Source organism: Molossus molossus, unplaced genomic scaffold (assembly GCF_014108415.1).
Source record: "Molossus molossus isolate mMolMol1 unplaced genomic scaffold, mMolMol1.p scaffold_m16_p_1, whole genome shotgun sequence".
Lineage (NCBI taxonomy): Eukaryota > Metazoa > Chordata > Mammalia > Chiroptera > Molossidae > Molossus > Molossus molossus.
This window is the reverse complement of record NW_023425344.1, coordinates 16,893,224-17,036,946: the sequence shown is the minus strand read 5'-3', so window position 1 is coordinate 17,036,946 and position 143,723 is coordinate 16,893,224. Positions and strand designations below refer to the sequence as shown.

The 143,723-nt window shown below is 47.2% G+C and overlaps 2 protein-coding genes across 5 annotated transcripts in view; one reads left to right on the top strand and one right to left on the bottom strand.

Annotated features, from left to right (window-relative positions):
• The first annotated feature begins 37,033 nt into the window (after positions 1–37,033).
• CCDC149 (coiled-coil domain containing 149) lies at positions 37,034–132,391 on the top strand. Of its 2 annotated transcripts, XM_036271817.1 has the most exons (13): positions 37,034–37,132; positions 70,223–70,384; positions 71,872–71,910; positions 85,931–86,038; positions 102,914–103,030; positions 103,825–103,997; positions 104,651–104,723; positions 106,115–106,199; positions 108,441–108,585; positions 116,698–116,774; positions 118,062–118,094; positions 122,819–122,926; positions 131,349–132,024. In XM_036271817.1, exons 1-13 carry the CDS (start codon positions 37,085–37,087, stop codon positions 131,780–131,782), a joined length of 1,602 nt encoding a protein of 533 aa, XP_036127710.1. In that variant the 5' UTR covers positions 37,034–37,084; the 3' UTR covers positions 131,783–132,024. The 2 variants fall into 2 exon arrangements, with proteins under 2 accessions (XP_036127710.1, XP_036127712.1); XM_036271819.1 differs by lacking the exon at positions 118,062–118,094 and having other exon boundaries at positions 131,349–132,391.
• Positions 132,392–139,052: 6,661 nt separating this feature from the next.
• Positions 139,053–143,723, bottom strand: part of SOD3 (superoxide dismutase 3) — a 5,325-nt gene continuing 654 nt past the window's right edge. For all 3 annotated transcript variants that reach the window (XM_036277488.1, XM_036277504.1, XM_036277496.1), the window contains one exon: positions 139,053–140,440. In XM_036277488.1, the coding sequence (XP_036133381.1) occupies positions 139,688–140,425 (738 nt within the window). In that variant the 5' untranslated portion in view covers positions 140,426–140,440 and the 3' untranslated portion in view covers positions 139,053–139,687. The remainder of the gene's footprint in view (positions 140,441–143,723) is intronic.

The following is a 143,723-nucleotide window of genomic DNA, read 5'->3' as shown; positions in this document are numbered from 1 at the left end:
TTTCTATTTGGAAAGAACTGAACCAAAATCCCACTTCTGGGAATTCTTGGTTGCCTAAGGCTTCCCACTTCCTGCTGCTGCTGTGGGTGTCCAAGTTGTCCCCATACAGGCCCTGAAACACGGAGGTTAGCGAGGGGGCTGGGCGCTTACGTAGCCTGACAGGGAAGACGCTGCAGGAAGATTAGCATTATAATTTGCTGAGAACGTGCTATTTCCAGGCACTAAGCTGAGCACGTAAGAACCAGTTTCTCATGTGATTATCATTGCAAACCCTTCAGGTAAATATTATTCCCATTTTATAAAGGAAAAGGCCTGGCTGAAAACCCCTCCACAACAGCCCACCGTCCATTCCAGCACCATCCCCTAGAAATACAACACAAGCCCGGCCCATGTGGCTCAGTGGTTGAGCGTCCACCCATGCACCAAGGGGTCGCAGTTTTGATACCCAGTCAGGGCACATGCCCTGGTTGTGGGCCAAATTCCCAGTGCAGGGCACGCAGGAGGCAACCAAATGATGTTCTCTCTCATCGATGTTTCTCTCTCTCTCCCCTTTTCCCTGCCTCTCTCTCTAAAAATCAATAAAGAAAAAAAAAAGAAATATAACACAAACCACAAATGCATGCTATAGCTGGACTTGACCATTTCCTAGTAGCCACATTTTTAAAAGTGCCGAGAAACAGGTAAAATTAATTTAAAGATCTTGGTTAACACCATATACCCAAGGTGTTATCATTGCATCATGGAGTCAATATAAAAAATATTCACGAGATACGTTTGTTTTCTTTCCCACTCCAAGTCTTTGGACCCCGGAGTGCGGTATCTTACACTCTGGTGCATCTCAGTTGGAACTCGCGTCCTTGCCAGTGCCCCATAGCCACGTGGCCAGTGGCTTCCGTTCTGGAGAGCGCAGGCCCATACTTTAGGAAACTGGTGCTCAGCTGGGTATTTTAAAAAGTGCAGGGGAGTCAGGCTGTTGTGTGACTGAGGGTGCACTAGCTGTGTGCAGTGGGCAGAAATGCTGAGGGTCCTGCAAGACCCTTGCCAACCATACAACGATCAGGACAAACCCAAAGAGCATGAAGAACTGTCCTGCCCAAATGCCTACAGTCTCCTATTGAGAATCACTCCTTTGATGCATGTAAAGTGCTCAGAGCAGTGCCTGGCTCAGAGTAAGCATTCAATGCAAGTTTCTTATTATTATCATTATTATTATTATTATTAGGCAGTCAAGTCCAGACTCATCTTCTGGCATGTAAAACCCTTTATAATATGATCCCTACTACTATGAAACTACACACACACATAATACCCATAATAATACATACAAGTAGTTTCTATATCTGCATTCTACTGTAGATAGATAGATATAGATATAGATATAGATAGATATAGATAGAGATAGAGATAGAGATAGAGATAGAGATAGAGATAGAGATAGAGATAGAGATAGTGTGTGTGTGTGTGTGTCTGGGCTCTTTCTATTTCATTTCATTGGTACTCAAATCTGCCCTCAGAATAGGAGATGAGAATTATTAGTCCCATTGTGCAGATGAGAAAACTAAGGCCAGAGAAGTTGAACTGCTTGCACAAGTTCACACAGCTAGTGAGAGCAAAGCCATGACTTCATCCTCTTTGTTAGAGCTTATCCATAAGTCTGGGAACCAAACCATTACCAAGGCTACCAGCAACATGACAGAAGCCAACTCTTTCATTTTCAAAAAGCTGCTGAGCCCTTCCGTGGGCGACATACCAGAAGAACAATCCTCCCCGCCCCGGGCCTCAGGCTCACCACACAGTTTCCCTCCTGTCCTAGAAAGGAGCTGGGAGCAGATGACAAAGGGAAACATACGTGCAATTGCAGCCTCGACAATGACAACTGATGAGGCACAATAGCAGGATCTGGCCTGTAATCAGCCCGAGCTATACTCAGCTATTTAGGCGTCCATTCTGCTGCCTCCGGGAGAGCGGGGAGAGGCACACACCCCTCGGCTCGGCTCGCGCTCATCATCCCAGTGCGCCACGCCGAGAAAGGACCCCTTTGTGACAGCAGCGCAAATTACAGCCCCGGCAATCTGGAGTCTCAGCTAGAGCAGATTCTTCTCTCCCCTAAAAGAAAAATCTGTTTCAAGCTTAATTATAGTCTGTCACTACCCGCAATCTTGTAATGATCCAAAGTCCCCGGCCAAATGATAATAATAAAAAAGATAGATAGATAGAGAGAGAGAAGGAGAGAGAAGCAGTTCAAATATGAGTTGAAAAGAATGACAAGTACTGGGAAGAGAGGTGATGGTGGCATTCTTCAGAAACAATTGTGATTTGAGGAGCAGAACTTCCGAATGGTAAATAGTTATTCTGGCTCAACTGTCAAGTTACCAGGCCCAAGGGCCCAGTGTTAACTTCACCCACTTTCTGACTCTTTAATCTTGTTGCTCCAAAATGCACCATGTAAAATGTAGGAGCCGCTCTCAGATAAACCAATGCCCCAAATCAAATGACTTAGATTTAATAGGACAATGCTTCTTACTTAGATCCTTATAGGAGGCATTGGACAGACTAGAGTGTTCAGTAATGGTTCTTGGCATGTTCGCAAGAAGATGCTGAGGTCTAGCAGAAGACATCTTTTACATCAAGTTTTCTTTGTCAGTTCCATGGACTGGACTGTAATTTCGTTTCAGGTACAGCCAACCATTGGGAGCTCCCTCTTGTGTCCATATCAGGAATGGAACTGTATCAATTCCCACCTCCCCATTCACCCCTAAAATTAAAATTGAAAAGATTGATTGATCCAAGCTGGTGGGCTTGGGATTGGACTAGAAAGGCAGGCATTTGGGGAGTCCCAGATGTTATGCTAAATCTTCCTGGAGTTGGATGAGCTGAATGGCAGGATAAATTTCTTCTTTTCTTCTCCTGTTTAAATTTTTCGTTAGGTATTTTTCATAAGTTATTTGTGGAAATAGTTATTTTATATTGTATGTAAAATACATGTATTTGTATTGCATGGAACATCTTATTTTCCATTTATTACTCTGGGAGAATTCTTAGAGCATCAAAGACACCTTTTAAACTTTGTGTTTTCATAGGAAGATTCTTGATGTGATTCCGGAATAAACATCAATGCGTTGAATGCGGAGTTTGTTCGGAACATCGAGAGACAGTGTTCAGAGAGCCGAGTGCGTTCCCAGTGAGGCCCCCGCACCGGACCGGCTGATGGTCATAAGGAGAACCTGGCCACCATTTCATGAAGCGCCTCATTTTCTTACCACTGCTCTCTGGTTGCAGGAAGGAAATGATGGCATGACTTGCCCATGAACCCTGTCTCCTGATTTTGAAGCCTCAGGCAGTCTTCTAGGTAATGGGAACAAAGTTAGCAAAGAAACAAGTTAGGAATCATTATGTTGCAAATAACAGAAAACGTAACTCAAGCCAGCTTGAACAGAATATGGAATTTATAGGTGCAGATAAATGAGAAGTCTCTGTAGACTTCAGGTAAGGCTTGATCCAGCAGATCAGAGCCACCACCAAGGTCCCCATTTCTCCCTTCTCTCCTCTTTGTCTTCTAAAGTGCAGCAGGCACTGCCTGTTGCTTTCCCCTTCCCTTCAGCCTTTCTGGAAGCCCACTTGTAGACTTTTCCCACATAATACCTCCAAACTGACCATCAATATAAAAAAATGAACAGAAGTGAGTGAATAAATAGCTTCGCCTGCTAACTTGATTATGGTATGTGCTTTATTCATGTCTCAAACTCCCCCAAAGAGCTGAGCCCTCGCCGCTCACAGTGGCTTTATCAATCCACCTTTATTGGTTTCCGTCCTTTCCCTGTGTCACAGCCCTACTACCTCACAGTGCTTGCGGAGGTTCCCTCCCCCCAAAAGCAATTGTACCCAAATCCTTGTCTCAGGATCTTTTGGGGGGGAGGGTAACCAGGCTGAGGACAAAACACGTTGCTTCCAGAAAGGGGCACATGAACATGGGACAGCAGACCACAGATGCCACCCCACGGGGAAATCCCGAAAACATCCCCCTCTCAGAGAAGCCAAAAGAGCTCCATTGAGGGGGGGAAGCCAGTGAGCATAAGTAGGTTGGAATCTGCCTCCAAATGGCCAGAGGTTTCACTGTGACCAGCGTATGAGATGCTGAGCCCATTCCGTTCTGTGGAGGACGGCGGGTGGTGAATGGTGGGGGGCAGGATGGAAAAAAGGAAGACGGTCCATTTTATTCACAGGAAATTAGAGACGACAACCAAACAACCAAAGCAGACTGGTCTCAAATGCTGTCCCACCCCACCCCCATCGCCTGATCTGAGGTTTGCCCCAGACTCACAGACCTCCAACACCAACACCCGTCCAGTTTAGACCAGTGGTGTGCAGTGGAAGTACAATGTGAGCTCCAAATGCAGGTCACATGTGCAGTTTAAAATGTGCTAGTATTCACATCAAGTGGGGGAAAGGAAACAAGTGAAATTAATTTTAGTAATATATTTTACCTAACCCAATTATCATAGATAGCATCCTTTCAACAGGTAATCAGTATAGAAATTATTAAGGTAATTTTTAAAGACATATTTTTTCTTTATTGATTTTAGAGAGAGCAGAAGGGAGAGGGAGATAGAAACATAGTTGAAAGAGAACATCGATTGGCCGCCTCCTGCATGTCCCCCATTGGAGATTTGGCCCACAACCTGGGCATGTGCCCTGACCGGGAATCGAACCTGCAACCTCTTGGTGCATGGGTCGACACTGAGCCACACCCGCGGGACACTAGGGTGATATTTGCCTTTTTTTAAAAAATACTAAAACTGGTGTGCATTTACACAGAGTATAGTTCGGTGCAGACCAGTCACATTTCAAGTGCTCAGTAGCTACCTGTGGCTGATGGCTCCTGTGTTGGGCAGCACAGATCTGGAACATAACTTGTTGCTATGTAAGTTTCAAAATGCTTTCATGTGCTTATTGTCATCTGGCCAGCTTTCCTAAGAGGCAGGTCTCTTGGTGCGATCATGCCCAGATGGATACTACCTTAGGGGGAGGTACTGTCAGGGAGGCTAAGCTATTTTATACCCCTTCGGGGTCGCAGGGCTGGGTCCTGAGCTAGATTTCAGTCCTGCGTGCCTTTCATCACACCACATGTATTTATTTCACCTGGGCTCATATCACCTTTTGTGTCCCCTTCAGTATCTGGTGGCTGCTAGACAAGACGACATCTCCTGGAATTGCTGACAGAGAAGGGTGAGGGTTCCCTTGGGGGTACTCACGGAGTTTTCACCCCTCTGGGTTCTGAGTTGGGTGGGGGTACATGGAAGTGGGGGTGTGGAGCCCACGGCATCCCAGGTCTCTTCCAGGCCCGTGAGTCTCAAACCACAGATGGCTGATTGGTGGGGACAGGAGCCGCACCTGCAGGTCACCTTCGGGAGCAAACTGTCACAAGTCGTTGTGCCGGAGGCTGACCTAGTTTGACAGTGGGCCGCACACAGGCTCTCTCCTTTTCAGGATTTGTTCCAGGCGTTTGTTTTTTCACAAACCACTCTATTTGCCGCTAAAAATACTCCTCCAGAGCAGATGCGCAACTGACGTGGCTCTGCAGCAGCGCAGCGCACGGGCGCGGACACACGGCGCCCCGGCCTCGCTCAGGACTGCGCGGGAGCAGGGCTCGGCCTCCCTGCTTAGGACCGGCCGCTGCTCCCTCCATCGCCCCCGGGAGTCCCTCCCCAGGATGTGTGCTGGCTGGGAAGGACCTCGCAGTCCGTCTGGGTGCCTGTGAGCAGTGTCCATGGAACTCCTCGGTTGCAGAAGGAGGATCTCTCTCTCTCTCTCTCTCTCTCTCTCTCTCTCTCTCTCTCTCTCGCACACGCATTGCAATGAGCAAACATTCCAGGGGTAGTTTCAGGCACAGCTGGATCCAGGTGTTCAGTGGCTCACAGAACCTGGTCCAGTTTCTCCTGTGCCGGAGCCCCCTCCAGCAGGTTTTCTCCTCACATGTCAGATTGCCGCCAGCAGCCTCAGGCTTCTGCACTCGTCACCCCAAGTTCAACCCAAACAGCGTTCTTTTCCCTGATCAAGTTTCATTGGGGTGTAATTGATGTACAGGAAACCGTATGTATTTAGAGTGTACCATGTGATGTGTTGACACATGTATACACCCATGAAACCGTTACCACGATCAAGACAGCGAGTACATCCATGACTCAAAGTTTCCCTTGTATTTTCCCTTCTCACCCCTTTGCTCCCATCCCAAGTAACCACTGATCTGCTGTTTGTCACCTTATGCTACTTTGCATATCCTAGAGTTTGGCGTACATGGAATCGTGCCATATGTAAATGGGGGGCAGGGTCCTGGATTGCCCTGAGTTTAGTTAGCTCTGGTCATGACTTCTTGTTGAGGCGCTGACCTCAGTCTTCTCTTCATCCTTAATCTCTTGGTGACGCCTATTAAACAGCACCCTTGTCAGCTGCTCATTGATCTTGTCCTCAGAAACACCACGTTCTACGAGCCAGGGGATGGTGGTGAAGGCCTGGCGTGGGTGTGAGCGCGGGGTGTGTACTGGGAAGAGTTGGAGTAGCAGATCACTAAAATAAAGTGCGTGGAAAGCCTGAAATGGCCAGGACCCGGTTCAGTCCCCCCAGAACCACAGTGCAGTAAATTCACAAATTCAGTCTGGAGAAGGCGATCGGAGGGTGTCATCCGCTTCTGAACAAACCCGGACAGCTTTAGAAGTCACTTTGAAAGTCTTTACGTATGTTAATAGAGGGTCACCAGGGGGGTGAGTTGGGACTGTTGGGCTTGGGGCAGGTTCAGAGAAGTCCTTGCCCTGGGGTCAGGCTGGGTTAAATAGGTTTTCTGTCATCTCATGAGAAGCACTCTGGCTTCTCCCTCCGCACGCACAGGAGAAATGACTCAGCACAGGTCCAGTTAGAGTAGTAGGAGACATATGCCCACTTCGAGGTTCAGATTTTTGCCTCTCAATATTCTAACAACTGTGCCCCAATTTTTTCAGAACCACCTTTAGAGTCTAAGACATTCATTAAGCTTCCTGTCATCTTCTTGGGTGAAAATGACAGCAAAGATTCTTTTCTTCTATTTTTAAATTAAACTTATTGGGGTGACATTGGTTGATAAAATTATATGTTTCCCGTGTACAAGTCTGTGATACATCGTCTGTATATTGCATTGCGTGCCCGCCACCCACAGTCTGCTCTCCCTCTGTGACCACATATTTGACCCCCTTACTCTCTTCATCCCCCCTGCACCCTGTTTTCCTCTATTTTGGGAGGGGGTGATACATGTAACTGAAATTCCTGGAAGAATTTTATCTTCATTTCTTTGAAATGCTTCCTTCAAATGTAATCTAGGTATGACCCACCCCCCACCCCTTCCTTTCTACCCCGGGGAACATGATTTAACTGTCTGTCCTGCCTGGAAGGGGTCATCTTGCTATTACAGAGTCATGGGCCTTCCATTGCTGACAATGACCTGGGACAGCCCCTTATGTCATGCAGGCCCGGGGACGGTTGACTCCACTGGGGTTCCCACCAGGTGCTCCAGCTGGCACCCACTGACCAGTCCTCTCCAGACCAAATAGACAGTGGGCAGCCGTGGGAAGGAGGGGAAGCTCTGTCACTGGGGACGTGCTCCCGTTGCTGGAGGGTCAGGCGGTTCTCACGGAGAGTCGCAGAAGTGATCAGTTATATCTCCAGTGACATCATGATGGTTTCCTAACAGAAATTCTCAAATCCAACCTTCTTATAAGAAGTCATTACAAGACGACAAGTAGTCTATGATTCCACAAGTTTGAGGTGTCTGAAGTAGTCAAATTCACAGACAGGAAGCAGAACGCTGGGCGCCAGGGGGAATGGGGAGTTACTGTTTTGGGGTATAGAGTTTCAGCTACAAGATGAAAAAGTGCTGGAGAGGTTGGTGGGGGGTTCTTAGGGCAGTGAAAATGCTGTGTTTGACCCTCTACTGATGGGTACATGTCATTACACATTTGTCCAAGCCCATGAGATGTGCACCACCAAGAGTAAACTGTGATGTAAACTATGGTCATTGGGTGATAATGATGTGTCCATGTAGGTTCATCAGTTGTAAGACATGGACCTTCTGGTGATGGAATGTTGGTAATGGGAGGATGGGGTGTGTGGGAAACCTCTGTGCCGTCCTCGGAACTTTACTGTGAACCTAAAACTGCTCTAAAAATACCAAGTCTTGATGAATCCAGCCCCAAAGTTCTAGAGATCTATTTCACAGCAATGTGAATACACTTGACGCTATTATACACCTAACAATGGTAAATGTTATGTTATGTGTTCTTACCACAATAGAAAATAATTTTTTAAAAAACCATTTAAATTTCACCTGCTTCCAAACCCAGGTGGCCCCACACAGTTCCTAATAGAATGTGCGTACATCTAGATAAAGCTGGGTGCTCAAGGGGGGGATGTGTGCACACACTGCCCATGGATGTGCACACAGATGCCCATGATTGGGTCAGGGGAGTGCAGTTGTGAGCATCTTAAGCCAAATGGAGAGAAACCGTTGGTTACGCTGGAAACCAGTGGTCCTGTGTCCTAAGCAATGGCAAAGAGGAGGCTTTAAGACACGGGTGATCTGGTTGAGCTGAGGTGATTGAAATAGGGGTAAATGGGCACCATGGAGGAGAGGACCATTGCAGAGAGAGACCATTGCCCCTCCTGGAAACTCCTTGTCCTCCAGCATCCAAGGAGTCAGCGCTCGCCCTCTTCAGAGTGTGGGAGGCTGTGTCTGCAGTGTGGGCTTCTGTGAGGACCTGGAATACGAAGATGCAAATCAATAATCATAATTCCTGGCCCTTAAATGGCACCTCTTCCTGAAAGGCCTCAAAGAGCTTCACTGTTTACTGTTCCAAACAAAATGCTGCTTTCTCCAATCACACTGTGAAGTATACACAGCCACATAAATGACAGAAAGAGAAAACACTTTAAATGCAGTCACCAGCGCAGGTGCATTTTGGATGGGAAATGTATTGGGTGAGAGAAATTGTTATCAGCTAGGCTTTCCCTTCCTTTTAAGCCACCATAAAACCCCGGAGTAAGTTACCATGAAAAGCTATAATAATGCTAATTTTGTTCCCATTTTCTGGCTTTTTCCACTAGACTTGAGGCTCTTTAATATGACTTTAAAATTTTCTTCCATTAATAACACCCTTTCTTTTGGCCTCTGCTCTTTTGAAGTTGTATTATTATTTCCCTCTCTGAATGACTGCGGCATATTTGTTGTTCAAAATGAACTCCCAGGGCATGAAAGCACATTCCCAAGGGCCACACTGTCCACCCTGAAGTTTAAATCTTCCAAAGATGAGTGGGGATGCACCATTCTGAGCGGAAACATTCGGGGCAGCTGGCTCTGAACCCTCCTTGGGAACAGGCAGATCTGGAGCACAGGGGTGCATCTGAATGAGGAGGGGCGGGTCTGAGCTGTCACTCACTGTCTGTAGTCCTGGTAACCACCCAGGCACAAGTGGTATCTGCGCACGTGGTAATCACCCAGGACGGGCAGCAATTTCCTGCCCACTCCTGCCCCTGGCCCCTTTCCTCCTCCCCAGCATGGGAACAGCTGCTTTTCTCCAGACGGGGTCCCTGAGGGTCCACAGATGCTCAGCTGGGGTGTTGAGGGAATCTGAATCCTTGAAGGCTGGAGCTGAGAAACACGGGGCACATCCCACTCGGAAGTGAGAATTATGTCAAGTCCCTGTGCCAACGTCGCCTGGTGCTTCTCAGCAGAGGTCTTAAGGGACCATTATATGTGACTTCGACCCACCCTCAAATTGCAAAACAAGTTTGTTGCCTTAATAAACACAACTAGCACAGTGAACAAATCTGTTTATTGAATAAGTGAGCAAATAAAAAATAAAGGAGTGATTTGCAGTAAGCCCCGCCACAATCCTAGGGGGCAGACACTATTGTTATCCCCATTTTATAGATGAGAAAACTAGGGCTTGGAGAAGGTACGCCCTTGCTCAGGTCACAGAGCTCGTGGCGGAGCTAAGATCCAAATGTTTCTCTTATTCCAAAGCCTGGGACGCTCCATCTCACCTTCCAGCCTTGTGCCCAATGGCCGACTTCCACCTGCAAGTCCACTTGATTGGGGGGCTGTCTTGGAGTATTTGTACAACTTGGCCGCCAGGAAATGGAAATAGCAAGTGGCCTGTAATAGTAAGAACTAACAGGTATACAGCGCGTACTCTGCTCTAAGTCCTTTGTGCATGTTAATTAATGAAACCTTCACGACCCTCCCTTGAGGTAGGGTTGGGATCTGCCTTTGCAGATGAGGAGACTGAAGATACTCGTCATTACTCGTCAGCAAGTGGCACAGGCTGGACTCAGATCTGGGCAGGGTGGCTCCGGGGTTCGTGCCCACAGCTCTGCGCTGTCCTCTGTAATAAGGGTCATGGGGCCGAGGAATGTCAGGACCATCGCTGCTCTTCTCATCAGGTCGTCATGCTCCCTGCTCACCTGCGCAGGTGGGGACAGACCACGGAAGAGTGTCTTTCAGATCCTTGACACAGCCCATTGACTCCGTCGCCCATCCTTCTGCTCACGGCCACTTCTGCTGCCCCTCTGTGGACCAGCAGCTTCTAAAGCAACCACTCACCTACGCCAAGAGCCCTGGGGAGCCTGCGCCTGCATCCTGACAGCATCTTGGAGGAACGGCCACGTCTGCCTCGTCCTCTGCCTGTGCCCTCTTCCCTCGGAGGGAGATGTGCCCTAACTGCATAACTGACTGTTCTGGCTTGAGGTGGGCTCCCTTCCACCAAAGCTGACAGAGCCAGAGCCCCCACTTGGTGACTTTGGTGCTGCCTGGAATGAGAACTCTATGGGGACCCCCCTCCCAGGCTGTGAAGAGCACAAAAAAGTATTTGGTTTGTGTGTTTGTGGAATGTATGTGAGCCCTCTGAGACCAGGAAGCACATCCTGGATAATGTCTTAACCTCAGAACGTAGCAGAGATGCTGAGGTGTTCTATTCATGATAGTTAATAAGTGAATACATGGATATAGGCACTCAGTCTATTCTGATTACATTAGATAAGGAAGCGTCCCCCCTCCCCCTGACCTCATGATGACTTGGAAAGAAACAGCTTGGAACTGCCTTTTTGAACAAGTCCCCCCTCTTGGCACATGGTGTGGGGCATATTGCGCGCCCGTCCCAACCAGCAGCTTCCCTCTCATCTGTTTTACCTAAGAAATTTCTGCGTGCATCAGCTCTGGCAGGGAAGAGATGTGGCATTTCCACGGGGTCATGGAGGAGAATTTGATGAAGAGGTTATTTACAAAGGTAGGGGTGAAGGAAACCCATAAGGGATGATGAAGCTCTTGAGACTAACGAGCAATTACTGCACAAGTGAAGAGAGATGGTTGGGGGATGGTCCCGGAACCCAGAGGGACAGAAAGCAAGGTGGAGCTGAAGGAGAGGGCCCCCGGGCAGGAACACAACCACTGCCAACCAGTGACCTGGCAGGGAGCGAGCCGGGGGAATAAATACCTTCATCTCTCTCTTCTCCTACCCTTCAGTCTCCTGCTGGCTCCTCCTACTCGCTGAGCCTGAGATGTCCTAGGGGGTTGATGATGTATCCTCAGCATCCTGGAGCTCAGGGCAGGGTGGAGACAGCTGGTGTCTTAGTCCATATGTGCTGCCATAACAACAAAAATACATCAACCCATGGATTGGGTGGCTTGACTAGTAAACATTCATTTCTCAGGGTTCTGGAGGCCGAGAAGTCCAAGATCAGGGTGCTGGCTGATTCAGTATCTGGTGAGGACCTCTTCGGGGTTCACAGGCCAGTCTTCCCACTGTGTCCTCACATGCTCTAAGGGGAATGAGAGAGCCCTCTGGGGTCTTTTTTTAACAAAGGCATTAATCCCGTCCTGCCCGCTCCGTTCTCAGGACCGATCTTCTCCCAGAGGCCCTGTCTCCGAAAACCATCACTGTGGGGATCACAAGCATTTAGTCCATAGCAGCTAAAGTACACGTCTGGAGAAGCACATCAAGCATCCAACACCGTAAGATGAATGGATTGATGAGAAGCCTCCCACTATTCAAAAGACAAGACAAAACAAAACTTGGAAAAACATTGCTCTGATCCATCCCCCTTATCTCCCAAGTGAGAAAATAGAGGTAGAATATAGGGTCTTGAAGAGATCCAAATTGCAAACCTAGAACCCTAGCCACCTGATTACAAATCCCCAATTTGCCCTCAAGAACATCCTCCTAGCTTTTCCTCGCAGACGCACATCGGAGTCACATGCTTCTCTAAGCACTGGTGTCCGCAACCACTTGCTGATTTTGGGTGACAGGTCTCTTAAATCACCCGCTGTAACCCACTGCCCGGCCACTCCAATGCCTCTGAATTTACAGTTCCACTTAGTCACATCCATGAAGGGGGCTCCCCCTCTCCCGTCCAGCCCCCAGATTGATTTTGCACTCACAGTCACTGTTATATTTTATACCGAGCCTTCTGAATCAGTTCACTGAATTTTAGCGATAGCCATATAAAATCTTCTCCAGTGAAATTATTTGGCCATATTGAGGATGGTTCTGCCATGATCTATCAATGCCACTAACTATCAGCAATAAAAAATAAAAATAAAAAAATCCTCCATCTTTTCTTTTCATTGTAATGAATTTTCTAAACTCAGATTGAACCTTGGAAGGCACTTCACTGCTTTTTAATTTTTAAAAGATAGCATTTTGCACTTTTATACGAAACACGCAAGATGGGTGGTGGCAAATTGTGAGTATCTGCTACGCTGTAGGAAGTGGCCAGGGAGATTCAGGAAGGCTCGGCGGGAATGTGTTGGAGGAAAGAGGGATGGGCTTGGGGCAGGCTCCTGGGTGTCAGGTTTGACTTAAACACCCGTGATTTAGTGCAGGTCAGGAGGATGAAGTTTGTGAAGCAAAGAGCAGGTATAAACATCTGGCTGAGACTGTTTCAATGCGTTCATGCACTGATAAAAAGAAAAAGAAGTTGCCATAATCTATCTAATGGTTTGAAAAAAAAGATATTATTATCTTGCCCAGGAACCTGATTTCCAGGTCAGGGAGGAAGCTGTCGAAGCCGACTTTATAGTAGCAGTGCAGAGTGGCTTGGGTGGAGGAGGCAGGGAGTGCCACAAAGAGGAAGGAACTGACGTTCAGGGAGGAAAAGCTGTGCGTGCACATGAATACCTACACACCACAAGTAACTGTGCCAAAGTCCCCAGTCTTAAACTCTAAGAGTGCGTCTGGGGTTAATATGCATGAGAGAAGCTGGAGTTATATTAACTCGCCTAATAGGATGAGGGAGAGGACACTCCCACCCCTTGAAGTTGCCTTGTAGTCACCAGGACTGGTCTTTTTTTTTTTTTTAAATCCTCACCTGAGGATATTTTTCCATTTTTGTTCAGATAGAGTGGGAGGGAGAGAGAGAGACAGGGAGAGAGAGAGAGAAACACTGACGTGAGAGGGACACATTCAACTGGTTGCCTCCTGCACAACCCCAGCCAGGGCTGAGGACAAACCGCAACAGAGGTACATGCCCTTGTCCGGCATCAAACCCGAAACTCATTGGAAGCCGACTCTCTAACTGCTGAGCCAAACTGGCCAGGGCAGGACTGGTCCTTTTAGACAGCCACTGAACATGATCCTTCCTCAGGGGAAAGCCTTTCAGTTCATCAACATTGTATCTTCTCAGGGTCTATACAGTAGGATATGCAATAGCATTTTCACCAATGGAAGGTAAGCAAGATGGGGTTTTAAAAAGCACCCTTGCCTTGTTGTAACTTGTGCATTACTTTTATAATTAGGGGGGAAAAAACCCAAGATATTCTGATTGAAAAAAATGTTAGTTTGAATGACTTTTTAAAAATGAAGAAAAAAGTTAAGTCCTCATTCCTCTTCAACCCAGCTAAGTGTAGACCACTTCAAGGACACATGTGGAGCCTCTGAGGAAGGATCCGGCCTTGTCGTGTCCGTTCCTGGCGGTTGCTGGCGGTCCTGGTGCAGTGCTCAGCCTCTGCCGGCAGGCGGCGTTCTCCCTGTGTGGTCGGTGTCTCTGCTCTGCTCGGAAAGGCACCAGACACCCGATCCAGTGGGACCTCGTCTTCACTAATTACCTTTGCCAAGACCCTGCTTCCAAATGAAGTCACTTTCTGAGGTTCTGGGTGGACGTAAGCATTGTGTGTGTGTGTGTGGTGGTGCGGAGGGGTCACTATTTAAATCAGTATACCCACAAAATGCAAATTCTCAGGCCCCTGCCTGGACCCAGTGAATCACAGCCTTTGGGACTGGAGCCCAGCAGTCAGTGCTTCAACAAGCCCCAGGGGGTTTGAAGTCCTCCGCAGTGAGAAGCGCTGTCCTAGAGGGAGCTGCACGGGCTTCCCCAACCTCAGCATTCAGTCCTCGGAAAACACACAGAAGCTCTCATTCTAGGGAGAAAGCTCTCAGGAATGGGGTTCGTGCTGTTATCAAAGGGAACCCCGGGAGCTGTCTTGTTCCCCTTCCTCTGTGTGAAGACACAGTAAGATGATGGTGTCTACAAACCAGGAAGCAGGTTCTCACCAGACGCCAAATCTGCCAGCAGATCTGGACTTGACCTCGGACGTCCCAGCCTCCAGAATGGTGAGGAAGACATTTCAGTTCTGTGTAAGCCACCAGCCTACAGTATTTTGTCCTGCCATGTTTTTTTTTTTTTTTAATCCTCACCTGAGGACATTTTCCCATTTTTTGTTCAGATAGAGCAGGAGGAAGAGAGAGAGAGAGAGAAACATCGATGTGAAGGGACACATCGAGTGGCTGCCACCCGCACGACCAACCAGGGCCGGGGACAAACTGCAACCGAGGTACATGCCCTTAGCGGGAACCGAACCCGGGTCTCTCTGTACCGCAGGCCGACGCTCTAACTGCTGAGCCAAACCGGCCAGGGCTGTCCTGCCATGTTTTTATGGTGTTTTCTTATAGCAGCCTGAACAATCTAAGACACTGTTTGTTTCTTCTGCATAGCAATGATCTCAGTAAGAAAGCACACAATTATTAGTGTATCTGCCTACTGTTTATTATCTGTCACTCCCTCTGGAATATAAACTTTATGAGGAAAAAGACTTTGTCATATTCACCACACAATTCTCAGGGATTGCTTGGGACCACCCCTGGCCTATCTTAACTCAGTAAATATTTGTTTTGAGTGACACCAGGCTGCAAAATAAATGAGCGAATGAAAACTTGCTCGATACAAAAATAAATAAATAAGTATTTGTCAAATAAAGTAAAATACCAAGAACCCTAACTGATACATGAGCCTTACTTTTCTGCAAAAATCATGTCCAGCTTTGTGGAAACATTTTTCTTTAAATCCCAACAGCCTTTTAAACCAGAGATCTCTATCAGGGTACGAGGAAAACTTCAGGCTTTTCTTGTTTGTTTAATCCAGAAAATACTTCGGGTCAAGCATGCGCTGTGCATTTTAAAGCGACTCGGGCATTATTGCCATTCACTAGCTGGCGCAGAACAATGCTGCGGGGAGGTTAATGACAAAATACCAGTTAGTCCCCTGTCTTCTCAGAATAGACCTCCTTTCTTGTGCACCCAGCCCTCCCATTTAAACACATACAAGTCTCCACTTTTAGGATCGAACGTCCAAGCAGAGGCTGATAGTTCCTTACGAATTCCTGAGATCCCACCAATTTTTCCATCAGGGCAACACAGACCAACCCCTCTGTGTTAGTCATCGAAGAAGATCATTTTCTAGTGTTCTTCCTCCCTGACTCACTGGCCCTCACTGTGCGTAGACATCAGCCGCGGCCACCGTGGGCAATGCCTTCCCCTGAAATGGGTTTGCTGTGATTTCTTCCACGCCTGGTTGGACTCCACAGTCATAATTAGAATGAGGCTTTTCTCCTCGATCATTGCTCCGATGGCTCTAAATTGGTTCACACAATCCCATTTCTTCCTAAATGAGCGGGATCTTTGCCTTTCTGAGTGTGGACGGGTGAGTGACTGCCGGGTCCCTGACACGGCCCTCTCCCCGTTTTCCCTGGTGCCGTCAGGTGCTCTGTCCTCTGCATTTCATTCTGGGAGCCACGTTGCTAGGCTGTAATTTAATTTTTCTAAATTTAGTCTGTAGAAGGCTCACGGCCAATGGAAGGGGATTACAGTCTACCAGGAATCCACATCTAAGCAAAGAAAGTCCTCTCTGGGGACCTGGATTTATTTACAAAGTTTGGGGACTCAAATGAAGACCAAATAGATTTAGCTGCCACACTTTCCTATTGCAATTTAACAGTCTCTAAAGCACAAAATCAAACATAATATAAATAAAGTGGCTCAAGTCTTTCCTCCGTATCTTACCTTAACTTCTGCGGCCTCCCGTCTTGCTATCCTCTAGATGTCCCCAAAGACCCCATTTGATCTTTTGGAAGACCTGTAGCTTTTTAAGGAGAAACAGTCGCCTCTCTTAAAATGCTTCCTGAGACCTCAGGAGGCAGTGCAGAAGGTCAAATCGCTAAAAGATCAGATCTGTTGACGATCTTGATCAGAAAGGCACTAATTGTGCGCAGCACCTCTCAGAAAACCTGTTATATGCCGAACACCGTACTTGGCATTATGGGAAGTGACGCAATAAGTCAATTTTATATCTTAATCTCTGCTAATAAGGAAGTTAAAAAGACAAGCGATACGGTGGTGAGTAGTTCGGAGCATGCACCGTGGTAGTGAACTGGCTGAGCTAGAACCCTGCCCGAATCCGGTGGCATACTTAGCCTTCGGTGCCCCGTTTCCTCATCGGTAAGTTGGAGACAATAAGAGTAGCCACTTGGCCAGGGCCTATTGTGGGGTCTTAAATGAGTTAACACATGAAAACTGGAGAGTGGCATGTAGCAAGGGGTTTCTGTTTCACATAGACATGGATGCGAGTGTCTTCATACAAAGTAAAAAGATCCCCAATCTAAGGAAGGGGCACAGATAGTGCTATCAGAACGCAGTCGGGAGACAGTGCTTGCAGCTGGAGGGAACCCGGGGTGCTTTCTAGAAAAGTGGCAAAGATAGTAATGCTCACTAAATATTACATTTGATTTGCCTACTTCCCAGCTCTTTGTTCAGGGTCACGTGACAAGTTCTGGCCAATGGAATGAATGGGGGAGAGCTGGACTTATTTGGCCTCTTCTATCCTGCTGCAGCGAATGAGAAGGCCACCCCTCCCAGATGTTGTAGCTACAAATGATCAAAAGGCTATCGGCCTGGGCACCTGGGTGTCCGTGTGGCATAGAGACCTCCTTTGACTCAAACACACACATAAAACCCCTACAATAAATATGCAGCACGAGCAAAATATGAACCTTTCATGTGCCACCGGGACTTTAGGCCTAGTTTGTCACGGCAGCACAACCTAACCTGTCCTGACTAATATAAAATTTCATATACATTATAAGAAAACCAAGAATTATGGTTTTTGCACCTTATTCCAGAAACACTAAAACTTGTTATATTGGTGAAGGTAAAGCTAGCTACTGTAACAAATAAACCCAAAACTGTGTCATGGCTCAAACATGGTAGACATTTATGTCTTATATAAAATCCTAAAATGGTATTCCTGATCGGTAGGTGGCTTTTCTCCATGTGAAGAGTCAAGGACCTAGGGTTCTTCTATCTTGTGGCTTTGTCATCTTCCAGATGTAGTCTCCAAGGTCACCAAGTTAATCTGTATCAAGCTGGAGAAAGAGGAAGAGAATGCAAGGAAAGTCATGCACGGAGGTGTAATGGGCCAGGCCTTGACGTGGTACAAATCATTTCTGCTCACTTTCCATTGGCCAGAACACACTTATAGGCTCTCCTTTAACTGCAAAATAGGCAGGTCAATGTCTGTGTCTAAAAAGGAGAGGGAGGCTCTGCCACAGCTGCTATTGTTCCCCTAAGCACTTTCCTCTTGATATATGTCTGTTCAAAGAATGCGTTCATAAACCTCTAGTTTCTCATTCTTTCAATAGACGTCAGTGGAACACCTGCCCTGTTCAAAGCACATGCTTGGTGGCTGGAGTATGGGGGACACAGGAAAATGGAACAGAAAGTCTCCCTCGGAGAGATTATAATCTATTAGAAACACCCCCCCCCCTCTCTCTCTCTCTCTCTCTCTCTCTATATATATATATATATATATATATATATATAATATAAGGCAGAACAATGACAAAATCTCCAAGAGAGGTTTAGATAAAGCTTTTTGGAGGTGGAGGAGGGGTAGAGGGAGATTCTGTGAAGGGAAGGGGGTGTTGTAGGCACAGAGGTAGGAATCGGGAGTCCTCGTGACAGGAAGTCAGATTCAGTTTGCTGGAGTGAAGAGTGCCCGAGAGGAGAGAACACCTTTAAGCTGCAACAGTGTGTGATGCCCTCAGACTCACGCGTCACGTGACCAGGTGCATTTCTGAGAGAGGCTGTTCAATCACCTCTCTCCACAGTGTCTATTTTTTCCCCATCTATTTTTCATTAAGCAGGTAACCTGCTCTCTTTCCACTTCAAATAATTATGAAGATGATTATGGAAATGATAGTAGTGGTGGCACTAATGACTAGGAGGGAGAAGAGATTTTGGAAATTTTCCTAATATACCCAGAAGTCTTTCTGTCTCACCCTGAGAAGAACCCTAGAACTCATCATTCAGGGCTGCCCTGGGCCGATTTCTGCCCCCTGGGAGCCCACACGAGAAAAAGTGCAGCAGATTACGGGCTGCTTTTGAGAATCCGTGGAGCAGGGTGTGGGACGATTCGAGTGGAGAACACCAAAGGCACCAAGCAGCACATTGAGGCCAGCTCTGAATGAGACCAAATAGCATCACCAGACCATGGGACTGAAAATCACCGGGGTCAGGACTGCTTTTCTCCACCCTCAGCTTTTCCAAGAAGCCTCATTGGATAAGAGTCAGAGCATTATGCTAATAAAGGTGCTTCTCCTTCATTTAAATCAGGCAGACGGAGCAGCTAAGTACATGACACTGTAGCAACCTGGCAGAGAAAGTTTAGCAATAATTCAAGTTATTTTAGTTGACCATAAATGTCACCCAAAGAAGGGGTGTGTGCTACTCAGCTCATTACATGGAGTACAACCTGTGCCTCTTGTTCTTCTCTTTCCTTACCTTCCAGACTCATTTCAGCCCCCAGACACATCGGGAACAACAGGGAAACACCTCTCCTCCGTGAAGACCACGACTCTTCTCTGTTGGTTTCCTGGGACTGCCACAACAATGTGCCACAAACGTGGTGGTTGAAAACAACAGCCATTTATTCGCTCGCAGTTTTGGAGAAGCACTCAAAACAGAAGGAACCATAACTGCAAAGGCTCTGAAGTGGAAGTGTACCTGGCCAGTGTTATTAGAACAGAGAAAGCAAGATTAAAGGCAGTGGGAGCTGAGATGAGTTTTGGACAGCTCAGTAATCGTGGTCAAGTTCCCATATTAGCAATGGTTAATTAAGAAAGTGAGAAAAATTCACATACCATCCATTCTGTTGGAATTCCTAGGCATCCTTCAAAACCATCTTGTGTCCACTTGCCCTGATTCTGCCCCGCCCCTTCTCCTCCTCCACCTCCTTCTTCCTGGACACCTGCCCCATCTACACGCAGTACTAATCTTGACCTCTTTTATACCAAACCATACAATGTACGCCTCTCCAGAAAAGCACCTAGCATGTTACTTTGGACACAATAAGCACTGAGTAGTATTTCCTTCTTTAGCTCTTAAAATCCTTACCACAACTTTAGGGATTTCCACTGCAAATCAGATTTGAACTGAGCTTTTAGAGAAGACCTAGTTTATGTGCAAAGACATAAAGATGTAAAAGAATCCTTTCAAAGAGCTTTCTTGCTAATGCTAAATTGTAGGGAACAATGCATTCCTGGCATTTTTTTGATTTGCAAACCAGAGAAAGAATATGATCAAGGGGGAAAAGGGGATGAGAATTTTATGAAGATTCTTTGATGCCATCTTCTTCCAGACTGTATCTTTATTCATGGGGCAAAAAGAAAAAATTTATGTAGAGTAAAATCAACTTCAAATCAATTTGGGCACAGGTGTATATGTCCTACTTTTTGTCCAAGGCAAGTCTAAGCTATAGAAAATATACCTGTTCTATATAAAAAATCTAAGGACTACTAAAGGACTCCAAAGGGATACAAAAATTTTGTGTATGCATGTGTGTGTGTGTGTGTGTGTGTGAGAGAGAGAGAGAGAAAGAGAGAGAGAGAGAGAGGAGAGAGGGGGAGTGGGGGAGAGAGGGAGAGAGAGCTCGTGCATGTTGGAGATTGCAGGGAGTGGTTGATCAAGTTAACAAAAGGAAGTGTAAAGCATTTGACTGCTTAGACAAATAATAGAAGTAGTACCTAGAGAATGACATCATTCTATGGGAAGGGGTCATTTGCAAGTGGAACACTTCAGGCTAGGAGAAGGTTTCAGCACCTGCTTTAGTCAACCTTATAGCTATTTTTATGAATATTTACACTTATAGAAGTTTGAGTAATTTCTTTCAGTTCCTTCCCTTTGCTTATAGTTTGTAATTTTTCCATGTTTTTGGACACAAATAAATGCAGCTGTTTGCTCTGTGAGAGCTATGGAAAACATATTTATGCTGCATTTGTAAGATAGAGAATGTTCAATTGAGACTGAATTTGGCTTCTTGCCTTATGTTTCAACTTTTTTTTCTAATAACATAAGGTCCTTCATTCATGCAAATGATGTTATTGACTCATCAGCATGCTATAGCAAAGGAACTGGGGTCTGGGCATAAAAACAACTGCATTTCTGTTCTGCTTCATCAGTAACAACCTTCCTGGATGTGAGAGATTATATTTTCCAAAGATGACCTGAAAAATCTCTCATCCCACAGACTCCTTCACAATGTGAACTTGACACTTTCCCATCAGCAGGAAGCGTCTATGTCCTCTCCTCTACAATCCACATAGGTTTGTCACTTCTGTGTCGCTAATGGAATTCGGCAGAAGTGACCATGCATGACTTCTGAGGCTGAGTCATAAAGGCCATGTCTCTTCTTACTTGTTCACCAGAACATTCACACTGGGAGCCGGGCTGCCATGTAAGAATCTGGCTATTCTGAGGGCACCATACTGCGAGGAACCCAAGCAGCGTGGAGAAGCCACATACAGGTACTCCAGTCAAAAGTCTAGTCTTCGCGTTCTCCCAGCCCAGGTGCTAGACTGACCGAAAAAGCCTTCAAATGCTCCAAACTCGCAGTTGAGGAGTCGACTCCCAACCTTCAAGTATTTCTGGCTAAAGGTCCAAACAGGCCAGACACAAGCTATCCCTGCTATGTTCTTTCTGAATTCCTAATCCACATAATCTGTCAGTGTAGTATTTTATGCCACAAAGTTTGGAAGCAATAGGGATGGAATTGGCAGCAATAGAAACAGGAAATCTGGAATCTGGAAGTGAGAACTGCTATCACAAAGATCTAAAACATATGGCATTAGCTTCGGGACCCAGGGGCAGTGAGTTCTGGAAGGTCTTTGTGAGGGTGGTTAGGAGAAGCTGGAAGGGCCTCAAGGAGAGGGCTGATGAGGGCTTAAAGCAAACTGAGGAAACTGTTTAATTAGAAACGGCAGGAAATGAGATCCTTGTTATATAGTGGAAGACATTTCAGCAAAACTCATTCCTGTGGTAGTGTATAAATAGAAAATATATCTATATAATCTAGTAAACTTGATTTCCAGGCAGAGTAAGGATGGTGCTGCCTGATTTCTTTTAGTTCCTATAACAAAATGAGAGAGGAGTAAAATGTACTAAAGAGTAAATTCTTAAGTATTCAAGTGTGATTTGGAAACTATGTAAAGATCCTAGAACAGTCTTTTTGGTCAGGAAAGAATCTCAAATTAAGAAGTTCAAGATATAACTATAAGATTCTTTGTTTATATCTCAGAAAGATCTAAGGTGCTGCCTTAGAGATTCTTTCAGATATACAAAAGGCTTTCTAAGGATCTTTAGTGTGTGCCTTGTGAATTCTCATCATTAAACAATAAAACATTTAAGAATCTTGAGGACATCATCCCACAATAACCACACCAGGGATCAAGAGAGAGAAGGGTCTGACTCAAAAAATTTGTCAGTGTTGTTTTATCTAACACAGTGGGTTACATATTGATACATAGTAAAACACACAAAGTTTTTTTTAAAGAACTATGTCAGCTTTCACTGACAGAAACAGAGACAATATAAAAATGAAAAGAGTATTTTGACTCCAAATTTTTTAAGGACAAGAAGCAGGATGAAAAGACTATTCAGCTGCATGCATGAGTCATTTTTTATGAAAAAGGAAGGCCAACTCAGAGGGTAGAACCAAGAAGCTCAAAGAAAAACTAGATAGTTTTTACTGAGTCTAAATCTGTACCCAGGTTTCAGAATTACTATGGACCAGTGGCCACTGATGCTTTTTGTTTTCCCTATCTTTGAATGGAATGTGGACAGCAGTTATACTATGCCTGTCTTACTGTTGTATGCTCATCTCTTTAATTTACAGATGTACAGATCAAGAAGAATGGTAAAGAAATTGACAAAAAATATAAAACTATACTAGAGGAGCTTAATCCACACTCGGACATAATTTAAATGATGTGATTTTGAACTTACAATTGATGAAGTTATGAAATAAAATTTTGTGTGTCTTGGGAGACAGGTGATTCATTTTGACTATGCAATGGGTATTGTGGCCAGTGGGTGTGGCCACTGTGACAGATTATATTCTCCAAAGATAATTGCAACAATTTCTCCCATCTCACAAATGTCTCTGAATTGTAATCTTGGTACTCCTCCCATTAACAGGTGGAATCTGGAAAAATTTTTGACTCACTCATGAACAAAGAAAAATAAAGTGGAAATGATGTTAAATGACTTCCAAGGATAAGTCATAAAAATCAGTGTAGTTTCCACCATGTTCGCTGGAGCAGTCATCCTTGCTCTTCCACAACACCACAAGAGAATTCACTGCTGTGAGGCCGCCACGCTGTGAGGAAGAAAGCCACACAGAGAGACCACAAGTCGACACTCTTGGCAACAGTCTTCTTTAAAAATATATTTTTTTCTTTTTTAAAATCGATTTTAGAGAGGGAGGAAGGGAGAGAGAGAGATAGAAACATCAAAGAGAAAGGACATGAATTGGCCACCTCCTGCATGCCCCCCACTGGGGATTGGGCCCACAGCCTGGGCATGTGCCCTGACAGGAAATCGAACTGGTGACCTCTTGGTGCATGGGTCTACACTCAACCACTGAGCCACACCCACCTGGCTTGGCAACAGTCTTAGAGTCCTCCCAGACCAGGGGTCAGGCATGCAAAAGAATGAGCTGTCAGTTGCATCCAGCCCCAGATACTGAATTATTCTCTGCCTTTGAATCTCCCCAGTAAGACCTCATGTCTCATGAAGAAGAACAAGTTGGACCTACCGCGACCTTTCTGAATTCTTGAACATAGAATCCATTAACATAACGACATATTTTACGCCACTAAATTTGAGATGGTTTGTCATGCAGTAATAGTAACTAGAGCCCTAGACCTCATTTTGTTTTCACATTTGTAAGATAAAAAAAAAATTGGCTTGTATGACTTCCAACATCTTTTGTCAGCTACAAAGACTTGAAAATCTTATCACTTTATGCCTTCAAAGCATGTTCCCATATTCCAATCTGTTTTATTTATTTATTTTATTTTATTATTTTTTTTGGTATGTGCCCCAGTGGGAACCGAACCCGGGACTCTCTGGTCCGCAGGCCGATGCTCTAATAACTGAGCCAAACCGGCCAGGGCTCAATCTGTTTTATTTTTTTATGGGCACATGGCCACCCAGCTAGAGAGTAGCCCAGGCTCCTTTGGAGTGGTATGTGACCATATGACTGAGCTCTCACTAAGGGGACATGAGTGGGAAGAACACATGCCACTTCCCTCTGACTTGTGTGGAAGGAAATTGCTAACCGTGGACGTTTTCCCCTTCCCGCGAGCTGAAACACGTTTGGGCCAGCAAGTCAGCTTCAAACTTGCACTTGAGATCGGTGTCCTGGGAGAAGGAAGGACACAACAGCTAAAGAATCTGGGAATCCGCATGGCCTTGGAAGCAGGGCTGCCTGCCAGCCTGTCACGTGAAGAAGAAATACAATTCTTATTCAAGCCACCGTATTCGGGTCTCTGTCACTGTAGCTTCACTTTAATCCTGATATACCCTCCAAAGGCTCCCAGTGCTTGTGTGACAAAGTCCAACTTTCTTTTTTTTTTTTTTTATCCTCACCAGAGGACATTTTTCCATTTTTTGTTCAGGTAGAGTGGGAGGGAGAGAGAGGAACAGAGAGAGAGAGAGAGAAACATCGACGTGAAAGGAACACATCAAGTGGCTGCCACCCGCACAACCGACCAGGGCCGGGGACAAACTGCAACCGAGGTACGTGCCCTTAGCGGGAACCGAACCCGGGTCTCTCAGGACCGCAGGCCGACGCTCTAACCGCTGAGCCAAACCGGCCAGGGAATGTCCAACTTTCTTAACATGGCTAAGGCTCGGATCCTCCCTCCAGCCCGACCTTCTGTCACTTCTTCCCTACTCTCTGTGCTCAGGTTAAGCTAGTTTCACAACGTTCTTTGTTTTCATGCTGTTCTCTCTGCTTGGATAGCACCTTCTCAGTTCATCCGCACTCCCAGGTAACTTTCGCAAATATTTCAGGTCTTGCTTCGGATGATACTTAGGTTAGATCTCCTATTCTATGCTCTCATAGTGTCCTTGTATTTTTCTTTCATAGCACTTATGACTTTGCTAACGAAATGATCATGTACATAACTGTTTGATATCTGCTTTGCCACTATGTTGTGGACATTATGGGAACAAGGTCCATGTCCCTCTTGTTTCCTGCTCTATCTCCGGTACCTCAACAGAGCCTGCCACACAGTCGCTACCAAAGACTGTTTGTTAAATGTTATTGAATGAACTTGTAAGATAGCTGACCAAGGTTTGAAGTTCAAGCTTGTGGCCATAGAAGTAAGCAAAACATGAACTTGCCTATATGGTGTCGACCTATGACCTTGGCTTCATAGTTGTTATGCTCATAAATCAGCTGAGCTCACCCCACCAGGCCGAGGGCCTCCTGAGTTTGCTCCCTATAGGCCATCTTGATATCATCAGGGACACTTCTGATAATAGAATCTCTCTCTTTAAAAAATTGGTTTATGGATGAAAAAGTCTCAAGTATATAGGATGCTGAGTTTAGCAGAATTTGTATGTAAATTGGTATTTGGCTGGTGATCAATCTTGTGCTAAAAATGGAAAATCAATAAAAAAAAGAGAATCTAAGGGGGAAAAATAAGTTGTAGACATTTTTGGTCCAATGAGTTTCCAAGTCCGAGGACACTGCATCGGAGACCAAGGTTACTGTCTGTTTCAAAGGAGTGTGCAAGAAAACCCGACGATCATCTCACACACACAGGATACAGCGGACGCTCCTGGTGAGAGAAAAGTTCCCAAGGCTTTGCTTCCCACGCACCTTCCGGGAAAGGCCTTTGCAGTGTCTCCTCGGAACTCAGAAAGCAGTCACCATACGTGAGCAGCAGTTCCAGGATCTGTCGAGTTGCAGAGTTCACTGAACTACTGAAGGAACAAGAGCTGACCTCACGTGCCAGGCAGTGATGGCAGGAACAGCAGGAAGCTTACGGATATTGAAGTAGCATGAAAAAGGAATAAAATGAGTAAAAAACACCTCATGTCAGTGCTTTCCACTGGATATCAAAATGAATTCTATGGGCACGTTAGAAAGCTATGAATTGCATGGGGCAAGGGCGGATGTGACTGAGAAGCACCAATTCAAACCACTTCTGATTAAAGTAAGTGGGGGAAGCCTTGGGGATGGTTAAGCATTCATTGAGAAGTTTGTGGACCCAGATAATTTCCATAGATGCCTAGTTAAGTGTGTTATGCAGAGATGAGGTAAACCTTATTGCAAAGAAAACAGCTATTATGGGTTGAATTGTCCCCCCCCCCCCCCGCCCAATACCACAGAATGTGACTTTGTTTGGAAATAGAGTCATTGCAGATGTAATTAGTGAAGATGAGGTGCCTACCGGAGTAGGGTGGGCTCCTAATCCAATACGACTGGTGTCCTCATGAAAAGGAGGAATTTGGAGAGAAGCAGACACACATAGAAGGAAGACAATGCGAACAGAGACAGGGAGAAAATGACCATCTACAAGCCAAGGAGAGAAGCCGGGATTAGATCCTTCCCGCACAGCCTTCAGAGAGAACCAACACGGCCAATTTCGAGCCCCTAGAGCTGTGAGACAATACATTTCTGTCCACAGCACCCGCCTGTGGTCCTTTGTTGGAGCAGCCGGAGCCCCTAACAAGCAGCGGGCAATAGCAGAGCGCATGGATGTCGGAGGCAGTGCACGGATCCTGGATCCACCCCTTGCTACTTAGCTAGGTGACTGGTCAAGTCATTTAAAAACTCTAATTTCCCAACTTCCTTTTCTCTCACATGTAGATAATGGGGAGTGATATTCAAAATATTTAGCAGCCCATTGGGTGCGCTGCAGAGACTGTCACACCGACCCCTGGCCACTGGAGAGGGACTCTAGGTTCATTCATTCTTTTTTTTTTTTTTATCCTCACCCGAGGACATTTTTTTCCATTTTTTGTTCAGATAGAGTGGGAGGGAGAGAGAGAGAGAGAAACATCGATGTGAAAGGGACACATCGAGTGGCTGCCACCCGCACCACCCAACCAGGGCCGTGAACAAACTGCAACCGAGGTACATGCCCTTAGTGGGAACCGAACCCGGTCCCTCTGGACCGCAAGCCGACACTCTAACCGCTGAGCCAAACCAGCCAGGGCGGTTCATTCATTCTTGAAGATTCATTCCAGTCGTGGGCGACTGGGCAGGCACGGAGCGTGTACTTGCTGAGGTGCCAGTAACACGTTCCAAAGGGTTCTGTCTACTCCTTTAGGATCTGGTCAAATCAGGACAGGAACACATGGGGCTGGGGTCATTGTGGGGGAACCACTCAGGGCTCTGAGGCTAATGGGGGAGCTCCCTGGTAATGCCCACCTGGGTCTCTCCTGGGCTGGGGTGTTTGGTGGGGAAGAGGTGTGAAGCAAAGGGCTCCTTCAAGATAAACAGAGAAGCTGCTAATTACCAACCCATATGGAAGCATTTTAATATTCCAACAACCAATCAGACCTTCCTGACTTTTACCTGCTGCCTATCAGGCCTGTGATAATTACAGATAATTATACAGTTTGGGGAGGATTAGATGCGATGACACATGTCAAGTGCATAACAAAGTGTCTTACATATGGCAAGTGCTCAGTAAATGCTGGTTTACGCTGTTATCGAGAGGGATGGTGCGCAAATGGAGCTCAGTTTATTAAGCATTAAGAATCTACGCTGTGCGAGGCGCTAGCCCAGGCCTCAGCAATGCAGAGATAACTATGGCCTAATCCTTGCCCTCAAGGAGTTTATTTTCAGCAGAGCCCAGACACTCTTTTCTACTGAGTATTCCTTTAGGGACCCTCCTATGTCATGGTTTGGCTTCAGTGGTCCTTGATCTGATAGGTTCTAAAACAAACAAGCAAACAAGCAAACAAACAAAAACTTGTACTGAGAGACCTGAATTCAATAGATTTTATTTGTATGAAGACAAAAAATGTCAGGCTTGGTTAATACCTGCCTAGCATTCTTTTTCCAAACAGGGCACCAAAGGATCATTTGTGGTAAAAATCAGAATTGCTGCTCTGGTAGCTTGTTTCCGCAGATGGTAACCATCCAGCTGTGCCCACCCGGCATGCTCATGGCTCCATTTCATCCCCAGCCAGAGGTGGTTCCGTTTAACTACCCTCTTGAATCGGGGCTGGCTTGTGAGAAGCTGACCAGAAAGATATGGTGGAAGTAACTCTATGTCAATTCCAGAACTAGCCTTTATGGGGACTGGTAACTTCCACTTCGCTATGGTCTCAATGTTTCTGTCCCCTCAAATCCATGTGTTGAAATTCTAACCCCAAGGTGATGGTATTAGGAGATGGGCCTTTGGGGTGTGATTAGGTCATGAATGCTCTGCCCTCATGACTCGAGTTCATGTCTTTATCAAAGAGACCCAGAGAGCTTTCTTTCCACCCCGTGAGATCACAGCAAAAAAATGGCCATTTGGAAGTGGGTTCTCACTGGACACCGAGTCTGCCTGCATCATGATCTTGAACTTCCCAGCCTCCAGAACTGTGAGAAATAAATTTCTGTTGATTTCAAGATTCGCAGTTCATGGTATTTTGTTGCAGCAGCCAGAATGGACTGAGATACACCTCCGCTTCCTTGAAACACTTGGCCTTGGGCAGCTCCTTCTGGGAATCCAGGTGCCACGTTGTGGGAAGACCGACATGGAGAGACGAGTAGATGCTCCAGTGGACAGCCTCAGCTGAGTTCCCAGCCAGCAGCCAGCGTCAACTACTAGTCATGTGTGTGAGCCAACTCGGACATCCAGCCCAACCAAGTCTTCAGAGGGCCACAGCCATAGCCTTCACCTGAATTCTACCTGGAAGACCACCTGAGAACCACCAGCTGAGCCCAGTCAACCCACGAAACCACAAGAGACAGTGATATATTAATATTTAAGCCACTGGTTTTGGGAAGTGTATTGAACAGCAATAGATAACCAGAATTCTGCTCCCAGAGACCTCAAATATTGCCAACCTGTAAGCATTATAAAATAATCAGGGCACGGGGAATCTGAAGTCTGGACTCGGGCCACAGCTCTGTCCCTAACCGGCTCTGTGACCTTTACCACTCTGGGCCTCTGTTTCTTCTCTTGTGTAATAAGAGTCCAGATCGCTAAGATTCCTCACTTCTAATGCTCTCTGGCTCTATAGTCTCTCTTGGATGATATGAACACCACCTTCACTACCCTTTTGTACAGAGTTCCATTCAAATGTAGAACTCTGCTTTAATTTCATAGTCACCGATCCTCAGGGTCATCGGGCCCAACATGCTTGCTGTATGGACGAGGATAAGTCACAGAGAGGTGAAGATGTCCCAACTTGTACACTCACTGCTTCGATCCACGTTCTCTTTCTACAGTTTTTGTCCAATTAATTACTCCTTCCTTCACTTTGGAAAGGGGTCATCACTTTCTTTTTTTAAAATACGTTTTTATTGATTTTCTAGACAGAGGAAGGGAGAGAGAGATAGAAACATTGATGTGAGAGAGAAACATCGATTGGCTGCCTCCTGCACACCCCGACTGGGGATCGAGCATGTGCCCTGACTGGGAATCGAACCAGGACCTCTCAGTCCATGGGACAGTGCTCAGTCCACGGAGCCACACCCACCGGGTTTAAATGCCCTGGGGCTTGGTGCATAAACTCTCCCACGCGGGCAGTTTGTGCATTTGTAGTCTTTGATCTTGCCCTGTTCCAGCTTTCCACATGGACCTGGTTTTCCATTTTTTGTGTTTTTTATTTTTTTCAAAGTTTTTTTTTTTTTTTTACTTTTATTTTTATTATTATGGGAAAATATATATAACATAAAATTTGCCAATTTAACTACTTTTAAGTGTACCAAGTGGATCTAGTTCCATGCTGGTTCTTGGAGCCTGTATGAGACATCATACCTGAAGAGGCCGGTTTGGGCACATCTCCCCGTGTTTCTGCAGAGCTCAGCTACGTGAGGCTACGGACTAAGAGCCTGAGGACGGGGACCAGGGCTAAGCCTGGCTGTCAACCCCATGGCCTACCTCAGCATACAAATGCTCAAGAAATGTTTGTCATTCTCAGGTACAGTTGGCTGGAGCGTCGTCCCATAGACCAAAAGGTTCTGGGTTCCATTACCGGTCAGGGCACGTACCTAGGTTGCTGGTTCGATCCCCGGTCAAGGTGTGTATAGGAGGCAACCGATCGATATTTCTCTCTCATTTAGAAGTTTCTCTCTCTTTCTCTCCCCTCCTCTCTCTCTAAAAGCAATAAGCATGTCCGTAAGTGAGGATTTGAAAAATAGAAACAATGTTTACATTAAAAACAAGTGCTGCCCTGGCCGGTTTGGCTCAGCGGTTGGAGGGTCGGCCTGTGGACCAGAGAGTCCCGGGTTCGGTTTCCGCTAGGGGCTTGTACCAAAAGAAAAAGAACAAAAGAAAAACAAATGCTGTTCGAGTGAATAAATGACCCTTTATGTCAAAGAAGAGCCTCCTACGACTCTCTTATGTCACCTTGAGATTACTTTTCCTGTCTCGTAGGAACAAACAGGGTTAATAAACGGCAACCGCTGTGCCATGTGAGGGCCTGGAGGGGCACATCTGTGCCTCTCTCTCCAGAGGTGAGCCACTCAGAGCAACAGCATGGACGTGATAAGCTCCTAAACACCCCCGGTGACAGTCTCCTCTCAGAACCCATGCTTCCTTGCCATGGTGTGTTTCTGCTAGAGAACAAAGAGAAATTTGCCCTTTGGTGACTGAATGAGGTCAAAGCATTATAATTGGTGTCACCAAGGGCTGACAAATTCTGCCCCACCAATGTAATAAAAATGAGCAGCTCTCTGCCATCCTTTGAAACATCGCCCACAAACCCTGGCTGTGGGCGGCAGCGCGACACCTCCTTGCCTCCAGACCAGGTGACCCCCAGCAGCCCGGGCCCCACAACTGTGTGGACACTGACAAGAATCACGGCTTTGGCAGAAAGCAGGAATATTTGCCTTCAAGGGGAATGAAGGGGCAGTGAAACCCTTTGGCCCGCTGTTGTCTCTGCTGTCCTGAATCTCCCGTCTCCCCGCAATTGCAAGTTGCAGAGGACGGCCTGGCCCGGGAGGCTGTGCCCAGGCCCAGCGGCTGCCACGGTCGTGGCCAGGCTGCAGAGGCTGTGGCCCACCGGGAGAGGCGCGTGTTTAGATAAATGCCGTGACCTGGTTTGAGGGGGGAAGATAAAAATCAGCCTTCAGCGCTGTGAAGGACAGCCTAATGGACAATAAATATTTTACCAGCTCCAGCCATTTATAGGAAATGCCACCTTTTCACCCTCTCTAGCAAATTGTTTTCTTTGTTTTTTCTGTTTTCCTCCCCAAGCCCCATTATTCTTTCATAGCGCAGAAGGAAACACATTTCTGTCACTTCCCCAGCCAATTCTGTGTACACAGTAGGTTCTAGTTAATGTTAATTTTCTGCTTTTTTCTCCCCTGACCATCTCTACTGGATAAAAATTGTCCCCCTACCCTAAGACAAAAATCAAGCCGGAGGACAACGCAGGTGATCCTACTTTAGACAGTCATCAGACATTAAAAGAAAAAAAACGCCTTCCAGAGCGACAGGGTCAGTCCCTCTCTTGGCCTGAAGTTGAGGCCAGTGGCCCCCAAGTCGGCCGATTCTATTTTCAGCTCCCCAAGTCCAGAAAGTGGTAACCTCCCCTCCGGGAGGGCCACGCAGCCAGCCCGCCAGCAGCTCCCCCGGGCAGCCTCCCTGCATCCACATTTCCATAAATTTACATCAAATTTGTGCTGAATCATATCCCCCCCACGCAGAAGAAATGAAATACATTATCAAGAAGTACAACAAATTTGAATAATCTGAGAGGCGAGTGACTTTCCTGTCTCTCTTCCTTTTAACTCCTTCCTTGGGCCACTGCTCACTCCGCTTCCCCAGGAGCCCAAGCTGTCTCTCCCCACCCCCCTGCTCCCAAGGCTCTTGGTTTCCTGGCCTCTCCCCCGGAGCCCCAGCCCTGAATCTCCCTCGGTCTCTCCGTCCTATCTCATTCCTATCTCACCTCCTCCAGCGGATCGCCCTTTCCTGCCGACTCTCCGGTCCCCTCCTGGAACCCTTCCATCAGCAGAAGGAGCTGCCCCTAGCTTCCGCTAGTCCCCACCCTCTGCCCCACAACGTCCCAGCCAATTACACCCACTCCTGGGCCCCCTCAGGATGACAGTCGCGGGTCCCAGCCTGCCAGGCCATCATCAGCCTCGCTCAGTCATTTTGAGCACCTCCTGGTGGTTCAGCGGGGAGTGGAACTTACTTCCACCCCCCGTTGCCTGGCTGATTGGCAGCCAGCAGGGCTGTGGGGAGCAGCCAGCAACTGATTGTTTGCTGCTGGGCAGGGTGAGGGCCCAGGAGCTCAGGGGGCTAAGAGACAGAAGATGCTCTGAGTCAGGAACCTGGCCAGGATCCCCTGCCTGTCTGTCTGGTGTCTGGCTGCCGGCCCTGGTAGAAAATGGATGAGGCCCTTTGCAGAGTGTCCCCAGGTAGGGGGAAGAGAGGAAGTTTATCTTTTATAGAATTGAGGCCAGTGGCTCAGGGGACCTCACGTCTCAGGGCTCTGCAGGAAGCCTGACCGAAGTGCACCTTGGGACCTGCGGTCTCCTGCCCCTGGATGAAATCAAGAACAAAGGAAGGCATTTAGCCACCAGCCCATGGGGGATCCTGGCAGGACCTGTCAAAATGGCTCTTCGTTGACAAGAGCTACAATTGGGGAGCCTGGCTCACATGGAGCTAATTAAAAAAAATATATATATCTACCGCTATAAACCACAGTCATTATGAATCATTTTCTTTCCAGGCCCATCAAACTGGGTTTCTTAATTCAGGCAGGAGGAATGTGACCTGGGAAGGTATGGCGATGAATACTGCCCAGCTGTGTAGTTCAGAGAAAAACAGCCAAAAACCTCTCCTCGAGGCTTGCTTCATTTCCTTTAATGAGAACTCTGACATTTTTGCTTGGGCAGCCAGAATTTGAACTGAAGATACTGTTGAGAGAAGTTGTTTCAAAAGCTTTAGGGTTTCCCCCCTTGTGTTTGGGGCTGTTAGGACTTGGCCAGGGTCATCCTGCAAGTCCGTGGAAAACCTGTAAGGAGAGGGGTGGGTTTCTAACAATAAGTTCACGTGGTCCTTTCCCAAGCTCTCCGGAGATTTTTTTTTCTTGGTTTTGTTTTCTTTGTTGTCATCAGTAACTGCTGGCTCAATTTCTTAGATCAAGCTATTTTGGAGTTTGCACATCTAAAACCCTCTCCAACTTTTGAAAGTGAAAAGCGTCACTCAAAAGCACCCGAGCACTTTCTTCTAACACTATAGGTGCATAGAAATAAATAAATAAAGCTGGCCCAGGGGCTACGGATCTATATGGAAGAAACTCGGTCCCTAGAGATTTCTCAGAGAGCTAAGGGAACATGAAAATAGAAGCTAAAAAATAAATGAACAAGCAAAACAGAAGCAGACTCACAGATACAGAGAGCAGACAGATGGTGGCCAGGGGGTAGGGGGGTTGGGGGGTTGGGTGAAAAAAGTGAAGGGACTGAGAAGTACAAATTAGTAGTTAAAAATAGTCACAGGGATGTAAAGTACAGCACAGGGAATATAGTCAATAATATTGTGATAACTACGTATGGGGCCAGGTGGGGGCTGGAAACATCAGGGGGAACACTTTGTAAAGAATATGATTGTCTAACTGCTGTGCTGTACACCGGACTACAACAAAGTAATATTGAATGTAAACTGTAATTGGAAAATAAATAAATAAACAAACAAACAAACCCCCCTGACGTGGGCATTCAAAATATGTAATTGGTATTAACAGCACTTTCTTTTTACATTTACAAAAGGGTAGAAAGTACAGAATAATCACATCAAAGTAAAAATCACCCCCCCCCAATAAATACATAGAAATAAGCTAAAATATTTATAACAATTTTCCTGGGTCATGGGATATTTTACAATCTTCTTTCTACAATTAAAAAAATGCCATTTAACTTAAAAAAAAGGAAAAGAAAAATATAGAGGCTAAGGTCATGTGTTAATACTTAGTTTCAGGTGGGGAATTTAAGTCAAGGGCACCTGGTCTTAAACGGGTTCTGTGCAAATGGACTGTCAGATGAAGCATTTAATGTACTGCTTTCATCAGAGGTAAGGATCGTTGGTCAGCAGTTTTATTTATTTTTTATTTTTTTGGAAAAAGCTAACCAACAATATAATTAGCTTTGTTTTGTCAGCCTGGGCTGCTGTTGATGAGGTGTCTAGAGGCCTTCTGGTATGGGTGCCTCAGAGCTTAAATGGCATTTAATTATTATTATTACTCAATGTCAGGCTCCATAAATGAAAAGAGATAAAAAAGAATCGCTCGCAGCTACACTGCTTTGGTTGGTGATTTCATCACATCTCAGAAGCAAAGCAGGTTGGAGATGGCAGGTGGGGCATGAAACCTCTAAGGAGAACCCGGCAACTGGAGATGCTGTTTCAACTGTCTGTGAAGTTCCTCCACAAGATAGGGAGGGAAGAGGCCTGCCACTCTTTGATTTTCCTCCCCAATTTTATTTTAAAATACCTTAAGCACTGGCTGACTTACTTCAGAGAAGGAAAGCAAATAGGAGGAATGGCGTCACACGGAGAGTTGTCTTAAAGATACACGGCCTCTCATGTAAGATTCCTTGGCAGCTGATGGCCTGACCTGCTGCCTGAAATATCAGTGAACATTCCCAAGGAGCAGTGGTACTGAAAGACTCAGCTAATCAAGGTAACTGGAAGGGGGAGGATGCTTTCCTACCTCAATGCCAGCCGAGAGCAAGGCACAGACCAGGAGGCAGCGGAAGACAGATGGACAAAGTTATGTCCACTCTTCCTACAGTCTATTTCATCGACAGGTCAGAAGGAAACCAGATGGTTTGCCAGAGGGCAATATATTGGCAGACAGTACCTGCTTCTTAGCATGAGATATCAGGCTGCAAGGAACAAGAGCTTGGTGCTGAGTTAACCCTAGACGTTCAGCTCAGGGATGACCTTCTTTCCTCCTTGGATTAAAAAGAGAATAGACCAGGTGGCCCAGCATGGTCAGAAGACCAGAGGCCTTAGCTGCATTCTAGCCCCTTCTTTTTATCTTTTTATTCCCTAGAGCAAAACCTTGATGGTAAGGTTTGCAAACCCTTCAGGTCCCAGGACAGGGACCATGATCTGCAGTGTTATTGAACCCAGGATGAGTATAAGATTTGTTTAAAAAAAATTTTAAAATATGTTTTTATTGATTTTAGAGAGAGGAAAGGAGAGAGAGTGTGAGAGAGAGAGAGAGAGAGAGAAACATTGATGATAAGGGAAACATTGATTGGCTGCCTCCTACACACCCTGTACTGGGGATTGAGCCTGCAACCCCAGGCATGTGCCTTGACAAGGAATCGAACAGGGAACCTCCTGGTGCACAGGTTGATGCTCAACCCCTGAGCCATACCAGCCAGGCAAGTGTAAGGTTTGTATACAACAAGTACGGAATATAGGTGCTGACCAACAGTCTCAGAGTCCCTGGCCTGCCAGCATCTGTTGTAGAACCTTCTATGGATGAGGACCCAGAATCAGGAGAGTGGAGAATGCGGAAAATGGAGAGAATCAGTAGATAGAGGAGAGACGGCAGAAAATGGAGAGAATTAGTAGATAGAGGAGAGAATGAAAAAAACGGAGAGACAGGTCATGATGCCAGGGGCTATTGCCTTTTGAGAGCTGCCAGGGAGACTTAGGCCATCCAGGCTCTTCATCGCTACTGTCACCATTTTTACCAGTTCTTTGTTGATTTACAGCAAACCCTCCCAAACATCAGTGGCGTAAAACCACAACAGTTTATGTACCGCATGATCTGTGGGGCAGCAGATTGGACAAAGTTCAGCTGGATAGTTCTTCTGCTGGTCTCATCCATGACAGTCGGGGGTCAAAGCCTCACTCACGTATGTGGCAGTTGGGTTGGCCATGAGTTCCTCATCATCCTGCAGGCTTTCCTCAGCTTGTTTCTATGGTGGGGATTGTGGGTTCCCAAGGACATAAGCAGGGATAAGTCTGACTGCACAAGTGCTTTTCAGGCCTCTTTGTGAAGCACATTTGCAAACACTGCATCAGCCAAAGCAAGCCACATGGCTGAGCCAAGGGTCAAAGTTAGAGACAGTGGCTGGGACACAGGCAGGCAACAATCTTTCCAACTCCCAGGGGTGATACTTTATTGTCTGTAGATTTCCAAGATGCTGAAGAGGGTCTCGTGGAGCCAAATGTCCTAACTGAGTCTGTATCTCCACTTTTCAGGCCTCCATTTCCCCATCTGATAAATGGGAATAACATCCACCCCACAGGGTTGATCCAGGATCAATAGGGGCTAAAAATAATAAGTATTGGCTGTGATGCTTATAAAATGGGTTCACAACTTCTCAACCTACCTGCTGGTCTCCATACGCAGTGCCTGTGCAGGCAGGAAGCTCACTGTTGGTGGTGGTCCACCAGAGGGTTTTAGGTGGAAAAGCACCGGGAATAACATGAACTCCTGTGAAACTCACCCGCCATCCGTCGTTCTTTTCCAGTCCTTCCTCTTAGAACGCTGAGTTTGATGCTGATATGTCTTTACCACCTCCTGCCACGTGTTAAGCGTCGTGTTCAGCTTTTGGATCTATTTAGAATTCAGTATTGTTTTATTTTTTAAGTTTTACCTTTTTTTCTAGTTATGACAGCTGATAATTTAAGAAATAAATATAAATAAACCTCAGTAGATTGAAAAACAATGTTAAATATATAACACGTGGTTCATTCATTGAGTTTAACAAATCTTTGCAGGGCACATACCATGTGCCAGGCTTGTTCCTATCTTTCATCCGAGAACAGAGTCAAGCCCCTGCCCGGGCGGGGCTTACAGTCTCTGGCAAGGAGCCGATGGCGGTCAGGAATGGGCTGGATTTGGGGATGTGCTTTTTGGGGGGACACACAGGTGCCCGTCTGCCCGCCTCCTGCCCTGCAGAGCGGTGGTGCTGGAGTCGGGCAGAGGCCCGGGCCGCCCCTTCCCTCGAGTCCGAGGCGGGCCGGGGGCGGTCGTCGGGTCCGGGCTGCGCGGGGCGGGCCGGGCCGGCCGGGCTGTGGCTGCGGCCGCCTGGGCCGGGCTCCTCCTCCCCTTCCTCCCGCCGAGGCTGACGTTGAGGCGACAGCGCGGGCGGCCGCAGGAGGCGGCGGCGCAGCGGCTCCGGGGCTCCAGGCCCGCGCGGGGCCGGGGTGGCGGCGGCGGCGCAGCGGGAGGTGCAGGTGGAGGCGCAGGCGGCCGCGGAGGAGCAGGAGGGCGGCGTCCATGCAGCCCGCCCGCGCCTGCAGGAGGAGGCTATGAACGGCGACCGGACCGAGAGCGACTGGCAGGGGCTGGTGAGCGAGGTGAGGCCGAGGCGCCGGCCAGGCGGGATGGGCCGGGCCGAGCGGCCGCCAGCCCCGGGCCCGCGCTCCCCGGTGGCCGAGCAGAGGCAGGGACGCGCCGGGGGACGTGCGCGGTGGCCGCGGCGCCCTTCCCCCGCGCGACCCGCCAGGTGCGCCGTTCCTCCCGCACTTTCCGGTTTATTCCGGTGCCACTTTCTTCCACGCCATCTGGTGACAGCCTTTGGGGAGGGGCCTTCCCTCGGGCAGGGCTTGGTCCTGGATTGGAGAGAGAAGCCCGGGGATCCGGGAGGAGAAGGAGCCAAGCCCCACCTGCCTTCCGAGTCACCTCTGTTTTGGAGCCAAGTGATTGGACACCTAGTGCCGAAATGGAAAGGTGGTGCCAGGGGGGAGGAAATCCGGGCTCTAGGGCAACACAGGGCCAGGTGGCATTACCCGCAGCGGAGGTTTGGGTAGGGACGTTCAGGTTCCTCCGTAGCCTTCATTCATTCACTATTCAATTACATCAACACGTGTTTACTGGCGGCCTACTAAATGAAACACAGGTGCAAACGCTATGTGATTTGTGGAAGCAGATAACTCCATGCCCCTCTATTTTGTCATAAACACTCCTGGGTCTGCTTTTGGACTCCAATGCCAGTTCCTCGTCAGTCCACCCTAAGAGATTTTGGCTTGGGAGGGGCTACCTGATTCCTCTAGGTGAGAGGGATTGCTGATGTCTCCTTCTCAGGTAAGTTGCTTGTGCTGACTTACCACCACCATTTGTGATGGCAGTTACCCATGTCACCTAGCCAGGCTGACGTCGGCCAGATGTTTGATCTTTCCCTCCTGAGAAGTATCCTCCATCCCCAAGGCCCAGTGGGGCGTCTTGTCCTCACCTCCTGTGTGCACAAGCAGTGTACTTTCTCTTCTAAACATTTTCTGGGCCTTCAGGTCAGCCTGATAACAATACTTAACGTCTAGTGTGTGCAAAGCATTGTATTTCTGAAGAGGTATGAGACCCCAGAGCTTATTCTGTAGTTTAATTTGTTTACTCTTGGTCTAGTAATGGAAAACTCCCAACTGCACAGCATTATGATACATTGTATTGCAGCTTCTCCCCCTCCCCCAACATTTCAGAGTTTATGTCAAGAGCTAGATCCTCTGGGCATCTTTTCTCTTGGCCCATCAAGAATCATACCCAGCAGTCAAGGAGGCTGGAGGTGGTTCTTCTTAGAAGTCTGGTGCTGGACTCTGAAATAGCAGCAGAATATTCACCACACCCACAAATACTCACCGGATGCCTATTAGGAGTCAGGTTTGTTGCTGGATCCTTGGGATTCAGTGGTGAAGAGAGAATCCTTCTTGCCATCAAAGGACTCCTGGAGCATATGGTACAGGTTGAGACTGGCCTTCCCAAACTATACCAATACTAAGAGAATACAAAAGAATGCATATGAAGGATGGACAACCAAATGAAGGAGGGGCACTGTGTTGTAATCAAGCGGCCTCCCTGCTAGGCTGTGTGCTTTATTTGGCTTTTTTTCTAGTGGCCTACACACAGCACCGTACAGAGCAGGTGCTCAGAAAATGCTTACAGAATAAGTTGAGTTCCAGGACTTGTCCTGCCCATCCCAGCTGTGTTTCTCCAGAGTTATGCCTTCTTGTCTTCCACAGACATCCATTCACGGTTTAGGGTGTGGAAGACACACAGTGAGGCACACAGTGAAAATGAACGCAACATGCGTCCTGCCTTCATGATAGCTAATGGCTATTTCTTGTGTCCATCTTCCATGTTAAGCATTTTACATGGCCCATTCTCATAGTGGCATAAGGGAGAAATGATTTCTTATATTACAGATAAGGAGGCTGTAGTTCAGACAGACCAAAGAACTTGCCCAGAGCCTCACAGCTGGAGGGGCAGAATTGGAAGTTTGGTCTATCTGACTCTGGAGCTTGGGATCACTAGGCCACATTTTGTATTTTAATCATCTGTTCATCTTTTGTATCTTCCACTGGACAGTAGGTTCTCCAAGGGAGGGCACCGTGTCTCATTCATTTTTGAATCCTCAGCAACTAGATTAAATGTTTCCCAGAATATGGTCTACGGATCACTTGTATCAGCGTCATTTTAGGAACAAAGAGTGCAAAGAGTCATTTTGCATTTTGGGGAAAAATGCAAGATTTCGAGTCTCACTCCAGATCTACTATAGTGGATTGAAATCTCCCTCCCCACCCTCCAATGGATACATCTACTTAACGTCCCTTCCCCCGTGTTTGGAGATAGGGTTTTTCTGATATAATCAAGTTTAGAATCTCAGGATAATATCAGGGTGGGCTCTAAATCTGAGTGGTGTCCTTATAAGAGAAGACAGAGTTGAGACCCAGAGAGATACAAGGGAAAGGGCTAGGAGGAGACCGAGACACACCCACAGGAAGGTCACATGGAGACGGAGACAGAAATGGGAGTAATGCAGCCACAGGCCAGGGAATGCCAAAGTGGCCAGCAGCCACCAGAAGCTGGACGAGGCCTGGAACACATTCTGCGTCAGAGCCTCCAGAAGGACCCAATCCTGCTGTCGCACTGAGTTTGGACTTCTGACCTCCCCAGCTGTGATAGGGTACATTTCTGTTTTAAGCGACCTACTTTGTGGTAACTTGTTATGGCGGCCACAGGAAACTAATACACTTAGGGCATGAACGTGCCTGGGTAGAGCCCCTAATCTACCTTTTTCACAAACTGAGCTACCCAGGTTCTTCCCCTGCTCACTCAAGTTCAGCTGGCCAGGTATGGACGGGGCTTGGTGTGGAGACCTGGCAGGTGTTCAGCCAGGTGGGATTTAAGAAGAGTGTAGTCAGTGGCCAAGGGTGTTGCAAAGTGGTTTTGGGCCCCAGCCAAAGGAACTGGGGGAGACACCACCAGACAGCTGTCTGGGCCGAATGGGCTTTTGGACCCACTCACATCTATTTGTGCAGAAGTCCTGGTTGCTGCCTCCCACTCAGGGGCTGCACTCCAGTACCCTTCCTGCCCAGAGCTCTGCACTCTCTTTCAATTAGTTTGCTTCCTTAGCTTGCCTCTAGGAAGCAGTTTTCATTTAAAATGATTCTACAGAGATCAGTTTTATTTTCATATTTTGAGTATAACAAGCTGAAATTACAGCCTTCTCTCTGGCCCTGGAGTAAGTGTGGCCATGCATGGGAAAGGGGCTTGACTGGTGTTCTGTTTGGAAAATTAAATGTCTGGGGAGGGGGAAATGTTCTTCTTATCACCACCTGAGGTGAGCTTTCAAAATCAGGGGGAAATCTTAAAATGCAGTCATGTGGGCAATCAATAACTTTTTATTTCCCAGATAAAAGTCCTGGTCATTGCTCAGCTCAGTGCCCTCTGATAAACCATGCTTAATTCAGCTCCACTATTTGAGTTTTGGTTAATTAATTAGATAGCAATCACTCTTGTATTCCTTGAATGCGTTGTATGCAGTGGCTGTGAGGCAGACAGAAGACAAGTTAGCCCTGGGCCCCTTCCCCAAGTGCAGCCACTGACTTTTGGAAGGGAGGGGCTGCAGCATGGAGAGTCTGGGCCAGTGGTCAAGGGCGCAGCTGGGTCTCGGTTGTTGACTGAGATCTGGGGGTGAGTCTTGGCTCTACCTCTTTCTTTTCTTTTCTTTCCTTTTTTTTTTTTTTTAATCATCACCCGAGAATATGTTTATTGATTTTAGAGAGAAAGGGAGGGATTGAGAGAGAGAGAGACAGACAGACAGACAGACATCTATATGAGAGAGAAACATCGATTGGTTTTCTCCTGTACATGCCCTGACCAGAAATTGAAGTCACAACCTAGGTATGTGCCCTGACCAGGAATTGAACCCGAAACCTTCTGGTATATGGGACCATGCTCCAACCAACTGAGCAACTCATCCAGGGCTCTACTTCTTTCTTGATACAAATGATCAAAAACTCAACCCAAAGTGGTTCAAATCAGAGGGAATTTATTGGATGATGTTATGGGTCAAATTGTGTCCTCAAAATGATATGTTCAAGTCCTAGCCACCCCTCCCCCATCTATGAATGTCACCTTATTTGAAATAGGATCTTTGAAGAGGTCATCAAGTTAAGATGAGGTTATTAGAATGGGCTCCTAATCCAATGACCAGCATTTTTATCACAGGGAGAGGGAAATTTGGACACAGCTGCACGAAGGGAAGACAAGGTGAAGTTGCAGAGGAAAGAAGGCCATGTGATAACGGAAGCAGAGACGGGAGTAATGCAGCTCACAGCCAAAGGACGCCAAGATCACTGGCCACCACCCGAAACCAGGGAGACGTAGGGAAGGCTTCTCCCTCGGAGCTTTATTAAGGAGAACGGCCCTGCTGACATCTTGATTTTGGACTTCCAGCTCCCAGGAATATCAGAGAATTGACTTCTGTTGTTTCAAGACAATAGCTATGGCCCTTCGCTGTGGCAGCCCTGGCAAACTAATACAGCTGATGTGACTAGTAGTTCCAAGACAGGGCGACTTCCGGCGCCGCTGGAGTCGGCGCTCAAGCAGATGCGTGCTCTCCATCTTTGGGTCTGCTTGCTGCCTGCCTTCTGTCTCAGCCTCCCCTCCTTCAAGTTCAAGTCCAGAGGAGAAGCCAGAAACTCTTCTGTGTCGATCCCATAAAATCCCATAAAATCACTGAGATCATTTGCCTTCCCTGGGAGAGGTTGCTCAGGAGTGTCAGGATGTGACTGTCTTAGGCCAGCGGTTGTGCACGGGGCCCTGCCCAGACCACATGGACTGAGAGTGGGCTGGGACACGAGGCCGTTTGCCAGAAGAAGGGGAATGGATGTTGAGAGACTCACCGCACTGTACAACTTCTCTGAGCCTCTTTCTCTCATCTTCAAATAGGATAATAAAGTACCTCCCTCATAGGTGCTATAATTGTGAGACTCGAATGAATGAACCCTTGTTAGTGCATTGCTCTCCGCCTGGTAGGAAGTGTTCAGTGACCACTGGTACAGTAAGGATGAACCTCAGGACACAAACTCAGGTGTTCACAAAATGAAAACTTCTTTATTTTGCTACAACACCTCAATTTGGATGACAAATTCCCACTGTGAGGGTGGTGGGAATGTAATCTGGATGGAAGTCATGCCTCTCTGGTTCCCTGAACTTGTATTTAAATTCTAGGGGGCTTAAGTAGTGCTCAGCTATTGGCAGGGGTGGTGAGGTAGGGGGCTATTTTTTTAAAAATATATTTTTATTGATTTTAGAGAGAGATGAAGGGAGAGGGAGAGAGAAACATTTATTGGCTGCCTCCTGCATGCCCCCACTGGGGATCGAGCCCACAACCTGGGCATGTGCCCTGACCTGGAATTGAACCTGTGACCTCTTGGTACATGGGACGACGTTCAACTAACTGAGCCACCGGCCAGGGCGAGGGCTGTTTTTGTTTAGCCACACTCTCCTGATTTCAGTCTGGTGTCTGGTTATTGGTCACTGGATGTCTCTTTGTGTCCTCCCTTGTTTGCCTCTCAGGCCTTTCTGGTCCTTGGCTGTCTGTACCGCACCTGTGTGACTTTGGGTGCCTGGAGAACAAGTTGGTGTAGTGCCTTCGTTGCTTTGGGCATGGGGGACTTCGCTCTCTTGGCCATTGTGGGGGCAGTGTCCTATTCTGCTGCCCCAGTCACTCCTGAGCTGAGGAAAACTTTGTGCCCTTGTCTGCACAGACGCATTCTACACACCAGGCTGGGTCTTGGGGACCTGGGATTACTTTATATTCCTAAGAAAGGAGGGTGTATTTGTTAGGGTAAAGTCTAAGTCACTGTAACAAAGATCATCTCCCCTGCCCCCACCAACATATTGTTTTAAATCAGGTGTAGATGCAGATGCCTTTCATGTCACAGTGTGGTGACCCAGGCTTGGAGAGCATCCTGCTTCAGGAGTCATTTAAGAACTCAAGGTTTTTTCCATCTTGCTACTTCACTGTGTCTTAGGGATGGGTCCTCAACTGTGTGGTTAAAGCTGGGTTGTTGCCGTGGTTTTGTTCCAGCCATTGGGAAGGAGGAAGGGTGGGAGGAGAAAGTTCAGAGCTGGGGCATTTTTAAAATTAGGGATGATTTGGGACCTAAACAAATCACTTCTGCTCACACCCCATTGGTCTGAGCCACCGCCAGCTGCCAGGGAGCCTGGAAGGCAGTCGTTAGTGGGACGTGCCCAACTTACACTCGGGAGTTCTTATCACTCACTACCTGAGGTGATCTTTCAAGATTTGGGAGGTTAAAAAGTAAGAAGGGTATATAGGACACAAAGAACTCAGAAGATAAGAGAAAAAAAGGATAGATTGGACTTTATCAAAATGTAAAAACTTCTGTTTTTTTAAAGACACTTAAGAAAATGAAAAGGCAAGCCACAGACTGGTAGAAAATGTGTACAGAATGCATAGCTTATATCCAGAATATATAAAGAACACTCACAACTCAATAATAAGAAAACAAACTAATTTTAAAAATGGACAAAAGAGTCAACAGAAACTGTACTCAGTAAGAGATTCGCATGGCAAATAAACACATGAACAGATACTCAGCATCATCAGCCATTAGGGTAATGCAAATGAAAAGCACAGATGCCATAACATACCTGTTCGAATGGAAAAACAAGCAAATGAAAGAGGCACAAATCAAGTGCTGACAAGGATGAGGCACATGGGAAGTCTCAGACATGAGACTTGGCTGGAGGAATACAGAATGGTATAACCATTTGTGAAAACAGTTTCCCAGTTTCTCATCAAGTCATACAACCCAGCAATCCTACTCCTAGGTATTGACTGAGGAAAGATGAAGACACATGTTCATACAAAAACTTGTATGTGAATGTTTATAGCAGTCCTATTTATAATTGCTGAAAACCAGAAATAATCCCAATGTCCGTTCACTGGTGAGCGGATGAACTGTGCTCCATCCTTTAACAGAATCCTGCTCGGTGTTAAGGTGGGACAGACTACCGATCCATGCAAGAAGTGGATGAATCTTAAAAACATGTGGTAACTGAGAGAAACCAAAGACTCAAGCATGCCCACTATAAGATTCCGTTGACATGAAATTCTTGAAAAGGCAGAACAAAAAAGACAAAACCAGATCCGTTTGCCAAGCCTGAAAGTGGGGTGAGTGGATCGATGCAGAGGAACAGGTGGGCACGTTGGGGAGTGATGGACATACTCTGTACTTTGATTGTGAGGATGGCTAGGAGACTGTACAGGTTTGTGAAAATTCTTGGGACGGTATGCCTAAAAAGGGTGAATTTTTCTCTCTATGTAAATTATGCCCCTAATTTACATAGAGAAATCTAATTTTTTCATAAAGGAGGGAAAAAGATATTCAAGACAGCTATCCCTATAGAGACTTGACTCCTTACGTCTCCAGTTCCTCAGCTCATCAGGTGTCCAACACAACTAGCCACGCCCTTCACCTCAGTCCCCAGTCCTTCCTCCACCCCAGGCCGACTGGGCAAAGGTCAGTGTTTATTCTTAGAGACTCACTGATAACCAAGCTCTCCTTCTTGCACTCTGATTTTGCCCTTTTTCTAACTTTGAGATCTTTTCTAGTCTTTTTGGGGGGTAGGAGAGGGTCAAGGGGAGACGTCTCTATGCCATGATGTCCTATGGACCTGTAGCACTGGGTGCTCCCCTCTTTGGAACACAAAGGCAGAACAGCTGGCTTCTAAAAAGGGACAGAAGTGTGTGGGGAGAAACAGCATAGGGGTTACAGGAAATGAAGGCAAGATGGACAGATAGAGTATTGGTTAATATTTTGAAGTATTACTTATATTAATAATATTATTGAATGAAAAAAACAGTGCACAGTAATGAACAGTATATTTTAGACACGTATATAGGCAGTTGGTGAGGCTTTATGAAATAGGAAAATCTTCATAGAAGGGGAACTTGACCTGAGTCCTTCCCTTTTGTTTGAAGAAGGCACGGGCAATCGTACCAGGAACACTGGTGTGAACACTGGCTGGTGGTTGACCTTTGAGCAAATGCTTCAGATAAAGACAGAAATTGGTGGTTTGAGGTATTGCAGACATTAAGGTTGTCTGGCCAGGATGGACCCGCTGGTGAACAACTTCAAAAACAAGACAAAAGGGTAGCTGGTAACAGAGACACTGAATGCTGTTTTAGCTGGAGTACAAGTTGATGAAAATACTTGGGATAGATATGTTGCCACTGAACTCAATAATCATTGAGGCTTCATCATCTGCATGCCTTTATTTACCAAATAAAGACAAATTTGATAACTTTCCCAGGTATCAGGAAAAGACAAGCTAAGATGAGAGATCAGTCATCTAGTTTTGTTGGTCACCATCCATGTTCCCAAATATTCCTATTGCACCTGTATCATCTACGTATCAGATTTTCTAACTAACGCTTGACTTGTCTCTCTTGCCACTGGACCCAAAAGATTTAGAACTCTTTGAAAGTAGGGACCACATGTTATTGATTTATGACCTTAACACTTAGTAGTATACTTTGCCCTTTGTAGGTGCTCAATAAATGTAGACCATCTGAATGCCCGGATGTTTGAGTGGGTGAAGTGGATACAGCATCAGTGGGAATAGAGAAGAAGGTATGGCAATGAGAAAGATTTTAAAGGATGACCCCTAAGGATTTCATAGCTAACTGGATTGGGAATATGGAATAGAATGGGTCCAAGATGACCCCTGACAGGCAGCTAGGGAGTGGGGCGCTGGCACAATAGAAGGTCGGGGGTGGTCGAGTTTGCTGAGGGCAGGATGAGTTCCGTTCAGAACTCTGCAGTGTCCAGTTTCCTGGGAGCACGTGAACTCTTCGGAGGCAAGCTCAGTGCTTACTGGGAACGTTTCTGATGAGCAGCTCACTTCGCACAGGAGACTAATTTCAGAGTAAGATCGTTGAAATTAGCATGTGGGGGAAAGTGAGCACAGCCGCTATTTTTATCGGGTGGGATCCATGTTCTCTCCTGTGCAGGGAAATTCGCCTATGTGCTTCTAAAATTGACCATTTCTACTCTTATTCTGTTAAAAATTAATTTACTGACTCTCATATTGAATAAAATAATTGGCTGAAGATTACAAGAGGACTTTGGCTAGTCCCTGAAGGAAAATGACCAGAGAAAAATGACATTTCGATGCCTGCTCCCCAAGGAACACAAGCCTTTGGTTAATTTTTTATTTTGAAGTCTTCCCATTTCCATTTCACCTCTTCTATTCTACTCTGTTCCCATTATTTTATTGTAACACATCCTTTTTGTAAAAGAAATTATTTTGAAATGTTTATTTTAATATGTTCAGGACAAAATGTAATCATTATAATTTAAGAAATACAAAATGAAGAGAAAATATCTGAGGAAAATAATTACAATACTCAGATATTGCATTAAAAGACACTGAAAAAGTCTCATTGAAATGATGATATTTGGTAGAATATTAACTAGATTATTAAAAGTTTAAAAGCTACTTTGTTATTGTACAATAGCTAGAAGCAGCAGTATTTGAACTGGCAAATAGCTGGAAGCAATGATTAAGCTTCTTACGGGATTTGGGGAAAACTAGGTTTTGAAACACCACACATTCTAATTATGGTCAGGTCATCAGATCTTCTTCAAGTCAGTCTACTCTATGCAACTAACCTATAGGGCCACCTTAACAAAACAAACACTTTCACCAACATCTCTTATTCAGAAGCCTTCCATGGCTCCCCATTGTTGGTATTCAAGGCTCTTCTCAACTGGCCTTGACCTTTCTATCCCATGTCTCACTGCTACCCTCATAAATTGGCTGCCTCATCCAAACTGATCTGTCATGCATCCTGGCTTCCACCTTATGTTCATGCCCTGACCTCATGCAGGTGGGCCTTCTTCCCTGCCACAGCCTTTACCAGTCCTTTGAGTTGGAATAGAAGCCCACATCCCTCATAAAATCACCCAAGCTTGAAGTGAGCTCCTCATCCTGTTACCTTATGCAGCTCAGGTTCCAAACTACTCACACAACACTGCACACGCTCCCTGAGACAGGAGGGCACCTTCTCTGTGTGCATCCTAACTCCAACACAAGTGAGCGAGCTCTGCAGAGACCTGGCTGTGACCACTTCTGCTGGGGTAGGAAACGGGTTCTGGGATAATGAACTTCATGTGATCGTTCAAGAGGGGCAGGACCTGAGTGAGGATACTGATATTGCATCCCAGACCTGACCTAGTTCTGGCCCATTTGCAGGGCCTCTACTTTGACTTCATATCCTCATTTATAGAAAGAGACTCATGGACGTGCCCGTGCACCTATAGCTTTATTAATGCCAGAGATACTGCTGGGGGAATAGTGACCTCAGGAGGGACCCATCTTGGTGTTAGGTTGGTTGGTTGGCATGGAGGAGGAGTGAAGGAAAGCCCAGAGGTATTTCCATGGGTCAGAGGATAGCAGCAGAGAAGGTCAGCATTGAACATACCAGACCCATATTAAGTACTACTGTGTGCAAAGCCTGTATATGAGGCAGCTGCTCTCGAGGGATTTGCAGTCCAGGGGTGAGAGAGAATGGGGATAAGGCCACCATGCTATGACACATTGTGATTAGTGCTCTGTAGGTTAGGGGGCAGTTAACTTAGATTGGAGGATTGAGGAAGGTTCTTGACGGACATGGCACTTGGGTTGGGCAGGATTTCAGCAGGTAGAAATGTAAAGGGTGTTCTAGGCAGAAGGGAGATAGCAAAAGTGGCAAAATGCAGGGTTTGTTTGAGAAATCCCATTGTCTGGTCTCTGGCTGGTGACACATCGTAGGGTGACCATCGGTGATGGTTGCTAGGCAGACCTTGAATGCTCTGTTAGCTGTACATGGCACTAGGGTTCTGAGTGTGGCTTTCATTGTGGAGTTGACTTGATTGTACCCTCTGAGTGGAGGAGAAGTCACCTGGATACATTGGGAAGAGAACCAATCTGCCAAGAGTGTATGTGAGGGGCTGGCCGGGCCTGAGGACACAGGAGCCCACCTGTGCCTGTACATCTGTCCCCTTGTTCTTATCCACTCTCACCCCACCTGAGTCTGCCTTCCACCCCTTCTTTCCTTCTGAAAATGCGCTTGCCAAGACCACCCAAGTCTAGCCTCTTATCTGCCACACGCAGTGGTCTTTCTTCAGGACTCAGCCTACTTGGCACCTGGCCGTGCAGCCTCCACTCTTCTTCCCCTGCACGCTGGCCGTTGCTTCTCTCCATGTGGCCACGCACATGTCCCCGGCCACCGCACACCTCGCCTGCCTGCGCCCAATGCACCCTCCCTCTGCCGTCTGCCTTTCCCGCCTCCTTCCTTCTTCCAGCCCATCCCAACGAATGACATCACTGCAGCTTCTTTGACTGTCTTCTCAACTTACCTCAACCACCGATTTAATGATCTTCAAGGCCCGTATTTTCTGCTTTTGCCCAAGTCCTTCAATAAACGCCCCATGTCACCATTCCCACTATCCCAGCATGGCCAGGTTCTCATCCCCTCTCCCCAGAATACGTGAAACGTCCTCCCAGATCTTTCCTCCACGTGGTTACTGGGGTTGTCGTTCCAAGCACTGAAATGGTTTACGACTCCAGTGCTTAAAGTCCTCTGATGGTCTTTCAGGGGCTGCAGAGTGGAAACTAGTCCCTCAGCTGGCCTCCAAGGGTGCTTCCTCCTCATGCCCAGTAACTCCCCCATACACCTAAGAACCACTGTCCCCCCAAACTCCGTAGAACTCTCGACTGTTACCAGGTCATCCCACACCGAGTCATCTCTCAGCCTCGCGTTTACCCACCGGGGACGTGCTTCAAGGCAGCGCAGCTCAAACACCGCGTCTCCCACTTGAGCTCCTCCCTTCTGTGGGCCATAAGAGGTTGAGAAGTGGATGGTGTGTTTCAGTTGGGGAAATGGTATGCGGATTGTTAACAGAATAAGGAGGCAAGGTAATGGGGTTCCTGAGGATGGGGAACCCTCCGAGAGGTGGGTGGTCACCAATGTCTAGCATAATGCCAGGCACACGATACTTGACAGGCCCTTGTGGAAGGAACGGAGAAGGAAAACAGGAAATGAAGAGAAGGTAAGTAGGAAGGACAGGCATTTCCACATTTTCTTTGAAGCCAGCCCTGCTCACCTGGTGTGCTCCACTTTCCACCTCCCCCAGGCTGATCATGGCCTGGAAGAGCTGTGTCCACGTGGCCCCAGCACACACCGTGTCCTGACCAGCTTCCTGGCCCAGGCTTCCGTGGGTCACATGTTGTGAGCGCCGCTAGGTGGCCACGTGGTCTCAGGCACATCTCCTGACTTCTCCAGGCCTCAGTTTCTCTGGACTTTGTACAGAGAGGAGGACAACAATATCTGCCTCGTGTCTGTCATTTGGAATGAAGATACAGTGTGGTGCTATGAAAACGTATTTTAACGTCGCCAACCCTCGACAGGGGGTGGTGGTCCTGTCCTTGCCCGGGCTTTAAGAAAGCCCTTCCTGGCCTTCGAAGAGGCTTCTGCAGAGAGAGGTGATGCGTCAGCTGCCGGCTGTCAAGATGATGCCACTGAAAATTCATATTGATGGGGCACAGATTGACGGATCTGCTTGCTCTGCCATCTGCAGACCCATGACCAAGGCGATATTGGAGGTGGCAGGGAGGACTCCCTTCTCCTGGCCAGCTCCAATTTGCTTTTTAATTTGCTCCAGCCTGGTGAGTTCTGTCAGGGTCACTCTGTCACCTTCTCTTCTTTCCCGACAGTCGCTGGCGTTGCCAGACCTTTCTGCACGATTGTAGCTACTCAATCAATTCCCGAGCACCGTCCGTTCTGTGGCCTCTTCCGCATTCCCCTTTTCACCTTCTGACATCGTACCCGTCCTGCCCAAATGGCTCGGCCCCGGCCCATTTGTCCCCTCACTGGTCGCAGGCATTTGCTGAGGGCTCTGCTTTCCTCGTTTGTCGGAGTCTTGAAGCCACCTCCCGGTAAGCTGATGGCAGTGCTCAGGGAAACACCGCAGGCCCTCTCCAGCCTTCCCGCCTCCCGCCTCCCCCTCTCCAGCCCAGTCCCACAACCGGGCCTGACCCTTGTTCAAAGACCTCCGGAGCTCCTCTCGGCTCCCACTGTGGTCCAGATTCTGTGGTCATTTAAGGCCTTTCTTACTTCCCTCTCAACCAGACGTTCCAGCCTTGTTCTGTGTTTCTTCTCTCCACACGTCCTGTGCCCCTGGCAAACACAACCACGTCCTGTGCCCCTGGCAAACACAACCACGTCCTGTGCCCCTGGCAAACACAACCACGTGGGGCTTCCAGGCACCTGACCTTGGCTCAGGCCATGCGCTCGGTCTGGGATGCCCGTTCTCTCCTCAGTCCTCTTGCGAGGCTTGGTCCTGACCCCCCGGCTGAGAGCGTCCTTGCTCTGCCACCCCACAGTGCACACCTCCGAGACCCACCTCCCTGGCCGCCTCACGTCGGAATTATTTCTGTCCTTGCCTCGCCTCCGTCTGGGAGTGACTCTGAGCAGGAAAGGGCTGATTCATTTGTGAATTGTCCACTGTCAGAACACCATTCTCCTCCATTTCTTTCCCCAAAGTCCTCTCACATCCATCCAATCTCACAGACCTTCTGAGTTCCAAACGATTGTGCTCGTTTCAAAATAGCTAAGTCAGATGTCCTTTTAATACGCTCTAAGGGGTTGGTGAATTTACTAGAAGGCCATTGCTCCCTCCCTCTCTCCCTCCCCCCTCCTTTTCCTTCCTTTCTTCCAAATTGGGATTTTACTGTATCAGCTATGTTGCTCAGAGTCAGGCAGAGGCTGCGGTGGGGAGTCATTTGGTCGTGAAGGCTGCTTTCTGTGGGGTCTCTGGCCTGTATTGTGGTGGGTCCCGCATGTGCTGGCCCTGGACTCTGCCCTGGACTCTGCCCTGGACTGCAGTGTGAGCAGTCCCGGGTCATCTGCCACCCACCGTTGACTCTCGGGCACAGAAATTGTACAATTTCTTTGGTTCCTTTGGTCATCGTCTCTTCATGAGAAGTCACAGAAAGAACTGCGTACCTTTGACTTTCTTCCCCTGATCCTGAAGAGGGTCGACTCTGTCCCCGGCACTGTGCAAAGTGCAGCAGGTCATTGCCCCTCCTCCACGGCCCCTAATCTAATCACCCTGACCCCTTGCCGGCTAGGGTGAGCGCGGCAGGTCCTCATTTTACAGACATGGGGTGGAACGCAGAGCCCTTCTTTAGGTCACTCACCAAACAGCGCGTACATGGAGCCCAGCCAGGTGTGTGCCCCTGGGACGCAGAGCTGCTGCCCACTCACATCAGCTGACCTAGCTCTAAACCCAAGAACTTGAGCTGAAAAAGAGGTTTTTGGGGTCTGGTTCCAAATTCCTGTCCAGACTTCGATATGGGCTGGAAGTTGAGCGAAAGTGGTGTCGGGAGACCTTAGATGGGACCCTAGCTTTGCTGTTGTCGGCTGACCCAGGTGACTGAGCCGCATTGCGAGAGAGGTCGAACCTGCCAGGGATTCACCACCACCCCACTCCCTCCTGCGTCACCCGCAGCATTTTCCTCCGCTGGCCGTGGGGACCTGCCTGTGATGCGCTGAATCTGAATGAGGGCAGGTTGGGGATGAACAGTGAGCAGCTGGAGATATTACCTGGAGACGATAAAGCTTTGGGTCATGGTGGATTTAGCTTTAAATATCCAAGTAATATGAATTCATTGCACCTCCAAAATTTAGAAAATATAGGGCAAACATTTATTCCAGTACCCAAAGCGGACTGCTGGTCACATTTTGGGGCCTAATCGTTCAGACATTTCCCCATGCCTTTATTTCTAAAACTGAGTTTAAATCTATGCTAGTTTATGTTTTCATTTATATGGAGGCCAGCACATGTGTAGTGAACACACCCAGTAGGTGCTCACTGCATTTTTACCTGTGCACACACCTGTGCAACCACCGCCCAGATCAAGATATAGAACATTCCCAGCTCCCCAGAAGGTTCTGTGTCCTTTCCCAGTCACCCCCTCTCCCAGGCAGCCATTCTGACTCCTGTCAGTGTATGTGTCCTTTCTCCTCCTCAGCAGGAAGTAGTGAATGGCTTCCCTGTCACTCACTCATTGTCATTACCCTTGTCATCACAGTCATGATTGGCAGCACAGGATTCCGGGGTACTGACAATCCAGACATTTGTTGGACTTTGAGCCTATGCCCTAGAAATATTGGTTGTATTGTTCCCCACTTTCAGAAAGCCCGGATGTCTGATCAGGGGTTCTATTCAGCTCTAGAACAGGCTGCAGCGTCATTGACTTGGAGATTTCCCTGTGTTTGTGGCAAGGCCTGCTTGTTTGCTCTCTGGCTCACTTGCTCCGTTGAGCACACGTGTGTCACGCTGAATGTCCCACTGATCGCTCCGTGTGCTGGAAAGGGCATCTCGCGTCCTCGCACATGGTAGAAAGGTTTTACAGGACAGCAAATTCTAGGGTGGGATTCATCCCACACCTTAACTTCCCTTGTAAAAATTTATTTTTAGGTCCTGGCTGGGTAGCTCAGGTGGTTAGAGTGTCATCCCGATACACCAGGGTTTTAGGTTTGATCCCCCTTCAGGGCACATGCAAGAGTCAACCAGTGAATGCATTTAAAAAAAAAAAAAATTGAACCACAAATTGATGTCTTTCTCGCTCTCAAATCAATAAAAATATTCATTTTCAAAAGCGGAGAGAAATTCAATGGACAATTTAAAGACCTGTGTTTAGAGAAAGGTTCTCTTTAGATGACATTGGAAAGCTGGGAGAATAGTTGTCTTGGTTACTGGACTCACTGTTGAAGGCCTGTGCCTCCCAGGGACACTCCCACCCGATGCTGAGCAGGGAAGTCATGGTCGTGCAGGCGTTAACCACGAACATTAGGGAACCTCCCCCGATTTCACCCTCTCTCCGTTTAGATTTGATTGCTTCTCTACCACTATCACTACAACACTATTCTGATTGCTGCTACTGCTCAGTATTACTATTGCTATAATAGCAGAAAAGTTTTTCTTATAGTGTTTTCATTTACTAAGCACTTGCTATGTGCCAGGCACAACATGAAACATTTTTCATATAATGTTCAGTTCAGGCACATATGTGAAGGAAAAAGGAAACATTTTATTGTCTTTATTTTATTTTATTTTTTTCTTATCCTCACCCGAGGACATTTTTCAATATTTTGTTCAGATAGAATGGGAGGGAGAGAGAGAGAGAGAAATATCAACATGAAAGGGACACATCGAGTGGTTGCCACCCGCATGACCCAACCAGGGCTGGGGACAAACTGCAACCGAAGTATGTGCCCTTAGCAGGAACCGACCCCAGGTCCCTCTGGACCTCAGGCCGACGCTCTAACCGCTGAGCCAAACCGGCCAGGGCTTATTGAGTCTTTAAAAAATTTTTTATTTTTGTTAATTCTCACCCAAGGATTTTGTTCCATTGGTTTTTAGATAGAGTGGAAGGGAGAGGTGGGGGGAATGGGGGGGGGGAGAGACTGAGAAACATCAATGTGAGAGAGATACATCAGGCCAATTGGTCGCCTCTCACATGCGCTCCAATCAGGACTGGGGGTCAAACCTGCAGCCCGGGTACATGCCCCTTTTTAATGTGCTGAGTCCTGTGCTGGATGCTTTTTATATGCTATTTCATTTACTCCTCACGATAGCCTTGGGAGACAGCCAGAGTTACCACCATCGTATAGCTGTGGTCGTACAGCTAAGAGATGACAAGTAAACATAGAGGAATATGTGAGTGAGGGGAGAGCTGGGATTTGAACCTCAGGCTTTCCTGAGCCCAAAGCCTGTGTTTTTCCCACTCTACCACCGCCTCAGTGGGCGGGTGGATGGATGGATGGATGGATAGATGGAAGGATGGATGGATGCATAGATGATGGATGGACCAACCAAACTGACTCATTTTTAGGAAGTATATATTTAAAATTATGGAGCCACAATGAACATCGTCTTTCATTTTAACTCTATTTAATACCTTGATGTAGCACTCATACACTTTTGTGTCATAGATATCCAGTGTCACTTGTCAGTGGTGACATCAGGTTCTAATATAAACTCGATTACATATCTTGCATGGTAAGTTCCCAAATTTCCTCCACATCAGTTGTTTGGGCATATTGGTATATCATTTAGGATTCATTTTAATATAAAACTAAAAACAACAGTGGTTTAAACATGGTAGAATCATGTGTACCTCTGTCTCGAGAACACTAACTTTGGAGGGAGGCAGTGAGGGCCAACGTGGCGGCTCACAGTGTGTCAGGGCTCCAGGCACCTTCAGTTTCTCTTGTCGAACATTCTGTTCCTAGAGCGAGGCTGTCTGTGTTTTGCACCAATACGTTGCAGGAGGGAGGCCGGCGTTAAGAAGAGTGTGCACTCCCCGAAGGAAACTTCCCAGAAGTCCCACAGGACCTCTGCTTTCAGCAGTTCCTGGGTGTGCAGGGATCCTAGTAGCACCTACGTCACAGGGTGTCTGTGAGGGTCAGGTGTGCAGTGCCCGCAGCAGTGCCTGGTACAGAGTCGGTGGTAGAGGAGTCTGCCATCTGTGTGTTGGCTGATGCTTCCATGGTCCCACCTGGGATCTGGGCCCATGAGGCTCCGTAGGACTTGCCCCAGTAGCACTGGTTGTAACTGGTTTTGTACCCTCCCACACGAAGGGGACAGCATCCAGCCCTGATGAATCGTGAAGATGATGATTAGGGATGACGATGATAACGATACCTCTTAGTAAATGCCAGCGACATGCCACTTCCTAGGGTAGACACCTTGTCTTATTATCTCATGTAATCTTCTCACAAACCCTATGAAGTAGATATATTCACAGTCTTCATTTTCAGATCAGGAGTCTTGGGTTCAGCAGGGGATGGCTTAATTAGTTCAAGGTCATTGAGCAAGATGTGACAGGGCAGGCATCAGACGCCAGGAAAGTGAGACCGCTAAGCTCAGGCTTTTACTTGGGTCTCCATTGCCCTCCCTAGCCTTCTGGGTCTCTCTGCCTCTAAAATTTCGTCTCCTTTTTCAGAGTCAGCTGTTCATATAATTAACACTTTGTCTTGATGCTACTTTCTGTGGTGATCCTGATTGTTATTGAATTTTCTTTACTGAAAGAAAGATGCCTAAACCTTGACATTACCTGCTGCAGTGACGTCTGTGTGCCCTTCTCCAAGGAAGTGTTTAGGTGTCGGGTCTTAATTCTGTACTTGGAGAAGACTAAAATGGAGCAGCCCATTTTATTATCGCTTAAATGCTCACCTGGTGAACGGTGATGACAGAGGTAGTGGGGGTTGTGGACAAATGGACTGTCGAAGAAGGAGAGTAAAATTATGCCCAGTAGTGCCGTGTGGTTCTCCGGTGACGTGTAGCCAATGAGGGTTGTGCCATCTTCCCTGAAAGCTGTAATTAACTCAGGCCACCCCCGGGAGCCCTTCCCTAACATAACTCATTTGCACAGTTATCAGTCAGAGAAACAGACCTGGACAGAGTCCCCACCTTAAGAAGTGTTTACAGTTCAATCTGTCCTCTGAAATCTCCGGTGATTTGAATCACCAGGATTGCACACCCACCTGTGTTCTGGAACGACTCTCCACCTAACTTTTTGCTGTGGGGCTGAGTTCTGAACTGACAGTTCTCGGTGAGGAAAATTTCTCACTAATCAGTATTGCCTGGAGTCGGTGGGAGAAAGTAAAAATGACGAAGATGAAGTGCAGGAGCAAATTAACGGTGCTCAGAAAAATATGAGCAAGGTGTGGAGAGAGGGGGAAAAAACAGCTCCCAGCCGCCAGCGTCAGCTGGGAAGACGTTCATCCTGCAGGCGAAATCTGGGCCCAAGTGGCCTTTTAGCGATGACTCCGTGGTTCTCCTCCGGAGAGAACCATTGGGGGAGCCGTAATGATCACGACTGATGAGAATCTTGGCCTATGGCGGTAAAAGCTCTATTTACTCGGATAATTAAAGTGGTGATGGATTTGCATGGCTGATTTCAAGATCTCGAGCCTGCAGATGACTGCCTTTGGGGGCAGACTGGGATGGAACACCTCCTTGCTTTAGAGCACCTGCACCTGCCTTAAGTAGCAGAGGTGGAAGCCAGCAAGTATTCCCACCCACACGTGCTGCATCTGAGTGGAATCTTCACCCTGCGCTCCGCCCTTTCCTGGAACGCCTCATTCCAGCAGGGCAGGGTCTGCTGGCAAACTTAGGGATGGAGGTGGGTTTCTTTCTTTGCATAGGACCGACGCAGGTCTTTCGATTACTGTGATAATAAGATTGGTGGCTTCAGAATTTTCTTATTAATTTATTTTTACATCCATTGTCTTACAGAATCCTTAGACTCTTCTGTGAGAGAGGCAGGGCACTGGCAGAAAGGGTATAGGACAGGCCTGGGTTCAAATCCCGCCTTTGTCCTTATAAACTGCATGACTTTTTTGTTTTTTTAAATCCTCACCCGAGAATACTTTTTTCCCATTTATCTTCAGATAGATTGGGGGGGGGGGGGTGAGAAACATTGATGAGAGACAGACACATTGATTGGTTGTCTCCTGCACAACCCCAATCAGGGCCGATGACCGAACCGCCACCGAGGTACGTGCCTTTGACTAGATTCAAACCAGCGCTTCTTTGGTCCGCGGGCTGACGCTCTAACCACTGAGCCAAACTGGCCAGGGCGCTGCATGACTTTTTTTAAACCTCTTAGAGCCTCCGTTTCCTGATCTGTAAAAGGAAATAATGTTTACCTTTCGGGGTTGTGATGAGGGTTAATCATTTACATATGTGAAATGCTAAATCCTCTTTGGGCACCGAATAGCCTCCAAATAATGATGGTTGTTCATATAATCATTTATAAAAGAGGGAAGAAGCACAGGGACGTGAGTGGCTTCTCATGCCCAGTGGAAGGTGATGGCAGTGAAACCACCTTTTACTCCAGAGCCCAGTTGCTTCTGTTCCTGACGCCTTTGTCTCTGTCTCTCCTGAATACCTTCGGGAAAGGACAGTCCAGGAACCCATTCTCGTTCGGCAGATGCCGTCCCTAAGCCTCTCAGGACCTCATCTCCGCATAGAGTGGAGGCTCTGCTCAGGGCCCCTCTGCCTCGCGGGCTTGGGGCCGCCTGGAGAGGCTGAAGCTGATAGACGTGCAAGGGGGCGCTGTAGCTCACCAACAGTGGGGTCTCAGGGTTTTTCTATGATTTCTTCTTGAGACAAGGGGAAAATGAGTCACAGCATTTTGACAGCTCTTAAAGACAGTTTGACCAACAGTTGCCCAAGCCTTGCTGGCTCTTTACTGCTCCCCAGCCCACGAGCAAAGCCCCCGCAGCTGCACTGAATGATCGTGTACTGAAGCAAGCAGAGAACCTATCATTGCACGCTCATGGGACTGTTACGTAATGTCCCCGCCGATGTGGGAACCGGTGAGGTGAGCTGTCGCTGGCATCCCTGTACCCCAGGCCCCTGCAGCCTGGATGGAGAAGGGAGAGCCTCGGGTGCCTGGGTAATTTTAGTGCTCCATTTCGAACACCTGGCCCCTGAAACAAACCGGAATTGCACTCCCTCAGCATCCCAGCCCCAGGCAAGGTCGGGTCGGCCTAGCAGCGGGGAGACAGCAAATTCGCTCGAGGCTCAGTGGTGTTAAAAATATATGCTCTCTTCGGCAAATGAGGTGGGGCTCCTCGCCTGTTTACGACCAACTGGAAGGAACGCCTGCCTTCCCTCCTGGTCTCCACAGGCCGGAAAGGAGCAGGGGCCACTTTTTTGGATGGAGTCTGAGCCCGAGAAGACGGGACGAGGGAGGGAAGGAGAAACAAGAAGGATGGAGATAGATAGTCAGACCAACCTTCCTGATTCAAAACTCCAGGTAACCAAGACTGTCAGTGAATCCCACATACCCCCCAGCTATTATAGTTCACATTATAAACTCTTCCAATTACCTGAAATCTCACTTAACTTAAATTTCAGCACACCCCCTGAGGCATTCGAATAATCAAAGTCTGCCTGTGGAAAGTAATACTGCAGAGGGAAAACCACCAACATGACTTCGAGAAAGATTATTTTTAAAAAATTATCTTAGAAAACGGCATTAGAATCATTAAGTTACCAACCCGAAATTGCTGAAGTGTTATCTGGAAACTGTAGAGGCAGACAGGGATTTAGACAAGGGTTGTGGCGATGCCCGGGAAGCTGTACAATTGGAGACTGAGGTGTGGAGGCGGACAGGAAAGACGCACCCCGGAGGCACCGAGGTTGCCGTGGGCCGGGGGACTTCAGCGCACCAGCGTGTGGCTGGCCCCGCGTGGGGTCTCAGGCCCCCGCTGCCTCAGCTCAGTCTGGCCAGGTTAAGTGTATGTGCATCTCCAAGTGGAATTCCTTTAAGCCTATCTAGAGTGGCGAGTTGGCAAGACTTTAAGAAACTGAAGGTGGCAAATTGAGTTTATGGCCAGATGATGTAGGGAAGTGCTCATTTTAAGTGATAAAAATGAGGTTAAATACAAATGCCATGTTGATAATCCCATAGGAGCCATTCGGTGACTTCTATTCACATGGAGTTTAGGTAACTGGATTTTTCTTCTTCTAAACATGATGCTAAAATGGGATTCAGATATTTGGGCATAATAAATTGATGGCTACCTTACAAAAATATGTATTATAAATAGAAATACATTTTTTACAGAATAGGTATATATATTTTTTTCAGCTTAGCGAAACGTGAGATTTATTTCTTGAATATTGACGGAGCACTCACCCTGGTCAGGAGCTGTGCTTGGCTCTGGAGGTGCAGAGGTGAATGACCTTGGCTGCAGAGGCTCCTCGGGCAGTGGGGAGGCGGACCGCGGGACAGGTGGCGGTGATGCAGTGTGAGGCACTCTGATCAAGGTGTACCCAGGATGCCTCGTGGCCACCAGGAGCTAGCTTACTCTGCCCCAAGGGTGGCCAAGGGCTTCCCAGACAGACACTTGTGAGCTGGCTCCAGGACATAACGAGAGAGAGGGGGGCGGGAGGTCGAGTGTGGGGTAGCTGTAGGTGGTACTAGAGATGGCACGGTAGGCAGAAGTCTGAGAGGTGAACCGCGGGCGTACTGAAGGATTCTTGTTTGCCAGTCTCCTTGATGGAGGCATTTTTACTTATTTATTTTTTTAATCCTCACCTGAGGACATTTTTCCATTTTTTTGTTCAGATAGAGTGGGACGGAGAGAGAGAGAGAAACATGGACGTGAAAGGAACACATCAAGTGGCTGCCTCCTGCGTGACCCAACCAGGGCTGGGGACAAACTGCAACCGAGGTACGTGCCCTTAGCGGGAACCGAACCTGGGTCTCTCTGGACCACAGGCCGATGCTCTAACCGCTGAGCCAAACCGGCCAGCGCTGGAGGCGTTTTTAAGAAGAGTGCTAGGACCTAACTGATGGTTTTCAAAGAGACTGGTAAATGGACCAGACAGGTGGGGAGACAAAAAGAGGCTGTCATGATGGCCCCGGCCAGAGATTCCTGGTAGGGGTTTTGGGAATGGAGGGCGTGACTTATTTGAGGTTGGAGAAGTTATGTTGATTGTTGAATCCTATTTCCCTGGAGCTGCTTATTGGACGGGGAAGGAGGTGTCCCTGGATGGGGGAGGGAGGGGAGGGTAGGAAGAGGGAAGTAACAGTAGAAAGTTGAGGGGGGCCAGGGGAGGAAATGCCTCTAAGAGTGAGTCTGCAGTTGAGAAGTTTCTAAATTATTCCTGGACATGAACTCTTCAGCCACATGTGTTCATCATCACACTGAGAAACCTTTCTGGATTAGCAGGCCATGTTCTTGCAGCTGTTAATGAGAGCTAGCCTGATCCTATCAGCAAAACTCTCCAAGGACCACAAGTCATTGTTGGATGGAGAGGGTCACTGGCGGAGAGGTCCCCTCCCTGACATCCCGCTACTGTCATCTCTCTCCGCAGTTATCTGGTTGTAAAGCCACACAAATAGTAATGTAGTATGTCAGATAGTCATTTAATTATTATGATCTTCCTTGTAGCAATTATGACTTGCTTTATTGCAGATAACAGTAAACGGGTAGATAAAAGCCACTCAGTAGTGAAAATTGTGATTTTGGGTTCTTAAGATCATACGCACAAGGCTACCTTCATGGTGTTTGCGGGTGGGCATGCATTAGCATCGACAAATGAGTTATGAGCTCTGCTTTAAAAATATAATTGGAATGCTATTCAAAAGAAAACTGTTTCTGAGAGGATAATAAAAGTATTTCATGATCTCTGGTATATATGCCCCAAACTGGGCATATTTTATCGAGTTCATTCCGTCTAAATTTCACTGATGACCCAGTCTAGTGGGTGTGTGGTGTTTTCCTTTCTCTGGTTGGTAGGTGTTACACCCCCAGCAGCCGTCCAAACCTCGCCACTGTCTTTGTGTTTCTGTGTATGATTAATAGAGATGCTGAGATTAATTAAAATAAAAGGAATTGTTGTTAAATCCCCGCTGTTTCTTTGTCAACCTTTATTCATAAACCACTAGAAGAGGAACGATAGCAAGGTTGAGAAAGAAGCTCAGTGGCATGGATCTGCCAGGTCACTGTGGTGAACATGTATGACTTCCCAGCATTCCTTTCTCTTTCTCAACGGCACCTCAGTTGGGAGGATGTTACCAGTGGTTATAATCTGGAGGGACAGATCGGAGGGATGTGCTCTGGGTGTCCTGTCCCCCCCAGGGCAACGGATGGCCCATGATCTGCTATAGCCCAGTTGGAGACACCTGTGAGCAGAGAGACAGAAAGACTGCAACATACGGAGTTCAGTTCTACCCGGTTTGGTGACCTCTGACCTGAACGTTCTTCACGGAGACTTGGCGGTCCCTGGTCCTGCCTCCAGTCTCCAGAGACGCCTTGCTGCCTACCTGTCTCTAGGTTTGCTCTCTGTCCTCCTGCGAACCCTGTGGGTGCCAGCACCCTTCCAGTAGGTTCCTGTGCTAGAGTGTCGGCCACCGTTGCTTGTAAGCCCAGGATCCCAACCGGTGTCGGCAGAGACTGGTCTGGCTCTGCTGCGCATTACCTGAGTGATGAAGGATACATGACCTCTTGGAGCCTCAGTGTCCTCATCTCTAAAACGGGGCTAATCATACAACCTGTTTCAGGGCAGCCATATGGATTAGGATGTTTCAAGTGGAACATTTAGCACAATGTGGAGAGTAGTGATGTTCACTAAACAGTAGCTGCTGCATTACTATTATAACCAGATAAAGGTCTTCTCATTATTATCATTCCTCACTGTGCCTGGCACATAGTAGACATTCAAAAAATACTAACTTGTTTACTCCGAAAATGAACTAAAACCCACTTTTTCTAGGATTAGAGAGGAGTGGCCCCTACACTACACGTGGATTTGACAAGCAGAGTGACACCTTGAATAAGAGTGAAAAGAAAGGAATAAGGAGAACTGAGTGTATCCCTCGGCCCCACCTGAATGACCAAAAAGTGGGACATTTTTCTGTGGTTTGCTCTGCTCAGCTCCGCCCTCTGGGGTGTGGTTGGGTGGCCACGTGACCTGACACCAGCTAATGTGGTTCTGATACCAGCTGCCTTGGTGGAGGCTAAAGCCACAGGTGCTTCTGGGAGCAACCTGCCAAGCATGCTGTGTTAGACAAGGTGATCCCAGAACCTACATTAAAAACAGCAAAACCGGTCTGTTCTTCGTAGGCCTGACAGGTCAGATCCAACTGCAGGATCCAGAGGTATGTCTGCAAAGTGGGGGGCCTGCACCCAACCACCTTCCCCTCCCCACGTGAGCTTGGCAACAAGTCCCATCCAAGCTGTGTAGTCCGAGAGTTGACACATGATTGTCGATACACACAGATCCAGGGAGAAGCCCCGAGACTGAAAATCCCCCCTGTAAGCAGAGGGCAGGCAAGACTGAAGAAAGGCTGGCCACTCCAGTCTGGTAATTAATGGAGTTCATTAAGGGAAACTTACATACCAAGCATGTCTTGGGCGGCTGCGAGATGGAATGGATCTCTACCCCTGCTTGGCAGGCACCAAAGATTGATCTAGTGAGGTGGGGGAATAGTATCGGGTCCTAGCACCTGAATGCTGCCAGATACAGGGAGTACTTCACATGCTTGACCAGATCAGGAGAGCACCCAGTTCCGGGAACCAGCACGTGGCAGGAAATAGGGGAGGGGTGCTGACTTATGTCAGAGCGAGCGTCAGTTACTATCAGACAGCCTCTAAGGGGGCTTTGCAGAATCTAGCCTCCGTTCTGGCCCAGGTCCAATGCGAGGGACAGACAGCGGTCACATCATGGAGCAGCCTCCTCTCCACAATGATGTCAGGACGGAACTGTCTTCCTAAAAGGATTGTTAATGTCCCTTCCCTAGCCCGAGACCGTTGGAGCTCCTGCTTGCTGGAAGAATAAAATCTGGACTCCTGCCAGGCCCTTTCCGACCCACCACCTTCTCTCTCTCCCCAGCTCTGTCGCGTGCAGCTTTTATGTGCAGCCCTGCACCGAAGCCAGCCCCTCACGCAGCTCACTGTTCCGACAGTATGTCTTCCAGGGCCTCGCCTTTGTGCTCTGCTGTGGCTGTTCCCTGCCAGGAGTATTGTTTTCTTGTCACCACTGCCTGTCACCATGTCCCTTATCTCCAAACAGAAAGCATCCCTCTACCTGTTTTCCAGGATTCCTTTAAAATGTTCATATCTTCCTCCAAGGCTTTGAGTGCCTTCTTTGCCAAGCTGTGATCACGGTCCTAGTAATAAAGAGTAGCAGAAACAATGAACATGCATACAGCACTTACTGTTTTCAATGTTTGACATGTGAGGATGACTTCCTTTAATTCTCACATCAGCCCTGTGAAGGCACTCTACTTATACCATTTAGCAAATGGGGAAACGGAGTCACAGAGGAGCTAAGTAATTGATCACGTAGCTAGTGAGTGGCAGAGCCAAGACTGAACCAGGCATTCCTCTGCCCTGCTCTCAACCGTTGCTCTCAAGTGCTTTGCTCTGCTCTGGGAGCTTTGCATCTCCTTGCACGTTAGCAGACCAGTGTTAGTGACTGCTAGTAAATGGTGAGTAGGCTGCTTATTATGTACTTTATTATGTTAAAAATTATGATCACTATAAAAAATGTGTCAGGCACCATTGTAAATCTACAGGCATTTATGTCTCCCCAGCAGGAAATGTGTACCTTGTTTTGGAAGGATGGAGAGAGTGCTGAACTTGGAATGAGAGGAATCCTCAGGTTAGGTTTTAGCTCTGGGTCCTACTGCCAGCCTCAGATAAGTCAGTTCACCATTCTGAGCCCAGATTTTCTCATCTGTAGAATAAGGGGTCTGGCTTAGATGATTCCTACACTCTTCACTAGCTGTGAGTTTGAGAATTTGTAAAATAGGGACAATACCATATGTCACAGGTCTGTTGAGGCTGTAGTAAGATAATGTATGACGATTTCATATTCATTTCATATCTATCACCAGCTGTGTATCATGTATTGTTCTCAGTGCTGGGGATGTGGGAAAGCAAAGTCCTTGCTGCCACAGAGAGGGAAATACTGAAAATAACCAATAATTAATTATATAAGTCAAGGTCAAGTGATAACATGCCATGAAGGGAAGTGTAAGGGGATTGAGAGTCTGGGTGGTGGCAGATAGGGACAAACTTCCTGAGAAGAAGACATTACAACAGAGATTTGAACAAAGCCAGGGAACAAGCCATGCGATCCAAGCAGAGGGAATGGCAGTGCAAAGGCCCTGAGGTTGGAGTGGTTTTGATGTGGTCAAAGATTAGGAAGGAGGCCAGAGAGGATGGAGAACAGTGAGCCAAGGGCAAGTGGAAGGACTGAATTTTGTTTTAAATGTAATTGGAGGTCATGGGGGATTTTTAAAAATTAACTTATTCTTGTTACAGATGTTTCTCCTTTTTTCCCATTGACACCCTCCTCCCAATTCCCCCCCACCCCACCCCGGGGGATTTTTGAGCTCCCACATGTTGCCATCTGTTTTCACTTAAGAAGCACCTTCTATTACTATATGGAAAATAGACTGCAGGTGGGTAGAGGCGGGAGGTAGAAGCAGGAAGATAAGGTCACAGTCCAATCAAGACATGATAGACGTGGCCAGTTTGGCTCAATGTTTAGATTGTCGGCTCATGGATCAAAGGGTTGCTGGTTTGATTCCTGGTCAAGGGCATGCACCTGGGTTGCAGGTTCCATCTTGATCCCCGGGGGTCATTCAGGAGACAGCCGGCTGATGTCTCCCTCTTTCTCTTTCCTCACACCCCTTTCTCTCTCCTCACATCCCTCTCTCTCCCTCCCTCCCCCCTTACCGTCCCCCCCCTCCCTTCTGCTCTACTTAAAGTCAATGGAAAAATACCCTCGGATGAGGATTAACAACAAAAAGATGGTGGTGGCTCGAATGAGGGTGGTCACGGCGGAAGTACCCTAATTCATTGTATCTTGTGGCTGGTAATGCCCATCGAATCTGCCGACAAATTAGAGGAGGCTGGGAGAGAGAAGAGGCAAGGATGACTTAAGGTTTTTACACAAAACCAAACATGGTTTGTATGATGTTCCAAGAGGGAAGATTTGGGGAGGGTCAGGTTCAGGAGGAAATCGAGGGTTCAGAGGAAGATGACTCTCAGGTGTTCAGATCAGGTACACGCTTGGATTTCAGAACAAGACGTGGGTGAGAGAGCTGAGCTGGCAGAATCAATCTGGGTGAAATCGGCACCGAGGTGACCGGAGAGCCACTGGACTGAGTGAGATCCCCTCGGTGGGGATGCTAGTGGTAGGATTAGAGTTAGCCAAGAGACGAGGGCCAGGGCCTGAGTCAACTTGCACAGCGACACATGCAAGGTCTCTGAAAAATAGTCTGCTGCCTGGGATCCAGCTGGCGCAGAGCCCCGCGTGGTGAGGCTGCCCCTCAACACTCTGCCGGGCGCCCCAGGGAGGCGGAGATGGCACACCCACAGGGGCCTCAGCCATTGGCCACCGAGCAGGCCTGGAAAGACCCCAATGGGGCTGCAGTTTTTCAAACAGGGCCTGGAAATGCTATGAATTAAAACGCACTGCTTTCAGTGCCAGTTATCTCTAAGTGTCTCCTTAAGAACACGAGTGGACTCCAGAGAGGTCCTGGGTGGAGGGAACCGCTCATAATTTATTTAGTACCAGTCGGAATAGTAAGAGGCGCCTGGACTTTGTGGTTAGGCGTCCTCATTCGAGCGGACAGTTGTCAGTTGTGTGACTGTGGGAAAGACAATCGCAGCTACTTTGTAAAATGGGAAGAAGTTTCTGTCCCACTTGTCATACAGTGTTGACTGTCAGTGAGAAAGTGTCTGCAGCACTGTTGTGTAAGCTTTAAACGCTATAAAAATAATACTTTTAATTTTGAAAAAGTTTACAAAGCCAAATTTTAACATATCCCCTTTCATGTCCAGCGCACAGTCACTCTAGTGAGGTGGGCAGAGTGGGTCTTAATCAGAGCTGTGTCTCAGTCCCAAAGAACTGGGTTCTTATTTTCATTACATAACGGCCTTTATTTGGTGCCTTTTGTACCTACTCCTCACTCAGAACTCACTTCGAGCATCTTCTCCTCCGCGTAGCTTTCCCTGGCTGCCCCACACGCGCGCTCCAGCCTCACTCTCGTCTCTGACGGGCCTTTCCCTAAGTGTTTGTTGACTGAATGAATAAATGGGCAACGTGGCTCATGCTAGAATAGTAGTTTCAAACTTCCTAAATGGCCACCCAAAATATATGTGTAACAATAGGCATATATGTGTGTTTCTCCTCACATGCATGTTCAAAAAAAGTTCCATGAAACGATACTTACTTTGCTGCATGGGATTCATACTGATATTTTCTATTCTATTCTGTGTATATATTTTTTTTCCCAAGGAAAATGAGGGTTGCAACGGAATTGATTTTCTACCCAGACTAATGTATCATGACCCACAGTCTGGAAAACGCTGTTATGGGCCGTGCAGGCAGCCAGGAACCTGTTCTTTGCGAGTCACTTGGGTCATCTGTGAGGTTTTTCCCAGCTCCACCATTCATGCTAATTCTGAAGAATAAAGGAATTAAGAGGCTGTGGGAATAGTCATTTAGCATCATGGCAGCTTGACCATTTACTGCATGGAACATATTTTTAGCTTTTCCTGTACTACATGAGGAAGTCAAAATCTAATAAATGCTTAGATTTGGGGCAATTCCTGTGTGAGAAAGATCTGATTTTAGTCTTCATATGTCATTGAGACGATGTAGAGATTTACAAGAGTGACTTTCAAACAAAAGTTTGAAAGGTTTCTCGTCCAGAATCCTTGGACCCCAAATGTTACAGATGCAGGACTTTTCGGTGTCTGAAAGGAAATGCGGTCGCATCCTGTATACTTTGTATCATCGCAGTAGAGGCTTGGGCAGCAGCCCATACTCAAACACATTGATTTGTCTTCAGCAGATGTATGAATATTCATACTGTGCGGCATAAAGACCATAAACACCCTCACATCAGATGAGGTCATTAACAGGGTGTAAACATCTTTGCCGTCTTTAGAAATGTGGGGGTTTCCAAGAATCCCACGAGGGAGTGTGGAAATAAAATTTTGTTCTCCAGGTTCCATGTTTTTTCCTTTTCAAAAAAAGAAACATTTATCCCTTTGGGAGACCAGTGCTGGGCTCAGTGCCTAACACATAGAAGACACCCCAAAAATATTTGTTGAATGAATAATGGAGACCGACTGCAGCTTATAGAAAGCCCCTGTTCACAGCCAAGCCACTTTCGAGAAGAGAGCCCTCTGGTTCTTCCCGGGGCTCTAACCTTACCCCCTTTCCTATGAGCCGATGGAAACCCATCGCTTCCTCTTGGCAGCCTCTCAAGGAGCAGAGGGGAGAGAGGCTTGTGGATTCTTTTGTTTTCTCCCTCCTTCCTTCAGGCCTTGCACCAGCGGAAATGAGAGGCGGCCCACTGGTTTTGGAGAGAGGGGTTTGGGTGAAACAATAGAGGTTTTTTACCTATTTGTTCTTGGTCTAAATCATAGCCAAATTCGAAACTGCCCTTTCTTAGCTTCCTTGTGCTGGGAATACAACTCGATACAGTAACCAACTCCAGGAATATCCAGAATTTTTCGGGGGAGGGGGCACAGAACGTGTCAGGGATTGGGGTTTCACAGGCTTGGCTACAGAGACCTGGGTTCAAATTCTGGCTCTGCCACTCCCTTGGCACATTACATGCACTTTCATTTAAGCTCCACATTTTCATTTAGAAAATGAAAATAACTGTTGTGAGGACTAAAGGCAATCATACGTGGAAACCATTTGTCACAAAACTGGTGTTTTTATTGTTAATAGTGCTAGTAATAGTGAAAATGTTAATCTTGGTCATTGTTGAAGGACAACTCAGCAGGAGGACAGAGCAGGAGCAGATACAGCCCCCTCCAGTCTCTGGCCCTCCCGTTCTTCGATATGGACTGTACCAGTCAGGATGGGCGAAGTTATGCTCTGGTTAAAAAAAACACCCCCCCGATTTCTGAAACTTAACACTACAAAAGTTTATTTCTGGATCTCACCGATTTCTCTGTGGACCCAGATGACTCTCCAGGGCAGTTATCTGTGTGTTGGCTCCATGCTCCGGGCTGATGTGTTCTGACAGCATCGCCATGGCAACACATGCTTCCACAGCGTTGCAGCAGGGGAGGAGAAAGCTTGGTGGTTCCTCCCTGGGCTCCTCAGTGCTTCCACCCCGAAAGTTTCTCGTTTCTTCCAGTCCCGGGTTATTGGATCAAGCAAGTCACATGGCTGTGCCTTACTTCCAAGCAATGGGGAAGGAGAGTTCTCCCCGTGTCTGGAAGTGAAGGGGAACTGGCAGCATGGGAGAGGGGCACTAATGTTGGCCACGTGGACGGCTCGCCTTTTCGCGCTCTACCAGAGACTGCTCTCGCAAACACGGCTCCAGCGCCCCGTCCAGCCGCGGCCGAAGCCCCAGCTGTGTGGGGAACCTGGCGATGCCACTGGGGCGGATGATCTTTGGAAACCACTGAGCTCTTTCCTAGACCAGGCAGAGGAGGCAGTTTCGGGGTGCTTGAAGCGAGTCCGACCTCCTGGGCTGGAGCCGCTCACCCCAGTGCTTTCTCTGACCCCCTTAACCCCCAATGACAATGGATGTGGTGTTAAAATGGTGGGTTCCTCAAGTTGCAGGGCACCCTGGGAACACCCCTCATATTCCAAATGTGGAAGCTGAGGCCCTGGGAGAGAAACAGCTTTTCCTGGGGACCCTAACTGATTACAGCAGTTCAATGTCAGGGAGCTTGAATGTCCCCTTTGCCAATACTGGTGGCGCTGACCTGTTCCCCTTCAGTAAACCGGAGGTTACGACTCATGTTGCCTTTCTTACAATGTCCCCACTCGACCGCGATTTTCTTCCCCGAAGTCAGAAGACACGGAGTATCTTTGGGGCCTCAGATTTGGATCTGATAAACCAAAGGGACAAAGTGGCTGTCTTGGTGCACCGGTACTAACAGGACTGACAACCGACGCTGCTGATTATGGGCAAAGAACTGAAGGCACAAGGGCCGATCTGTTCAGTTGTGTAAACGGCATTTTTTCCAGTGAAATCTCAATACCTCCCTCAGGATATTGCAGCTTATGTTTCTGAGCCACTCGCCTTTGATATTTACTCGTCGGGGATTTTACTCTTGAGACATCACTGTGGCAACAGAACCATTTTGCCTCCATGAAGATGATGTCAAAGTCTTAAAATCCAGGACATTTTAAGGCAGGATTCCAACCTCATTACTGCCAGGAATAAGATTCATCCAAGGTGGAAGTGTCCTCTCTTAGAACTCAAATCCGTCTCAGAATGGCTTTTCTCTCCCCTTTGTTTTGGAAGCGAAGCAATTACTTTTTTTTTTTTTTTTTAAAGGAAAAAAATTGTGCTAATGCACAAAACTCTCTTTCCCCTTTCATTTATTTGGAATTGAACTTAACAAAGTCAGTTCGGAGCAAGCACTGTATATGAGTAATGCTTTTTGTCCATAAAAGAGCATTGACTCAAATGTTTCGGGAGTGCTGATTCTTTCTGCTTTGTGTGAGCGTCCGTAATGACAAAGTGCTCGTGTCAGAGTGTATAATGAAACTATAAATTGTTTTCATGAATGCTCTGAATTTGGTCTTTTACGGGGCAAATTCAAAAGGTATTTAATGCCACATTTCACATATGTGAATAACACCAGAAGGTGCAGTATATCCAATCAAAGTAAAGGAGTCCTGGTCAGGGCTCACACTGGCCCGTGTGTGGGGGCTTGCCAGCTGGGGGTGGCTCACGGTGGGGAGAGTGGGGAGGAGGAGGGACAAAGGGTTCCTGCAAGGTTCGCCTGAGTGTTTGGGGATAATTCAAAATGTGGCTGAAATACTTAGCTCACAAAGTTGGTCTCTGGTGAGGGGGCTGCATTGGAATCACAGAAGGTGTGCATATCTTGGCCAAATTACAAACACACTTTCTCAAGTGGGAAAATGTCTGCTATGTTGCATGGACAAGTGCAATGTATTGCAATGATTTATGGTTCAATTAAATTATTTTAATAACATTGTTTTTGTTTTTTTGGGTTTTTTTTAAATTATAGAAGCCATATGGGTTTATTCTAGAAAATTGAGAAAACACAGAAAAGCATAAAGAATAAAAAATTAAAAAATGCAAATAATTTTGCTATCAGGAGGCAATTGTTAGTAACATACAAATGTCTTTTTAAATGTCTTTCTGTGTATATTGTTTTGTAAAATTTTAACAAAATTTTACATAATCTCATCTGGATATAGAAATCCTTTTGAAATAAAATTGGGGTCCAGCTATCTAGTTATCGAAGTATGTAATTTTTACAAAGTATTCTACTGTTTTACTTCTTTGTAATGAAATGATTTTATTCTCCCCAGTTTGCCAAAGTTCACGAACATGCAAGGCTTGGGTTCTGTCATGAGGAACAGGTCAGATACTGTAGCTGCCGATAGGTGACACGTCAGTTACTGACAAATGTCTCTGGGTATATGATCTCTAAAACCAAAACAGGCACAGAACAAAAACACAAAAACCAACCCTGCAGGGTGTGGTAAATGGAGCCCTGTTGACGTTTTGACCCGTCGCTTGGATTTGTTTGGCAGTACCTGGTGTGCAAAAGGAAGCTGGAGAGTAAAAAGGAAGCCCTGCTGATCCTCTCCAAGGAGCTGGACACATGCCAGCAGGAAAGGGACCAGTACAAACTCATGGCCAACCAGCTGCGAGAACGCCACCAGTCCCTGAAGAAGAAATACCGAGAGCTGATCGTACGTATTACATCACGGGGACGTTCCTGTTCCCTCGTTAAGATAGGAAGAGGGGATTTTAACATGCCCCTTCTCCAGAAAAGGATTGAATTCAAAAAGTTCCAGAGTGGAAAAATTAAGAAGTGGAAGTGGCCACTCCTATTTCCTCCGCAGTCTGTCCCCTCCAGACTGCTTACTCCGGCATCTGTGAACACACATGCGTACGTATGTGTTTGTGTGCCTGTTTACTTATTCCTTTGATCATAGGGAGTATTTTAAGAGGATTTGTATTATAAATCTGCGCTGTCTAATTCAGAAACCACACATGGTTTAAATTCCCTTTTAAATTAATTAGAATGAAAGAGAATTGAGCACTCAGTTTTTCAGTCTTATCACATGTCATGGACTCAGTTGGCATAGGTGGCTGGTGGCGACCGTGAGGAGCAGGCTGCTCTGCTGGGCAGTTCGATATGGGATGTTGCCATCACTGCAGGTCCTGCCGGACAGCACTGAACAGATGTCATCCTGACACTTGCTCTTTCCCCTCAACACTACTGTGGACACCTCTCTAGGTCATGCGGACAAACTTGGTTCATTTTTAAACACTGTTGCATAGTAATATTTCCATATCTTTTTTAGCCTTTCTCTTAACGTGAGCATTTAGGTTTTCTCTAGGACATCACATGGCAAGAGTTTTAAGGATGTAAATTATACCGAAATGGAGGATACCAACAGCATGGTACTATTTTGTATTCTTGTGTCTTTTTTCCTCATGGACACAACCTCTTTTTTAAGTGCTGACACTGTTGCTAACATCTGGCCACTTGTGCTGGGCTCAGTGTACTGTCCTGGAACAGAAATAGAGTAGAAAGATTCCTCAGGTTAAAATAGTGTTGACCTATATACGGACAGATCAGATAAAAGTGTTCTTGTTTATTGAGCATTTATTCACCGAGATATTTGTATTCCTAGATAACCCACAAGGAAGAGAGATTGAATCTTTTTAAGACAAAAAGTCTGATAGGACCAGAAGTTCTCAGTTAATTTCCTTTTATTTTAAACATATTCTTTCCCCGCCCCCCAGAATTATTCTGTTCACAGAGAAAACTCAAGTGTGTATGTGTGTGTCCATGACTGTTCCTCTGGACCCAACTATTTAAAGAGGAACTCAACTCAAACCAAATGGAATACAAGTTTGACTCTGCTCAAAAATAATTTTGATAAATCCAGTTTATTTTTATTTTGATTTTTTGGTTCACATAGTTTTAGAAAATATTTGGTTTGGTCCTAAATAGAATTGATTCCTTAGATGTTTTTCCAAAATAAGCCTGGTTCAGTTTAGGCTGGTTTTTCAAAAGCGTATTTGAGCTTGGCTCAGCACATGACTGGGTGCGGGGACTGGGACTTGGGAGGGTCTGAATTTAGTTCATAGTTTGGTTCAGTTCCTTGAATCTAAGCACTTTTTTTTTTTTTTAAAACTAAAATGTAGCATTTTTTTTTTTTTGTAGGATGGCGATCCGTCACTTCCCCCTGAAAAGAGGAAACAGGTGAGACTCATTTCTGACCTTGGATGACTCAAACTGTTCGATTGGCGCCAGTGAGGGAGATCAGGGCATCCCGTGCTGTATCGGGAAATCTTTTATTTTCCAGAATCCTTTTGCACTACGGCAGGGGGGTGGGGTGGGGGGTCCGGCAATTCTGATTGCCAAGGGTGAGTGGGGTGGGGTGAGGGGTGAAGGACACCTGGTGAAGTCCCACAGGGTAGAAGGGGGCGCCCCAGTGGACCGCATTCCCCTCCTTGTCCGGCGTGCTGTTGGGAGGCCGCGAGCTGAGGGTTTATGGCCGCAGCACGTCACCTCGCTGTTCCATGGCTGGTGCTGTTTACTGTTTATCTTATGCCACTTTACACTGTTTCAAAATTTGTGTTTTATTTTATTTATACTTTAGTACAGTTAGCATACAATATTATATTAGCTTCAGGTGTACAGCACAGTAATTCAACATTATCTATATTGCGATGTGATCACCACAACAGGTCTAGCAACCATCTGTCACCGTGCAAAGTTATGATGGTATTACTGACTCTGTTCCCGGTGCTGTGCGACATTCCCATGGCTTGTTTATTGTTAACTAGAAGTTTGCACCTCTTATTCCCCTTCAGCGTTTCACCCATCCCCCAATGCCCTCCCCTCTGGCAGCCTCTTGTTTTCTGTTTCTAGGAGTCTGTTTTTGTTTTGTTTTTTCATTTGTTTTGTGTGTGTTTTTTTAGATTGCACATATTAGTGACATCATATGGTATCTGTCTCTCTTGTTCTGAGTTATTTCACTTAGCATAAGACCTTCTGTGTCCATCTATGTTGTCACAAATGGTAAGATTTCAACTTTTTTTATTATTGAGTGATATTCCATGGTACATATGTCCATCTTTTGTCCATCTTTTTTATCCATTCATCTGTTGGTGGACACCTAGCACTTCAGACTTTTATTTATTTATTTATATGTTTTTATTGGTTTTTTAGAGAGAGTGGAAGGGAGAGAGAGAGACAGAAACACTGGTGTGAGAGAGCAACATCGATCGTCTGCTTCCTGCATGCTCCCCCACTGGGGATCGAGCCTGCAACCCAGGCATGTGCCCTGACCAGGAATCGAACTGGGACCTCTCAGTCCATGGGACAGCGCTCAATCCGGTGAGCCACACTGGCCGGGTGCACTTCAGACTTTTAAAAGCCATCTTACCAGCAAAACTCACAAGCTGCTTGTTCTTTTCTCCTAGATGGTAGCCCAACATCGTTTATTGACAAATTCAGTTTTTCCCCGTGGGTTTTAGATGCCCGCTTTTATCAATAAACAAATCCTTATATATATATACATGGATCTGTTTCTGGCCCTAGCTGGTTTGGCCCAGCGGTTAGAGCGTCAGCCTGCGGTCCAGAGAGACCCAGGTTTGGTTCCTGCTAAGGGCATGTGCCTTGGTTGCAGTTTGTCCCCGGCCCAAGTTGGGGTTGTGCAGGAGGCAACCACTCAATGTGTCTCTTTCACGTTGATGTCTCTCTCTCTCTCCCTCTCTTTCTCCCACTCTACTGGAACAAAAATGGAAAAATGTTCTTGGGTGAGGATAAAAAAAAATGTTTCTGGACTTACTGTTCTGTTCCTTTGAGCTTTCTATATAGTCCTGTGGTTGTAACACATTGTTCTGTTTTACTTTATAATACTTTTAACATCTATTTGGGTTCATCTTCTTCTGTTTGCTCTTCTTCTTCAGGAAGATAAACTTATAAACATTTTATCAGGTCCTCCTCTGATCCTCCCCTTCCAAACCCCATACCTATTGGTATTTTGCTATGGAGTTTGTTAAATTTATTGATTAACTTGGGAACAGTTAACATTTTCATATGATCATGTCCAGGAATACTGTGCATCAAAATTCTTTTAGTCCAGTTGCATACATACATACATATATATTGCTTTTTCTAAAGATATCTTTGTTGGAATTTTTCTTAACTTCACAATTGTTTTATACTGACATACCCTGAATTACAGCCTTTGATGGGTTTGAAGGGAGTCTGCAGATGTGATATTAGCGCTGTGTGTTCCATGTTACGGAAAGTCTCTGCACCAGAGCCAGGCTTCAAAAATGCCAATAAGAACAGATTTGTTTGGCCAGCTCAGCATCCTGTTTTGTTCATTGATCATATACCTGGCACTGCATATACAGTCCTTGGGTTCATTACCTTGGGATTTTTGATGCTGTGTAAACAGTAAGCCCAACACACACACACACACACGCACACACAGTGCACATGCACACACACACACACACACACACGCACATACATGCACATTTATCTTTAAATAACAATTCTGTCCTATAGTTACCTATTTAGTCATTCAGTTCTACTCACTCCCATAACCTACCTCCTTGCTACTTTTTAAAATTTTTTATTTTTTTATTTTTTTATCCTCACTCAAGGACATTTTTTGCATTTATCTTCCGATAGAGCAGGAGGGAGAGAGAGGTGAAGAGAGAGAGAGAAACATCGATGTGAGAGGGACACATCGACTGGTTGCCACTCACACAACCCCAACTGGGGCTGGGGACAAACTGCAACCAAGGTACGTACCCTTAGAGGGAACCGAACCCGGGACTCTCCAGTCTGCGGGCTGACGCTCTAACCACTGAGAAAAACCAGCCAGGGCCTCCTTGCTACTTTTATCTGATTACTTTACAATGCTTCAGATTTTATCTATAGTCAAAGTTTTTGCCCTGACCAGTTTGGCTCAGCGGTTACAGCATCAGCCCTCAGACCAAAGAGTCTCAGGTTCGCTTCCTGTCAAGGGCACGTACCTTGGTCCCGGTTTGGTCTCCAGCTCTGGTCGGGGTCATGCGGGAGGCGACCGATCGATGTGTTTCTCTCACATCAGTGTCTTTCTCTCTCTCTTCCCCTCCCACTCTGTCTGAAAATAAATGGAAAAATATCCTCGGGGAAGGATTTAAAAAATAAAAATGAGCCCTGGCCGGTTTGGCTCAGCGGTTAGAGCGTCGGCCTGCGGTACTGAGAGACCCGGGTTCGGTTCCCGCTAAGGGCACGTACCTCGGTTGCAGTTTGTCCCCGGCCCTGGTTGGTTGTGCGGGTGGCAGCCACTCGATGTGTCCCTTCACATCGATGTTTCTCTCTCTCTCTCTTCCTCTCTCTCCCTCCGCTCTATCAGAACAAAGGATGGAAAAAATGTCCTCGGGTGAGGATAAAAATAAATAAATAAATAAAAATAAAATAAAAATAAAAATAAAAATGAAGTCACATATTTCTACGGAGTCAATTATTATTATTATTTCTACAAAATTACATGGAAATTTATCATTAATGTCTAAAAATTGGGATCCTTCATCTGGAATTGCTAGGTGCCTTTATTTTTGTGTTTTCGGTGGCTGCGAGCAGTCATCTTTGGCATGACTGTAGAGTGTGTTAGTATTCATGGAGGAGTTTTACAGTGTAAATGAATTCACGTTCCATGACTGTGTAATAAAAAATTTACATTGACTGAGGAGAATCTGACGAATTCCAGGAAGTCTGTCAAGCTGCATTCTTACAGCTCTAAAAAAAAAAAAAAAAAAAAAAAACCCACACACAACAAGTTCAGTCTGCTAAGCACTGGCTTTGTAGCTTTTAATGTGGCATCGAGTTTCGTCCCTCTGGGGTTTAGCTCGGTGCTGTGAGCTTGCCCTCTGCACCTGCCTGCGGGCTGGAAGCCGCTGCCTTTCTGCCTGAGGTGGGGCGCATCGGGGTGCAAGGGACAGAATTCTACACTGTATGAACAGTGCAGGAATCAATGACCTTACAGAACCCAAAGTTCAGAGGTAGTGCAGGCTTCAGATGCCGTGGCATCATCCTGTACTGGTTCTCTCCACTGTGCCACCCTTAGCAAATAAAAAAATAAAAAAATAAAATACAGGACACCCAGGTAAATTTCGTTTTAGATAGACAGTTAATACTTTTTCAGTATAAAGGTATGCCCCATGCATTATTAGGGACATATTTATGGCTGAAACATTATTTACCATTTATCTGAAATTCAAATTGAACTGGACCTCCCGTATCTTCTCTGACCACTCCACCACCGTGCCAAGTTCAACGTCAGCTTCCTCTTAGCATTAGCTTTCTTCTAAGGCCGGTTCCCCTACATAGGAGAGGCAGAACACCCAGCCACGGAATACAAGTCTAGTTGGGCGAGTATTGGACATGCTCCCATTCCTGGTCTGCTAACATTCACCAGGAGAGTGCTATTCATTAAGTGCCTTAGATTGAGCACCTGGGATGGACGAGCTATGGGGGAGCCAGCACTGAAACCCATCAAACTAATTGTGTGGCCTTGGGAAGGTTGCTTTGGGTGTCTGAGTCTCAGCTTTCTCATCCATAAAATGGGAGAGAGTGGTACCCACTGTATAGTGTGGCTGTAAGGAACAATTGAGATATTGCAAGTAGAGGGTTTTCAGTTCCATTTCTCTGGACCAGTGGTTCTACTGTTGAGAATCAGAGATATCTTTGAGAATACGATGAAAGCCATGGACCTTTGCTTGAAATGTGAACACATACATGGCCACAAAAATGTTTGCATTTAATTTCCTAGATTCACAGACTGTCTGCATCCTGTCCATGGATCCTTGGGGTTCCTTGGACTGCATTTAAGAGCTGCTGCTTTAAATGCATTGAGGGTTCTTCTCAATATAATTGCAAACAATACCACATCCTATGTCTTTGTAGCGCTGTGTGTTTTTCAGAGACCATATATGCATGCATGGCTGGCTGGCTGGGTGGATGGCTGGGTGGATGGCTGGCTGGCTGGCTGGCTGGCTGGCTGGGTGGATGGGTGGATGGCTGCTGGGTGGATGGAATCTCCCACCTATCTTCTGTAGTCACACTGACAAGTTATGTCTTTCACAAAGTCTAAAGGGCACATTATGGGTGTCATGGATTCAAATTTAACCCTACCACTTGCTAGCTGGGTGAACTTATGTAACCTTTCTGAGACTTAATTTCCTTCTCTTCAAAATGAACATAATAATGAGACATATTTCTAAAGTTCTCATGAAGAACTGGTGTGATAATGCTTATAATGCTGGCTTCCTTGTACTTGGTGAGAGTCCCACGATGAGTGCAACAATAGATTGGCTATTTTTCATCTTCCCTATGGCTTGCCCAAGGTCATAGAACAGGACTAGAATCCAGATCTCCTAGCTTGTGGTTCAGGGTTTGGGTATTTTTGTTCAACATTCTATTGTTAGAATGTTTGCGTGGAGAGGAAGCACAATCAATATTTAATCCAACCCATTCTGAAAGTTCCAAGATTAAATGCTTTATTCGAAGCCGTCTGCTTCAGTGTGGTGGAGAGCCAGGAACAGACCCAGGAATTGCTCCCTAAGCCCGTGTTCTCTCCTGTGGCAAACAGTGTCTGGGCATAATGTCTTCCTGCTCTTTTTAAAATCTCTTCCATTAGAACAGACCAAAACTTTCATGGTTGTGGTGCTAGAAATACAGTTGTCGAGGCTTCCGTTTAGAACTTAGACTCCTTTGGAAAACAACTCAATTTCCAATGGTAAATCATCCGTTAAAGAAGCTGCAGAGAAGTCGTGACAATAGCGATGCACCAGTAGTTTCTCGTGGAAAGCTGAAATGGAAATCTCCTCTGGTAGTGCAGGCAGAACTGTGCACAGAGCACCTCTCTGCACCACAGCGAGAGATCACCGAGAGATCTCAGGTGACCCTTTCAGTGTTTCTCTTTTGCTAAACAAGCAATCTCTCCAAAGAAGACAAAGGGGAATTTAAATGATCTTGAGTTAATCTTATTATAAGGAGGGATTGTGGGGGTGGGGGTGGGGGGTCATGGCAGCCCACTTTCCCATGGAAATTCCTCCTTGAACGAGGAATCAGATAGATGCATCTTTGTTTTTTCCAGTTTTGTTTTTTTTTTTTTTTTTGTGGTACTTGCCCCTAGTGGGAACCGAACCTGGGACTCTCTGGTCCGCAGGCCGATGCTCAACCACTGAGCCAAACTGGCCAGGGCTCCAGTTTTGATTTCATGTAGTTACTCCTCAGGAGGCAGTGCTCTGGGTCCAGGGGGGAGCCTTTGCTTTCTTCCCTTAAGAAGTGCTTATTTCCATGGTGACATAGGCCAGGATGGCGACCCCGGAGCAATCAGAGCACAGAGCAGCCCTTTGCGGGATGGGAGGGAGCCTTCCCCTTCAGGAGCACTGTCTTCTCGGTCAGTCTTACTTTAATCTGCGGTGTCTGCGAATCAGAACAACTTAGCATCTGAGTCCCAGTTTGATGCTCGGAACCGAAAACTTCCTTCAAAGGTCTCGAGTTCTCTGAGATGTTCCTTTCATAAGAACAGTAAGTACGACTTCGGTGCTGCACCAGGGACACAGGGAAGACATCCAGGGTCCAGCCTGTGGGAAATCTCCCCAAACTTAACGGTAACTTCCTTCCGAGCCATATACGCCCTTTGAATCATTGCAGCAATACTGTAAGGAAGGGGAGTGCACCCCCTAACTTATAGATGAGGAAATTTAGGCTCAGTGAGTCTGAAGAACTCGGGAGCTGTTAAGGGAGCCACTAAGTGGCAGATGCAGAATCATAATGAGCAAGATTAAGGCAATATTTATTTAAATAGCAACCTCCCAAACCTATTGAAGAGTGTTTGCCCGTGGGCTGGAAATGCATTCATCCGCAAGTGAGTTTCTGAGATTATGAAGTAGGAGTAGGCTACTCGGGGCTCCTCGCACGGCCACAAAATATGTACGGCATGATCTCTCGGGTGGGGGTTTTTGTAAGTCAGAAAGCTGTCGCTGTGACCGAGGTTATCACGTTGGCAGGTGCTATGAATCGGGGCCTTGCTCAGCAAATCAGTTTCCACTCTATCACTGGTAGCACGAGAGTCACCACAGACCACAGCAGCCGAGTAGAAACTGCAATTGAACTTGCTATCAATCACACCTTTCAAGTAACAGCTTGTTTTCTTTTCTTTTCTTTTTACATGTTCTTGTTTAATGTAGTATGTACCCCTATTGAAGGTGTGGGTCAGGGGTCCAGAGTAACAAACTTTTTTTTTTTAACTTTTTTCTTTATTGACTTTAGAGAGAGAGGAAGGGAGAGGGAGAGAGAGATAGAAACATCGATGAGAGAGAACATTGACTGGCCGCCTCCTGCATGCCCTCCGCTGGGGATCGGGCCCACAACCTGGGCATGTGCCCTGACCAGGAATCGAACCGGCGACCTCTTGGTGCGTGGGTCGATGCTCAACCACTGAGCCACAATGGCCAGGCCAGAGTAACAAACTTTCTAACACCATGTAGTTGAGCAGCATTTCCTAAGTGTGGCCTCTGTTTCTTCTCTCTCACAGTCTTTTTCCTTACTCTTCTTGAGGAAGTGCCCAGGTCAAGGTTTTACCAGTCTCGCTGTCTGTCTCTGATTTTTCCCTCCCAGTTTTGAATTCTAGTGGTGCTAGGTCAGCAAACCGAGAAGTAAGGGACAGGCTCTCTGGTGATGCGTCATTTTCACACGACAGTGTGGAGTGGCTTTCCCAGGGCTGGGTTAGGGTGATCGAGGGGTGTTCCTGGAATGCTCTCCTTTCCCTCCTGGTCACTCCTCTGAATTATTTAAGGACTCCTGGTGAGGACACGTGGTTCCTCCCAGGGTCCGGGCTAGTGCCAGGTGGGAAGGTTAATCGTAAACATTTCATCACTTTCTTTTCCTCTTGTTTTTTCATCCTCTACCCTCTTGGTTCCAGTGAATGGGGGCCTGCAAATGTAACTAACAAGAAAGACACTTAACGAGAGGAAAAAAAGCATATTTTATGTGGAAGGGAGTTCATAGAAAGGAAATAAAACTCAAAGTGGTTAGACTTGGGGACTTCTATACCTTCTAGCAAGAGAATAGGGGTTTAGGCTTCAAGGGGTGATGGATTATGGGAACGTGACTAGGAAGTGCACGTGGAAACTAATGGAAGAGAAGGGTTATTTTAGTTAGGGTGGTTTACAGTGCCAGCTCCCGGCCTCCAGCGATAAGAGTCGCTCTCCTCTGCTTAGTACTGGAGAGAACGGACATGCTCACAACAGGAATGTATGCCCTGCTTTAGGCAGAAAGGGGAGGAAAGAGAGCTCTCTGTATCTGTTGATTCTCAATTGCCTTTAGCTCAGAATAATCCTTGTGACAAAGGGGCATATTTTGGAGTGGTCTATTCTGATCTGCTTGTAACCATCTTTTCATTTCTTGCATCAGGGAGAACATGGTATATGTGGATCCTTTTCTCCCCATCTCAAAGTTTTAGGGCTGTTTCTTCCAACTAGTACCCTGAAATCCCTTCCTCGTGAACAAGTGATGATTACTTGACCATTGAACATAGGAGTCACTGACAGTGATTGTCATTGCCAAGTGTGACATAGCATTTTTTTTAAATCTCCCATCACGGCCCGGCCAGTGTGGCTCTGGTTGACCCATGCACCAGGACGTCGCTGGTTCAATTCCCGGTCAGGGCACATGCCCAGGTTGTGGGCCCAATCCCCAGTGGGGGGCATGCAGCAGGTGGCCAATCAGTGTTCTTTCTCATGCTGTTTCCATCTCTCTCTCCCTCTCCCTTCCTCTCTCTCTCAAACATCAATAAAAGAAAAAAAAATTTTTAAAGAAAATCCCTCGTCCCTTTTTGTAAGTTTAAAAAGCTTAGTGCATCTAGAGCGTAAACTGCTCTGACGTACCTGGTGGCATTTCTGAGGGAGCTGGAACGCGGTGGAGGCCGGAGCTGGAGCCGAGGCTGCCGCGGGACTTGGGGACCACTGGGAGAGCCTCCCCTGGCCCCAGGATGAGCAGCCTCGGGAGGATGTCTGCAGCCAGGCGGAGGGAGCGCCGGCGTGAGGTGCTCGCTGGCCCCTCCACTCCCAGGTCTGTGCTGTCAGGGGTTGGAGTCTTCATCTCTGTGCAGAGAATTTCCAGGAGACCGTGTTCCCACGCGGGGGCAGGCTGGCAAACGCTGCTTTGAAGTCAGTTGCAATCTGGGGGTGAGCTCTTCCTCGACCAAGGGAGTCTGTCGGAATGGAGAGCTGCGATATGCTTTCAGCTCGGGTCTCCTGGCTATATTTTCATCAACTCTCTCTTTCCTTCCTTCCCCATCCCGATTTTAATAGATAAACGTCTATCCAAAAAGAGCAACTTGAACAGATATGGATTCTACAATATATTCCACCGTATCAGCCTTCCGCTATAATCAGAGCTAAAACGTCAACCTTGACGGTCGGCCCTGGCTAGATCTGAATCCTGAAAAGAGGCTTCTTTTTAAGCCTTTTCAGGTTTCGCTATTTATGCTCCCACCTGCCCCAGAGATTTAGAGGAAATAATCTCTGAGTTTTGTTTCCTTTCCCTGTGATATCCTTCCCAGCGTCTGACACTGTTTCCCTGTCATTTCCGGCACTTAGTGCTGCTATTCTGAACCCGCTGTCACGGGACCCTTCTCCGTAACGCGGACACAAACACGCTGCGGGGTTACACAGTAGAGCAGGCGTCGGGGTCCGCTTGATGGACTGTTGCAATGAATGTGTGTGAGTCATGGTGTTATTTTTGGTCAGAAGAATCGTGTGAACTCTTCTCCTGTATTTTGATGCTTTGAAATGTACTACTTTCCGTTGCTGCCTTTCGTTTTGTTCTTTAAGGTGTTAGGCACCGTATCAGCATAGTCATTTTCTAGTGTTCAAAGTTATTGTTTTGGAGTTGAGGAGGTGGAAGGCCTGATGAATAGGAAGGAATTGTGTGTTGACAAGTAATCCAGCCTGTGAAATGTAAGAGAAAATTACAAGTCGCCTGCTATAAGGTGGGATCACTCCCCCACCCCGGCCCAGCCCAGGGGTCCTTTTGAAAGCTGGTGTAGATTTACTGTGAACTCACTTGGAGGCAGTGCGGTTCTGATGGACTGTTGTTTTGCAGCCGCCGTAGACATGTCCGATTTTATTTCGGTAGATTTCTTTTTAGCCAGGCTGCAGAGTAAATAATGTTTGACAGTAGCATCACCAGGTCTCTGAATCGCTGTTTCCTGCTTTATATACCACTTGGACTTGGAGGTATATACTGGATGCCCACCTGATGTCTGAGTACCAGGAGCATGGCTGAGCTCAGCTCTGTTCAGAGTGAGGCCCAGGACCCGTGCCAGGGTGCGAGCTGCTATTTCCGGACAAGCTAAGTGCAGAAACTGAGAGGAAGTGTTCAGAAAGTTTGATAGCAATCAGACAGCCTGATTTTTGAATCTAACAGACACATGGGGGTCTTGATGTCTTCTTCAATTCATTTTCCCAGTAATTGATTTTTGTTGTATTTTGCAAGAGTCCTGGTTTGTGAGGGAGTAAAGGTAGCGAGCTGCTCTCTCACCACAGAGAGATGGAGCTGTACTGATGGATACTGGGATGGGTTGGTGGGCAAACAGCCACCCACCTGAGGGGCTCGAGCATTGTTCATTCAAAAAGGGAAGGTTAGGAACATCGCAGAATTTTAGGTCGTTGTTTATCTTTGATGACGTTTCCACTGTTACTCTTACAAGCATTTCTTCCCGAGCATCTCTTCCACCGTCTAAGAAAAGACGCTGCTGAGAAGGTGAAGCCTGCTGTGTGTCCGGCAGACGTGCTGAGAGCCTGGCCCTGTGCAGGCGGCAGCGGGCTCCTGGGCGGCTGCCTTCAGCACTGGGCCCCTCCCCTCCTGGGCTGGCTAGCCACTGGGCCTGGGGCCTGTCCCCCAGCTTTGGAAAGGGATTCTGCTTGCTGAGCTAATGTCTAGGAGACGTTCTGGGGTTGTGGGGGGACACGGAGGCTGCCATTTGGGATGGTCTGGGCTAAGGAAGAAGAGTATGGGATAGAGGGAGGGGACCAGGCAAAGAACTGGAAAAACAGTCCAAGAACTCAATCATCTGTCCACCTCATTGCAATCTCTCGCGTGAACTGCTCTCCAGAGTGGAAGTGTTTCCATGCGATGGGGGAGAGGGGGAGAGGGAAGCTGGTGGCTGGAACCCCCATCCCGCCCCCTGCCCCTGGCCCCAGGGTTTCTACAAGGCTCTTGCTCACGCTCTCTCCTTGGTGAAGTCTTGGTTGAAACGTGGCCTTCCCAGTGAGGCACACTCAGCACCCTTTGCCTGCTTTGTTTTTCTCCATAGCACTAATCATCCAACTACTGGGCCATTATAGCTTTTACTATAATACAATGCAAAGCCACCTGTTAAAATGTACGCTTACAGGGGTGCATCTGTGTCGCTCGCTGCTGTGGCCCCAGAGTCTAGAGCAGGCACATGGCAGGTGCTCAGGAAATATTTGTTGTGTGAATGAATAGAAGTGTAAGGAACAGTGAAGAGGCGGATCACACAGGAGGCCTCCGGCCGTATCTACCCAAGGGTTCACTGTGCTTGAGTTGGGGCAGGGGAAGCACATAGTCACGGAGGGGCAACCAGGCTTTGACCAGTGCCTGTGTACACCAAGCACTGTGGGAGGCGTCCTGGGTTCATGACTCAATTTTAGTATCCAGTCCCCACGTGAAGTATGTATGGTGACTCCATTTTACAGACGGGGAAACTCAAGAGGTTAAGAAAGGCATCCAAGGTCACCCAGCCCAATAAGAGGCAGGGCTGTGATCCAGCTTAATTCTTCTGATTCCATCGAGAGAAATTTCCAAAAATAGCTTGTTGGTAACAGTGTCTCTTGTTTCTTTGCTTTCTGCCCTGTAAAATGGGAGTTAATTTTCCTCATCCTTCACCAAATTTTTATCTGCTCAGGAACAGAATCTGGGGAAATTGGAATGCAATTATTACAAGATATGAGCTTTGCAACTATGGGGTAGAAAAATTAGGTCACATTATTAAGTAATGTCCACAAAGAACTGAGTAGAAATCGGATTGGTTAAATCCAGCCCATGCAGATAAGTGGGCTTTTTTATGCAAGACTTCGTGCTGGGTACTGGTTTTAGTGTTGGTCATTGTTGTCACACTATTTGAGATCCCTCCTTAGGCTGAGATCAAAACTTCCAAGCTCAGCATATTGTCTCTCATTTAAAAAAATATATTTATGGCCCAGCCAGTGTGGCTCAGTGGATTGAGCATCTTCCCGTGGACTGAGAGGTCCTAGTTTGATTTCCGGTCATGGCATGTGCCGGATTGTGGGCTTGATCCCTCGTAGGAGGCTTGTAGGAGGCAGGCAATGGGTGTTTCTCTCTCACATCGATGTTTTTATCTCTCTCTCCGTTCCTCTCTCTCTAAAAAAAAAAATCAATAAAAACATTTAAAAAAATTATGGAGTATCTACTAGGTGCTTGAAGTGGATCAGTAGAGGAAACAAGTTTCCTTGCCCTTCATGTAACTTCCACTTTACCACGGAGAAGGAGGTAGGAATTGCATAGTAAGCAATAAACCATAAAGTAAACTGCATGGTATATTAAAAGATGACAAGTGCTGTGGAAAAATGGAAAAGTAGTGAAGGGGATTGGGCTTGGGGGTCCAGGGGGAGGTGAGCAGGTTGCGGTGTTAGATGAAATGGTTTAGATGGGTCCCCTGGAGACCATGAACTTTGAACAAAGGCCTGAAAAAGGTGAGGGTGTGAGCCAAGAGGGGGAGCATTCCAGAGAACAGTGAGCAGCGCTGAGCTGGGGTCCCGTCTGATACATGTGGGGATCAGCAAGGACCTTGGAGGGAAGCTGAATTGGGTGGGGTTACCTTGAGGGTAGGGACACTGGATACCCCGATAGATGGGATATGGCAGATGAGATACAGTGAGGAGTCAAGGATGAGCCCAGGTTTAATTTTTATATTCCTTCACCTTTATGCTCTTTTTAGTACCTGACAGGCTGAGCATTCCCCAAAGTAGTAGCATTGAAGTCTGGAGATCTGGCCACTACAGTGACCCCAGTGTCCCAGGAGCTCTGGAATACAGTTTCCTCAGCTATAACATGAAGGGACTCGACAAGGTGGTCTTTGACATCCCCGCGTGATGATTTCAGAACGATTCCTCTCCAGGAAGCATGTTCCGATTGCTTGCTTCTTTCCCTTGTTTATTTATCATGAGTCTTCACAGCAGTTGCGGGAACACGGGCTTCCTGGAAGAGAGTCCCTGCCTTTCCATAGCTGCAGTCTTCTCGCTAACGTTAGATAAGAACAGGGGAAGCAAGGACAGCGTCGGAGCAAGTGACAGCCCGCAAAATACAGAGTCCCCCAGAGCAGGGAGCCACGCGAGGCTCCGTGGAATAAGTTACAGGCTTGAGTGGACGAAGCAGGTCCATAGCTGGGGAGAGCGAGCAGTTCCAAGTTGGGGGAACCTGAAGAAGGCATGGGAGCATGGTCCAAGGTGCCCAAGGGCAATGGGGGAAGGCGGCGACGGTATGAGATGAAGTGGGCTGGTTTTTGGACAACCTCCCACACGGGCTGGAGGGATCTGGTCTGTCTGCGCAGGATGCAGACCTAAAGGAAGGGGTGATGTCTTGAAGCCGGGACTGGCAGGTGGTCATCCTGGCTGTTTGGGAATGAGGAGGTGGGAAAACCAGCCCGGGAGACTAGAATATCTCTGGATCCCGACTTCTGAAACCATGTCTCATCACTCATTCCTTCTCTGGCTGCTTCCTTTTGTGACCAAAATTCCGAGCATTGAGGTAGCAAAGGAAAGTTTATGAAACACTCTATGTGAAGGGAGAAAAACTGTCTCAACAAGGAAATGAAACTTTTCCTATATTGTTGACCCAGATTTTAGAATGGAACTCTATGTCCATTCGCAAGGGTTTTAGTGAGAGCTCTTACATTTCTTTTTAAGTCGAATGCAACCAACTATTTTATTACTTGGAAACAAAGAACATGCCCAGATGGAGGTTCACGGCCAACTCCATTGGCTCCATGCAGTTGCTGTGGCGGGGTTGACACACTTGCCGCTGTCGTGTGCACGTTTACCCTGTGGGCTTCGCGTGGTCCAGCGGGGCTTGGACACCAGCCTCCACACACCTGATAAAGCCTCACGTCTATTCATGCCTCTGTTTTTTATTGTATTTCATAATGTGTTGATATTTCCAGGCTAACCTTGTACAGCTATTGAGAGATTCTCAGGACCGAAATAAGCATCTGGGAGAAGAAATTAAAGAACTTCAGCAAAGGCTTGGAGAAGTCCAGGGTGACAATAAGGTACCGTGCATATTTAAAGGGAAAATGTTTAAAGGCTGAGTAATTTTGCGCGTTTATGTCGAGCGCGTCAGAAAAATGTACTGCAGCATTTGCTGAAAATTTTGTTACCAATTTTCACATTTGCATTGAAAATTCATGGTTGAGTATTTCTTATCTTTATGACATTCCCTTTGTGTATGCGTGCGCACGTGTGTGTGTGTTTCTGGGTTGCTCTAAAATATTGTCACGACTCATTGTAGAAGTTTCATTATGTTCAGCTTGGTGGTGAATAGCATTGTGGTTGAGGGCAAAATAGAACCCAAATGCTATACTCTCCCTCTTCTATACAAATAATGGATTTGTGGCTCAGATGATTCGGAATTATTCACATTCGGTTTTGAATTTTAAGTAGTCATCCTACTAATTATGTTCACATAACCAATTTATTTTATTGCTAAATTTGGCAATTTGTATGGAACATTGCTCAAAATCCACTGCTCGGTATTAATCAAACTCCCCTGTTGGCAACGTTAATTATAAAATATGAACTCATAAACTCCAAACTAAATGTGTGCACTCTCTCCCCCAGCTGAAGCGATGAATAAAAGTACAATTGAGAAAAGGAAGAAGAACTACTGAAGTTTAATTCCACCCCCACAAACGATTTCCCGTTTTGCCAGGACGGATTTATTTTCAGTTCCCTAGCAGCCCAGCCTTCTCAACGGAGATGGCCGGTGGGTCTAACTCACGGACCCACAGGGTGGGCAGGAGGTGCTTTCATGGGACATGTTTTTGAAACACGACCGAATTCCTTGACGAATTGTGGTGATGGTCATAATTTCTGGGAGTTGTTGGTTGTTGGAAGGCACCATTTTGCATCATGTTCCCGTCTTTAAAGCATGCATGGAAGTGTCTGCTTCCCCAAGAACGCTTTACATTTTGTTTCTTTATTGATTTTAGAGAGAGAGGAAGGGAGGGGGGAGAGAGATAGAAACATCAATGAGAGAGAACATCGATTGGCTGCCTCCTGCATGCCCCCCACTGGGGACCTGGCCCACAACCTGGGCATGTGCCGTGACTGGGAATCGAACCAGTGACCTCTTGGTGCATGGGTCACGCTCAACCACTGAGCCACACCGGCCGGGCTTCCCCAAGAACTCTTGCACAACAGAAGATCACAGAGCACTTGGAGTGTACTGCTGTCTCGAGAGTCACCATCTGTGGGAGGTCTTCTTTACAGAGCCTCTTCTGCACTTACTCTGCCTCTAGCATTTTTTGGTACCTCTTAGATTTAACATACATTTGAAAAATTAGGCTCTACTGTTTCCGACCGTGAACTGGGGGGTGGGAAAGAGTGCCAAAGACAGGTTCTAAGTAACAGCTAGCCAGGCCTCTGGGGACGGGCGGGGGGGGGGGGGGCTCTGCATCATCAGAAGGGTTTAAGCTCATATGCACATGTGCACAACCAGTAGACACAGAGGCAGGAGGGGGCGGGATTGCGAGGGGGGGTCAATGGGGGCGAAAGGAGGGATATCTGTAATACATTCAACAATAAAGGTAAGTTTAAAAAGGGAAAAATAAAAGGGATTTAAGCTCTGTAACCTAGGTGCTTGGTCAAATAACGAAAGCCAGCCCTTCACCATCACCCCCTGAAGTGGTAACAGCAGGCAAGGTGTTCTAGAGAATAAACTGAAGTGTGTGCGGCGGTTTCCTTTGAACCCATACTAATAAGACAGGAATTTTGGAGATATTATAAACCCACAGAATACTGAAACAGTTTATCATGTGATTTTTGGATTCATGGTTCTTCTTGACTGATTTTTTTTTTTTTCTTGAGCTACCCCCACTTCCAACTTTCCTAAGTACACCTCATGGTTCGGTTACTTTTATTATGATCTTTTTTTTTAATCCTCACCCAAGGATATTTTTCTGTTTATCTTCAGATAGGCAGGAGGGAGAGAGGGAGCGAGAGAGAGAAAGAAACATCGATGTGAGAGAGACGCATCGCTTGGTTGTCTCCTGCACGACCCCAACTGGGGCTGGGTACAAACCACAACCAAGGTACGTGCCCTTGCCAGGAATTGAACTGTGGACTCTTTGGTCCATGGGCTGAGGCTTTAACTGCTGAGCCAAACTGGCCAGGCTGTTTTGGTCACTTTTAATTGTATTACCTTTTAGGCGTGAAATATTTTAGGAATTGATGTTAACAACTGATATTTCAAGGAAAGAAAGGGAAAGTGTGTGTGCATGAGTGTGTGTGTGTGCATGTGAGTGTGTGTGTGTGTGCGCATGCGTGTGTGTAACGCTAAGCACTGGTCCTGGGCTTCTCTTGCTTTGACACAGGCTGAACTTCATGGTTTGCTTGTGCTCTGGGTCTTTATTCCAGTAGCTGGACACATTTATCAAACTTTGTTTTCTCAGCCAAGGTTTAGAATTTAGGGACTCAAATTCATGGTCTGTGAACTAATTCACCTGCCAAAACGTACGGGGAAGATGTTATAATGCTCAGCAGACCCCGCATCTCGGTGTCCAGCATCTCCGCCTCAAAAAAGACCAACCGCAGTGAGCCCCGGCGATTTCATTGATTCATATTTGCATCTAAAGTTATAGAGCTGGTTTCTTTGCAGCCCCCTGAGAGTCGTGGTCATCCTCCCTGCCCCCAACCCTACCCCCAGTTACCAACATTAAGCCAGATTACTAATTTAATAAGAACACCAGGATCTTGAGAAACTTAGAGGCCCCTCAGGAGTGGCTGTGCCTGTGTGATGGAGAATGGGTCAACCCTTCATTATGTTTATTTTTATTCATCACGTCACTCTCTGCTCCAGCCTTTCTGTGGCCCTCTGAATCCAGTCCACCTTTTTGCCGCAGTATATGCTAGGCCTTCCATTACCTGGCCCCTACTGATTGCTCCAGCCATATCTCTAACCACTAGCCTCTTCATACTTCATCCCTACAATACTAATTTAGCCCCTTTGCTAAATTGGACTGCCTTGTGCCTCAGGGCCTTTGCACCTATTATTTGCTCTGTCTGGTATACTCTTTCCCCTTACTTCCCCTGCAAACTCCTGCTCGTCTTTCAGGTCGTAGGTCAAATGCAGCCTTCTCTACCTCTTTGGGGTAGGTCCTGTGCCTTCCCACATTGCCCTGCTCTCTGCCCTCTGCTCCCACCCCCAAGGATAAGCTCTTTGCAGGCCAGATTCCTGACTGGCATACTACTGTATCCCTAGCAACTAACATTCTTAGTTCCCAGTGAGGAGACACTGTCTGATAAATCCTTATGAAGGAATGAAATGGAATAAATGAATGAGTGAATGAATGAATAAAGGGAATGAAAAGAACCAAAGGGTTCAAAAAAAGAACCAGGAAAAGAATACAAGAAAATAAATGAACTCACTGCCAATCTAGTTGTCATTAACTCTCTTCATGGGGCAAGGAGTAGGTCAGAAATCTGGAGAAAGGAGCTAGAAAAGCAAATGATTTCAGCAGATGAAAAAACAACAACGACAAAAAAACAAGCCAAACCCAAGATGTGAGACACGGAAGCCCCTGTGGACAGAGCAGAGGGTTTGGTGCTGAGCCCTGGTGGACACGGGGTCAGGTTCTGCTAGCTGGCTAGCTGAGTAGCTGAACCCTCTTAAATTCAAGAATATTTAATAATTGCTGTTAATGGCCTCCTCTCGCCCATTTTCCAAACGGAGGGGCTGATGGCATTGTTTTATGAGCGACCGTTGAAGTGGCAGACTTTTATCTCCGCGTTGCCATTTTAACTGATGACCCTTGTCCATATATTTGGGAAGCCCAGCTTCTAGATGTTAAGTACATTTAAGAAACAAGGTGATAGGAAATGACTTGCCTTAGATATTTTAAGGTAGACTAATTTTCCATTTGTTCAGCTAGAGCCTTGTAACCCTATGTGCCATAAAGCATTTTCAAACAGCCCCTGGAAAGATTTGTCGTCACTCTGGCTTACAGACAGCTTAGCACTCACAAGGGTTTGGGGGGTGGTTTCTGTGACAGTATGGGGGTCCTGCAGTCAAATACCACCTGCCGTCCTCTGAACAGTGCCCAAGAATTTCCCGGGGCTCCCGGATGGACATAAACCCCCAATCCAAACCAGATGAAAGGTGTGCGAAGAGGAACCTACTAGACCCTCCCTGCCCTGATCATTGTGGTTCTGAAAGGTTAACGAGGAAGAGGAGGCCTGTGTGGCCAGAAGGATGCACACCTGCACACATCCCTGAGAAGAGTGCTCTCTGTGTTGGTCTGCAAGGAACGAGGACCAATTCATTACATGGAAAGAGCCACCACACTGGGCCTCAAGTCTGAAAAGCAGCCCATTGAGAGAACAGTTGGTCCCTTCCCACCCCAGAGATCTGCCTGCTTCCTCTTCTGGGTATTAAGGAAAGAGTGGGCCCTGGCCGGTTTTCCCAATGGTTAGAGCGTTGGCGCATGGACCAGAGAGTCCTGGGTTCGGTTCCCACTAAGGGCATGTCCCTTGGTTGCGGTTTGTCCCCGGCCCTGGTTGGGGTCATGTGGGTGCGAGCCACTCTATGTGTCTCTCACATTGATGTTTCACTCTCTCTTCCTCCCTCTCTCCCTCCTGTTCTGTCTGAAGATTAGTGCAAAAATGTCCTCAGGTGAGGATAAAAAGGAGTGGAAAGGGGACCAGGAGGAAGGATTTCTGAGAATTTAAGGGTTAGTAAGAGTCAACCAACAAAGCTTGAAGAGCACATTTGAATCACAAATATCCAAAGGTGAGCGGGTGGACCAGCTGGGTCTCCAAAAAGGGAAGCCTGGCTGGTATCGCTTTGCTAATTTCTGTGACATAACTGATGCCGTGACAAGTATCAGGCTACCAAAGCGAAGTCACTGAACTTGGAGTTGGAAAGATTGGCACTCCGGGAAGACCAGCTCCAGCCTGCTGCTGCCAAGTGGTGCAGCGTAGCAGGTCTTTGAATAACGCTGTTTAGTGCAACATCATTTCATTGTAAAATTAGTGAGAAAAACAATCGATTCCCGGCTGGGGCGAGTGGCATTTGCCTGTGTTCACCCGGTCTGTGTGGGTTTTCTCTCAGGACTCCAGTTTCCTCCCACATCCCAAAGCTGTACACATGAGCCCACCCTGCCCTGTCTGAGTGGGTGTGGGTGTGGGTGTGGGCGTGGGTAGTGATGCACCCTGAGATGGAAGGCCGTCCTGTCTTTCGCCCTGAGCTGCCTGCATAGGCTCCAGGCACCTGCAGCCCTGAGCTGGCATCAGTGGGCTGGAAAATAATTGTCTTCGCTTGTTTCTATGAGTCTTTCTTACACGTATGTATAGTTCATATTTATTTCAATATTTAATATTCTAAGTGTTTGGGGTCTTTATGAAGAAATTTGATGATGTTTTCGTGACCAGAAATAGGCTGTAGGAACTTGACTTTTGTTGATATCAATTAGCCTGTGATAAAACTAGTTTCACTATACATCATTCAGTCTCCAAGAACCTGTTGATGATGGTAAGTGAGGAATTACTGTATAGTCCAGTAGGTCCCTCTTTGGAAATTTTTAGACCCAGGTTAATATTCTAGCTCTGCCAGTTACTGTCTGTGTGGCCTTGGGCAAGTCAGTGTTCTTGTCAGAACTCAGTATCCTCATCTGTAAAAGGGAATAATAATACCTCTGACAGAATTATTGTCAGGTTTCATCATTCATTCATCAACACTTAAATGGGGCCTTGTTATGTGTTGATTAATGTTCTAAGGTTTAATGAAACATCAAGGAATAACAAAGACAAGGTCGTCGTTCTCACAGAGCTTATGTTCTAGTCGGGAAGACAGATAGCGAGAAGCTAAAATAGATAAGATAATTAGTGGATAGTGCCGGGGGAAAAAGAAAGCAGGGAAATGAGGTGTCATGAGTGTGTGTGTGTGTGTGTGTGTGTGTGCAATATTAAGTTTGTAAAGTGTAGCGTAGTGCCCGACAGGTAAGCACTCCATCAAGGGTAAATGTTGCTGGCAGGGTAACACGACACAGGCCCAGACTGGCTTACAATCCTCTTGCACAAGTATTCCACCCGGAATCTTTCAAGGTCTTCCTTCCTGTTGATTGACTGTTTCCAGTGGACTGGGTATGTGCCTCCCCACAGAGACAGAGACTGGGATGAGAAGCCTGGCAGATGATTCCCCGAAACTCAGCCCTCCTTACCACCCCTCCAGACTTTGCCAGCATCCGGCTTTGTAGCTTGGTGCAGAGTTCCTGGAAGCTTCCTTGCCTTTTGTGTGTCCCTTGTGGAATAAGCACCTAATACATATGCCAGGAGCCACCGCTCATGTTCCCCTGGAGACAGCCAGCAGCTGGTTTTCTTGTCTTTTTCTTTGTTTTTCTTCATTTTGCAGAGTATGGCACGTTAGCTCAGAACAGTAATGCAGGGTGAGTTATTCCAAAGCAGGAAGGTTCAGGTGGACCGCGCTCCTAACAGCATCATACATTAGCATTTCCTGGGCCCCCTTGGGCCAGTTCACATGTAGCTGTTTGTGACATTGCATAAACACTGGCTTTTGCCCTTCATAATGAGCTTTATGGTACACCAGATGACGTCTTTCAGTACCTCTGTTTTATCTGGTGTTGGCACCATAAAACGATAGAGCCCTTCTGTGACCATACCTCTACTGACATGGGACTTCTGGATAGATTCAACGAGCAAACCAATTAAGTCCAAGCCACGAGCCAATAAAAACAGAGCAGTGAGCATGCAGGTGACTCATTAAAGTATATTTTGTGTTTTGTTTTCTAAAAAGAGCTGAGCTGTGGAAGTTTGTAATGGTCCAGGATGAGAGACTCTTTGTAAATGGTTCCTCTTTATGCTTTAAGAAGCACAGAGCTGTCCTGTCCAGGAGGAAACACAAACGAAGAGGCCACTCTAATGAAAAGCTCTCACCTTGGGGCATTACAGAAATTAATCACACAGAATTGAAATGAGCGATAAGGGCCCTTCGCTCGCTCTAGCCCCATCACATCTCACTCTAACTGGGATCGCGACTGTGAACTACAGGTGGTGCTCATAGTTCAGCAAGCAGCCAGACTGGTCCAGCATCCCCTGATGTTTTATTGGCCAATGAGCTTGATATATTTGGTCTCAGAGACCATAGTCCAGCCTGTCCTGGCCTGGATGGCCCACACGACCAAAACAGCATGGCTTTGGAGTTTAATCCCATAGACCATGGGTTGCAATTAAACGTCTTAGTAGAACGCTGGCTCTGACGGATATCTCAGCCCAAGACTTATTTTATAGTACACCATGTCCAAATCCTACCGGAGTAAAAGGAATTGAGGCAGCTTTAACACTGCTTGGTGGGACACAGTCGAGTGTGGCTCTGGGAGCAGTGTGGACTGAATTGTCTGAAGGTCATTCAGGGGCTTCCTAGCTGTGTGATGTTGTATCAGTTGCTTGACTTCTCTGTGCCTCAGTATCTCACAGCGGAGATCATAGTAGTTTCAGTGAACTACTGAAATTTCACAGTGAAACAAATAGATAATAATTCACTTCAACACATCTTTATTTTTTTTTTATTTTTTTTTATCCTCACCCAAGGACATTTTTCCATTTTTTGTTCAGGTAGAGTGGGAGGGAGAGAGAGGAACAGAGAGAGAGAGAGAAACATCGACGTGAAAGGAACACATCGAATGGCTGCCACCCGCATGACCAACCAGGGCCGGGGACAAACTGCAACTGAGGTACGTGCCCTTAGCGGGAACCGAACCCGGGTCTCTCAGGACCGCAGGCCGACGCTCTAACTGCTGAGCCAAACCGGCCAGGGCTCAACACATCTTTATTGGGAACCCGACTACATGCTCTGGGGATAGGACAGTAGTCTGTAGTCCCTGCTTTCATGGGGCTCCCATCCTCGTGGGGCTAGACGGACAGTGAGCAGATCAGTATACCATTTCACAGAACCAGAGAAGCGCTTTTCACATGTGAGCACCTCTGCCATAGTCAGTGGGACCGTGTAGTTATGATTGGCACTTTTTCTTCTTTTTAGGGGTGCATAATAGGGGGTCTTAAAGTGGTAGAGACTTAGGTTCGATGAAATACAGTCGTCCCTCCTTATCTGCAGTTTTGCTTCCCCTAGTTTCAACTGTGGTCCAAAAATATTAAATGGAAAATTCCAAAAATAAACAATTAATAACTTTTAAGTTGAGGGTGGTTCTGAGTATCGTGATGAATCTCCGGCCGTCCCCCTCCATTCTGCCTGGGGCGTGACTCATCCCTTTGTCCAGTGTCCCACACTACGTGCACCCCACGCCCATCAGGCACTGAGTAGCTGTCTTGGTCGTCGGATCATGGTGTCACGGTGCTTGTGCTCAAGCAGCCTGTGTTTTACGCACTAATGGCCTCCATGACAAGAGCAGCGATGCTGGCGGTCCGACGTGCCACCAAGAAGCTGTGACGTGCTTCCTTTAAGTGAAAGGTGCCTGCACCTTTGGTGCCACCTGCAGTTTCAGGCGTCCACCAGCAGTCCTGGAGGGTATCCCCTCAGATAAGGGGGCGCTACTGCACAACACTGTGTCAGAAGGTGCTCAGTGCTAAGTAAAACAATGTGCAGAGTGCAGCCTGGAGAAACGGGGACACTGTCTATATCGGGTGGTCAGGGGAGGAGCATCAACTCTCGTGCCCTTTGCGTGAAGATCTGAAGGAAGCGTGTGCGAAGTGGTCAGGCAACCCCAGGACGAGGTGAGGGGACCTGTAGGCGGCGTGAGCGTGGGGCCATGGAGGCCCAGCTCGGGGCACCCGGCCTGGGGAGGGCACTGTTGTTGTGGAGAGAGTGCAGCACACGCCCCAGGGCCCCAGACTGACTGCCAGGGCTTCGCGCTGGCCCTGCCATCTGTAAGGTCTGATGTGGGCAAGTCACTTTGTGTCTCTGTGTCTCAGTTTCTTACCTGGAATTGAGGAGAGTAACAGACCTCACGGGCTGCTTGTTGGGCTTACATGGGTTCGTGTGTGTAAACACCCAGGACAGGGCCCGGCGGGTAGGAAGTCCTGCACGCGTGTTTGCTGTAAGTGTTGAGACTGAAACCTTGGGTGAGGGGCACCACTGAGCTGAGCACATGCCTGGGCATGGAGAGCTGGCTTCAGAGCCCTGTGTCAGCCCATCGGGGGGTTCTCACCTGTAAAGAGGAGAGGACCGTGTCTGCCTCCTGGGGCTGTGGGAAGCATCACATGAGAGGTTCCTAATTTAAGGAGCATGCAAGGGTGCCCTGTGGTGAGCCAGACACCGCTGCTGATGCCGGGCTGCCGCAGTGCAGAGGACAGACAGGCAGGGCTCCTGCTGGTGGGGAGCTGACAGGGGAGCACACGAGCAGGTGAGCGAGGTCATAGCTGTAAGTACGATGAAGGCAGTGGGCAGGGCGGTGGGAGGGAGAGTAACTTGGGAGTGAACAGCTTCAGTGATGGTATCCAAGGCAGACTTCTCAGAGGAGGTGACATTTAACCTGAGACCTGAAGGAGACAAAAGAAGTGGGTTCTGGTCCGGCCAGTGTGGCTCTGGTTGAGCGTCGCCCCCTCACCAAGAGGTTGCTGGTTCGATTTCCGGTCAGGACACATGCCCAGGTTGTGGGCACAATCCCCAGTGGGGGGCTTGCAGGAAGCGGCCAATAGATGTTCTCCTCTCGTTGATGTTTCTCTCTCTCTCACTTCCTATCTCTCTAAAATTAATAAAGGGGGAAAAAAAGGTAAAATAAAAGAAATGGGTTCTGGACAGACATGTGGGCAGGCTATTCCAAGGGCAGAAGAGGTGCAAAGGCCCAGAGGCAGGCAGGTGCATGGTGTATTTGAGGCACTAAGAGAAAGCCAGCATGGCTGGAGAGCAGAGAACAAGGGGGATGGTTAGAAATGGGGTCAGAAGGTAGGTGGGGAGCAGCTCATTAGCTTCCCAAGGGCTGTGGCATTTATTCCAGGCAGTGAAAAGCCACTGAAAGTATCATGTAAAGGAAACTTCTGCCATGTTGTTTGGCCCAAATTGGGTGCTCATTAAATGGGAAACTGATACACACTAATGAGTGTGTGCACAGTGATCTCCAGAGCCTTGGGAGCAAGAAAATGAAAACTGCTGGTTTTGTTTTTATTTATTTTTAAAGTGACAAATGCTTTTGTTTAAAGCAAGAACTGGACTAGAAATTTGGACTCTGGTATACACAACAGAGTTGCCCACTTGGGGCCTTTTTAAGCTCTCCTGTTCAATTTTATCGAGGGTATCTCATAAGTCAGGGGCAATTGGAGAGGATGTGGAGAAAACAAACAGGAAAAGTAAAGATAGTCAGGGCCTTGTTATTAAGTTGCCCAGCATAGCACTAGGCCAGGTGGATGTTTAATAGCTGCCTTTTGGTACCGACCTCTTCCTAGGTGTGCTATTTGCATCAGCACCAGGAGTGGGGGCGAGGAAGGGCTAGCGTCTGCATCCTGTGAACAGTTCTCTCATCTGATCCTCCCAGTAACCCTGTAACCATACCAACTGTGACTGGGGATTTCCCTTTTAAAGCTGTACACCAGCAGTATATTTACATCAACAGCGAGAGTTCCATCAACAGTGGTCCTTGCATTATATCAGCGACTTTCAACCTTTTTCATCTCATGGCACACGTACATTGATTATTAAAATTCTGTGGCACACCAAAAAAAAATGTATATTTTATTTTTTGCATCTGACAAAAACAGAGTATGATTTTGATTCCTTCGCACCAGATGGCTATTGTTGTGTTGGCTGTTGTCATTTTTTATTTGACAATCTAAAGAGAGAGAGGTCAGTGCTCCTGACTAAATAGTCAGGTGTTACGTGTTTTAAATATTTTTATGGCACACTGGTTGAAAATCGCTGCATTATATCTTCATATTGTGCGGATGGAGGCCCTGGAGCTGGAACTGTGTGGCGTATAAGCCGGGCAGCCGTACAGATCTGTCCTGGGTACGAGGTAGCTTTTATCTCTGTTATAGACTGAATGTGTCCCCATAAGATCCATCTGTTGAAACTTAATCTTCAGTGTGATGGAATTGCAGGTGGGACCTTTGGGAGGTGTTTAGGTTACGCAGTAGGGCTCCCACAAATGGGATCAGTGCGCTCATTAAAGAGACCTCAGCGAGCTCTCTGTCCCCTCCACCACATGAGAAAACAGCCATGCATGAGCCAGAAGCAGGTGCTCACCAGACCCCAAATCGGCTGGCACCTTGATCTTGGACTTCCCAGCCTCCAGAACGGTGCGCCGTAAGTGTCTGTTGTTTGCATGCCACCAGTCGATGGTCTTCTATCGCAGCCTGAGGGGACTAAGATAATTCCCATGAAAAATAAATGCCACCTGGGGCCCAGTGAGGTTGGATGTCTGCCAAGAACACATGACTGGGATTAGCAAAAGCAGGATCTGAACACAGCTAACACCTGGAGAATAATAGCTGCTCCTGGCCCTGGCCACCTCTCACTGGGGGAGAAAACGGATTCAGGCAAAGGGAAACAAGATGAGAATATGTGGAGGGTTGTGAGGGATGAAGCCTGAGAAGAGATCAGGGATGGAGCAAGTCATTCCGAGTCAGGGGCCTGAAGGAGGACCGGCGTTTGAGCCGGGCTTCCGTAGAGGAGTTGGATCAATGGGCAGGGTGGGGGTTGGACACCTAAGAGCCATTCAGCCCCCTCATTTCACAGGCGAGCCCCTCAGCCACATCCCAGCTGCAGCTGAGCGTCATCCATCGCTGACAACTCATAGCCGTAATTCGTTCATAAACGTTTATTTCCATCTAAGTCACCAAATGGATGCATCCACTAGTGGCCGCGCCTCCTCGGGCACTGGTCCCGGGCAAGGCTGGCACAGGGAGGCCGGAAGTGCAGTGCTGACGCCCACGATTGGGGGAATTAGCGCTCGGAGCAGTTGCTTCCTAGCCGTTTCCAAGAGGGGAAATCGGCGTTATGGCCTGCGGTCTGTAGATAAGGCTGGTCTGGGAGCTCTGCTTTCCCCAGCTGGGGGTCTTTGTGGGACAACTCCCGTGGACGATGACAATGGCCATCACTGTAACGATGATCATAATAGCTGCTAACATTCATGGAGCACTTTTATGTTCCTGAGGTTGTGCTAAGTCTGGTAGAGAAATCCCATCTTCCCTCGCTTAGGATTAGGTTCTGAAGTCAGCCTGTATGAGGCAGAAACTTGTATCTAGTCAAAATTGCCCTTGAGGGGCCCTAAGCTGTCCGTAAGGTTCAGGGCACATGGTCATGTGTACACCTGAACAGTGGTATTGTGTATAAATGTGAACAGTATGATTTTTCCCACTTCTCAGTCTGTGACAGGTGTGGGTAAGTCACCCAATTTAAAAATTGTTTCATTTCTCTCTCAGTCTTTCTTCTCCATCGCTCGCTTACTCTTCTCTCCAACCCCCCCTCATCTTTTTGGCAAATACATATATTTGAATGCCCTAGTTAAATGTGCATTCAACACAACTCCACTCTCTCTCACCTGACAGTCAAAAGCTATACTGTTATTGTCAGATTTTTACAGTGAAGGATACGAAGGCTCAGAGACAGTAAGGCACATGCCTGAGGTTGCACAGCTCACGGACTGTGGAGCCAGGACATGAAGCACGAGGCAGGGGCACTCAGAGCCTAGGAGCCCTGTTCCTGGCCTCCTTGGGCCCCTGCAGTTGATTGTTCTGGAGTGTCAGACCCAACTAATGATCCAACTATTACCAACTTGGTCCTCACTTGAAAAATAAGTGTTTCAGCCAGTCTAGTCCTGAGATTTAATAGCGGATATTGTATGCACATTAAACAGCAAATGATTGCTAACATATTTATTGAAGCTTAACAGGCATCCAGTATATAAAAGATGGCTCTTCTATGGCTGTCAGACCTGAATAAACATGTGTAATAATTAATTGGCATTAAGCAAACATAATTGTGTGATTCTAAATTAAGTGCTCAGTGAAGTGGATTGTGAATGGAAACCACAGTGGTGTTTTATTACTTAAAGTTCAAGCTGTCAGTCTGGCTTTTCATATATCAAGAAAAGAGCCCCCATTCAAAGTCCTATCACAGGTCTCCTTTTGCCTCAGACTACACAGAGCCGAAGCCTACCTGTTCCTAGACCCTTTGATTTGAGGGATTTTTTTTTTTTTTATTTGGTTAGCTGTTTGTCTTTCTGTATACCCACTTGGGGTTCTGAAAGTCCTGAGCCAAGCAATTGTGTAACATTAAAGAATTTTCACATATCAGCTTTCAGCTGAATTAATCAGTGCTGCTATAAACTCCACCCTCCACACCCACCACCGCCCAATACAGTTATTCTCATTGTTTACCATAGTTATACTCTCTAAAGTTGCGGCCAACACTGAAATAACAAATACTGAACTACTGCTCCTAGGGAAAATACAGGATTAGGTTTGTCGGCCCTGAGGAAGAAGACACCTACCAAGAAGGGCTCCTGTGGCTAACGGGGCTCCAATTTCAAAGCAGAGCCTAGCAGCCATTTGTAAACAGGGGACTCTTGCACAAGCCACACTTTAGGGAGAAGCCTGCATTAAACCGCCTGCTGTTCGCACTGAAGTGCCTGCCTGCTCGGTGTTCCTGCCATCGGAGCCAGCCCTTCTAAAGGAGTTCCGGGAATCCTATTTTAACCAATAGAACTGAGGCTTTCCCTGTCCAATCGGAGCTGCGCAGCTATATCCCCATTAGCATCTTCTCTGACCAGAGTGTGCTTTTTTGGACCAACCAAACTCTGAGGATTTAGAGTCCTCATTTGCATGAGGACAGACCAATCGGGGACCTGGGGGGGACTTCTGTGTATATAAACCAGCTCCCCTCTGACTCGGAGAGAGAGCACTTTCTCACAGCCCTGCTCTACGACAACTGAGCTGTTTACCCCGAACCGAGTTTCCTTCTTCACCGCACCCCACACCCGGGATTCCTGTCGACGTTGAATTGGTGCTAGCCTCAGTTGACGGGTTTCTGTAAGCCTCTGGTCACAACAGTTTTGTCAATGGATCAATACATAATTTTGTTTTATGTGTGTTTTGTTTCTGTTTAAAGTCACATTATTTAATGTATATTGTTGATTCATCGACACTGAACGCCCAGCCAGTAGCACTGTAATTCACTCATGAATGAAGCTTAGCTCACACCTATTTTCTTTGTAAGACACATCACAGCCTTCTTGTGCTTAGGAACACTAGACAGCACTTCAGCATTATGCATGGGGAGCATTTTAAAAAGCAAAAACCAAAAAACGTGGCACTAAATAGACCATGGAAAGGACACTTGTGTAGACAGCTAAACAGGAGGCAGAACATTGCCTCGTTCAACCTCAGCTGGGAGCTAGGCTGATGGACAATTCACATTTTTTTGCAACTCTGCACTTGTTCACCCGTGCCTGTGCATGATTTGGAAGTGCCACGGGTGTTGATTTTGAGGTTACAAATAAATTTGGGCAAATTTGAAAATACAGAATCCTTGACTAATGTGGCTTGGCTGTAATCAGATTCCATAAAGCACAGCTGTCTATGTACATCCTCTGCCAGGTCTTTTTAGAAGCTGTTCTGCTGCCTGGAACATTGTCTGCCCAATCCCAGTGATGCACATAGTAGGTGCACAGTAAATATGTGTCCAATTCAATTGAGTAATTTTAAAATAAAGACCTCAAATCTATGTTATTTGAAAATGCTCTTTACTTTTCTCCAGTCATCATTTCTTTTCAAAAGTTGTTATTAATTCAATCTAGTTAATATCCTATCTTGCCTTTTAACTCTCTGTCTCTCACCTGCCCCTAAATCCTCCAGTGATGTGAAAATGAAGCCATTTTCTCTACTGGCAACAAATCCCTCAAGATTCATTGGAAGGAAAAAGAAAAGCGTGCCCCAGGCAGGCACCGCTGGCTGAGTTGGATCTGTGTGACAGGGAAAAACTGTCCCCAGGATCTCATCGTATATGAAGCCCATCTGCACACACCCTTCAGAGGTGGGGGGACCCGGCTTACAGCCTTTTTAGAAGACGCATCTGGAAGCAGTACTGAAACTTTTAAAAGTCACTCTGATGGCAACCTGCTTGACACTAATGGGGACATAAAGGGTCCTCTGGATCTCCCTGGGGTCTCACGTAGTTCCCATTGCAGCCCCGCCTGGGAGGTCTGGCCTGCAGGGAGAGCTTGGCCTTGCCGTAGGGGAAGCTGTGCGTTCTGTGGCGTCCTTTGGAAAACTGCATTTCTGAGGACTGGAATTATATCCCTAAGGGTTTAAGAACATATAAATAAACATATGTTATGAAAGGTATACATACTTATTTTAAAAGTTAGAAAACTACACGTGTTGGTGAGGATGTGGAGAAAAGGGAACCCCCGTGCACTGTTGGTGGGAATGCAGACTGGTGCAGCCACTGTGGAAAGCAGTATGGACTTACCTCCAAAAAGTAAAAATGGAACTGCCTGATGACCCAGCAATCCCACTTCTGGGACTATAACCAGAGAAACCCAAAACACTGATTCAAAAGAATATATGCACTTTACAGTAGCCAAGCTATGAAAGCAACCCAAGGACCCATCAGTAGACGAGTGAATAAAAAAGCAGTGGTACATATATACAACGAAATAGTACTCGGCCATTAAAAAAAAAAGAATGAACTCTTACTATTTGCAGCAGCATGGATGGACCTAGAAGGTATTATACTGAGTGAAATAAGTCAGAGAAAGACAAGCACCATATAATTTCACTTATATGTGGAATCTAAAGAATAACATAAATGAACAAACAAAACAGAAACGGGCTCATAGATACGGAGAACAGACTAACGGTTGCCAGCGGGGAAGGGCCTCGGGGGACTGGGACTGGGTGAAAAAGGTGAAGGGTATGAGAAGTATATATTTCTAGTTACAAAATAGTCTTGGGATGTAAAGTACAGCATAGGAAATATAGTCAATAATAATGTAATAACTATGTATGGTGCCAGGTGGGTACTGGAAATATGGGTGGGGAGCTCTTTGTGCTATACACCTGAAACTAATATAAAATAATTTTGAATGTAAACTATAATGGAAAAAAAGAACATTTTAATGAAAAAAGGAATACACAGAAAAGAACAGCTTACACAGTCTCCATCACCTAAACATTTTAGTGTTTTGATATATTTGGCCATTTTTTTCTTCTGCCCATGGGTCCTCAGTATAATTTAGTCTTACTGCATAGAAAAGGTAATGCTCTGCCTTCTCCCTCCAGTTAGCTTGGCATTCTAAACATGTCAGTGGGAGCACAGAGTTCACAGCACCCTATTTAAAACAGCTGCAAAGTGGGCCATTGATTGATTGCATTAGAGTTTGCTAACAATTCCACTATTGTTGGAGGTTGTTTCTAGTTATATTACTCTTTCTATAAATGACAGTGCAATCTGCTTTTGTTTTTTGTTTTTTTGTTTTTTCCCTAAAGCTAGTCCTTGTCTCAGAGTATTCTCAGCCCAGATTGTCAGAAGTGAAGTTACTGGGTCATTAAATGGGGACATTTTTAAGGCTCTTGATAATCGAGCCTCATTGTTAGGAGTGTGGATGCATACTCATCTCAGCATGTGTTACCATTTTTAAATCTTTTTGCTAAGTTTAAAAGAAACCCGGAGTTGGTTTCCTCACCATGGCTATGCTACACAGAACATGCACCTTCCAATGCCCAGGCTGGTGCTCCTGTCAGCCTCATACCGCGTATGTGTGCGCGCGCGTACAGAATGCAATATGTTTTTTAAAAACTCATGGTATTGGCAAGAGATGTCTTCGACTTGTGTTTTTTCCCAACATTTCTTGAAAATCTTTCAAAACTTTCTACCTAGTATGCTTGGTTTTTTTTGGAGCTGTTTATTTTAACTTTGTCCCTCCCCCACCCTCTTTTTTTCCTGCTAATGGAAAACGCAGCTCTTGAGGATGACGATCGCCAAGCAGAGGCTCGGGGACGAGGAAATCGGCGTGCGGCACTTTGCAGCCCATGAGCGCGAAGACTTGGTTCAGCAGCTGGAGAGAGCGAAGGAACAGGTTATTACCAACATCTGGTAAAAGCAGAGGTGGATTGGCACAGCTGGACACAACACAGAGAAGAGCGGGCAGTGTCCCTGCTGCCCAGAGGGTGCAGGGTGTCAGGGATGCGAGTCCCAGGAGGAAGGAGGATATAGTGCTTTTCCTTCCTCTCACTCCACCAGGTTCCCCAGCCGCCGCTGTGTTTCTGGTACCATTGTTCTGAACACAAGAAACCGTGTCCCCCACCCCCCACCCCACCGCTGTCCCCGGGATAGACAAGGAGAGAACGAAATGTGACAAACTGGCCTGAATTTGCAAGTTTCTGCTCAAATGCTGAGCAGTGCTTTTTAGGCAAAATCTCAACGGGTAGAGAGTCCTAGTTAGGGAACAGCTAAGAGAGCCCAGACTTTGCTTGCCTTCTCTTGCTAATTGGTTTTGAAGAGCAGAACAAGATTTCTGGGTCTAGAGTGGATTGGAAAGCATGCGTTTGTAAGACACTGGCTGCGTTCCCACTCGGGATTTGCCATCTCCCGCCTCTGATTTCAGGGCACGCCGCCGTGGGTCGGGCATCGGCTCCGTGTCCAAGCTGGTGCTGCCCTCCCACCTCACACAGAGTCCGTGTCTGGCAGGACGCCGGCGCCTTCCTTTTAGCTTTGATCGTATTCCAGCGAGCGGCTCTTAGGGTTTTATAGCACGCGGGCGGTGTTAATAAGCTCTCTAAAAGTCAGCCAGCCACGCGGAAGGCTCCGTCTCTGGCCGTAAAGCCGGTGTCTGCGGAACATCTTGAGTCAGGGAGCTTCCTTTGGTTTCAGATTGAGTCTCTGGAGCATGACCTGCAGGCCTCTGTGGATGAGCTTCAGGATGTGAAGGGAGAGCGGTCTTCCTACCAGGACAAAGTGGAGAGGCTCAACCAGGAGCTGAACCACATCCTGGGCGGCCACGAGAACCGCATCATTGACGTGGACGCCCTGTGTATGGAGAACAGGCAAGTGGCCAGGCCCAGGCAGACTGGGAGGTGCTTGCAGCCCTGTCCACATGTGAGACAATTGCCTGACAATGCAGGAGACACAGCCCCCAAAGATGTCAATACCACATAGTGGTAGTAAATGTCCGAGAGAAGCACCACACACCCACCCACCCACCCACATGTGTGCCCCCTTCTCTCCGCAGCTGGGCAGGAGGGCGGGGACCCAGTGAAAGCTACTGGTACTGCTATCAAGGAGAGAGAAAAGAATAAGAAAATAAATTGAGAAATTCCCTTAGCTGTTCCTTTTCCCCGAGGCAAATTTCAGTGTGTATATGTGTCTCGCTTAATGTTCTGTCTGGTGTGTCCTCTTCCTGCCTTCCTTCCCTGTGGAATCGTCTTAATGAGAATTATGTGAAAAGTGTGTGGATATCCCTTAGGGGATCTCTGCGGAGGGCTCTTCTGAAGTGGGGTTTCTGTGATTTGGGCGTATTTGACCTTGATCACATCCATTTAAGCAGAGGTCACAAAGGTGCACTTTTCAGTGGTGAGAAGGCATTATATGCAAAAGACGACACCCAGGCACGTGCTTTTCTGTTTTTCTCCTCTCCTATTCGAGTGTATGTTTTTAATTCTGCCCCCAAACACTTTCTACTTGTATTTTTTCCCCCCAGGTACCTTCAAGAGAGATTAAAGCAACTTCATGAAGAGGTCAACCTCTTGAAATCTAACATTGCCAAATACAAGGTAGCGGAACCATGACGACGGCGATGATTCACTGGTGTACATCTAAATGTCATCCTATTTAATTCTCTTTTATGTGCCAAAGATATTTTAGTGCCTGCCTGCACTCCCGGAGAGAGGGCCCTCAGCTTTCGCCCAGGTAGCGTAGCCGGGGAGAATTAAACCCAAACAACAAAACCGCTCTCGTGAGAGCTGCTTCTGCTGCCGTTATCAGGACGGGGCACACCGAGACCCCCCCAGAATCCAGCCGTGGCCCCTTTACAGCCTCAGCCCACGTGGCATTAGACTTCTTATCTGGCTTTTCTATAAAATGTTCTGTCATCAGATGCTATTTGTCTCATAATCATCCCTAAGAAAATGGCTTCTGAGCGAGGAAGAAACAAAGATTAGGAAATCGCAATCCAGCCCATAATGTTCACGTCACCCCGAAAGGACAGAATGTCTGAAGTCTCCCCACTGCTATTTCATCTCATCCCGGCACCATTAGTTTGATAATATCTATTTCTGCAGATGTTACTTGTAAGTGTTATAATTAGAGAAATCTCCTGGGTTCCTCTGCTTTGAAAATAGATTGATTTCTCCTCCTGAGGGTGAAGTTTTACAGCCGTCTCGATGCTTGGGAGAGCCTTCTCTTTCCCTGGCTCTGACGGGGGCTTTTCCCCAGAAATCTGTGCCATTCCTCCTTTCCGTCCGGGGGGCCGCAGTTCAGTTTATCCCAGTCTATATATGCACAAGCAGCCCAAGAAGAATGCAGCTTCTAAAGATGTATAATTAATACACAGTTTTAAAATATGCACGTATGCATCCATTTGAGAACATTTTTTTCAGTTCTTCCATGTGCCAAGCACCGGCTGTATAGGACATAGCAACTTTAATGTAAGAGTCTCTTCTAGGAATGACATTTAGGGGACACATACACTTCCCTTCCTCGTGTCCCATGGCAGATATCACCGATCGATCGTGGCTCTTTGTCCAGTCCAGCCACAGAACCCTTCCAAATGCCACTAATAGCGGCTGGGCGTTGGCACGTGGAAGTTAACCTGCTCTCCCTCCACCTCATGTCTCTTCGGAAGGGGTTTTCAGAACCAGTGACTTCACACATTAGGCTGAGACTGATAATTTAACAGATACGCATTGAGTGCGTTTTGTGTGTAGGAGAAGGTAATTGCTGTCATTTTGTCAGGCACCAGCTTTAAAAAAACCTCTTTACCAGGTCCATAACAATCCGAACCGTTTGGCAGGGACTCAGAACTTGAACAGGTGGGCCGGCCTTTGGAGTCTGCCAAGGGTTCTTGTGCGCTGAACTGGGAGGCTGCGTCTAACTGTAACCAGGTATTTCCCCTTTACTGGCTCTTCTGACAGAGGTTTTTATTCTTCTCCCAATGCTGCTTTAGAATGCTCTCGAGAGACGGAAAAACGCGAAAGGCCAGGGTAAATCCAGCAGCAGTGCCCTGACGGGGGTCCTCTCTGCAAAGCAAGGTAGGGTGTGTTCTCCAGCAGGGACCACTCAGGAGCACAGGACACTGGAGCTGTCCGTCCGCATCTTGTTCGTGGCTTGGCAACCGAGCTGATCCTTAGAAACTTCCACCTGCCCCAGAAGTCCCTGGAGGGCTGGTTAGGACAGAGTCCTGGCCCCCACCCAGAGTTTCTGATGTAGGAGGTCTGGGCCGGGCCCTGAGAAAAGGCATTTCTAAAAAGTTCCCAGGTGATGCTGATGCTGGTTTGAGAGCCCTGTTTTCACAACCTCTGCCTTAGGGGTTTCCTGGTAACTGCGTCCCTTCCCCTGCACTGTGCTGTTCTTCCAACGATGCTGTCCCTTCTCAGATCCCCAGTGTAGCATCTCCGAGTCCATGTTCCAGCCTCATTGAATTTCCCTTTTTCCTGGCCTCTGTGATCAGAACAGAAGTCTCATAGCTGCTGAGATCATTTTATCACAGAGCATGTGCCGTTTTCAACGAAGCTTCTATTGATTGCAATTTTGTTCCTCCTCCTTGTCGATTCCGATGAAAAATAATGATCTTCCAAGAACAGTCCAGGGGCATAAATAGCAGAGAGCTTGCTTCTGACACTTACTGTTTGGGAGTTCAGTTTTAAATGTGAGCCTCAGGTTGAACACGCTTGACTGGCCCACTTCCGGGTTGTTGGCAGTGCGGATGGCAACAGTCAGACGGCAACAGTCAGACGGCAACAGTCAGACGGCGGTCTCAGTCAGAGCGGGGGTCGCCTAAATATTTGCTCACTCTCAGCTTAACCAAGGCACTTTTCCAGGCAACTCTTTTTCCTGATTCCACCAGAAACGGACACACTAGAGTTGTTTCTTTCTTTCTTTCTGTTTTTTTTAATCCTCACCTGAGGATATTTTTCCTTTGATTTTCAGATGGAATGGGAGGGAGAGAGTGGGAGAGAGAGAGAGAGAGAGAGAGAGAGAGAGAGAGAAGAGAGAGAAACGTCAATGTGAGAGAGACACATCGATTGGTTGCCTCCTGCACGACTCCAACCAGGGCCAGGGATCAAACCACAACCGAGGTACGTGCCCTTGACTGGAGTCGAACCCGAGACTCTTTGGTCTGCAGGCCGACACTCGATATAACTGCTGAGCCAAACTGGCCAGGGCTAGAGTTGTTTCTCAAAAAGAAACCGACAGTAGCCCGTCTCAGGTTAGCTCTGGATACTCTTGACAGCAGAACATCTTTGAATGCGGAGACCAGCCTTGTCTCTGCTGTGGGGAAAGCCGGCCACACTCAAACACCGTGGCCAGGCCGTGAATCTGGACAGCCTGCAGATAACCATTTGGCAACCTATTATGGAATGCCTTGAAAGGGTAACTGTAGGCCTACGCCAACGTTTGGCTTCGGGAAAGTTCTTCCTACATTAATTATGATAAACTTTGGAAACAACATATTTATTATTATATCTCTATACATGAACGACCAAGCAGCTGTTATATTTTGTTTTGGGAGATGCTCATGATGCATCAGGTTGAGTGAGAAAAGCAGAGCTTTCCCCCATTTTTGAAGACAAATGCATGAATCTGGATGTCTGCATATAGCGTATAGGAAATGGTGTTCAAAAATATATAGTGGTTTGTACTGTGTCCTTTTTCTGTCTGGTGGGAGTACACGTGGTCCTTGTCTTTCTGGATAATCCCTGAGTTTGCCTACCCCTTCTAAAAATGTGCATATACAAAATATAGGTTGTAGTTTAAGCAATCTCCTAAATTATCTTGCCACTCACTAAAGGTGCCAACACCCTGGGAAACTCGGACCTAAAGGAAGGAGCTCAGGGCTAGAGTCGTCGTCATTAATGTGACTGCGTGACCTGCAGCCAGTGTTTTTAATCCACCTGCACTTTGCTTTCCTGTGCATGAAATGATGATAAATGCTTTTTTCCCAGGTGGATTTTTTTTTGGTTCATTTTAAGGCTCAAATGAGTTAGTCAATATGAATGTTTCTTTGAAAGTATAAAATACTGGATAAATGCAACAGATTATTATCCTTTTAAAAAGTGTTGGTAGAAGTCCACGAGATGCCCTCCTCTCTGTCTAACCCACACACCGAGCTTTATGTTGTTGTACTCCTGACCTTTGAAATGGACTCTAGTGTAACACAGCAGCATTGAGAAGCTGGGTCCCTGGCAGTATCCAGGACAAGCCGGCCCTGGTTTGCATTCCAGGGTTCCGGATGGACTTAAAACTAGATGTGAATTTTATGTCCCTCCTAGTTCAGGATCTGCTATCTGAGGATCACGGATGCAGTCTGCCAGCTACTCAGCAGTCCATTTCTGACCTGAAGTCTCTGGCAACAGCCCTGTTGGAGACAATCCACGAGAAGAACATGGTCATCCAGCACCAGAGGCAGACCAACAAGTAGGCGACTGGATCTTTGGGTGGGGAGAGGGTTGGAGGGATGTGGGGTGACGGCAACTGGTGGGACCACATGCCTTAAGCGGTGTTCAACCTGTGGGTCGCGACCCCTTTGGGGATCGAGTGACCCTTTCACAGGGGTCGCCTAAGACATAACAGTAGCAAAATTACAGTTATGAAGTAGCAACGAAAATAATTTTATGGTTGGGGGTCACCACAACATGAGGACCTGTATTCAAGGGTCGCGGCATTAGGAAGGTTGAGAACCACTGCTTAAGGGAAGTGGGTGAGAACACTTAGATCTGGTAGGAAACTTCTTAAACTAGAGCTGTGCTTCTGCACTATGACAGCACCTTGCCTCTCAGCTGAGTTTGAGCCATCAAATAATACTGGTCACTGCTTACCGAATGCTTGCCCTGAACTGCTCACTGAGTAATGCATATTCAATGGCGACTTTGATAGTACAGTCGCCTGGGTAGCTCAGCCTACCTGTTCTCCAGGTCTCCTTTAAGGGAGGCACCTCCCGAGTGCCATTTTAACCTACAGCATGACTTTGAGGGGCTCTGGATGGCAGGAGCTGCCAAGCATCCACCCAAAGCCAGCTGGGCCTGCAAGGGAGTCTCATGTCAAGATCAGCAAAACAGATGGCAAGAAGGAACGGCAATTAAAACAGAATACCTTATTTGATTATTATAAACATATTGACTGTGTTGGGCAAAATCAAGCAAGTTGAAGTAGCCAGTAGAGACGACAGGAGCACAACTGAACGGGTTCGGAGAATGGTGGATAAACAGTACATTAAAACAGCAAAGTGCACATGGCCAGCTCATGGGCTAACGGCCGTGGTTGCTCAGTGCTCCATGCTCAGAGGGGCCCCGCACTTGGTCTAATGCTCCTGTTTCCACGCTGAAATTCTTAATTATTTTTTTAGCAAAGGGGCTTCACATTTTCATTTTGCACTGGGCCCTGCCAACTATGTAGCTGGTCCCGCTTATAAGCCCTACCCTCGGACCAAACTGAAGGTGTGGAAGAAGACGAAAGGCTGGCTTCAGCAAGAAGGGGAGGGGCCAGGGAAGGCGGTCTGGAAGATGATTGAGAGTATTGTAGAAACACAACAGAACCAAGAGGAGATGGAAGGGAAGGGAAGATCGCGCGGGAGATGAAGATATATATAAACGAAGGCGGAGAGCGGTGGAGGGAATCTGGGCAATCTCAAAGGAATGACAAGGGTAATTTATTGACCGAAGAAGTTTCAGAAATTCTTTTTAAAGAAATCTTAACCAAGGAACGAAACAGCCAGAGGCTGAACTGCAGATACTTCTAAGGGGAGGGAGAAGGAACGGGACTCTCCCAGAACAGGCAGGAGGTCTGTTTTGGGGGGTAGAATCCTGCAGTGTGCCACGTTGCTGTTGATTTGACACTCCTGCCCCTCGGCCAGGCTGATTGCCTGACGTGTCCCTAACATTTCCCACGTAGCCATGTGTGCTCCCAAGTTCCATGGGCTCTTGCCTCTTGTGAAAAAGACTGAGGTTTTCATTCTGACAGGGTTTTTTTGCTTTAATGCACCTTTTCATTTTTAACTATTTAGTAATTTGTTGTTGTTGTTGTTGTTCAGATAGAGCAGGAGGGAGAGAGAGGAGGAGGAAGAGAGAGAGAGAGAGAGAGAAACATCGACGTGAAAGGGACACATCGAGTGGCTGCCACCTGCATGACCAGGGACAAACTGCAGCCAAGGTACATGCCCTTAGCGGGAATCAAACCCGGGTCTCTCTGGACCACAGGCCGACACTCTAACCACTTAGCCAAACTGGCCAGGGCACTATTTAGTAATTTTGAACCATCTCATGATTCAAATTGAAAAGGTTAAACAACACTATATGGCAGGTCCTTGAATAATGCCAGTTCATTCATTGTCATTTCATTATAATGTTGATGTGTTGCTTAGGAACTTAACTCTTGTTTTTATCAATCACCCAATGGTAAAACTGAGTTTGTTATGCGTCATTTTGCTTAAAGTCGAAGAACCAATAGAGGACGTTAAGTTAGGACTTAATTGTATCTCCACTCTCTTAGCCACCCAATCCCCTTCCTGGAAGAAACCACCATTCCTCACTTCTATGGATTCTTCCCAAGCATGCACCTATAAGCAAATGTAGAATGCATTTATACAGACACCAAAATGCTCCTGTACATTTATATAGATTTTTTTATTACAAATAATAGCTAGTATACATTTTTAAAAAGTTTTCACTGTTCTGCACTTCGTCCATAACAATAGATCTTGAAGATTGCTTCATATCAGTACATAAAGTACCTCTAAATACTTAGAGGGTCTTGAGTTTCATGCTTTGGATCAATGCTTCATTGGGGAGCATGTAAACAAACGAATTAAACAACAAATCAAGTGGGGGCTAAGAATGGAAGGTGAATTTTGTCTGCTTGCTGTTATTCCCCGTGACTTAGTGTTTTGTAACTAAAATAAGAAGATAGTTTTGTTCTGATGAAGCATCATAAGTAGGAATAAAGAGACTGTTCCAGAAGTATGTTTTCCACTGACTGACAGATACCACCCACCCCGTGTGAAGGTGCAGAGGGAGCCATCTTGAAGAATTGATGACTAAACTTAGGACTTTTGAGAGGTCATTCAATTACTAGGCATTTTGCTTGAGGTTGTTGCCAAAGAGTTGGCAGTTGTCTGATTATTGCTAAAGAAGAGATGAGGTTCACTTGTCTTATAAACAGATGGCGAAGCATTAATAGAAGAGACAGATGTTAAAGTACTGTTTCATTGAACCCCACATTTAGTTCTCCAGTTCTTCCCAACAAACCATCGCCTTGCCAGTGGTGGGGTGATGGTGGTGGTGGTGAATTTACAAAGACATACTGGCCTTTCGATACCCTTCCTGCTGGGCCTAAAACTGTTCACGGCTCTTCCCCTTCCCTGGCCGGTGGTAAATAGCTTGGAAGTTCAAGATCTTAGTAGGAGTATCAGCTGTCATGGATCAGAGCAGAGATTCAGAAAAAGGTCACCTGGGTGGAGGTGGGGGCAGGTTATCTCCAGGTCTGTGTAGAGCCACAGCCCCCTCTTCAGGCCCTCAGTCAGGGACTTCTGCTCCCTGTGTTGTCCAGAGAGCAAGGCCGAGGCACAGTGGTGGCCAGTTCCTGAGTTAGCTCTGTCTTTGCAGATTCCTCTCTGATGTTGTTGTTATCAGAAATTGCTACTGAAAATCCATCCAGAAGCCTGACATTTTGAGGATTTTCCTAGACTCTTAGGTGAAATATGTTGAAATCTCCCCTATCCTACAAAAATAAAAATTCTCTCTCCAGCCGGTTTATACCTCCAGCTACTGCCCTAGCTATCTCCTTCAATTCCCTGCTAAACTACTTGCAGAGTCATCTATATTCACCATCTCAACTTTCTCATAGTCTGCTTTTGTCTCAACATTGTCACTTGGAGTCTGGATGTCATTGCCTCCACTGAAACATCTCTCTCAAGGGTCCGGCACATCTTCTAAGTGGCCTCTTCTAAACTTTGATCTAGAAGTATGACCCCTTCTAGAATAAGACAATACCATGCCATCCCACCTGGAACTCTGTTTCCCTGGCTTTGGAGGTCCCACACTGCCCTGGATCTCCTCCTCCATCTCCACGTGTGCTTCTCTGGTCCTTTCTTGCCATACACAGGAGGTGGTCTACCCCCGGTTTCTTCTGACTCCTGTGCTATTGGTGAGCAGATCCACTCCCTCAAGCTACACTCTCATCTCTGCACTCCCAGATCTTCCCTTTCTCCGTATGTCCAGATGGATGTCCTGCAGACACACTTCTCACTAGGAGGGTTGCTGCCCCGTTCCGTTGGCTTCCCTACATCCCCACTGGCTTGTTCTGGGCCACCATCGTCACTGATCTGGACAATGACCTTCTGACTGGTCTTTCTGCTTTTACTCATGTTTCTGCCAGTCCCTTCTCAACTTTACATCAAGAATATTTTTCCTAAACTTTATTATGCTGCTTTATGCTTAACACCCTTCCAGTGCCAGTGTGTACATCTTACCATTGGCAATATAGCAACAAAATCATTAAATCTGGGTCCCTACAAGCCTCTCTGCCTTCATCTTTCATTTACTCTTCCCTCCTGCTCCACAGGTCTACTGAAGGACTTTGTACTTCTGGGCCCAGGGTTTGATTCTGGCCCCTTCACTTACCAGCTGTGTCACCCTAGACACATTAGTTGACTTCCTTGGGTCCCAGTTCCCTCATCTCCAAAATTAGGATTATAAGAGCTGTCTCATTGGTTGTGGCAAGGGATTAATGGAGATAATAGCTGTGCAGTGCTTAGAGCAAAATCTGGTACAGAACATGTGACTGATAAATATCAACTGTTATTAAAACCTTCCACTGGCCCCGGGCGTGTGTGTGCACATCTGTATGTCTGTCTCCCACCAGGGTTTTAGTCCCTCAAATACAGGGACAGGGTCTACTTCTCTCCATTATCCCCTACAGCCTCAGTAATTGTTGAATTGGTCAAACTGAACTGAACGGACCCTGTACCTACTTCCACCATCTCCATCTATAAATATAGACAGCTATTAAGACTCAAATAGCCCTCTTCTCTCGCTGGGATGCATCACACCATGTTTAGTGGACCACCTGCCACAAGTCTCAGTGTCAAGCCAATCAGGAGGTCCCTCTTTGTCATTTGAAGCATCTTGGGTTATATTTGGCAAGTCAGCTGTGGTGACATGCATATTTCAATATAAACGGTTTGTAATGAGAATCTGCTCCAGACATGAAAACGCTTGTTTCACATTGCCATTGCTGGCTATTGGCTGACTGCACGCACTCCGGAGGCACGCTGAGGCTTAGGTTTGTGAGCTCTGAAGACTAAGAAGAGCTCCTGGAGGCTAACTGGGCTCAAATTAAAAAAAAAAAAAGATAAAGGAGCCTAGTAGCCATTTCTGCACAGGGGCCTCCCATGCAAACTGCACTTGCGGAGAAGCCTCTGCTCTAAACAGCCTGCCTGCACTGTGTTTCTGCCACCTGAGCCAGCGCCCATAAAGGAGTTCCTGGAGTCCTATTTCAACCAATAGGACTGAAGCTTTCTCCGTTCAATTGGAGCTGCACAGCTCTGACCAATCAGAGCAGCTCTGTTATGACCAATCAGGACAGTGTCTTTGGACTAATCAAACTGAGGATTTGGCATCCTAATTTGCATGGGGATGGACCAATCAAGGACCAGGGATGGAGTTTTATGTCTATGTACGTCAGCTCCCCTTTTCAGCAGAGACTGGAAACTGCTGTTTCCTGGCTGGAATGGAGCTACCTGGCTGAAGAGGGGCCTGGACCTGGGGCAGCCTCTCAGGCCTGCTGTCTTCCCGGCTGTGCTGTAGCGCTGTTGAACCGTCCACAGCAGTGCCGGTTTCACAGCCGTGCAGCCTTCTCATTGAGTCCTCCTTCACCACACCCCAAATTGGGGATTCCTGTTGGCTTTTGAATTGGTGCCAATGACCATGGGTTAACAGGTTCAAATCCAGACTCATCACCAGCTGAGCCCTGCATGCGATTTTGGTCAAGTTAACTAACTTCTGTGCCTCTGTTTGCTAATGGGAGGAATAGAGTATGGTGGGCAAGAGCACTGGGTGTTGGGAAAAGACAGAGCTTTGAGATGAACTCTGTCCTTGGGCAAGTTGCTTGACCTCTCTGTTCATTAGAGTCCACACGTGTAAAACAAGGGTAAAAATACAGAGAGCACTGCAGGGTTTTTGTCAGGGCTGATGAGACAGAGCAAGTCTGGCAGGTGTTCAGCATGAACCCTGATCCAGGACTGTGGAGAGATTAGTTTCGCTGTTTGTGTTAACCGTAGTGTGGTTGCTGATATTGATACTATTACTGCTACAACTTCTGCTGGGTCCAATGTACTGCCTGCAGCCCTGCATGCCTTTGTCAGGCCAAAGAAAACAGTCACTGCTGACAAACTTAGACAGGGCTTCTGAAAGTAGATTGCTGGGGACACCAGCAAGTTCATCTCACTCCGTTTCCGGGAGACATGGCTGTTATCTGGGAACATCAGAAAAATACAAGCAAATATCTCTCCACCACGCCTTCGAACGTTGCCCTGACGGCATCCTTCAGTGTCCACAGAAGAGTTGAGCTTTATCTTTGGTTTCCGGGAGGCAGCCACATATAGATGATCTGATCTTGTAAAGAAACAGGCGTCAACTTGAACACGGCTGTGATTGCATCTCAAACCCATCAGCTGGTGAAAAGGGAGCTTGGATCCAAAGGTCTGAGCAAAATATTGAAAGTGAGATTACAAAGAATGGTGTTTATTGAAGGGTCAGAGTCATGAAAGCAGAATAGACCCAACAGTTGGAGTGAAAATTGAAAGTAATTGATAAATACTATGCAGAATTTAAGACTTAAGGAAAAGTGGCAAAGATAAGCTCTAAATACCTAGATGAAGAAAATCACATATAGTAATGTCAGGGTTTTTTGTGAATTCATAGGGAATATTAATTAAGATGCTGTAAGTCAGTCAGATAAAATAAGGATAATTCAAGCCATATCCATATGTGCAGATAGATACATATTCATGTCTCTGTATGTATGTGGGTGTATGCAGCTATCTCTGGAATATCAAGAGAGCCGGGAGAACAATTCTGGTGCTCCGATTTCTCCTGTTGAAAGGAATTGAAACTTTGCTATTAAGAATATTTCCGGCCCTGGCCGGTTTGGCTCAGCGGTTGGAGCGTCGGCCCATGGTACAGAGAGACCCGGGTTCAGTTCCCGCTAAGGGCGTGTACCTCGGTTGCAGTTTGTCCCCGGCCCTGGTTGGTCGTGAGGGTGGCAGCCACTCGATGTGTCCCTTCACATCGATGTTTCCCTCTCTCTCTCTTCCTCTCTCTCCCTCCCGCTCTATCTGAACAAAAAATGGAAAAATGTCCTCAGGTAAGGATAAAAAAAAAAGAATATTTCCGTATCATTTTGGCACAGTGGTGCCAAGAAAATTCCCCAAATAATATAAAGGCCAATGGGAAGCGATTGAAGTTTTAGATGACTATCAAATCATTTCCCAAAAAGTTTAATTTTGTGTAAAGGAGGTGAAATATGTGCCTACATGTATGTCTTTCCACGCATGTAGGCAAAGGGTGACTTCCAGGTAAGCAGTGTAGTCTTTTCAAATACACATTCCAGAATTTACATGTCAGTGAGTCAGAATGGTCACCTCGGAAAGCAATACCATTATTCTAGTGATTCTGCAGTTACTGAGAGTTCTTTAGAAATTTCTGTTGTTGTTATTGTTAATTCTTTCCATTGATAATTATAAGCCATGAGAAAAGAAAAGCATTTGTTTAATCAAATACATTTTGAACATTTACCAGGCATTTTGCTGGATATCAAGCAAGAATAGGACATCAGTCTTACATAGGTTAGGTCTAAGAAGGCAGATACTATTATTTTATTGACTCAAAGCCATATTACCAAGTATATTCACCCATAGTATTTGTTTGATTTGTTTCCAAAACTCAGATCTACCTTCAAAGTGTCAAGGTGTGATACTACTAAGGGCATTCAAAATTCATAGTCTTTTTTAGCCATGAGCAATTCCTAAGTAGAAATCCTGTAAGATGTTTGGGCAGTGGGAATAATTGTTTAGTGTCTAAGAGGAACTAACTACCTTTTGCAGCAGTTCTCAACCTGTGGGTCGCGACCCCTTTGGGGATCGAATGACCCTTTCACGGGGGTCGCCTAAGACACAACAGTAGCAAAATTACAGTTATGAAGTAGCAATGAAAATAATTTTATGGTTGGGGGTCACCACAACATGAGGAACTGTATTAAAGGGCCACGGCCTTAGGAAGGTTGAGAACCACTGTTTTAGAGAGAGGAGTCACTTCAATGGCAACATTTTAGTATTTTTTTTAAAATTATTCACTTTATTTTTATATGTATTTTCAATAGCGTGTGTGTGTGTGTATTCCATTTTTAGCACATATCTTAAATCTTGAAGTATTTCTATCAGTGCACTAGTGGGTTTCCCAAGTAGCCTGCTCACAGCCTTGGGAGCTAATGAGATGCTCATTAATCTCTCTGCTGCAATTTTCTCCCCCTTTCCAGAATCCTAGGGAATCGGGTGGCTGAACTGGAGAAAAAATTAAGAACTCTGGAAGTTTCTGGTTTGTGGAGTCTTCCAGGTAAGCAGAACTTCATAAAATTTGTTTTCCTTTTTTTTAAAAAAAAAAAACAAAACAAAAAACACTCTTGTAATTTGCAAAGAAAATTCTACTTTCTCATTGTCCTTTTATTTGAAGATAATTGCTGAGAGATATACAAATGTTTTAAACTTAGAAACCATAATTTTGGAGGGAAATCAGAAAAGTACAATAAATATGCAGGTTCTCATCTACGAACTATGAAGTTTTGTGAACTTAAATTCTGAAATTGTCATTTTTGTATTTAAAAAAAACAACAACATTGTGAATATAATAAATTGCTTCATTTTTATTACCCATGGGTAGCTTATAAAGATTTGTTTAATGTAATCATTAATCCTAAAAATGAAAATAAGAAAAAACAAACATTCTAACCCAAATGCACTTGACGACCTCCTCCTCCTCTCCCCCCCCCCCTCCCACTTTAACTGTAGCTTGAAAATCAAAATGTCCTATGGGATGTTTTTCACGGTTGTACACGTTGGTGAGGAAACCTGATGTTTCACATTGATGAGCTATATTTATTCAGTTCACCTTGGTAAAATACCCCTTCATGAGACCCCGGTCTGCTATTCCCCCTTTTTCTTTACACGCTCCAAAAACTTATACTTATCCTTTCCCATCACCTCCTCTTTCCCCAGAAGCAACGTTGTGCATATATTTTTAGTTACTTAACCTTTCTTCTCAAGCTAGTCTCCTCTACCCTTGATTCGTATCCATTGCTTCCCTGTAACATATGGGAAATGAAAATTGCCACAGGGATATGAACAACAACATGTTTCTTAATGTAAATCTGAATAGCTGCCTCAGGTTGCTTGGAAGTGTGTTTCATAAAGTGGAATTTTTAGCAGCGATTCCTTGAACTTGATGTCAAAAGACCTAACAGAACTAATTAGTGGCGAGTGCCATCCTGGGGATTTGAATGATCCATTTTGCACAAGAACCTTTTGATGCGGTTAAAACCTTATCTTCTTTGAAGGCCTTTCTTTTATTGCATTGAATTTCAACACAGTCGGGCACATTTAGCGTTTATTTGTGCAGTCAGATTGCTATTTCTGTGCATGTACTAGAGAGTTTTTATTTTTTTTCCTCGTCTCCAAATGATTTAGTGAAATTTCACAATATTTTATTTCTACAACTTATGTAAAAAGCTGGAAGATGAATAACAATGAATGCTGAGAACGTTCTATTTCTGGTGATGTTTGGTCTAGGTTCCAATGGCTATTATGCAATAACAGTTGTTTCTTTCCTTCCTTTTGCTGCCTGAAGGCCTGAGCTACAATGTTTCAGTAGGATTTGGGAGTATGTTCTATTTGAAATATCTTGTTTGTGGCTAATATTAGTAGTGCATTACTACCATCCCTGCATGTAAATAAATAGAAATGCATTCTCTGTGTATCCATGCACTTCCCTGATAAGAACAGTCCATTGAAATAGAGAATTCAATTAGTACAGAGCAAATAGTAAATGGTAAAATTAGCTTTGAGGGCTGAATGGATTTTAGGGGATGACCATGTTTTTCAACTCTGGCCTCCACATAGATACAAAGTGGGAGGACAGGAAAAAGAGGGGCCACCTCCCGGTGGAATAGCATTGCCCTGGTACAGTGATGAGGGGTGCTGCAAGGAAGCATGGCCTTGTAATCTTTCTCAAAGCCCAGTGGGAATAAGGGGGGATGGGCCTCTTCTGGTGTAAGTCAGACCAGTCCCTTCTGCCTGCTCATTGTCTTATGGCTCCATTTAAGGTGCTGAATAGTGGAACAAGAAGCACTATGTTCTTTTCTTCCTCCTCCTCCTCCTCTTCCTCCTCCTCCTTCTCCCCCTCCCCTTGTTCATCCTCCTCTTTTTCTATTTTTTCCTCTTTCCTCTTCCTTCACCTCTTCTTCCTCTTCCTCTTTCTTTCCCCAAATGGGAGCCAGATCACAGTGTTTCAGCCAGCTGGAGGGAACCGAGTCTCAGTGGTTTCAGAGAGTTGCCAGCTCTCCCTTATTTATCATCACCTTGAAAGCATCAGGGCCTTCTTCACTAAATCAGCCCATCAATGTGTTGATACTTTTTTGAGCATCAATATTGTGAACTGAGTTTTGTACCAAGCATTCTAGACATGGCCCTCACCTGCTCCAGGAATCCACAGTCCCATTAGGGAAGCAAGATGGATATATATCAAGCAGTGAGGAGAAAGTGGAGCGTGGTACATAATTAAGTGCTGAGCGATAAAGACGTTAGTGTGTGAGGTGTCATCAGATGCTAGACCTGCTAGACCTGGAAGGACAGTTGAGAACAAAATGTTTCAGGCAAATACTTGGTGTATATTATCAACACCCATTCCCATGACAGTGACAGACATCGCTAATCAATCACATTGCTCTTCTTTGATGATCTCACATGTGGCCCTCAGTACAGGCTTCCACTATTGGCTTTCCAGAAAACCACCTCCTGGTCAGAGTTGACATTTTCTCCTTTTCTGATCTGGTCTGATCCCCTCACTTTAGGTAAGAAGTTGTCTTAAGCCCAGGATGTCAGGTGATACCTGAAGCCACAGCAGCTGGTGTTAGATCCCAGGTGTTCAGCGTGCATCTGTCCTAGGGAAATACCGCTCAGAGAAGAGACAATAGGGTGGATCAGACCAGCTGGGGAATGGTTCACAAAGCGAGTTAGATTGGAGAGGAAGTCAGAAGCCAGGGCGGTCTCTTCTGAGACACTAAAGAGCGGTGGTGAAGAAGCCAACCTCTCGTTACTACAAGGCCGAGTGACTGCAGGGCTCGGAGCCTGCTGTGCTTCTCCTTCGACTCTCGTCTCCCTCCCTGCTCACTCTCAGCCGACAGTATCCAGCTCTTGATGTTTGATAGCGTTAGGGCAGACTTGTGATTTGGCTGCAAAGTAGACAAGTTCGGCCAGTGTCACAGCTGGTGGAGAAATAATCTGGATAGCAAAGCATGTTTCATACTGTTTATCCCGTCCCTGAGAGGTGGAAAAGGTACGGGCCATTGCGAGGAGGCCAGAGGAAGGGTTGGTCCAGATGACCACACCCCTCAGGAAGGAATGACCTTCCACCCTCCTCGGCCCCTCCCTGGCAGCCTCATTCTGCCAGCCCCCTGCTGGCCTCTGCGTGGAGGATGGAGTTCGGGGAACTCCGGCAGGAGGTGCCCTGGATGTGCTCATGCTCTAAAAAGAAACACTAAAAGCCGGAACAAATCTGGCAAGAGCAGAGCCTGGATCTTGGAGCTTTTCATTTTCATTCTCTCTTCTCCACTTGAAGCATCAGCCCGAGGAGAAATATGTGCGTTTTGAAAGTTCTTTGTCCATTTCAGAGAAGGAGATGAGGATGTTGTGTTAGAAGGAATCAGGGGGGCTCCCAGAAGCCCAAACACCAGTTGAAAGGAAAGGCCTGGGTGACCTTCTACAGCAGCTGTGGTCTGACCCTAGTCTGGGGATCACCCTTGCCCCCTGCCTCATCCTCCAGTCCCACAAACCAAAGGGGAACCATGAGACCGCAGACCATCGGATTAGAGCGCACTGTCGTCTCTACAGATGGAATCGAGACTGAGTTAGAAACAGTGGAACTGGGATCTTCTTAAGAAAGATCTTTGAATCCTTCAAATACTTTGTGAGAGTGACCGAATCTTGGCATTTTGCCTTAAGATTAGGCAGGCATCTGGGGAGGTATTTATCTTCTCCCCGGCGCCCACCTTGATTGGACATGAATGAATGGCGGCTTCTGTTCCTCTTCTCTACTCACTTGTCACTCAGGTTCTTGGAGGGGGTTAATGTTGCTGGTACCAGCATTTTCGAGGGGCCATTATGGATGATGCCCTGTGGTTTGAGAAGGCCACAAGACTTTCCACCCTAGAGAATTCCTCGCGACAGGAAGGGCTGAGGATCTCGGCCAGCTACCAATTCTGCCCATAATTCTGATTCTTTGGCCACCAGGGTGGAGGGGACTTGAAAGGCTGGTTGGGACACGGAGGGGCAGGTGTGTCTTACTGAGTCCCTTGCAGGCTGGAGAACAGACAGCCTACCTGCCAGGAAGGACCGGTCAGGAACTGCAGTCCGTGGCCTGGGCAGCGAAACAAAGGTCCCTCCTGAGGCATCTGCTGTGGGTTCACAGTAACCCTTAGGCCCTCAAGGTGTTTCCAGATGGTGTCTTTGCAGCTCAAAAGGAGACCTGATTACACTGACTTCATCCTGAGAGTCTCTTAACAATATCCCAGTGGTTCGCTTTGGGAAACCTCCCCAGACTGTGGCCTGAAGATGTCTGCACTTTTTCCATATACGAAGAATAGCTGTGCTAGCGCAGAACTGCCGGGCCAGTTGCTGCCCGGGCTGTGTTCTTCTGGGGCGGCTCTCACATAGCAGAGAAACCGGAGGCTGTGGCTCTCAGAACACATGCCATCTGCCTGGGCAGCAGCAAGCACCCTGCCTGCAGGACGAAGATTCCCAAGAATGCATCTGCCATTTACTCGGACATTTATCAGATCTTATTAAGCACCTACCATGTGTAAACTCCCTGTTACAGTTTCGGAAAGCAAGTTAATAAGGCAGGGCCTCATGGGAAGACAGTATTATACACATAATGAGGGCTCAGCGGCAGAGTCCAGGTTCACCCAAGGAGTGGAAGTCGTCACACAAATACCGCCCTGTGAACCTGAAACTGATGAAGATCACAGAGCTTTAGAGCCTCTGAGCTGAGCCCCAGAGTCGTCTGGTGACGTGGCTTTAGAAAGGGTTGTGTGCAGAGTCGGGCAGCTAAGGTTGGAGCACAGATTTGGCACATGGCCCCTAGGGTTTGGGGATGGGCACAGTGGTTCCCACCGAGAGAGGTCCCAAGGCCTCACGGAGCAGAGTTGGGGATCCAGTCCTGCTGTTGGGCTCTCGTAACTGCTGTGGCAGCACCCCTTATGTCCACACGTTTGGTGTCTGTGGTCACGGTACTCACGGTGTTCATGTTCCGAAGCCACGCTTCCCTGCTCCTCACCTCCGTGACTGGCCGTGGCCGTCAGAATGGAGTTGCAATGGTTTTCCTTTCCACCCTCTCTGCCGCACACGTCCTCTGTCCACTCAGGGGGTTCCTGCAAATAGACCCAAGGTTCTGGCGGGTCTGGGGTTATATGCTGTAAGGGAAAGTTTAGCTATGATAATTTGAGGAACCTGATACTACCTGACTTATGACAGAGTTATTATGCAATCTTAATGACCAAATCAAATGAGCTCAAATGTAGTGTATATGACAGTGCTACGGAAGTGCCTTGTAAAGTGATCATTTTAATAGGTGACATTTATTGCCCAGTCAGTGTGGCTCAGTGGTTGAGCATCGACCCATGCAGCAGGAGGTCACCGGTTCGATTCCCGGTCAGGGCACGTGCCCAGGTTGTGGGCCCAATCCCTGTGTGGGCCATGCAGGAGGCGGCCAGTTGATCTTCTCTCTCATCGATGTTTCTCTCTCTCTCTCCTTCTCCCTTCCTCTCTCTCTAAAATAAAATCAATAAAGAAAAAATATTTTTTTAAATAGATGATATTTATTAAGTGCTGACTAAATGCTTTAAGTGCCTGACATGAATCAGTTCATCAAAACCACCCAGTGAGGCAGGTGCTATTATTTGTCCTCATTTAACAGCTGAGGGTTCTGTGGCTCAGACAGGTTAAGTGACTCGCCCGAAGTCACCCAGCTAGCCAGTGATGGAGGCCAGGACACGAGCACCGTAGGGTGGCTCCAAAGCCTGCACCCCTGACACTCTGTTGTTGTGGTTAATGTTATTGTCTCACCCTGGTCAGGGCCACTCATTTCGGCTGACATACTAGCTGCCCCGTAATGGTGGCATTTATGGGCGGCCGTGTCCTGAGCAGACTCTCAGGGCTCATAGACAACTGTTGCCTGTCCTCACACTACAGAAAGGGCCTGCTGGCCATTTCCCTGCCGTGGTGTTGCCTACAGTGCCCCGTGTACCAGCCAGTCCATTGTGTGGGGGTGAATGTAGCAGCAACTCCAATGAGGATCCAATATGTCCATTTTCCCCTTTTCTATGGCAGGCGGCAAGGACACCATAATGTTCAGCGACCCCACTGTGCAGAGGTCCAGATCCCCACTGCTGAAGTTCATGGAGCAGCCCTCGGAGAACAAAGCGAACCCCAGGGACGGTAAGCATACCTTGATTTCTTTGTCTTTGCTTGGCCTGTGCCTGGGTCAGAGGGGGGCTCCGTGGACATCGGGTCTGTCCCCTCCTCGCAGCTTCTGTGGCACTGCTGGGTCATTCCTCGCGTTTCTTCCTCTGTCCTTGCTGGGTTCATCTTGCTGGGGGCTTCCAGCAGAGAAGCACAGGCCTTGCCCTCCCCGCACGGTGGCGCAGAGGTTAGGAGTGAGGGCTCAGTCAGTTGAACGGCTGGGCTTCATAGTCCAGCCCCAAGTCATATTGGCTGTGAGACCTCGGGCTAGTAACCTCAGCCTCAGTCTCCCTGCCTCTAAGTGATGGAGAATCTTGGCGCATTGCCTGGCACATGGTACGTGGCTTGGGAATCAGTTGCATGGAGAAAACATCTCCTCCCCAGGCACACATTCTGGAGGCAGGGTGTTCTGAAGGCACATTTAGGGTGCCAGGTGAGTCAGTGGGCCTGAGGGCTTCTCTCTGCCCGTGTGACAGCCTTGTTTCTCCAACTAAACTGTGCTTCACATCGTTCTAAGTGTGGCTCATCTTCTTCCTTTATCCCCACTGTGGTTGCCAGTCTCCAGAATGGCCCCACATGACCCCCTCCTCCTGGATTCATGCCCTAGTGCGGTCCTCACCCATTGTGTCAGGGTTGATCTATGCCACTTACAGAAGTGACAGTATGTGACTCCCAAGGCTGGGTCATAAAAGACGTGTGGGGTCTGTCTTGGATCATTTACTCTAGAGGAGGGGGGCCGCCAAGTCAGGAGGATGCTCAAGCGGCTCTCCGTGCTGTTCATGTGGTGTGGGACCGAGGCCTCCAGCCATTGACCCTGTGAGGGCCCATCCTGGAGGCAGAGTGTCCAGCCCCAGTCTAGCCTTCAGATGACAACAGCCCTGGTCAGCACTTGACATTCAACCTCACGAGAGACTATTAGCCAGAACCGCCCAGATTAGCTGCTCCCAGGCTCCTGAATCTTAAGCTGCTAAGTTGTAAGGTGATTTGTTACACAGCAGTACTTGACTAATACACCAGCATGCAGGTGTCAGGGTTCTTTCATGAACACCTGAATTGCCTCTCCATCTGCTCTTGCTCAGAGTCATGCCTCCAACCATCACCTCTATGGAAATATTCTCGAAATATCCTTAACCCCCACCCCCACCCCTGGGTTCATCTGTGGAGTCACAGTCCCACATTCCCCACAGCTCAGACTTTCCCATTAATACTCTATGTGCTTCCAAGTATGACACCACCAACTCTTCCTGCCTCCTCCCTTTGTCATCACCCTCTCAGCTACCAGGTTTGAAATCTTAGAGTCATCACTGGCCACTGGCCACTTGCCTTCCACACCCAGTTCTGGGCTCTAGCCTAACCCTGTCTTCAGAGTTCCTTGGGCCTCCGTTCCTACCACCTCTGACTTCATAAGGCCCAGTGCCCTCCTCAGCAGGGCTTCCAGCCTAGTTTGCCTGCCTCCCAGACTCTCCTGACTTCATCCCCATCTTCATGCTGCTGCTTTAACATGGAGACTCTGGGGACTTCTTTCCATTCCATTTGTACCCTGCTCAAGACGCTGAGTGGCTTCCAGCTGTCACCCACTTGAAATGGCAGCTCTGGCCTGCCCTCCTAGCCTTAGGGTTAGCCAACCTGAGCACTGTGCTTCGATCCAACGACACTGACCAGCTGAACCAGTTAGCTATGTCTGCACAACAGACCAGCCCGAAATTTAGAACTTAAAGCAACAACCATGCTCCATTTATCTCTAGTCTCTGGGTCAGACGGGTGGGTCTGCTAGTCTGAGCTGGACTCAGCAAGCTCCTCACACATCTGGACAGCTGTGTTTTGAAGCCTGTGCTAATCGCTCAACCTAGAGCTGGAATGGTAAGAATAGAAGTAAGGACAGGTCTGGGATTTCAAGAGAGGCTCCCCAAGCACATGCAGGGAGAATTCCTAGAGAGAGCCCCTGACTTGGGTGGGTCACACACTGGCCAGAAGGCAAGGTTGAGTCTTCCCAGCCAGCAGCATGTGGGTTTGCAGGCTGGTGTGGAACCAGCATGGCCCAGTGCGCGGTCTGGAACATGTCTTGGCTGGTGGTCATGCCAGCATCCAGTACCCACATGGAGAGCTAAGCCTTCTATCTGCTCTGGGCTTGCTGAGCCCCCAGCTGGGCCCTCAACTGAAAGGGAGCATGAGCCGGGCCTGATTTTCACAAGAGTGGCATAAGTAATGGCCTGATTCAAAATGATAGCTTCCAGAGCGCCAGCATCAGCTCTCATTGTTGCAAGTCCGTCCTTAGCCAGCGCGTGGGACCAGGCCGTCAGAGTCTGGGTGGCCTCCTCACTGCTGCGTCTCTGATTAATTCCGACTGACGCAGCTCACACTCAGGAGGACAAAGCCCATCAGAGACCAGTAAACAAAAGGAGACAAATGTCCCCATTGGGCCAATGGGGGGGGTGCACCAGCAATCTTTTTAGGGAACCAGCAATCTTTCCTTCGAAGAGCTACTGTTTCTTCATTTTTTTCAGAGAAAATATTTTTTCTTTCCACACTATTTGTGTCATAATGCATTTGTCTCAGTGGATTGCCTCATCGTTATTAATCTGTGTATTGTTATTAATAAGTATTAATGATAGTAATTCTGTTTGCTAAAACAGCACAGAGTAATTACTGTTATTTGTAATAGTATTTTCCTACTCTGGGCCAGGGCAGAAAGCTTTCTTTTATGAACATGGCCATGCTGTGCATCTGTCCCCAAAGGGAAGGGCAAGTCCCACCACTTGAGCATTAATGTTCCAGAATCACCGAGTTAAAGCAAAGCAAGTCACCCGAGTTCCTAGTTGTGGCATTTTCAGTAGCTTCTCTTTGTCCCCTGGTAATGACTGGAGTGTGTTTTGTAGACACCCGTGGGATAGACAGATGGGGGGGGTGTCTTGGTAAATCCGCTGCGCACCCACAAACCCGTCCTGGAGCCCGGCCCCTACATCTTTAAGGGCCCGAGGCTCTGAAAAGCTGGCCTTTCTGAGAAAGAAGCCCCCGACAGAACCGAACCGTGGACTGCCGGCCTTGTCCCTTCCCTCCCTTGCGGGCACGTGATGCCCGTGCTGCTCCCGCCCCCACCCGAGAAGCAAAGTTTCAGAGCTCTCCCTGCTAATCGCAGAGGCTTGCCATTTTCAAAAAGATTCATACATTTGATTATAAGCAGACCGTCCTAAAGGAATGGCACAAGGCAAAGTGCCAGTGACCAAAGTCCCAGCATAAGTCAGCCGCATTCGCGTAGATGCAAATGAAGGGAGAGAAGGTTAACCTGGAACACCGTAAAAACACTACAGACGCTTTAGGGACTAGGTGGTTACTGGTAAGGTGAATTTTTCAGGACCACCAGAATATACTCTTAAGTGTCCTAGAAGTAATGTCATAAGAGTAATTTCTGGAAGTTTATTCATCTTATGCTGGTGAATAGTTTAGCTGCAGAAAAGACTGTCATGTGCTCTTCTTTTTTTTTTAATCCTCACTCAAGGGCACTTTTGCATCTATCTTCAAGTGGAGTGGGAGGGAGAGAGGGAGGAAGAGAGAGAAAGAGAAACATCGACATGAGAGACACATCGACTGGTTGCCACTCACACAACCCCAACCGGGGCCAGGGATGAACCGCAACCCAGGTACATGCCCTTAGCAGGAACCGAACCCAGGATTCTCTGGTCCGTGGGCTGAAGCTCTAACCACTGAGCAAAACCGGCCAGGGCACATGTACTCTTCTTGAATAAAGCTTTTTGTTCTGCTCTGGAAATTGCCCATTTTGACTCAGTGTTTCCCATGTCCCCTGTAGAACCACTAAAAAATTGTATTTGTCAGTGTGAAAATTACGTGATTGCTTCCCTGAGGTACCTCAGGTGTAACTAAATGTTTGTGTGAGTTAGAAATCCGCTTTTTTCCCCCAAAAGTGCCATTTTAAGAACTTTTAGGGTACAAGCTGGAACAAATACCATGAATTCCAGGATTGTCTTATTTATTAATGCACAGTGTTGAAATATAATAATATATTCACTTATTCATGAACTAATATATGTGTCCATAGATTCAAACATTTAATAAACTATTTATTGAGCCACTACTATAGAACATTGGCAAAGTTAAAAAATTAATCGGGCAGGATTTATACTTCAGGTGGTTTCTATAAGCTAACTGTATATGGGTAACCATTTAAGGGTAAAAAGAAGGACTATGTTGCTTGGAAGTCCAGACACAGCCTTGTGGGGATCAGCACACTGGGGAGATTACTGCTGGCCAAACTTAATCAGACAGGCTTCCTGCAGCAGGTGGAGGTGGAGCTGACTCTTAAGGTTGGCCGTCTGGATACATAAGGAAATGATGATCATGAAGGAATCAACCACCTAAGCAAAGGCACGATGGGCAGGGCTGGGCTGTCATGAAGGTTCAGTGTAGCTGGAGTCTAGGGGTATAAGGATAAAAGTTGGGATTTCAGGTAGTAACGTCAGTGGATGTTGGGCCATTGAAGTTCTTGAATATTAGGCCAAGAGCCTGGGCTTTGTTCCTGTGGAGTACTGGCCTGTGGACCAAAAGGTCTCGGGTTCGATTCCCAGTCGAGGGCCTGTACCCGGGTTGTAGGTTTGATCCCCAGCCCCAGTCAGGGTCATGCAGGAGGCAACCAATGGATGTGTCTCTCTCAGATCGATGTTTCTCTCTCTTTCTCTCTCTCTCTCCCTCCCTCCCTCCTTTCCACTCTAAATTATTAATTGAAAAATATCCTCAGGTGAGATATAAACAAAATGTAACCAATTTCTCCCTGAATTCTTTTGTATCCTGCTGCTTTACTGAATTCATTTATCAATTCAAGTAGATTTTGGTGGAATCTTTAGGATTCTCTACATAAAATATCCTGTCATCTGCAAATAATGACAGTTTTACTTTTTTCTTTCCAATTTGGATGCCTTTTATTTCATTTTCTTATCTGAATGCTGTGGCTAGGTCTTCCAGTAATTTGTTGAATAAGAGTGGTGAAAGTAGACATCTCTTTTTTATTTCTGATCTTAAGGACATTGCTTTTAGTTTTCCCCCACTGACTATGATGTGAGCTGTAGATTTGCCATATATGGCCTTTATTGTGTTGAGGTATGATCCCTCTATTCCTATTTTTCTGAGAGTTTTTACCATAGATGGATGCTGGATTTTGTCAAATGCTTTTTTTCTGTATCAATTGATATGATTATATAATTTTTATCTTTCATTTTGCTTATGTGGTATATCACATTAATTGATTTGCAGATATCAAACCAACCTTGTATTTCAGGACTAAATCTAATTTGATTATGGTGTATGATCTTTTTAATGTATTGCTGAATTCAGTTTGCTAATATTTTATTGAGGATTTGAGCATCTATGTGCATCAGGGATATTGGCCTACAGTTGTCTTCCTTTGCAGTGTCTGTATCTGGTTTTGGAATCAGGACAATGCTGGCCTCATGGAATCAGCTTGGGAGTCTTCCCTCCTCTCGAATTTTTTGGAATAGTTTGAGAAGATAGGTGTTAATTCTTCTTTGAATGTTTGGTAAAATTCACCCATGAAGTCATCTGTCCAGGACTTTTGTTTGTTGGGAGTTTTTTATTATTATTATTATTACTGCTTTGATTTTGTTGGTTGTAATTGGTCTGTTCAGATTTTCTGTTTCTTCTTGTTTCAGTCCTGGAAGATTATATGTTTCTAGGAATTTATCCACTTCTTCCAGATTGTCCAATTTGTTGGCATATAATTGTTTGTAGTATTTTCTTATAACCTTTTGTATTTCTGTGATGTCAGTTGTCGCTTCTCTTCCACTTCTATTTTTGGTTATTTGGGTACTCTCTCTTTTTTTCTTGGTGGGTCTGGTTAAAGATTTTTCTTTTCAGGGAACCAGTTCTTGGTTTCATTCATCTTTTGTTTGTTTATTTGTTTTAGACTCTATTTCAACAGGTCCTATTCTTAAGAAATACCTTTATGCAGTATTAAAATACAAATGGATTGCCCAGCCGGTGTGGCTCACTGGTTGAACGTTGACCCAGGCACCAAGAGGTGGTCAGTTTGATTCCTGGTCAGGGCACATGCCTGGGTTGTGGGCCTGATTCCCTATGGGGGGCATGCAGGAGGCGACCAATCGATGTTCTCTCTCATCGATGTTTCTATCTCTCCCTCTTCCTTCATCTCTCTCTAAAAAATTCAATAAAGAAAAATATTTAAAATAATAATAATAAAATAAAATAGAAATGAATCATAGATATGATAATATTGGTACATGTTTCAGAAATTCTAAGCTACGTTTTAATTCAAATGTTTTAGAATATGTCATTTTTAGATTATATCTACTTAGATTTATGTACTTTTAAATATGCAGTCTTTCTAAATTATATAAATAATCCTCAAAAATGCATTTAATTCTTATAAATAGTCACCATATACCTATCACCTGCCAGTACAGACACCAGAATATACAGTGTGACTTCAGCATTTGAAGTTCAAAGACCAGACAAAACTCATCCTTGGCACCTGAAATAGGATAGTGGTCACCCTTGACTGGGAAGGGGGTTTAGGTGGGGGACTGGACTGGGACATGTCGTAGGGGGTCAGTAATACTTTGTTTCTTGTCCCAGCTGCTGGTCACATGGTGTGTTCACTTTGTGGAAGTTAACTGAGCTGTAGACTTAGGATTTGTACACTTCTATGCACTTCCATCAGAACAAAAGAGAAAAGTGAGAAATTACTATTTTTTAACATTCTTGAATGCTTAGAATGTTCCAAGCACTGTGAGCAGTCGGGTGAGATTCCTGCGTATATTCTAGAATAAGGTAAATGTGTAAAATGCTGAGTGCCGAGCCCAGCACAGGGAAGCACCTATTAAGCATGAGGTGGTGCAATTCCCTTTGGAGAGGGAGAAACCAAACGGTGCAGGCAGACGGAAAGGCAGCATATGGACAGAAGGACCGCTGTAGGGAAGGAGCCGTGGGAAATCAGGGCGAAGCAGGAGCAGATCAGGTGGGACCCTGTGAAGGACCTAAGTCAAAGAAATTGAACGTCTCCTAAAAGCCACAAGACTCCAGCTGAAGGTTTTAAGGAGGAAAATGCATGGTCAGACGGGTCAGCTTCCTTTCTCACCCTCCTACGGTTTGGCCCTGGTTCTCCAAAGTTCTGGCTTTCAGCCCGAAAGCACACCTGCATGTATCTTTGGGGCACTGGGGTTCTCCTCTGGTGCCAGCGGGAGGAACAGGAAGTGCTCCCGAGCCCCGAGCCCCTGCAGGCAGCCGCCCAGATGGAACCAGCCCGGGAGCCTCTTCCATACATTCCATCACTGTGTGTCCCCAGGGCTAAGAAAATCTTGACTTCTGGGCACCTTGGCACCTGGTGTTGCATTGACAAGTCCAGGTCCTGAAAGTTCGCTGCCCAGGTGCTTCCCAGTCCCGCAGCGCCACCTTTGCTGTTAGGTCTGGACGGGACCTCAGAGGGTCCTGCCTCTCATTTTGTATCTGACAGGTCCTCCCGATCAAAGCAAGCGGGTAGGAAAATGGGGGCTAGACACCAGCTCTCAGGGCCCCGTGTCTCTCCTGTCCCCGTCCAGTTACAGCTCAAGAATTTCTACTGCATAGAGAAGGGGTTTAGGGAACAGTGTAGCTGGGGACAGAGCGAGCTTGAAGCTGCTTTTGCACATAGTAGTTTTACTTGGAATTGAGCACACTTCAGCCTCTACATCAAAAAATGAGGTGCTGATGGAGAATGGGGAGAGTGGGGGGACACTAAATTCCCCTAAACTGGGCTTCTGTTTCCCACCCTGAAGGCCAAAGGAATCACTTTTTTTTTTATCCTCACCCGAGGACATTTTCCCATTTTTTGTTCAGACAGAGTGGGAGGGAGAGAGAGGAAGAGAGAGAGAGAGAGAAACATCGAGGGGAAAGGGACACATGGAGTGGCTGCCACCCGCACGACCAACCAGGGCCGGGGACAAACTGCAACCAAGGTACATGCCCTTAGCGGGAACTGAACCCAGGTCTCTCTGGACCTCAGACTGACACTCTAACCGCTGAGCCAAACAGGCCAGGGCCCTTTTCATGTCTATAGAGCCCCAGGTCTTCACTGAGCTACAGAACGTTCAAACCCTTTGTCCTGAATTTAAGTGTTTCATGGCATGAGGAGCCGGCTAGAAAGCGAAGTGGGAGATGGCGAGGGGCCTGGAAGCTGGCTCAGGAAATGGCCAGGGCCCCCTCAGTGGCACAGTAATCAAAGTGCCTGCCGCTTTCCTTTCCAGCGGAGTTGGGAGCCGCGGGGGCGGGGAGCCCGGAGCATTGCCTGTTTTCCAGACGGAGGTGGGGAGGAGGGCTCAGAAAGGGAGGGCTGACTTCCAGCCGGAGGTTTGATGCTGTCCTCCGTCTGTTCCAGGGGAGGTTCAGACCCAAGAACGAGATGAAAGCTGTGTGGCTGCCGAGGTGTTGACAGCGCCAGAGGATGCTGGGGGGCCCGCTGTCAACCCCCCAGCAAATCAGAGCCTCGGGAACCAACGCAAGCACATTCATCCTGCGTCACCCCAGTCACCTTCTGAGGAGGAGGAAGTAAACAGGCTGGGAAGGGACATAATGCACCTGACAGAGGAACAGGCAGCTGTCGAACCGGAAGGGGTGGCGGGAGACAGTCCCCTGGAGAGTCTGCGGGCTGAGGTGGGGCCGTCCCCGCTGGGCCTGGCCTCCAAGGGGCAGCTCCCCAACTCTTGCCAGGACTCCTCTGAGTCCAGCCAGCCAGCTGCCGAAGCTGCCACCCTGGAAGACGGCAAGGAGACTCAAGAGGGTGGAGGCCCGAGGAGCACCATGAAAACATGAAGGGGAACGGGACCTGGCAAGATGACACGTCGAAGGCACTGGGGACGGTGGAGAATTCATTGAGAACAGGTCTCCGAAGCGGCTTCCTCCTGAAACACCTCCAAGGCTGCAAGCGAGAAGAGGCACGGCTCCTGTCACAAACTGTGACCATTCTGATGGTGCCAACACTGCGTGATTTATTAAATGCAGGCCCTCAAGCTTCTCGGTGTGTCTCTGTCCGCCCACGATGCACCGCTGTGAACATGGCCAGGCACAGAATCGTGTCCGCCATATGGCTGGTTCCCAGCATCCGTCTTTCTGTCAGCATTTGTTCTATTAGAGATAAGATGTTTTTTTATTAGCGTTTAATGTTGTCTATCAAAATTATGGGAAGAGCTTGAAGCGGATGGGGTTTTTAATCAGATCTCCGTGTTGGTAACGGTTGGCGGCTGGAGAGAAAGGTGTAATGGAGCATGATGGGTCCGGAGGGCCCGCCACTCCACTCGATCACGTCAGGGCCCAGTGGGACCTCGCGTCATGGGTGTTCTTGGCGCCCTGCCCGCAGCACTGTCTGCAGGTTAAAGGGGCTTCGCGGGCGCGGAGCTGGGCTTCCGTGTGACAGCCACGGCCCCGCAGAGCCCTGTGTGCTGATGGCCGGCGCTCGCTCCAGCCTGTCATTCCGGAGGACTGATCGCCTGCACGGATGCGGGGTGAGAGGGGAGGAAGGGGACTCCGGGGGTGTTTTGATATTTTGTTTCTGAGATGAGATGAGGGCCAGAACCGGAACAGCTGCCTCCCTCATCACCCTGTGCTACATGCAGGGTGTTATGGCCGTGTTGGATGCGGGCAAAATACAGCTGCTGAGGGCCAGTTCAGTTTCCCGCCCCCCCTGCAACCTCGAACTCTTCTCTCCTCCAACCGAACGTGAAGGCTGCCTCCTCTGTGCCCCCCAGGGTTTTAAAGACCAGACACGGAGCTCCTGACTCTAGAGTGGAAAGAGAGAGGAAAACAAATACCTTTATTACAGCCTGGTGGGGGAAGCGGGCATGGCCAGCCCTACCTGATTCTTTCCTTGGGGATAAAATGAGCTTTTCTCAGCGGCATCTTCCACTGTAGAAAATCAAAGGCTCGTCAAACGGTAGAACTTCCTTCGCCCCCAACTCAGCTTCTCTTCCCGGGAAGACCTGATACCAGATCCCAAAGCTCAGAACACTGAGAGTGGGGATCACTTCGGGAGCCTCTCCTGCAGGGAAAAGAGAGGCTCTCAAGGTGGGAAAGGTGGAAAATTCCTCCTGAAATTCGGATTTGTGTAGCAGGACTGTGATCCCAGGCGTGAAACCAGCACATCCCTGACACGTCCCCGCCACGTTTCCTGCCCCCCCACCCTGCCAGCAGAGCCCACAGGAATGTGCGCAGACCAGGGGTCCAGTCCTTTGCCCCTGAACAGTGCAGGGAACCAGCTGCTTCCTTTCCATCCCTGGCGGTCACCCCGCTGGTGGAATGGGCGCAGGCCGAGTCAGCGCACTGTTGCCCCTGGTGAACTGGACACACGAGGCGCCCCTGTCTGCCAGGCCCTAGTGCCCCATTCCTCCTCTGTGGTCCAGCCTCTCCATCCCTCGGGCCCACGCCTCAGCTTCTCCTGCGAGGAGGCTGCTCCTGCAGCTGCACAGCATGCACCACCAGCAGCCACAGGACTCCCCGGCCCGCTGCATTAGGCCTTCCTTAATTGTGTGCACACGTTCCACACTGCTGCATAGGACACCTGAGCCACCACGGGGAAACACAGCCAGATTTAATACAAGAATAATAAAAAGTGTCTCCCTGCAGAAGCTCTGGTTTTGACATACAGTCGGCCAGGTGCACACCTTTAGGGCCCGTTCATCACTTTCTGGAAAGCAAAGCTTAGAATAAACTCCGAACACATTTCATCATGGGCAAGAAAACTGCCGTGAGCACCAGGGTGTCGAGGGTTCAGGGCAGGGAGGTCACAGAGAGCGATGACCTAAACTCCATGTATGCAATCAGCCCAGAAAGGTTTTGTGTTATGAGATGGCATTGGAGCCAATGAGTTGAGCCTGTTGTATGTGTAACCCCGACAGGGCCCCATACATACAAGTGACAGTGTCCTACCTCTGCGATCCCAGCCCAACATGGTTCTTCTGTTCCACAGACATTGAGGAGAGTTTCAGCAATGACTTATGATTGCCTTTGTCTTTTTAAGAGTCGTTGTGAAAGGGTACAGCATTCTCTCCCCTATTCTACCAGATAACCTTGCATCAGTCAGGGCACCCTCAACTATAACTCACACTTTTTGTTTAAGAAACTTAAACAATAGAAAAATAAATTATATTGCACAACAAGAATTTTAGAAGTAGGGCATTCCAGGTCTGATTCATTCAAGTAAGTTATCAAGGATCTGGATTCCCACCTTCGGGCGCTGCCTGCCTTCATGCTAGCTACTTCCTCAGGCTAACAAGATGGCTGCCACAACTCCAGGCATCACCTGTTCTCACACCTGTGTTCAAAGGCAAAAGCAGTTTCTCCTTCTGTGTGTGTGAGACAGAAAGAGCAAAAAACCTAGTTCTTGTCATATGTCATTGGTAAGAATTGTCACATGCCTATGTCTAAACCAATACCTGGCAAGGAAGATGAAATTATATCATGGATTTAGGTTCAGCAAGAGCACCTTCTGAACCAGGGAGGGGCCCTGTCCCTGAACATGCAGACTCTAAAAGGGGAAACATTGAGACAAAACTAGGTCTTCAGAAATATAGGAGAGTTGAGGATAGATTTGAGTAGGCCACCAGCAGCACTGTCACCGAACCCCACCTGTCTGTTTTGGTTTCCTTTGTTTCCCCTTAAGGAGCCAGAATATCACGTAACTGATGAGGGTGGTGTTGGGGGAGGGGTGCTGGTGGTGGTTTGTTGTTTTGTTAAGAAAAATGCCATCTCATCTCTCCTCTTCCCTGGCTTCTTTATCATCTTCCTATTCTGCAGCTGGAATGTTCCCACCCTTGTTTATCTCTTCAAGTGTGTCTGTCCTTCCATTATTTTTCCAGCCTGGTTGCCAGCAGGATGCAGAGCAGTCTGGATAAATGAAACAGAGCTGACAGGCCTCTTAATGAAAGCTTGTTTGCACACACTGCATTTTTTGTGATCTCTCTGTACCTGAGAGCCTGTAGGTGAGGATTTTTACATATGAGTGTTTGCCGTTCTTTTAATTAAGGCCTGTGGAAATGGATTGGTTTTTGTAAACCAGGCATTTCTCATCCCTAACTCCTTCCCTTTTCCAGCCTCCTCTGTCCCTCTCCTCCTCCCCCTTTCTTTGCCTCGTGCAGCTATTCCCGAAGCCTCTAGCTGGGGGGCCCTGATGGCACTCAGCTCAGTCCCTGTTGGAACCTCCTCCCAGGTGGCATCTTAAACAAGTTAAATTCGGTTTTCTGTCATTGTTCCTCTTCTGTCCCCTCCCTCCCAAACATACAGCACCGCTACGATGTCAAGTTCTAAAAACAGGGTTCTGGTATCAGTCATACACATGTTGGGGTGCATTTTCGGATGTGTTCTTCCAAGTGGAGCATTGGCACCCCAATTCACCATGGGACATAAAAGGTTCAATCTCCTCTTTAAGGAATTTTAAAGACCAGCTACTTGCTCCACTGGGTTATTTTCCCTGTTTCTTTAAAATTACAGCTTGCCTTTTCTCTTGGTTTTCTGCTCCTCCAAAAAAATGGCACTTTTTCCTGGCTGGACCTTCTTCCTGCAGGCCTACGGCTGGCTTGGTACCTAGTTCTCTGTGCACCCTCCCCCTCTGCTTTCATCCGGGAAGCCTCCATTTGGAACAGTCTTCTTCCTGAATAATGTTGAGGGTACTTCAGGATGTCAAAAAGGCAGAGGAGTCCCCTTAACTCGCTCCTTTCATATATTCCCTTTCTTCCAGATGTCTTTCTGAACAGAGAAAAAAACTGAAGATCAGAGAGAGGCAATAGAGAGCTCAGTAGTGAATCTAAATAGAAATGAGAAGCAGAAAAAAATAGGAAGGATCCGTCTCTCGATATTGTGATTGCTCACAAAAACAAAACACGTTGATACAGCATGAAGGCAATTTAAAATGATAGATATTGATATGCTGCCTTACATTCTTGTCACCTCTTTACTAAATGAGACTGTTTTTGAATGCAGAGTGAATGTTTGCATAACACTGACAAGTTTGACTTCCTGAAACCTGTGTGAGCCCAGGAATACACATACCTGGGGATCTCTTGCCGGGCCAGTGATGGCCTATTAAATTGAAAAGAGTTGGCTTTAAAAAACAGCTGCTATTTTGTAGCTTAAAGAAAGAAGTAACTTCTATCATTTGCTTTATTGGGTTCTGTGATCATCACGTATCATGACTGTATCTTTTTTGTTACCTGAAATTAAAATGTGGTAATTTTCCTGATATAAGTGATTAATTATTTGTAATATTTGGGTCATTCTCTCTCTCCACCCTCGCTGCAAGCCAAGCATAGGCTGAGTGTTTCCTTGAGCATACTGTAGCAACTTATCAGTTACAATCTGTCACCTAAAATGATCAGCTCATATGCTCGTCGTGAAAATTATGGAGAATGTAAAGATTTTACCCATTCAGTCAAAAATGTCAGATCTAAAATCAGTTGGTTTATTTCCTGCAATCTTTCAAGTTGACCAAAGCATTCACTGATTCGCTCTTTTTCTTACAGTTTTAGTTTATATATATATGTATATATATATATGCACTGAAAAGCCGAACTCAGAAAAAATTCACTGCAATTCTGAGAAAAAGCTTATCCTAAACATCTAAAGATAGCACTTCTAATTATTGTCTACATTGTGTTTAAACTGTGCAAACTTGAGCATTATTCTCACTTTACCAGCTGTGTCTAGGTAGAGTCATTACATCAAACGCTTCTAATTTTACCAAAAGAAATCAAAACAAGTGTGTGTTTAAGTCTCAGTGACAAATGCAAACCCTGTGAGTCAAAGAGGCAAGCTGATCAGCAAGCTGGCTGGGAAGTCAAACAGCAAATGTAAAGAGATTAACAAAATAGATCTGTAAGAGGAGAGGGTAAAAATAGCCTCCAGAGACCCACGTGGGGTCCAAAGGGCGTGTTTGGTGGCACACGCCAGGTTCTGTGCCAGGAGGCAGATGCCTGTCTTTATGGCCCACAATCTTTCCCTCATCTTAGGCCCCCTCCCATCAAGAGCTAGGATCACAATTTCTCTCAGCCAGCCTCTTAATGGATGCAGAAATCCTTACAAACCTAAGAGGTGGCAACTTTTCTTTTCCTTGAATCTTTCTTGTTGCATGGCACTCAGTACCTTACAAGGTAGTCCAATCCTTTAATAGTAGCTATTTTTCTGACCTCAGCCAGGGTTATGAATTAGATCCTCAGGTCTTCATGTTATGCTCTCCACCTTTCCTGAATAATAGTTGATTTAATCTTCACAGTAATCCAATGGGAAAGTCTTATTTTACAGATGAGAAGGCCCAGGCCCAGAGAGGTGAAGTGACTTGCTCAGGTCACACAGCTTGTAAGTGTGGCAGAGCCGGGGTTCCAAACAGGCCTTTCTAGCGGAGTGGAGCCATCAACCACCACATTCCCTGCTTTCTTTTGCCCTGACAGTGAACTGTGATTTGCCCTTGTATTATTTCCTCTCTGTGTCTTACTCTGGAGCCCTACAGAATACTTTATCAATTCCATTTCCACTGGGACAGAACGGGGAGGAGTAGGTCTGCTGAGGTCTCCTTCGTCTGGGGGCTGAGGGTATGAAGAGAGAAACCAAGGACAGAAGGTGCTATGGTCTGAATGCGTACCCCAAAATAAATATATTGAAATGCTAACCCTCAAAGGTGATGGTAGTAGGAGGCGGAGCCTTTGGGAGATCCCCAGATCATGAGGGTGTGAGTGACTCATTTCATGAGTGAGATTATTGCCTAAGAGGCTCCAGAGAGATCCCTTGCCCGTTCCACCATGTGAGGGCGCAGTGAAAAAGCCATGAACCCCAAAGAGGTCTCTAACCTGACCGTGCTGATGCCATGATCTCGGACTTCCAGCCTCCAGGAGTGTGAGAAATAAATCTGTTTCTCCTAAGCTACCCCGCCTGCGCTATTTTGCGATGGCAGCCCAAACAGACCAAGGCAGAAGGTAAGTGAGGAAAAGCACCAGTCTCCTTCTGAAAAATAAATGCAGACCTCCCTGGCTGATCCTGAGTGAACCTGTAATCTGGGTGGCAGAGGCAAAGATGGCCTGTTTGGCATTTTATTCCTCTCCATCATACTTGCTGCCTCGTCCTTTACAGAACTTGTAATTGTGGGGATAGGTAAACACATTTACTTGAGATAAGGATATTTAATTCCCTTTTAGTGCTGACCTGGACAGTTCAGGTTAGTATTTCAAACCAGTGAGAACCAGTTGGTGAAGAAAAGTCACCAGACAGTAATAGCCTTTCTCTCCAGTTGTCACTTGGGTTCAGACAGAGAATTTTTAATAACAGGTGAGTCCCTAGTAAAAGGCAACAACAACCACTAGGGATGGATTTCTGGCTAAGGTTCAGTTTGACTCACTGTCGTAAGAGTCTGGGAGAAATAGAAGCTGCCGCCAAGTACCCAGGGTGGAAAAGCCACAGCTACGAAGTGGGTCTATTCCAGGAGGTTGAAAAGTTATTATGAGAACTTTTATTCAGTAAATGAAGGTTGGATACGCAAGGCTGATCTAGTCTGTATGTAGATTATAATTTTCAAAAAGAGGCTGCAACTCCAACAAGCTGTGAATTAAAATCAGCCTGCCTTTGGACCCCATGCTTCCAAGGGCCTTTGTGTAGAGCAGAGCGTCGTCCTGGCTGTGGAAAGGCTGACTTCACCCGCCAGCCCAACCTCCCTGTATCCTGCCCAGTGACATTGCTTCACCGGCCCTGTCTCAGCCACCTGGGAAATGGGCCTTATTCTGCACTTAGAGCAGATGTGAGAAGCCACAGGGCCCAGGCCAGTGGCCCAAGTTTCCGAATCACCGGAAACTTACAGCAAATAGATTTCCTTCTCTCCAGTTGAGTTCCACAGCTCAGCTCAGAGATGTAGCCCAGGAAGCTGAATTTTTGTTTTTCTCACCTCCCAAGACAATCGGTGACTGAACATTGTTGCCTGCAGAATTAGGAAGAGGAGGATAAGAAGTCCTAGAGGGATTTTGGAAATATCTTTGCTATTTTCAAATAGTAGCTGAGCCCAGGAGAGAAGCCTCAAATAAACAAAAGGAGTAACCAAGGCCCTGATGCAGTATTGAGCAGCTGAGTTTTAATGAGCAACATGAAGATTGCCAAACAGCTCCTTTGGGTCTCTGCTCTCTGCAGGGTGGCGGTGCCGAAAGCAGCTGAAGACTGGGCAGGGCACCAAACTGCAGGCATTGGTGGTGGGTGGGGAGGTGGGGACTCCAGGCAACCTCAGGACAGGTCTCAGAGAGCCCAGGAGGAATCTAAGGGGTGGGGGAATAGGAGGGTGGTCCTTGGGCATAGAGGTATCTCAAGGCTCAGGGGGTGAGGGTTGGGGTGTCAGGGTAGAGAGGGACCTCAGAAGTCTAGGACACCCTCAGGGTAGGTGGGGTATATGGTAAATGGAGGGGTGTACCTCTGCGGGTTCTCAGAGCTCGGGGTGGGAGTGCTCCGAAGGCGGGGGCTGCCCTTTGATCGAGGGAGTTGTCTCAGCAAACCTGGTTGGAGACCTCAGGGTAGAGGGGACTTTTGGGGAGACCTCAGCCATGGCAGAAATGGGACCTCAGGGTAGAGAGTGTATCTGGGAGAAGAGGGAGAAAATCGAGGTGGGGGCAGGCTCTTGGGGCACACGAAGGGGATGCGGGGAGCTCGGAGGGGCAGCAGGACTCGGAGGGGTCTGGGGGCGCACGGGCGCTCTCGGCCCGCTCAGGCGGCCTTGCACTCCCTCTCCCGCCGCCGCTTCTTGCGCTCGGCGTGTTCCTGCGCCTGGCGCGCCCAGGGCTCGGCCCCGCACAGCCCCACCACGCAGCAGGCCAGCCGGCGGCCCGCGTTGCCGTTCTCCAGGCTGGCGACGTTGCCGCCGCGGCCCAGGTCGTCCTCGCCCGCGTGCACCACCACGGCGCGGCCCACGATCGAGTGCGGGCCGCTGAGCGCGGCGGCGAGGCCGGGGCGGTACTTCCAGAGGCTGCCGGCCCGCACGGCGAAGTTGCCGAAGTCGCCCGGGTGCTGCGGGTGCTGCACGCCCAGCGGGTTGTAGTGCGGCCCGGTGGACTCGCAGCCCTGGCTCAGGTCCCCGAACTGGTGCACGTGGATGGCGCGGCTGGCGTTGTTGGGCTCGGCCGGGAAGCCCTCCAGCTCGAAGAAGGCCTCGAGCCGGGCGCCGGGCGCCAGCTGCCTGAAGAGCACAAGGCCGGTCACCTGGGGCTGCGCGGCGTCGAGCGAGGCCGATGGCCGCACCTGGCAGGCGGCGTGCAGTGTGGCGTCCGGGCCACCGCCGCCTGCCGCCCGCCGCCCGGTCATCTCCTCCCAGATATCCGTCACTTTGGCGTACATGTCTCGGATCTGCTCCTGCATGCGGTAGCTGGCGTCTGACACGTCTGAGCCCACCTCGGCGTCCGAGGCGCAGGCCACCAGGAGCAGGCAGGCACACAGCAGCACCCGCATGGCTGGAGTCGGCACCTGCAGCACCCAGGAGGTGGGGCGGAGCGAGGCTTAGTCGATAGAGACAGAATCTCGGGACCCCAAGTCCTTGACTCCAACCCGTCCCCACCTAGGGGCGTCCTTGGCCATTCCTTCTTTCAGCCCATATTTCTCCAGGTCTCACTGCATTCCAGAAACTCTGCTAAGTGTTATGCTTATAAAGGTGGGTGACACGACAGTCTCAAGAAACTCACAGGGATCTTTCTGAGCCACAAATCTGAGAATGGTTCTCTCAGGTCCAATCTTCATGTGTGGGGAGTCTCAGGGCAAGAGGGAGAGGATTTTAGGGCCCATCCAGACCTCTTCCCTCTCTTCATCTCCCCTCCCCTGCCGCTCCCTATGGGCATCCTCCCTCACAGGCATGTGTAAGACCTGCTGGTCCTGCCTTCTTGGTCTTTGCAGCGCTGTGCCCTGTCCCCTTCTCTACCATGCTCCGTAGACTTAAAGACAGAAACTCTGTTTTATTCATCAGTATCCCCAGCACCTGGGCCTGCACCTGGCAATGGGAAACATTTGCTATGTGATTGTTAAATGAGGAGTTCACTGAGGGACAGAATGTCATCAAGTCACGTTCATCCTGTGATTAAAGATGGAGCCTTGTGCTAGGGAGGAAGTAGTGTCCATGTCCCTGGGGCACTCCAAGAAGCCTTCCAGAGGAGGTGACTTTTGAGCTGGGTCCGACAATACAAGTAGGAGCTTTTCAGCCAAGCCGGGTTGGGAACTCATTTCAGGCAGAAGGCACAACATGGCATGTTCACAGGCTGTAAAAGGACAGTTTTGGGGGTGGGGGAAGTTCAGTGGGGCTGGAATTTTTAGCCAGGAATTGAGAGATTGGATCTACTGTGCTGAATGTGGATTATCAGCTGGGAGGCTTGTGTTGGTGAAAGTTTTTAAGCAGAAAAGTGGGTGATGAAATAGCTTTTAGTTCATTAAATCTGGCAGGAGGAAGGATGTGGGCTGGACTTTGGGGATGGAGAGGAGAGGGGAAGAACTGGGAATAGCCTGGGCAGAAATTGAGACACAAGAAGGAGAAATAGAGACAGTCGGAGGGCGATGAGGTAAGAGGCTGCTGCAGGAACCCAAACCAGCAATAATGAAGGCTTTTTCCAAGGTGAGGGCAGCATACGTAGAAGGGGCATGGGTTGGGGAGACATTATGAGCAGCCCCTGGGGGAAGGAGAGGGAGCAATTGAGGATGACTGAAATCCCAGGGGAGACTGGGTGCCTGGACGGTAGGTAGTCCTAGGCCCCAAGAAGAAGGAGAGAGGGGGACATGCTGGTGAGTGCCCAGGTGGGATGTTCAACAGATGGCTGGGAATGCAACTGTGGCACTTGGAAGAGGCAGTGTAGCTGGGAAAGGCGTTCAGGTTGGCTGCACATGAGATTCTAGCTCTTAAAAACCAGAGGCCCCTGCTCCACCTTAAGAAATTCTGATTCTGTGGGTCGGAGTTGTGTCTTCTTTTTTTTTTTTTAACTCCATCAAAGATTCTGGGACCCAGCCAGGGATTTTTAGCGTCAGACACAAAGTTGAATCCCTATCCTAACATATGGTAACTAACATCGTAGGGGAAGGTGTGCATCTCTCTTAGTACTTGTAAAATAAGGACAGTGATAGCACCGAGGGTCACGGTGCGGGCAGAATGGGATATTATAAGCCAGGTTATTTTCACATTTGTAAGTCTGCCCGCAGGGATCAGTGCTGCCTCCAAAATACGAGTTTGGGGGTCCGCCACTTTGAAAGGACTTTCTCCAGGCCCAGAGCAAGTGCCATTCTAGAAGTCCGCACCAGGGCTGACTTTCCATAACCATTACAGTAAGGTGATCTAGTGGGTTGATTAAAAGAATAGATTCTGAGCCCTGGCCAGGTGGCCTAGTTGGTTGGAGCATCGTCCTGTGCACCAAAGGGGTTACAGGTTTGATTTCCAGTCAGGGCACTTACCTAGGTTGTGGGTTCGATCCCTAGTTGGGGCACATATGGGAGGCACAACCAATCTATCTTTTTCCACCGATGTTTCTCTCTGTCTCCCCGCCCCCCCCCACCCACCCCCCTTCCTCTCTCTCTCAAATGCATTTTTAAAAGAGTGTCCTTGGGTAGGATTTAAAAAATAAAGAAAGAAAGAATGGATTCTGACACTCACTACCTAGATATAAAATCTGATTCTGCCACGTACTCTCTAAGGGTTAGCTGTTATTGTGGTTGTTATTACAGAGGAGCAGAGAAAATGCTAGACTCGGTTTCCCATCTGCAAATAAGGAAAATGACACTCCCCCGGGAGCTTTGCTGTGAGGCTTAGAAGAGACCATTAGAAATGCTAACATGTACTCGACACATGTGCCAGGCACTGTTCAAAGCAGTTGGCACGTGTTGATTCACACGAGCCTGTGGGGTGGGTGTCATCATCATCCCCATTCTGCAGGTGGGGAAACTGAGGTGCAGAGTGGCGCGTGTTTGGCCCGAGGTTACACATCCAGTCACAGTGAGGTCAAGACTGGTCTGCTCCAAGCCCCTGGCTTAGACACCACCCCAGACACCACACCAGCTCTCATGTCAGGCACTCAGCCCAGAGCCTGGTACCTACAAAGTTCTCCTTTCTTAGGGATCAGAAACAAACTGCTGATAGAGATTTCAGGCCTGTCAGCTGAGAGATGATATTGAACCCATGGGAGGAGGAGCCTGGGAAAGGCTCCAAAAGGGAGTGACAGGTAGGGGGAAAGCCCAGAAAGTGACATCAAGGGAACCACCTCTGACATGGCCTGGTGTGTGGCCTACTGTGCTGAGGCACAGGAAGTGGCTGCGGCGATGGGGACCATCCCTGCTAGACATCCGCCTCAAGCTTTCCATCATCGGGACCACCCCCTCCTTCCTTCAGAGGCAATCCTACCCCTCAGGAGGCTCTGCCAATTGCAAAGTTCTTCGTTGAAAACATAGAGCAGCCCGGCCGGTGTGGCTCAGTGGATTGAGCATCATCTCATGGACTGAGAGGTCCTGGTTCGATTCCCAGTCAGGGCACATGCTCGGGTGGTGGGCTTCATCCCCAGTAGGGGGCGTGCAGGAGGCAGCCAAGAGATGTTTCTCTCTCACATCCATGTTTCTATCTCTCTCTCCCTTCCTCTGTCTCTAAAAAAATCAATAAAACATATTTTTAAAAACCATAGAGCAAAAAGATTGTTCTCTCTCAAGAACACTTATAATATGTTATGGAGTTTTTCTCTTAACAAAAAGAAAATTCTTCCTGAACCCCAGGTAAGCCCTGCCTCCTTGC

Excerpts from the sequence above, each read along its gene's own strand:
- CCDC149 (XM_036271817.1), top strand. The coding sequence starts at position 37,085 with ATGAACGGCGACCGGACCGAGAGCGACTGGCAGGGGCTGGTGAGCGAG. Across the intron at positions 116,775-118,061 it reads TGGTTTGTGGAGTCTTCCAG|GCCTGAGCTACAATGTTTCA; the intron begins GTAAGCAGAACT and ends TGCTGCCTGAAG. Across the intron at positions 118,095-122,818 it reads TGTTTCAGTAGGATTTGGGA|GCGGCAAGGACACCATAATG; the intron begins GTATGTTCTATT and ends TTTCTATGGCAG.